Here is a 122,353-nt window from a genome sequence, read left to right on the forward strand (position 1 = left end):
AGGCCCAAACTGCTTGGAAGGCCTCAAAGGATGAGCCAGGCATCTCTGGATTGGGGGAAGGGAAGGATGTGCTCTGCATGGGCAGAGACACAAAAGCACAAGAGCACGGCACATTCTGGAAAAGTACAACTGAAGTGCCATATCTGCTGGATGTTGTCAAAAATTGAGGTGGGAAAGGCGGGCAGGGAGCAGACACAAAGGCTTGAACACCTGCTACGGGAGGATTTGGATGTGATCCTGAAAGTGAAGGTAAGCCTCTTTGCCTTTTAGTCCTCTAAGCCCAGCTAGCTCCTGAACATCTCAGCCAAGGATGAAGATAAAACCAAACAGTCGAACACAGAGACTGGCAGCTAGGGAGGGGGAGTGCAGGGGGGTTCACAGGGAAGGCCCAGTGGCTTTGGAGAATCCGAGAATGGCTAGACCTGAGTTGCCCGGGTTACGTGTCCAAGCTCTCAAAGCTTGACGAGGCCCACTGGGCACAAGGACTCTCTCTGGTCACTGCGCCTAGTGCACCAGGCATAAGATCAGATCCTCTGAATTGATCGGCACCTCGGCTCTTCAGTCCCCAACTCAGCCTGTCCTCTTTATAGCCAGGTCCTGTACAGGCAGAACTCCAAGAGCTGCCTCCCAGGTGTCCAGGGCCTTGAGGACCCTGAACCAAACAAGCTGCCTCTGGCCCTCCTTTGGCGTCCATATCGTACCTGCCTGGGCTTTCCAGCTGAACCCCACCAGCAAGAGCTAATACCAGAAAAGCAACTGGCATCTGGCTGACTCTCTCGCAGAGGCCTGTCACATCCATCATCCGGGCAGGAGAAGAGCTTCCCGCAGCTCACAGCCACGTCCCGCCATTCCCCTGCAGAGCCCTTGTCAAACTGAGCCCCTGGCTTCTGTTCACTCTTCAAAGTAAAGAACCCTGAGAGGATCTGAATGCAAACAAGAGCAAAACTCCCAGAAGCAGTCTTTTCTTCTCAAATTCAGGGCAGAATGAATCCCACTCCACACCCACCTGCCTCCAGAGGTTCTCAGATGACTCAAGCGACACAGGTCCACAGGCCCCATCCTTCAAAGGTGGCTGAACACCTCTAGCCTGCAACTAGAACCGGGGGCAACTCCAGAGCCCTTCAGCTCACAGGGAAGAAGGGTCTAGGCCTAACCTTGCATCTGACTTCTCTCCCTGGATCCATCCCCACCTCATCAAAATGCCCTAAGGTCCCTTCCCTTCAGACTCCCGGTCTGACCCGGGAGGCTCTCTTCTATGCCTACTCTTCTGCTCCGTATAGCTGACAGTGATCCACAGGCGCTCTGCAACTAAACCCGGGGCTGTGGATATGGGGTGAGGTAGAGAGAGTGTGTCTAGCATGTACAACACCCTGGGTTCAATCCCTAGCACTTAAAAAAAAATTTTTTTTTTAATTAAAAACTGGGCATAGTGGTATACAGGAATTCCAGCAACCTGGGATTCTGAGGAAATTGAAAGTTCAAGGCAGTCTCAGCAACTTAGTGAGATCCTGTTCTCTAAATAAAAAAATAAAAAGGGCTAGGAATGTGGTTCAGTGGTAGAGAGCACCTAGACCAGTGCCATGCAGGCTAACCAGGGGATGTGAGAGTCCCCCTCCAAAGAAAACCTCCAAATCGTGCCCAAGCCCTTCTCCAGGTGCTAGAAACGATCCCCTGAAGGACACTCCAGGCCTAAGATTCTGAGTGTCTATGACTGTGGAAGAAGGAGGTTATTCCAGGACACACAGAGAACAGAAAACAAAAAACTTTTTTTTTAATCCCCAAGGTTGCTACAGACTCCAATGAAACACTCCTGAAGAGAAGAGCCAATCTGCATCCTCAGGAGCCTATCCACTTCCTAGTATCATCATTATACCACCACCCTGCAGTGGTCACCTCTGCCTTCACTCACCTCTCCCTCTGGCTCACAAGTCCTGAGAGCCCCTACAGACACCTGGACTGTTCCTGGGAAGGCTGCTGATGGGGAGGCTGAGGTGGTAAGCACTGGCCGGGGCAGGAGTTCCTGGGGCTTATCAGACTCCTCTTACCAAAGGTGGCCCAAAGAGAGAAGGGCCCTGGAGCTGATTCCAGGCTGCCCGGGTGCTCAGATCTTATCATCTTTCACAGCAGCATGGCAAGCCCCCACCTACTCATCCCCAGACTCCTGCTAGAAGCCAGCACAAAAGATCTGTCTTCATAAGTCCAGGCCTCTAACTAACTCAGCTCATCTTTTCAAAGCACCAAGAGAGATTAACCCTCCAGTTGTCCTCGTGGTTCTCATTCCTGTCCCCATCCCAGCATATCCTGGCAGGGTGAGCTCTATCTTCACTCAGTGTTCCCCTTGCAGACACAGGCCACTCTGCCCCTCTCTAAGAATACCATTCCTCTCCGGCCCCTCCCACACAGATCAAAGCCACACATTCCTGGAATCCAGCATGTCAGGAAGAAACCAATCACTGAGAAATGGTGGGAGAGGATGCTGACCCTCTGGGACAGGACCACTTGTTGTGGCCTGGAATCCTTCCTGAATCACTTTATTCCAAGTAGAGTTTAAGATCTTAAACCCCACTATTCACATCTCTGAATCTCCCAGATTCAGCAGAACAATGGTACAAAGTACACACTCAATACATATTTGATGAATGGAATCCCTAGTAAAGCTGCAGTTATTCATTGCATGCTGCCTAATATCATTATTATATCTCAAAACTGCAGATCTGCCCCCCCCCCAATGGAGATTGAACCCAGGGATGCTTTACCACTGAGCTACATCCCCAGACCTTTTTTTTTTTTTTTTTTTTGAGACAGAGACTTGTTAAGTTGCTAAGGTGCTAAGGGTCTCACTAAATTGCTGACGCTAGCCTAGAACTTGCGCTCCTCCTGCCTCAGCCTCTCCAAGCTTCTGGGATTATAGGTTTGTGCCACCACAGCAATCAAAACTGTAGAATCTGGAAGTTAGAAGGGACTCTGGATGTCATAAATTCATGACCCACCTAGCACAGGACCACAAACTGCAGAACACCTGACAGGTGGGCTTCTAGCCTAGGCCCCTTAGTCATCTCCATGACCACAAATGTCTAAGGAAGCCCAACCCTCTCAGAGTTGACATTTCTGTTTATGAGAAAATCCTCTCTTCCGTTTACCAGAAATCTGCCCTCCCCACCTCTGCATCCCACACACAATAACCACAGAACCATGCACAGGGCTTGTATTTTCCGGTAGAGTCCAAGTGCCCAGAGATACTCAACTCAACAACCTGACTTGTGTCCAGGAGAAACTAACTTGCAGGTTGCTGAGGATATCACTAAATTGCTGAGGCTAGCTTAGAACTTGAGATCCTCCTGCTGATTGAAGGTGGTAGCAAAATCCCTTTAAAGCAAAATTGTTCACTGGGAAGATCACAGAAGGAAGGGAAGCCAAGTCCTGATAACTCTATGTGCACTTTTTTTGTCCCAAATTCATATAGTCCAGTGTCCATTTCTTCACACCTTCTTCAACCAACACCTCAGAAATTAAAAAATAAATAAAATAAAAGGATCTAGTGCTGTTGGTCCCCCTTCTTGATTCTCATTCCCACCCTCCCCACCAGCTCTTGAAATGTTGGTCACACTCTCTCAGAACAAACGTGAGCTTTTACAACCTTCCTCAGGCCTCTGCACTGAGCATTCAGGACTCTGTTAACTAATTCAGAAGGTGGGAAGACAAATAACTGGTTAACTTTGGACTACGTTTCAGACAAAAATCTTTTAAAGTAGTTTTTTTTTTTTTTTTTCCTTTTCATTCTGGGGCTTTCAAGAAATAAGATGACAACAAAGTCAGAAAAGTAGCTGGTAGGGGCTGGGGTTGTGGCTCAGTGGTAGAGCGCTCGCCTGGCGTGTATGAGGCCCTGGGTTCGATCCTCAGCACCACATAAAAATAAATAAATAAAACAAAGGTATTGTGTCCAACTACAACTAAAAAATAAATATCTTTAAAAAGAAAAAGAAAAGTAGCTGGTAACTTCCAACCCATTTGGGTATGCAAAGTTCTACTATGTAAGTCTAGAATGACCAAAGCACTTCCTTGCTGGTGTTTCTGTGGTCTGCATTTGGCCCTGGGCCTAGGCCTTACAGGTAGAGGTGGGTAGCTCAGTGATAGAGTACTTGCCCAGCATGCTCCAGGCCCTGAGTAGAATCTCCAACACCAAATAAAATAAAGTTAGGGGCTGAAAGGAACCAAAGTAGGAGTGATGATAATGGCTGAAACGAAGTAGTGTAGGTGGGAGCTCTGCATAAACTACAAAGCCCTACGTAAATGTGAAGTAGTACCAATATAAGAGCAGAGATACATAAAAGGTCCTCAGGAAATGTTAGATTCATTTTTCTCACCTGAAGCATAGTTCTAACCCTGGGGCACTTTTTTCTTTTTTAAGAAAAAAAGCAAGATAAAAGTGATTTTGTTGAACAGAAAAGAAAAAGGAAATGCATACATTAACGATATAAGTGCTTACCATTTGCAACATACATTCAACTCTGCCCACCAAAACCTTTGCCTGCTCCAAGCTCAGGCAGGGAGTCCATGCCAGGGTTCTGGGAGATGGCAGCAGAACCTCGGTTCTGGGGATGGCCTTGGGCTTGACTTTCCAGAACTAAAAAGGAAAGAAGTTGAAACAATGAAAAACCCTCCCACCGGATTCCACCTTCTTCTGTTGGCCACTTCCTTCCTTCCCTCCTTTTTCCTTCCCTTCCTGCAGGAGCTACTCTGCCCCACCTTCCTTCCTGGAGAGGAGGACCTGCCCTTTCCTACTCCAGAGCTGGTGCCAAAGGATGAACAATGTGGCTGCTGGGGGTGGCGGTGTCCAGAGGTGGGGCAAGGCATGTGGTGTGTAAAACAAAGCAAGGCGTCACAGAGATGGGGTAAGAGAGAATGCTTAATACTCAAGTCGCATTTCAAGGGTCTCTGGCCAGTTCCCAGTAGCTTCCTTTACTTGAATTTACAAACGGAGACGGTCAATGGGCACAACAGCAGCAGAACCCCCGTATCCCCAATCATGGTGCCCAATAATGTGATTTCAGAGTGACACGGGGGAAAAGGTGGTGATAGCGAGATACAAAGGGTGGATCAATCTCGGTGGATATTTGCAATCCCTCTAGCTGTCCCACAACCCGGGAAAGAGACAATGCCAGGCGAGTTTCTGGAAGAGTCTTTAAAGGGCTGAGGACAGAAAGAAGGTTCTGAGAGAAGGGGAGAGGACAATAGAAAAGGTAGCGCGTGGAGCTGAAAAATGCCCAAGAGCAGGGAGCGGTCGCCCTTACAACAAATGGACTGAGCTGCCAAAGGAGACGAGTGGGGGAGGGGTCAGATGGAGCCGCTTTTAAAGGCAGAGCCTTGGAAGGAAGGCCAAAGTTGAGGTGGCGAGCACAAAGGAGGCACTCCAGGAAGCAGTTGAGAGGGGTGGGACCCAGTGCGAGATGAAGACCGGAGCCGGGAAGAATCAAAGGGTTCGCCGAGGGAAGGGGGCCTAGGAAGCGCGCCCGGGAGGGCCCCGCTTTGTCTGGCGAGGGCGGCGGCGGGGGCAGCACGTGCAGCCGGGAGCGCCCCGGGCCGCCAGCTCCCCGCTGCGGAGCGCCCGGGAGGAGACTCGGCGCGCGGGGGCGGCCGCGGCCCCTCCGATTAGCCGGGACCTCTTGCCGGCGGGGCCCGCGCTGCAGAAGCGGCGCATTGTTACGTCCCCGGCCGCAGCAGATTGCCGCTGTCCTACAATACCCTCGCACCCTGGCACCGCGCCACTGGCACGGCCCGGGGGTTGGAAATAACTGCGCCGTTCCCATGGCGACGAGGCAGCGACTCCCGCCCCCGCCCCGCCCGCTGCGCTCCCCCCGCCCCGAGCGCCCCGGTAACCCTGGCAACGGCGGCTGCGGCGCGCGGGAGGCGACTCCGACCGCGGCCCCGGCCCCGCCCCTGCCGCCCGCCCGCGGCGCGCCCGGCTCGGCCCGGCCTCGGCCTGCGCTGGGGCGGGGCGGCCCCGGGGCCCGCGGGCCTGGAGCTTCCCCTCCCCCCGCGCCCGGCCCGGAAAGGCGGGAGCCGGGAGGAAGCCCCGCGGAGACCCGGCTGCGGCCCGGGCGCTGTGCGCAGCCTCTCCCGGCCCCGGCTGACCTCCGGGCCCCTTTGAATCCTCCCCGGATCACCCGCCCTTCCTCTAGGGATGGGAGGAGACCTTGGCCGAGGGTCCCCAGCCTGCGTGGCCGGATGAAAGAGGGACCAGGGAAATGAAACCTCCTTCTGCTTGAGGGCCGGGGGCCAGGCGGCGCTGGGCCCGAGGGAAGAAGTGCGGGAGGAATCGCTCTCGGGATCCGGGGTCGTGCATTCCAGGGACCCTTAGTCCTCCGGCCCCGTGCAATGACCCCGTGAACACAGCTCCCTGTGTCTCTCTGCTGCGATGACCCCCACCCTGGGAGAAAGGTTTCCACCATGCCTGGCCCTCGCGCGTTTCCTTGTGTAGGTTTGGTTTGGTTGAGGAAAGAGTATTGCAGATTCCCGAAAAGAGGGTCTCCAGCTCCCAGGGTTGTCGATCAGAATTGACTTCTTTGGCGTCAGGGAGCGGGAAGCATGAAGCCGACCAGAGAGAATTCGATTTATACCCTCCTTCTCCGGGGGCAGTCTACACCTGACATTTGGAATATGAGCTCCTGCACGGCTAAAGCTCTGACACATGGAAGATTGTAAACGAAGTTAAAGTTTAGTGAATGGGTACAATTAAAATGAGAACGTGCCTCATTCAGTTGTCCTGGATGGGCAGGACATCCTAAAAGAATAAGCTTAGTGTGCAGTGTGCCTTAAATTCAGCCTCAAACAAGCATAATAAAATATTAGGACCGTGTATTTACACAGTTATTCTAAGAATGTTACCTCGTTCCTTATATATTTTTTACTTAAAACTGTATAAAATTCTAAGCAGGAAGAAAGGATTCATATGAGGGCAAATTAAAAGTGAAGCTTCTCAACAGCTGGCATAGAGCCATAGTGGAGGGATTTAAAGAGCTTCGATTTTACCATTCCTAGAGCCCTGTGTTGGTATGATGGAAGAGTTTGGAAATAAACAGAACCCTTAGGAGTAAGTCTGGGCTGGGCCAGTTAGGCCTTAAGTTTCCTAGTCTGTGAAATAATGATAAGGAGAGATTGTGTATGAAAGAAATGTATATCATAAGCTATATGACATGTCATACAAATACTTTAGTTACTGGGACGTCTATAAATTGGTGGACAAGTCATGATTCATACACTGTAGCTACAAACTGGAGAGGGAAGAGGGTTCCAGATCTGCAAGTTAGGGCAAGTGGGGCCAGGGCAGAAGTGTTCTATGTGCTAATGAATGTCCTTTAATAGTGCTTGCTATGTATTGTACTGTGCTCCCCTGCATATTCACATGTTGAAGCTCTAACACCTCACGTGACTATATCTGGGGATATAGTCTTTAGAATATGACTATTAAGTGAGGTCACAAAGGTGGGGCCCTAATCTGATAGAACTGTGGCCTTATAAGAGAGAGAGTGAGAGAGATCTGCTAAGAGAGTAGTGAGAAGTGAGGAAGAGAGCTCTGATTAGAACCCCACCATTCTGGTACCCTGATCTCAGACTTCCAATCTCTAGAACTGTGAGAAAATAAAAGTTCTGTTGCTTAAACCACATAGTTTATTTCATTATGGCAGTTCCAGCAAACTAAGACAAATATGTCTTCCCTTGGAGCTAAGCGCCCCTCCTACCACCTCCACCACCTGGCGTTTTGTTCAGCACTTCCACAGTTGTCTCATTTTTAATTCGTAACCGTGTGAGTTGGAATTGGCACGATTTATTTTAAAATGAAAAAGCTAGGACTCCAAAAGATGAAATGATTTGCTGAAAGTCATACAGACTGTGAATAACTGAACCAGGACTTGAGTCTCCCCAGACAACAGCTTATCCTTAGCCAGTACCAGATTTTGGGCTAGGTTATGGGAATAGGAAGATGAAATGTGATTTCGAGGTGGAGAGGGCACAGTCTGGTCAGGAGAAGGAACTGTGGAGGAATGACTGCAGAAGGTTGGCTCAGCAGGGAGAGCAGTCCAGGCAGAGGAAAGGTGGGAAACATGGCTTTGGGGGCAGCCACAGGCATCTGAAGTTAGGGTTCAGTGGATAAAAGGAAGGGGCAGAGATGCCCTGACACCATTGGAGATATGACTAGGCCTCCCCCTGCCAAGGACTCTTGATGGCCTCCCCCAGGCCCTGGCCCAAAGGGGAGAACTCAGAGATCAAGGCTGAGTCCTTAGGGACCCGATGTGCCTAAGGAAAACAACAGTAACCACTTCACTTAGGTTCATGTTGACACTTCTTTAGTAAATTACCTTTGTTTGACCTGGGGTCTCCTAAGGGTTAGTTTATTACAGCCCTAACCATTTGTAAGTAAGTGATAATGTGCTCTAATTAGAAGATGTGAATCACATACCTAGGGCTTTTCCTAGCAAGGTCCTACCCCTAGTCAGTGTTTTCACAGAGATGCGGGTCTCCAGAGGCACAAAGTCTTCCTTAAAACAAATACATGTTCATCCCTTTCAATGGGAATGCTGATAAGGACCTTAATTAATGAAGGGACTAACATCTGTCCTCCTTTGAGAGCATGAATACAAACTCCTATCAGTCACAGTCAGATACAAGGATGCACTTCTGCTGCTTTCTTTGTGGGTACAATTTGCATACCTGTGTTTATCACATCTTTAACCCATTCCGACTTTCAGGGATTTGTTAAATCACTCACTCCAACACCCCCTCTGGAGAAGGGGAAGAATCAGGTCCAACAGGGCTACTTGCTCTTAAAGTCCCTCTCCCAGAAACCAGGTTCCAGAGACACCCCCACGGCCCAAGGGTACTCATTCTGAGCACCAGGCCAACAGCCAATTTAAGGGCTGGCTTGGGGATTTCAGCTTCCCTCTGCCTGGGACTGAATGAAGACTATCACCTCTACCTCACTGGAGACCTCATTAGGACTTGAACTCTGGTCTTTGTTCCTTCCCAGCGGGTTCTGCACAGGGGGAGGAGGAGGGAGAGGAGGGGATCGGGTAAACCCACCACCCCCAGAGCAGCAGGAGTCCAGCAGCTTCTGAGGACCTGGAAGTGAGTAAACAAGCAATTATCAAGAGAGCCGAGCGAGCGGGTAACCAGAGAAGGGGCTTAAATCATTTGATCCACTCCCTGCCCGAGAGAGGACGGCTGCCTTCTCTCAAGCCCTCCTCCCATCCAGCTTCTCAGGGGCTGGTTTCACCTCCCCCTGCCCACTTTCCAGGTGAAATTCCATCCCCGGTGGGGCCAGGTGAGAGGCAGGAGTGTTATTCTGGCCGGACTCTTCTTGGCTTTGCCTATATTGCGAGAAGGGAGAAGGAATGAGATGGTGCTCCAAAACCCTAAGCCCTCAAATCCTGCTGTGGGGAGCTTAGCAAGATCGAGGTGACTCAGAATTTGCTTCTTAGAAACTGGAGCGGGAACCCAGCTGGGCTGCAGGAAGTGTGGGGTCGGGTGGAAGAAACCTCCCATTCCTGCCTCCTCTGGCTTGGAGCTGCCTCCTGCTACCGCTCCTAAGCTAGTCCCCAGGTTTTTCACTTTCTCTGGTTCTGCTGACATCAATGCAGATTCCGGCACGGAAAGGCCTCTATGTAGATAAGATTAAGGTCCTGGGCTTATCTTCAAAGAGTTTGCAGTTCAGTGGGGAAAGGAGAGGTAAGTAATTTCAGGGAGTTAAGCAACATGGACATAAATAACCATGCGAGGCAGCATAAGGTAGATGGCTCCGGAGTCTCCTGCTGCTATTGGCCCCAGGAATTCTTCACTTGGTTTATGGACGAACCTTCTGACTGCTCATCTTGTCCTCGCCCCCAGTCTTTCCTCTTCTCTCACCCTTAGTCCTGTACTTCAGCCAGTGATAAATCTAAATTCGAATCTGATTGGATCCCACCATTTCTTAAAAGCTTTCCTTGGCTCTCCCACATTTTTTTCTAGTCCTGGAGATAGAACACAGGGCCTTCAGCTACAGCTACACTGAGCTGCGCCCCCAACCATCCCACATCTTTAAAGATAAAGCCAAACACCTCAGCACAGCATGCCTAGCCTTTTGTAGTTTGACCCCTCTTCATTCTAGGGCCATGCCCCATTCCATAAAGTGGACGTTGTTTGAGATATCTAGTTACTACTCACTCTTTGGCCTCAGGGTCTTTGCACAAGCAGCTCTATCCATCTGGAACGATTTCCCCCAGATTCCAAACTTGACTAACTCCAATAGTCTCCTTATCTTAGGACCCTAGTAACCTCTCTGGGTTAAATACCCCTTGTCAATATTCCTATATCACCATGGTATTAACCCTAGTTAGATTGGTTTCCCATGCCTCTACTTTCTAGACATCAAGTTTCTTACTAACCCTTGTACCCAGTACTTAGAACACAGTAGACAAAGGATGGTTGAATGAAACCTTGACTAGGCAGGCAGAATATGGGAAATCATTAGAGATCCAACCCGGGGCCTCATGCATGCTAGGCAAGTGCTATGCCACTGAGCTACACTCCCAGCCCCATTAGAGGCTTTTGAGTCAGAAACTGATAACAAAACCAAAACTGTACTGTCAGATGAGTGACCTATTACTTTATAAGGTAGTACTGGGGCAGAGGAGAGGAGAGGCAAAGGGGAGAAGAGACTCAAGCATGACTCAAGAACAAAGACAATAACAGTGAAAGCTGGAGAGCAGAATGGAAATAAGCTAGGCAATGCTGCAAGTTTAACAAGAATTTGGGATGTGTTGGCAAGAGGGCTGTGGGGGAGGGGAGAGGTGAAGCCAAGATGTGCAGCCCCAGTGCTGGTGCTGAGGAGTGAAAGCCAGAGGACCAGACCACTGTCAGGAGAAGGCCCTGGGTGCAGATGGGAATATGGAAAGGCCTGCTAGGGAACATGGAGAGAGATGATTTGTTTGTTTTCAGAAATAGCTTCGGCTAATTAGAACCGAAAGCAAACAGACTGGAGGAATTTGGAGCTCTGGGCTGAGTTTTGTGTCTGGATGGTCTAGGCATGCAAAGACCAGCAAGTTAGGGCCTCACCTTATCCTTTTAGAAAAGTGTGACAAAGGCCCACTGATGATGTTGGTTTATAAATCACTGTCATAGTTGAACATGAAATCGTCCCAAGCCAAGTGGCATATTAATTCTTCTGCATTTTCTCCCATGTTCCATGGGACGTTGCTGGGGGTAATGCTGTTTCTCCATCTGGTCTGGGCTGTGTTTTATCAAATACTCTGCAGTTCCCAGTCCAGTACCTTTTGCTGCTTCTCACATTCTTCCTGTTTTCTGACTCTGAGTTTATTTTAGTCTTCTGTTTCTCTTTAAGTCCTCACAGACATCTGTCTCTCTTGTCTTCCCCCTCGGTCCACCCGCTCTCTACTACTCCTACTTCCATCTCCTTATCCTCTCTCCATTTGCCTTAAGAGACCTAAAACTGCTTGGCTGCTCTCCTTCTACTCTCTGTATCCGGAGTCTCTTTGTTGGACGTGTCTCAACCTGTTTTCAGCCTCAGATTAATCCTCCATAACACTGAAAAAGACAGATGAGGTCAGACTTGGTGGGAAGGGAAAGAAGAGAATTTTTTTTTTTTTTTATCCAGGAAACCATGCTCATTCATAACTGGCTTTCCAAATGAGCACAGACTACAAGTGTGTGTGCACACACACATGCACACGTGTTGTTGTTTTTTTTTTTTTCTGCTTACAAGAACACTAGATCCTGCTATCCTCATAGCACATGCCTGCAATCCTATATGTTTCAAACTCCTAATATGTAAAAGGGATGAAGCATCAGAAATCTCCATCTTAAGATGAGTGAGTGGCAGCACTGGGGTTTCAGGGAGTGATCCTTTTATTCTCCAGGATCCTCTAGCAGTTTGTTACCTTGCCAACTGGTATGTTGGAGTTTAAGCTGTGAGGGTCTTTGTGGGCTGGGAGTGAGGAAGAGATTGCAGGCTGCTGAAACTAACAAGGTCCCTGGAGTAATTTATTAGTGTCTCTGGTCTCCTTTTATTTGACAGAAGAAGGAAAAGAAAGTGTATATTTCTCCTGATAAGAGTCACATACTTAGGAGTAGAGATATATATATTCAAACCCCATTCGCCCTCATTATAGCTGTTCCTGCACCCATTGATTCTGTCTTAAGATGTGTGCGGTCCTTTCAACTGACCCAAGAGCCTTTCTAGCTGTCATCTTGATTCTCTTCACACCGGATTTCTTGGGGAAGGGGGTATAGTTAGAGCCTCCACATCCTTCTTTCCTTGCTCGTGACATTTTGTTCTGGGTTTCCTTGACTTTTCAGCTAAGTCCCTTGGCGATGACCTGGCTGGACTCCTGCCTTCCCACACACTGTTCCTACTCCAGCCCCAACCTGGTCTCCCTGTCACTAGGTCTCAGCTTCCTGCCCTCTCTCTTTCCCCTGGAGGGATATTTATTCTCACAGCTGAACTCATCAGTGGAACATATGGAAAGGCCCAGAAGCCGACAGAAAAGGAATGTCAGGAGAGATTTAGGCCTCCAGTGACCTAAAGCTGAGACATTCACACTCAGACATCCTGAGATAGGTGGAAATATCTTCTCTCTAAACTTTAACGTATATACCAATCATCCAGAGATCTTGTCTGGAGTAGGGCCTGAGATTCTGTATTTCTAATAAGCTCCCAGATAGTGATGTACCATACTTTGAGAGGCAGGGGACTCGACTCCATTTCATCTACCATCAGATTTTCTGGGGGTTTCTCTCTTGTTTTTGCATCTCCTCTGGAATATAATCGCCTTGAGGGCCAGGATTCTGTCCTCTGGATCTTTGTATTTTCCATTAATGAGTTCCTTCTGAGTGTGCCTGTAAATAATTAATGGGACCCGGGCGGAGTTGTTTACAGTGTATTTTTATGCTTTGATTTACCTACACTTTATCTTCTCATCACAATTGTGAGGCAAGTAAATACTTGGGGGAAAAAAAAAAGAAAAGAGAAAAGAAATAAACCAAGTAAGATGAGTGACTTTCCAGGTGATGAGCCACATATTCAGATTTGAGTTCACAGCTCCTTGCTCAGAGGGGTCTCAAGGAAGCAGGTGAGGGTGACTCTGAAGGCCTCCTCTAGGTCAGGCTCTGGACCTCTTGTACTCTTGCTGTGAGAAGTAGGAGACTCCCCTGACTCCTCTCATGAGGGCATTCAGGAGCCCTAAGGAGCCCTAAGCTCCGTGCTAGGAGGCCAGAGCCTGACACTGAGGTGACTGGAAGGTTGGGAAGCAGACAGCTGGGCCGGCCCCAGAATCGCCCCCACACCACATCTTTACAGCTGCTCTCAGCGGTGCCAACGAGGAGCGCCTTTTAAAAGACATTTTGAAGACAGAGTAGGGTGCAGGGAGAAAGCCACAGAAATTATAGAGCAATAACCACCCCAGCAGAGCGTCCCGTGTACCTCAACTTCAGCTTCTGAAACGGAATCTTTGCTTTTAGTGATTTCTCCCATGGCCATAAAAATGAAAGCCACTCTAGTCTCTAAAGTAGGTCACACAGGGAGGGGGAGAGAGAGCGAGAGGGAGAGAGTGCGAGCTGATAAATGCAGATGCCAAGGCACTTTCACCCCTTTCCAAACCAAAAATAAAACTTGGAAATTGCCTGAAGAAAATGAGAGATACAGCTGAAGAAAAGCTGGGGAGAAAACAGTGGGTGGGGTGTCCTCCCTTCCGTGCACTTGGCCCAGGGCTGACTTGGAGCACTTGCTGCAGTGGCAGGTCCTTCTGATGACCTCCCCCACCAGCTCAGACCTCAGCTCACCTCCTGTTGGTCATCTCTGTTGTGCAATGTCAAAGAGCTGCTCCCTTCTCCCACTTCTAGTAACTCACTGGAGTAAGTCTCTATTAATCACAGGCTAGAGCAGGAAGGCAAAGAGGCACTTTTGGATTTCTCCATTTGAGTGGTTCTGTGATTCATTATCTGTTCTAGAAAGGGGGACATGCAGTTCTGTGAAGAAAGGAGGAGCAGAAACACTGTGTAGCCCACATTCAGGCTCCCCTGGCTTTGCCTCTCCCTTCTTGCATCTGGCCACCAGCCAAGCCAGCTTCCAGCTGCTGCTCATGTTTCTAGTATGTATCCTCCCCTGCCCGCCCCATTATCATGGAATTGGGGGTCTGACGAGGCACAGGGAGAGGATGACTTGAAGCTACCACAGTTGTGGCTTGATCTCTGAGGTTCAGAGTGTCTGGAGGCTCTGCAAGTCTCGTGATCAGGAAAATCTTAATCTCCGCTCCCTTTCAGGGGCTGTCCTATGCCCAACTATAGCTCTTTCCCTCACCATCAGACTCTCCCCTAGGCAAGCCATGAACAGTGGTATTCTCAGAAGGTGGAAAGGAAACTTAGGCCCAACCCAGAGAACACCTGCCATCCCAGCCAGTCAGGAGGCTGAGGCAGGAGGACTGCAGTTCGAAGCTGGCATGGATACTTCAGTGAGAAAGAAAAATAAATAAATGCCAGTTATATAGCTCAGGAGTAAAGCACTTGCCTCGCATGTGCTGGGTCCTAGGATTAATCCCCAGTACTGCCCCCAAACAAACAGAAAGCTCCAGACAGAAATGGAGAGACAAAACAGCCAGAGTACAGATGGAACACCTCTCCTACAAAGGCTAGGGGATACTAGAAATAGCAAGGACTCGTGGATCAACTCGGAGAAACACCCTGATGGGTTTAGGAAGGGAATTGAGTGGGGAGAGCTGCTCAGGAAACTCTGTACCTCAGACTTCTGTGCTCTGAGCAGAAGGAACAAGACTGGCAGAGGGAACAGGATTTTTGTTGTTTTTGTTTACCAGCTGCTGCCCTGCCTCAAGGCTTAAGAGGTAGAATGGGTTGAAGAATAAGCAGTAGGAACACATGGCTTTCAGCATACCCGAGTTCTAGAAAAACGGAAAGAAGCCTTGCCTTGGCATCTGGTGGAATGACAGGCTGGGGAAACCTGGCAGAGGCCCAGTTCATAGGGAAAAAGCAGAGGGCTTGGGCCGGGGCTGACTTGGTGCTAAGTGGGTGGGAAAGACGCAACTGATTCTCACCTCCATCCTGTCCCTTAGGGATATGGCTTATCACGGGCCTAGGGGCTTCTTATGACCAGGTCCCAGAACACTTCATTATATAAAACTAAGTAGATTTGCCAACAAGCATCATAGGCATACTCTGTCAGTCCCCCAACACAGTCACCTGCTGGAGATGCTCAGTGGCAGTGGTAGCAACCAGCTCTTCTTCCTGCAGTTTCCAAAAGCTGGTAGCTAATTATCTTTCTCACCTGCCCATAAGTGAGCACTATCCAGCAGTGGAGGCTGCTGTGGAACTGCAGGGTAGGGGAGAGGGAAAGGCCAGTTCAAGAATGCAGTCCCTGGAGGCTTCTGCCTCCCTGCCTGCAGGATTCCAAAGGCCTGAGACAAAACCCAGGCTGAAGTCCAGCAAAGTCGCTTTGGGCTATATTCCTCTGGGAGAGAGAAATTTCTACAGAGATTTTATTTTTAAAAACTTCATCCCCACTGGGGGAGGGTGGTGGTGGTGGCTGGCGTTCAGAAGGTCTGTTTGGATCAGGAAGGAGGCATTCAATAGCCGTATTTTACATTTTCTTTTCTTTCATACTCATGCTCCACGGTACCAAGAATTGTTACTGAAAAACTCTTAAGGGCATGAGTTTAGATTGCAGCAATTCCTAACATCAACTCTGCTCCTACCATTTTTTTTTCCTCCTAAGACTTTGCACTGGGTAGAATTTTAAATGTGAACAATGGTTCAAAGGCTGAGAGACAAACTGCTCATTACTCGAAAGAGTGCCAGAAATCCTGGGAAGCCGACCTCACTCCCCACCAGAGCACTGCACCTCATAGTAAGGGTTTCTTTCAGAGTCACGGGAAGGTTGGATCAGCATTTCTTTTCATTGCCATCTTCTTTCAGGAACTGCTGGGATAAAAGGGAGCCTAGGCGAATAAAAAATTCACAAACAGGACAAGAATAAAATATTTAGGGCAAAAGATCAGAAATCCTTTGGTTATTCAGTGAACTGAACTAACTCTGCTTAAAAAAAAAAAGTGTAGGAAATAAAGGTCCATCAAACTCCATGTCACAGTGAGTATCAGCCTTTAGACTTGGTCTTACAGGCTCTAAGCCAGGTTGTCATGCCCAGGGAGCTGAAGAGACTTAGATTAGCCCAATGCTACCAGGGAGCTGTTTTGTCATCATTAACTTCATTCTCAGTATCAACTGCAGAAGTTGTTCAATGACCCCCTGCCTCCCACCTCCTCCCCAAATCAAATCATTGATGGACAGGGGGAATGGCAGGGTTATTAGGTGCCACGGAGAAGACCCAGTGGCTTTGGATGGGCAGTTCAAACTTTCAATACTTAAAAAGTTCTTTTTCCCAAATACAGTTGATGATTTCTGAAATGGAAGACAGGTTTAAAGCCACATGGTTGAGAAATGCTATACTAAAATCTATCACCTTTATTTCCTACTAATATGATCTTGAATACTTGTCAAAAAGCACATTAAACATCTGGCTTTTATGTGGCAGGCCAAAAAAATTATTTTCCCTCAGGCTGAAGAAGTAGTTCAGGGATAGAGAACTTGCCTAATATTTGTAAGGTCTTGTGTTTGATGTCCAGAACCACAAAATATTTTTTTTTCCAGACCAGAGCCATGGTTAATTTGATCAAGAGACCAGGTATTCCCAAAGTGATCCAAAAATGGATGTTAAAACTATGGCTTTTTTTTGTCGGATGAACCCAACTACCACATATAACTATAAAGCTCTAATAAAATAATAAACGAGCAAAGAAAAAGCAAAACAAACAACAACAACAAAAAAACCCCACTAAATAACAAAAACAAAAAAATCTGTGGCTTTGTTTTTAGTCACACTGCATCTAATTTAGTTTTGTGATACCCTATCTTGACATCAGGAAGGCACTTTTCCAGGGCCTATCAGTAAGCGTGGCTTATGAAACATTCTATGCCCAAGAAATTCAGGCTAAAAAAATAGCTGTGAGCTATTTTTTTCTTTACTCATCCACATTTGTATGTCAACAAGAACTTTGCTCCTTGGGAGTTTTCATTCCTGCTTACTCCTCCCTGAAAATAGAGTTGTTTGATACAATCCAGGAGTCACCGGGTTGGTCTGAGACTTACATAGCAACAAAATTACGCTGCTAGAACAAAGGTTCATGACTGCCAAGTGTCCAGAGCAAAATAGAATTAAAGAACCTAGCACTGGATAGAATTTAAAAATAGATCTTCCCTTCCCCTCCTTTCCTACACAGAATTCACTTTTACATTAACAATTGAGTGCTTACTATGTATGAGGTCCTTTTCTCAGACCATTAACTCATTAATTTTCACAACCCTATGAGGTAGGTACAATCATTTCAATTTCACATTTGAAAAAACTAAGGCACAGAGATGGAGCAACTTGTCCAGGGTTTTGGGGTTGAAATACAAAAATCTAGGCAGCCAGGCTCCAGAGCTCACGCTCTAACCATTATACTATACTGCTTCTGCAATAAAAAATTTTTTTTTTCAAATTTCCTGCACAGATTTATTCCCCTATCAAATATGCCAATTTGCATTCTCTAAATTAAGCAGACACATGGTCCCATGGTTCATCTTAATGTGATACCAAGGATCAACAGGAACTTTAGACTCATCCAAAACATACAGCTCTCTTTAACACACCAAATGTTACCCCCTTTCAAATATAAAAATACAGAGATAGCTGTTCAAGCATAATAATTACTTTCTAGCAACAGGAAATATCTGACAACTTCAGTTTAAGCAGTAAGCACTCAATTGATCTTGGGTGGCTATTACAGAACTTAAGTAGCTAATCTCTGAAAGAGAAACAAGTCAATTTAACAAGACCCTAATTAGACAATTTTATTCTGTGCATACTGATGGAGCATAAAGTAAAAGTTCCCCTATGCTTAAGGAACCACTAATAAGATTTGCCAAAATATCAAAGGGATAGCCTACTCAGCTATGATAGACATTCTTATAATTGGGACTTTAGCTAAGGTCAAAGCATCATCCATATATGCTCTCTTTGCTTAAAGGTCAAAACCTTTATTTAAAGTCTCTTTCCTCTTTTTCTCCCATTTCTTAACACTATTTACTCAGAAAATCAGTACCATCTTTTAAAATTCTGGGAACCATGTTTTAAAACATCACTTGCTAAATGGTTAGCTTCTGAGATTACTGAATACCTTTCAGATATTGAACATTTTGCTTTAGACACAAAGTTCCCTTAAAAGTAGTAATCTTAGTAAAATGACTTGGCTGTCATCACTTCAGTGTTGATCATGACCCAAATGCTGATGTCATTGTCTAGGTGACAAAAGCAAATCAAGTTTTGCTAAATGAGAATTTACCTAGTCTTCCTTGGTCTCCTTCCTTTTCCGGTTTGACACAGGCAATTTCAATTTCACTTTCACTAATTCATTTACTTTCTATAGCTATACCAGTAAAAGGGAAGAAAAAAAAGAATTTCCATCCTGGCATCTAGTGGAATGCTGAGATGGATCTGGCCACTTGGACAAGTCAGCCTCATCAGCCTTTTGTGAGGTTCTAATGGGCTTTTAAAGAAAAGCTACTAACTTTTGCCCCCTTTCAACACAAATCTAAAAGATGATCCATGGCATTAGCAACAGGAAATGAGAAGAATTTTTATGGAATGTGGTTAGGAAGGGCTTCAAAAGTTAGCACTTACTTAATATTAGATCCTGTCAGATTGGGCTGTAGAAAATCAAATTGACCTAAATCAACTTGAGAAAAGGCACCTGTAGTGGCAGGTTTCAAGCCACTGGCTGTCACTGATGCTGGTATCTAATAGCAGTCCTAGGATGTTGAGGGGTAAAACCTTAAGGTTGTCCCTTTTGATACTCAGTGAAGCAAGTAAACAATGTCCTCAGTCTGTGAATGACTGATAGTGAGGAACCACACCTTAAATTTTCTAGCCCAGGCCTTAGCTTACCACAAAACCCAGGTGATTAGAAAAGGAGGCAGTGAAGTTGCTTCAAAATATTTAATACGTGTTAGACACGTAAAGTTACATTTTTTTATACAAAAATCCATACAACGAAGGAGAAAATACTGTACAAAAACCTTATCAGCTCCCCCAACCTTTATACAACAAAGACTGGAGTCACCATATCTACAAAACCATAAGGTCTTTCCACTTAGGGCTTTTGTCTGTAAACTTTGTTTCATTAAACACTTTTTAAAAGCACTGGGTAGTAGTTCTGAGCTAGAGCTTTTAAAAATATATCTCTTCTTTATAAACTCCATATTTCCAAGCTTGAACTCTTTCGTGAAGTTCGTCAAGCTTTCTCCCCCTGTGGGGAAGCAAAGGTCCCTTAAAAGTCCCCTTTCCCAGAGCGATCACAGGGTATAAACGTTTCTTCTGTGCTGGAGAATGGTGGGGAGGAAGAGAAGTACTCCAGGCCTCCGCTCCAGACCAAGTCCGTCTAGTCTGAGGAAGTCCTGGGAGGAAACGCCACTCCTGGCCCTGGTGTGGTCCTAGCTTTCGTGAGAGGGGTGTGTGTAAAGTCCCTCCCTCCCCGGAGAACGAGTGGGGAACTCCCCGGCCGCGAGCCTCGCAGCCGCTTCCTTCTCTGTGCCGCCGGCAGAGGAAAGTCCCTGTCTGCCCCCAAAGTCATAAGCCCCGGGGAAGGGGTGGTGCATTCCAGAAGGACAAAACAAGTCTTAATTCAACAAGACAAACTTACAGACACACGGACATACACAGACACAAAAATTAACGATCGTCCTCTTCCAATAAGCCTCCCACTCCAGGTCTCAGGATGAGCCTTGGGAGTGTGGGCACAGCCCGGCTGCCCAGCCGGGGACAGTGCGCGCTGCCCGGCAGCAGCAGTCTCCCCGACGCGCTCAGCGCCTGCGGTCCCTGGGGCGTCCTCGCGGCCCGGCGCTCGCTTTGGGGTCGCCGCGGTTCAACCTCACCCCGCGCGGGGCCGGGGCTCAGAAGGCCACGATGGCTGTGCTCCAAGGGTTAATGTCTCTCAGCACCGGCTTATCGCAGCAGATCTGCCCGGGCTCGGCGGCTTCCGCACCGCTCTCCTCGGCCTCTTCTTTCTCCCGGCCGCCCCCGGGGCTTTTCCGCAAGAGTCCCGAGAAGCTGGAACCGAAGATGCTAATGAGGTTCGCCACGTTCCCGGTCTCCATCTCCTCCTCGCCGTCCTGCTCGCCCGCGCTCGGCTGCTCCTCCAAGTTCCGGCGCGGCTTCTTCAGCGGGGTCGAGTCCGGCGCCGGGCAGCCCGCGTGGCCGCCGCCTGCCCCCGCCGCGCCGCGCTTCCTGGGGCATACCACCGGCGGCGCGGGGGGCTCCTCCTCGACCGGTGGCGGGGCGCAGCAGCAGTCGGCGCCGGGGGACGCGCCCGGCTGGTCCTCCTCTCCTGCGGGGCAGCCGCAAGGGCGTCGCGCAGCGCGCAGCCTCTCCGGGAGAAAGTCCGAGACTCCCCCGGCCGCTGCCACGCGGCCCCAGGTAGCCTCCGTTGCGTCCGCCTCTCGGCCCGGAGGAGCGTCCCCAGCTCCGGCCACCGCTCCCGCTGGTTCCGCGTCTCCCGCCCGCGGCGCGTCTGGGACGGCTGGGCGCTCCGGCTGGGTCTCCCGCCAGGCGGCCAGGGCGGTGGGCGGAGGCGGCTCCCCCCAGCCGGCAGGGGGCCCGGCCGCCGGCTCCCCGGGCTGCGGCGGCGGCGGCACTGGGGTCTCGGTGGAACCGGCCAGGTAGAAGCCGGGACACGGGTCACTCAGGTAGACCTGGCGGGCGCTGCGCAGCACCAGCGAGACCAGGAGGTTCTTGTGCAGCTTGATGCCGCCGCGCTGGACCCGCGAGTTGTAGATCTTGCCCAGGGAGATGCTGACGATGCGGTGAGCCTCCAGCTTGAACTCCATCGTGCCTCCCCTGCACTGGGCGGGCACCGAGGGGTCGGGGGTGAGCCCCGGCTCAGGTTCAGAAGCTGGGAGAGGGTCGGGAAGCGTCAACAAGCCCGCCCCGGGGGTACAGCCTCGATAATTTAGGGCTCCAAAGAGAAACCACTCCGGGGACGCGCGCTGCCTTCTTACCCTCTCCTCACCTATCCACCACCTACTTTCGGGTCCGGTCGCTAAACTGAGACTGCCGCGCCGCCCCGCGGTTTATATAGACTCCGCGAACGCCAATCACGGAGCGCCGCCAACCGTTCTGGGCTGGCCTGCGCGCCCTCGTGCGCCGCGCGCTGCCAATCGGAGCCGGAGGAGGGGCGTCAGGGCCGGTTCGAACGTTAGTCCCGCGGAGCAGGCTCTTAAAGGGGGCGACGGCTGGCGGCCACCGAGCAGTGCCGGTGGGGCCTGGAATCGACAGCGGTGCTGGGGCTTGGGGGCTCGCAGTGGTGTCTGTAGTTAAAGAATCTGGGTTGTGTGCTGGCTAGCCAGAACCAAAGCGAATGGAACCTTTGAGCTTTCATCTGAGTATGGTGGTGGACTCTGCTCCACCATAAAGTCCTGATCCTTCCCAGGTCAACGGTGCCCTCCCCGCCTTGCCACCATTTCCAGCTATACACACCGTAAACCTAGGCCACTCTGACAAAAATGGAGATGATGTCAATACCCGGCAGGAGATACGAAACGGTGTTACCACAGGGCATTTGGCAGATATTTGTGGGAGAGCCCCTTGCCCACTGGAGTCACACACTCTTAGGAGCTAATGATTCTAACCTCAAAGAGAAGGGGGATTCTAGAAGTTCTCAACTTTCTGGCCTCTTATCAAGGAATTCTGTTGAGGTCCAAAGTTATTGGTTCTCCACTAAAGTCAGCATCTGTCACTTGTTCCCTAGAACGTAGAACAAACCCAGTTGCCAGTTAAATGGAAGATGTTACACGTTTCTCCACAGCGATTTTTCTTCGACGCAAGAACTGACTAATCTGCCCTTGGGAAAATCTAGCAAGTTCTAAAAATACAAATAGAGAAGCTCTGGGTTCCCATAATGATGTCATATTTTTATTTGTGTGGAGGAAGGGTGTTCTAGAATTTTTTGGCCAGTCAACAAAAATCTGTCTACTGATTTATTTTTTATTTTTACTTTTTAGGCCCTGGGGATTAGACCCAGAGGTACTTTATCAACAGAGCTGCATTCCCAGTCCTCTTTATTTTGAAACAGGGTCTCACAAAGTTGCTGAGGGCTCAGAGTTGTTGAGACTGGCCTTGAACTTGGGATCCTCCTGCCTCAGCCACTGGGTCACTGGAATTGCAGGAGACTCCATCTGCTGATTCTTACAAGTCCATGGCATAAGGTTAAAATCACCACAGAGTTATAACAGGGTCCTGAACTGGGAAGGTGAAGAGTCAGTCCTAGTTAGACCCACCTGAGCTCCATCACAGACCTACCTGCCTTATGAGTCTGTGTAAATAACCTGAGGACCTTTGAGTTTCTTAAACTCTAAGATGTCTGAGATGTCTCTTATATGTCTACCTTAATATGGAGAAGACAAATGATAACTCTCAGCTACAATCTGAATAAAAATAACTTTGTTGGAATACAAACAATTGGCCTGGTCCTGCATCAGGATTTGACCAAGCTATGAGCTTCTTTAGGAGAAATACTAATGAAAGGTGGACTTTAACACGGCCAGTTCACAATCAGGATGCTTCCAGAGGACTTGATGCCTCCATAATGTCACTTTTTTTTTTTTTTTTGAGATAGGGTCTGGCTAAGTTGCCGAGGATGGCCTCTTAACTTTCAATCTTCTTGGCTCAGCTTCCCAAGTGGCTGGCATTGTAGGTTTGTGCCACCAAGCCCCACCAGTAATCTTATTTTTGCCCACAATTTATTGCTGGTAACTGAGACCCAGACCATGAGACCTAGGAATTTTCAGTCCACATAAAGAAGGAGATAAATAATCACAAGAATTATTACAAAACCTGGCAGCATATGTTGAGCAGTAACATGATGTGCTAGTCAGCTGTTCATCTTTGTGCCCAAAATACCTAACAAGAGCGAATTAGAAGAGGAAAAGTTTATTTGGGTCTCACAGTTTAGAGGTCTTAGTCCATGGTTGGCCGACTCTGTTGCTCTAGGCCTGAGGTAAGGCAGAACGTCATGGCAAAAGGGCCTGGTGGAGGAAAGCTGTGAGCTCCTGGCAGCCAGGAGGTGGAGAGGAACCAAGGACGAGATGTAGTCGGAGGGCACACCCCCAGTGACCTACTTCCTCCAGCCACTCCCCACCCACGTACAGTTACCACCCAGTAGACCATTCATTAAGCTATCAAATAGATGAATCTGCTAATGAGGTTACACCTCTGATCATTCCTGCATTAATTAAAACAAGAGCTTTTCAGGGGACATTCAAGATCCAAACCATAACACATGAGAATTCTTTTTTTTTTTTTTTCTTTCTTTAGGTTTGATTCCCTATAAAACAATGCTTAAGAACACCAGCTTCCTGGGTTGGAATCTCAGCTCTGCCTTTTTCTTTCTGTGTGCTGTTTTGGAGATTTGTTCCAGTCTTGTTTGAACACAGAAATAATAGTACCTACCTCTTAAGAATTTTTGTGAAGAACAAACAAGGTAACACATTCAAAACTCTTAGAACAGCACCTGGCATGTAGTAAGTGATCAATATGTATTACTTATTATAACATGTTATCCTATGCATGAACTTGAGATGGGAGAGGAGACCAGAAAAGGAAGAAACACAGATGAGGGAAAGTTTTATCAAAGAAAGTATATTTGAGGAGGGTGTTGGAAACCCCTGAGGGAGGTTCCACAAGTTTTAAGCAGTGGACAAGGATCTGGTGCAGGGAACATCTACCTCATTTTGCAGGGAATATCTCATTTTGCAGATGTGGTGGGCATGCACCAAAAAGTAAGCAGGGAACTTAGCCTGGGACTGCCGATGTGGATTGTTGATAACTCAGGGAGGAGATAGGGCTACTGGGACCTACTGAAGGTTGTTGAGCGAAAGAACACAGAATGGATTCTAGAACAATTGGTACTCAGAATGCTGAAATTTGAAAGCTCTTCTGAGCATTTAGGCAAAGTGTCATGAGGCCTGAACTAGTTGGAGGAAGTAAGAATGAAAAAATCAAGGAGACAAAAAGAACTTTAGTGATGAACAGGGACTCCCCCCGCCTCACCCCCAACACACACACATACACACACTCACTCTGGGAAGCAGGTTATTAACACACTCTTGCCTTGGTGGCCCCTTTCTCACCATATGAACTGAGCTGTCCCATCAGCCATCACTGCCCTCGTCACTTTCTCCTGTTCTTCCCAGGGGCCCTTCTAGACCACACACTCATCAAAGGCAGGAGCCTGTCTCACATCTGCAACCAGGAGACAGTGAAAATATGGCACGGTTGGGTACTAACCATCAAAGCGGGCTACAGTGCCAGGGATCGTGGAGGGTTCCTGCAGAAGGGACTGGAAGGCAGGAACAGGAGCATTCAAGGGGCTGGAGAAAGAAGTTCTGCCAACAGGCATGGAAGCACTTCAATGTTTTAACAACAGGAGTGAGGGCTGGGGATGTGGCTCAAGCGGTAGCGCGCTCGCCTGGCATGCGTGCGGCCCGGGTTCGATCCTCAGCACCACATACCAACAAAGATGTTGTGTCTGCCGAGAACTAAAAAATAAATATTAAAAAAATTCTCTCTATCTCTCTCTCTCCTCTCTCACTCTCTCTTTAAAAAACAAAACAAAACAAAAAAAAAAAAAACAACAGGAGTGATAATGCACTGGGATTGGTGGATCCTTAGTGACGACGACGGTGTCTACCAAGCACCAGGCTGGTCACTTCACATGTATTATTCAGCATCCTATGAAGTTCTGAAAGGAGGAGGTCTCAATACCTTCATTTACAGGTAAGCGAACTAGGACCCCGAGAGGTTAAGTCAGTCTCCCAAAGTCTCCCAAAGTCATGGAGAGGGTAGGATTCAATTCTAAACTTATTTAAAGCTTAAGTTTGGGGCTCTTGGTTAGATTGCCTGGCTCCACCTCTTACTGTGAGATCTGTGGAAAGTTATTTCACCTCTAGGTAAAATGAGAAAACTGTGTCCTGGTTTTGTGACATGGGTAGGTTATTTAACCCCCCTGTGCCTCAGTCTACTGTGTAAGATAGAAATGATAAATATACTAAATTGCTTATACAGTCCCTATCACCATCTAAGCACCTCACTAAGTCTTTGTTGCTGTTTTTGTTGTTGTTATGAATGTGGTTATTATTACTCCACGGCCTAGCACAGTACTTACTGGACACGTGGTAAGTACATGTCAGTACTTGTTGAATTTGGAATGCTTTTCCTAATATACCACATAGTGGGTGCCTAATAAATGTCTGCTGATTTGAAATTATTAATAACCACAATTATAATCAGGGTTTCCCCTAATTCTGAGCCAATAAAATGGAATTTTTAGAATTCATCTCTGGAGACCCTGGGCTCTTATGATCAGAAAACTTTACCTCCACTACCAAAGCGGGAAGAGAGAAAGAAGATTCTTCAAAACTTTAGCAACAGATAAGCAAGCTAGAATTTGCTGTAACCAATCTTTGAGAGTTTTTTTTCAGTTAAAAACAATTGGTAGGGCTGGGGTTGTGGCTCAGCGGTAGAGTGCTTGCCTCGCATGTGCAAGACCTTGGGTTTGATCCTCAGCACCACATAAAAATAAATAAGTGAAATAAAGGTATTGTGGCCAACTACAACTAAAAAAAAAAAAAAAAAATTGGTAGCAGGATCAGAAGTAGCAGGGACTTGCCCCAGTTTCCTCCACCTGGCACAGAAAAGTTAGTACTGGAAGTGTCAGCCCCACTGTCCCCACAAATATCTGAAGCACTTGAACACTATCTGGGCTTGGGCCTCAGGATTCCTTTCAGCACAGGGCCAGTCTGTCTGTCCACTGTCGTTGACTTTATTTCTTGCCCACCCTGTTTATACAAGTAATTGAAAGCCAAGTATCATTATCAGTTGATAAAGCAATTTATATTGCCTTCAATTGAGTCTAGTCTATATAAGAGCAATGCAAACCCACTACAGATAGAGACATAATAGCTATGTGAGATGTTGCAGTTAGTGTGAAGAGGGTGCATGAGAAAAGCTATAGGCACTGTCTCTATTTTTTAATGTGGTGACATTTGGACTTTTAATTTTATTTATTTGCCAAGGTTCCTTGTGCAATCAAATAACCATTTATATGACATCCATATTCCTTAAGGGAAAAGCTCTATAAGAATACATTATTAGGAGCTGGAGGTGTAGTTGAGTGGTAGAGCCAGGCATGTGTGAGGCACTGGGTTCGATCAGAAGCACCACATAAAAAATAAATAAATAAAATAAAGGTATTGTCTCCATCTACAACTAAAAATATTTAAAAAAAATACATTATTAGATGGGCACAGTGGCACATGCCTGTATTCCTAGTGACTCAGGGGATTGAGGCAAGAAGATCCCAAGTTCAAAGCCAGCCTGAGCAACCTAATGAGACCTCTCTCAAAACTAAAAATATAAAAGGACTGGGGATGTAGCACAGTGGTAGAGCATTCCTGGATTCAATTCCCAGTATCACCAAATAAAAAAAATATACATAATACACACATATATATATCTACATATATACACATACACATACTTTATGTAAGTAATAATCTTCTTTCTCTTCTAAAAGTCCAGTTTTAATTCATCCCTTTTCTCTCTCACTATTCTGAAATATTTTACATCTTTTCTGGTTGTTTGACTTGTCTAGAATTTCTTTATATTCAAATAGTGTTTGACTTGGGATGGGCACCACAACTCTTTTCCCTCTTCCATATTTCCTTTACTTACAGCCCCAGCCTCATTCTTGCCCTAAATTTTATATCTTTGCTTGGAAAACCTCAAATTGTTTTTTTTAATGATCATCTTTTTTTTTTTTTCACCCTGACTTCTTAAAAACTCACAGAGAAAACAGATTCCTCAATTAAATGAGCAATCAAACTCATTACAATGAGCCCAGTATCTTCTAAAGCTGTAGAATGAAAAAACACCTCCACATAAAACCCCAGGCCCACCTGGGCACTGTGGCATATGCCTGTAGTCCCAGCTACTCTGGAGGCTGAGAGTGGAGGATCTCAAGTTCAAGGCCAGCCTGACAACTTAGCTAGACCCCTTTCTCAAAATAAAAATGGGGGCTGTAGCTCAGTGGAAGAGTGCTTGCCTAGCATATGTATAGGCCCTGGGTTCAATTCCAGTACTGCAAAAAAAAAAAAAAAAAAAAACACTAGACCTGCTTGTTCAATAAGGTGGCCACTAGCCCCTTGTGGCTATCTAGCACATGAAGAATATGGCTAGTACAAATGAGGAACTCAGCTTTTAATTTTACTTAACTTCAATTTAAACTAAAAATTGGAAAAGGATAAATGTGCTTCCTGAAGCCCAACTTTATGGTCATATCTTTGAAGTCCCAGTTGATCTGTGCTTAAAAGTATAAAATACATACCAGGTTTCAAAGACTTAGTATTAAGAAGAGAATGTAATGTATTTCCTTAATCATTTTATGTATTAAAATGATGTAATTTGAGATATACTGAATGAAATTAACTTAGCAGTTTCTTTTTATATATGTGACTCAAATTATATTTCTATTGGGCAACACTGCTCTAGGGACAATAAAGGGATAGGGAGGTGTAGACATATAAATATGCATGAGCATATTGTGGGCAATTAACAAATGTCCTTGATTGAAGAAGACAGGAAGGACAGGAAAGATATAGTAAACAGAAAGTAAAATGCAAAATAAAAATAATAATTTATACTTAATTGTAGAGTTAAGGAGAAAATCAAAGAAAAATGTAAAAAAACTAATTGGACAGAAGAAAGTTCTTTCTAGAACTGAGTCACCACAAAGCTAAAAATAAAACAAAACAAAACACCATTCTACTTATCTGGATCCAATGACACAGAAATCATCATAATATTATATCTTAATTCAAAATACAAACATACAAACCATTTCAGAGAGAATACTCCCTTGGATGACATCTTTCTCCTGGATTGTTAGGGTTCAGTTACTCTTGTCAATTCTGATGTCCAACTTGAAGTTACAGGACTGTTTGTTTTCAATGTGCCATGTTCTTTTTTTTTTTTAAGAATTTTTTTTAAGAGATTGAGAGAGAGAGAGAGAGAGAGAGAGAGAGAGAGAGAGAGAGAGAGAGAATTTCAGTATTTATTTTTCAGTTTTTGGCAGACACAGCATCTTTGTTTGTATGTGGTGCAGAGGATCAAACCCGGGCCGCTCGCATGCCAGGCGAGCGCGCTACCGCTTGAGCCGTATCCCCAGCCCTTCAATGTGCCATGTTCTTGCACACAAAAGTATCTTCAATGGCTTCCCATGACCTTTATGGCAAAAATCCAAATCTCTGGCCTCTTCTCCAGAGTACCACACAATACACTGTGGAAGACAGACTGCTGGGAGCTTGAACAGAGCAGGTGTTCGGTGGGCATCCTGGCCACTCTCACTAGCTGGCTAGGGGCAAACCAGGAGGTGGTCTTTATTTGTAAATTTGGGGAGTTGGACTAAATCAGTAATCCTCAAATTATGGAATTGGCTGGGGAGCCGTTAAATATACAGACACCCAGGCCTGACCAGATCACCTAGAGTCTCTGGGGTGAGACTCAGGCATCAGAATTTTTAATAGCTCCACAGGTGATTACACCATGCAGCCGTATTTGAGAACCAGTGGCCCAACTAGGTGGGAATTATTTTAGGTCTAAAATTCCATTAGTCTTTGACTCTAAGCAAACTTTTCCACCTTATCTATGACTACTATGGGGAACATAAATGCTTCACCTCTTTCCCAGCTAGGCAGGTCTCATCAAAAGTATACCTATTAGGAAAAAGGAAAAGAAAGGTGTGTGTGGGGTGACCTTATGAAATAGAGGAAAGAGACCAGGGAGATGGGGAGGAAGTGCTAGGGATGGATAATGGTCACATTATATTGCCATGCCATGTGCATGTACTTGTGGTATGTAATTCATTACATACATATAACTAATATTATGTACAACTATAATGCACCAATACAAAATGTGGAGAAACAAAAAGTCTATCTCCTAGGGCTAAGGTTGTAGCTAGGGCTAAGGTATGTAGCTCTGCATCCATGAGGCCCTGGGTTCCCCACTACGAGAAAACAAAAACAAAACAAAGTATACGTACATCTCATCTCCTGGTTCCTCAACAAAACACCTTCTCACTTCCTGCCCCAGCTCTGCACATCACTTCTTCCGGAAGCCTCTGTGCCCATTGGTGTTTGAGTCTGCTCACCCGCACACATGCACACTCTCTTAATCCAACAGTCAATTGTTATCTAAAACTACAAGGTCACTCACCATCCCACCACATCTTTCACGTTTCTTTTTTGTATTCTATTTCCTCACATATAGCTTCACTTTTGTGTGGATGTATCTCTTACTTCCCAGGAATATTCTAAAGTGCTGGGAAAGGCAACTTGGCATTTTCTCCCATCCCGCCTCTCTTATTCTCAGCTATGTGGGTATCAACAAATAACTACTTGATAAATTAATTAATGGGTTCCCCAAATTTGAAACTAATCTATTCAAACACAGCCAACTAGAGAATAAAAAAAGAGTACATTACATAAATTATTCTAGTAGTGTACTAACCAAACTATCACCACAAATACATTTTATTTTACCCTACCTCATAATTAGTCATGACTCTAAGCTGTATCATTTCCCTATAAAAGTTACTTTCCATATAAAATAAGTTGATTTTAGACAGTCTGCTTTTTCTACCAAGCTGTTTACAAACGTATGACTTTATTACTGAGGACGTCATGGCTTACCTACCCTGTTCTGAAAACCCCACTGAGTATAAACACCTCATCCGGGAGCAAACCACACACCCCTAACCAATAAGAAAAACTGGTGCCTCTTTCTCTCTCGTTCTAGCTGCCATAGCTGATAAAACATGTCCTAACTCACCGATCAAGTCCACTCTAGATCAGTGCAGTGGCTCTCAATTCTAACATGAATGCTCATCAGCTCCAAAATCCCAAGTCACGCAGGGCAGCGTGGCACGAGCCTGTGATCCCAGCAGCTCAGGAGGCTGAGGCAGGAAGATGGCCAATTCAAAGCCAGCCTCAGCGACGGGGAGGCACTAAGCAACTCAGTAAGACCCTGTCTCTAAATAACAAAATAGGGCTGGGGATGTAACTCAGTGGTTGAGTGTCCCTGAGTTCAATCCCCGGTACTCCCCCCCCCAAAAAAAAAAAAATCAATCACTAACCCATCTCGTGTTCATTTTCACTAAGCAGATTCTGAATGAGTATTTATACAGAACTTCCCTCAGTGTGAAAGGGAGTTTCAGATCTACTGTCTAGCCAGAGCGAGGGTGTGGATTAGGAAACCTATGTTTATGAGGCAGCCTGAGCTCCATTGAGGAAAGAACGATTATAAAGTAGACAGGACTCTCACGTCCTTCCCTTCACCAGGGTCGCTTATAAGCGCTCTGAATTCAACTTCTCTGTTAATAAGAGAATTCCTTTTAGTGTTCCCTGAAAACACCAAAATAATAATAATAATAATAATAATAATGATTATATATATATATATTTATTTACAACAATGACAAAAATAAAAACAGTGTCCTTTAAAAGCAAGTGGGACTAGGCATTCATTCATAGGAGAATTGGTCAAGAAAGGACTGACTGGTTATGACTGGTTATGATGGGCCGTGTTGCCCTTTTAAGAAAAAGAATGTGTTGGTTCCCAGTCCCCTCCCCCTTCCCTTCACAAGCTGACCTCATGCTTAGAAAGTTTCCGAGTCACAGGGAGGCCCTGGGTCAAAGACCCTGCAGCTTCTTCTCAGTCTGGGTCATCTTCCGTTGGCTTTGAGTTGGTCCAGGCCGTGACAAGCAGAAGTGTCACCACGAAGGTTCTGGGGGATGTGCCTGGGCAGGTCTCTTCTCCAGTGTGTCCCTGGGGTGGTGTGGCAGGGCCTGGGGTCTGCTCACAGGTTGGAACCCAGTGGTTTAAGTACACACTGTGGCCAGAATGGATGCCAGAGCCCCTGGTGTCTCCTCTCAGACGTGCCAGGGTATTTTGTGGGGTTGTTTCTGTTTCTGTTTTGCTTCGTTTTTTTGAGTCTTATGAGTGATTTTTAAACTATTTTGATTGGTTCCTGGACCTGCGCTATGTTTGTTTCTGTGTTTCTAATTGGGTAGAAGAATTAGGTTTATTATTTGAAAAATGAGCGCCTGGAGGCCAAGGAGCCCTTTCCCCCACCCTGTCACAGACGGGGAGTGAAGCAGCGAAGGCTCGCCCACGGTCTGCTCTTCTTTCCCCGCTTTTTCCATGGGATCTAACTGGACTGGAAGGGTTTGACAAACAATTAACAACCCTCCCTACTCAGCTGCGGTTTCCCAAAATAGCATCTCCTCTGCTGCCAGGGTGGATGGGGGCGTTGAGGGGAGGAGGACACAAAGGTGCTCTCTTTATGAAGCCTGAATGTCTGTGAGATCTTGAAGGCAGAGAGGAAACCCAGGGGATTAAATTAGCAGGCAGCCCAGGCTCCACCTGGAAGGGAAATAGATAATAGGCTTTAAAGACAGGAAACAGCTTGTGCTCCAAAATAATAATTTTCAAAAGCAACACATGATGGATGTTGGGAGGGTTGTCTCCCCCCATGACACCCCCAGTTTATTTTGAAGCGAAATCACTCTTCAAGACATGGCTCAGTGGATGACCCAGGTCGTCTGGTATTCCTGAAATTCTGCTCTGCCTCACCCCATATTTGGAAGGACTGTCACAGCCAGCCCTTCCCTGAATCTAATTCCCAGTCACAGCCATTGCTCAGCGCCAGGTCTCCTAGAGGTCGGATTAGAGCCAGTGTTCTCCTCCTTCTCCTCTTCCTGCCTTCTCTGCCTCAACCTTTCTCATTCCCCTTGCTCCGTGTCCTCCTCTCTGTGACTGCCACTTTTACCTCTTCCTCTTCATTTTCTCCGACAGCTGCCTCTCCCAGTCCCACATGTCAATGTGTTCTGCCATCCCAGGCTCTCTGGGGTCCTGAAATGTCTCCTGTCATGAGTGGGGCAGTGCCTGGGAAGGGAAAGCGCATGTGGAGCTGAACAAAGGGATCCGACAGCAGCTTGCCTTCCAGAATGTCAGGAGCCTGGAGATAAGCAGGAAGGTAGAGAAATGCAGGGACCAAAATGTGCCCCCAAGGGATTGAAAGATTATACATCTCAAATTGGATTCTAGATTTTGCTGTTTTTAAAATTCCTTGAAAATATACCCAAGGGGAATTAAAGCAATCAGCAAAAGAAAAAAAAAATGTTCCACGAATTAGCTCACAATCAGCCTTAGCTGTCCAAACCATGGACTTGATTCCTTGGCACCAGGAACATGCTCCCACTCTAGCAGTGACAGACAGTTCCCGGTCTGATCATATGAGAGCAGCCCTCTGGACTGGGACTTGCCTGAGGGCAAAGGGCAGGTCTTGTTCAATTGGTAGGTCCTCAGTTCCCTGCACAACACTTGGTCCAAAGGAGGCTATCAAATGTTGGAAGGGCTTTTAAAGTGTTAAGGTGAGTGGATGGATGGACAGATGGATGGATGGATGGATGGATGGATGGATGGATGGATGGATGGACAGATGGATGGATGGATGGATGAATGGATGGATGAATGGATAAATGGATGGATGGATGGATGGATGGGTGGACAGATGGATGGATGGATGGATGAATGGATAAATGGATGGATGGATGGTGGATGGATGGATGAATGGATGGATGGGTGGATGGGTAGGAGGTGGGTAAATGGGTGGATGAATAGATGGCAGAGGAGGACATTTGGAATATTCTAAATCATCTCTTTTTCTCTCAATTGTCTAGAAAAGGGAATATATAATTGCCAAACTTTCTTCTGACGGGGCAGAAGAAATAATAGAGAAATGATATGATTGACTTTGGTGTTCCAGCAAGACTTGCTCCTCTTATATCCTCTTCAGCATCTAGTGCTATAGATAATATACACCGAGTTACAGGAGAAAAAAAAACAAAACAGTAATTCTCCTTTGAGGAAAAGATTTCCTGGGAGGAGAAAGAAGGGGCAGTATGCAGTGGTGCCAATCTATAGCATTTTATGACAGTGTTTCTCCAGCCTTGTTCTGAGGAACATCTAATAGAAGAGAAAACCTCAGGAAGAGAAGGGCTATTTGGGAGGAGTTGGAAGAACTCTTACTGCCAGGAGAATGTGATGTGGCATTCCCAAAGTCCCCTCCTATGCAGAAGTCTGTGCCGACTCAGCTGTTTGGTGTTGAGATCCAGAGAGGCTTATATTCTCTTTATTTGGCAAAGACTGTACACCAGGGATATTCATCAGGGAGGAAGAACAGTAGGCAGAATAGACCACTTGCAGCCTGGACATCGCTGCTTCTGTTGCAACCTCTATGAGGGGGTAGGGGCCGGGAGGCGGGGGGCGGCTCCGTGAAGGACTTGGGTGACTCTAAGCAGACACACGATTGTGCATGTATATGATCAACATTTAGTCGAAGGACAAGATAGCTCAAGCTGGGATTTGTCATTCAGCTGACTTCCCCCTGCCCCCTTCTCCGCCCTGCCCCTGGGATTAAACCCAGGGCCTCACACCTGTTAGGCCAGTGCTCTATGTGAACTATGCCCCCAGCCTTCATCTAGATTTAAGGATATTCTTCAACTCTCCTCCAGTCCTCTAGCCCTGCAAAAAAAAAAAAAAAAAGAGTATAGGAGAGCTGAGATTTACATAGGCCTGCAGCCTTACCAAGTTCCCAACACAGAAAACGCCTAAAAGGTATCAGAAAGGGCAGTTAATTGGTTGGCTCCTGAATGTGTTAATCCCAAGCAAAGCTGTGTTAGTACCTCATTAACACATTGATTCTACTGACTGTTCTCTGCAGTCCCGGATCACTTAATATCCTGGAGGTGGTTTTACAAAATCAAGTCACATTGACTAGAATTGCAAACTGAGATTCTTGGCTCAGAGGTCCTTGTTCAGGAAGATTTTAGGTAAAGAAAAGACAGGTTGTAAATATGTGTCTGAAATATTTAGGTGGGTGCTTTCTTCTCTGCTCAGAAAACTTGCGACTGGTCTGGACATCATGGTTCCTCACCTCTCCCATAAGCACAGGGGAGAAGTGAGTAGTCAGCAATCCACCCCGCCAGGTGTGCTGGAAATGCCCCCCAGGAACAGGAGATGTGAGCCCCCATCTCCACACATTTATCACCACTCTCCCAGAGGAAAAGGGGAGACCTGCAGCTAAGATGCCACCTTCACACTCCAAAGCCATCTGCCAGTCCTTGGAGTCAAAGCTCATGGCTGTGTGGATTTTGCATGCACCTTATTTTTTGCATGTATTTCTGTAATGTTCTGCAGGCATATCTTCCTTCCTCACTAGATTATAAAACGATTCCAGGTAGGAACCTCTTTTTCAACATCTGTGTCTCCAGTGGAATTCATGCTACCATATGACGTTTGTTGCTTTGAAGATTTGAGTTATAGTAGTGGGTAGTAGAAAGAAGATTCTAGAAAGGGTTTCTGCTGCCAGTCACGTATGACTCTGTGCAAGCCAGGGCACTTTAGGGTCCTCAGGTTCTTACTCTGTGAAATGAGGATGTTCATCCAGTTCCTCCCAGTTCAATGTACTAGAAAAAAAGGCCAATGGAGAAGACCTTGAATAGTTCAACTTTATTTGCCAAATTAGATTGAAAGTATGCATCGGGAACATTTAATTGGTTCTTTCTTCCCTGCCTAGAAAACCTGTGGTTTGTCTGGGCATCCTCATGGTTCCTTGCCTCCTCTGAAGTAGTAGACGGATATTTAAAGGAAAAAGGAGCTGCTTCCTAAGTGTTTCTGGTGCTTATTATAATCTCTGAAGTTCAGAGTCTCAACCAACAAAATACAAGGGGACAAAAGGTCCATCATAACATTCTAGTTAATTAACTTTAAAAGTGAGTTATTTGACTTCACTCATCCAATGAAGACTCAGTGATTGTTTTTCATGTGCTGGGCCCTGTACCAGTCCCTGGAAATACCAGGAGGAGCACGGTTCCACCCACTGGGGCCTACGTGAAGCTCACCTTCTAAAGGAGACAGAAAGGTAAGAATACAAGCCAAATGCATTGCAATCAGTTCTTCAGTGGGACTCTGTGCAGGACCAGGGTGACATGAAAGTGGAAAAGGAAGTTAGGCACCATGGTGTACACTTATAATCCAGCTGCTTGGAGCCTGAGGCAGGAGGATAGCAAGTTTGAGGCCAGCCTGGCAACTTAGTGAGACCCTGCCTCAAAATAAGAAGGGCTGAGGATGTTGCTCGGTGTTAGAGTGTTTGCCTTGCGTGTGAGGCCCTGGGTTCAAACCCCCAGCAAAACACACACACACACACACACACACACACACACACACACACAGGCAGGGAAAACTCTGGTGATCCTGGCCGTGGGGTGAGGGGAATTGGGGCCACAGCTCATAGTGTTAAAGAAAGAGGCTTGAGTTATTTTTCTTCTAGCTGCAGAAGAAGAAACTACAGAAAGGTAGGGTGAGGTCCCATCGCCTCCAAATCTTGATGAATCTCCTCTGTCCCCCTAAATGTGCTTAGGGCACCACATTTGCTCAGTTGTTGACTGAAGTTTCTTTTTTTTTTTTAATATTTATTTTTTAGTTCTCAGTGGACACAACATCTTTGTTTGTATGTGGTGCTGAGGATCGAACCCGGGCCGCAGGCATGCCAGGCGAGCGCACTACCGCTTGAGCCACATCCCCAGCCCCAGACTGACTGGAGTTTCTTTAGCACCTAGGACATCGGCTGACAGAACAGTGCTCCAAACCAGGCTAAAATCCTAGTGATACAGGTGGCTGGGGCAGGAGGATCCCAAGTTCAGGCCAGCCTGGGCAACTTACACAGACTGTATCAAAATAAGAAGGACTTGGGATGTGGCTCAGTGGTAAAGTGCCCCTGGGTCCAATCCCAGTACCATAAATAAATAAATAAATAAGCTTTCTAAGATATTTGTTGAATGGATGAATAAAAATCCTACATTGGCGTACAGCTTCTGTTCCTTATCCTTGAACTGCCTTTTTTCCTTTTTCTTTCTTTTTCTTCCTTTCTTCTTGGTTCTAGAGATTGACCCCAGGGGTGCTTAACTACTGAGCCACACCCCCAGCCCTTTTTATTTTGAGACAGGGTCTTACTTCGTTGCTTGGGTTCCACCTAACTGCTGAGTCTGGCCTTAAACTTGCCGTCCTCTTTCCTCAGCCTCCTGAACAACTGGGGTTACAAGTGTGTGCTACATGCCCATCTTTAAACTGTCTTTTTGACCAGTTTCAAATGCTACAGTGCCATCAGAAGCTGAGGAAGGGCATCTCAACAAAGGACTATTCAGTGATGCTCATCCACAGCGTCTCTTGCAGGAGGGGGCAAGTGAAGTCAGACTGAGAAATAGATTGGGCACTTGGGAGTTTCCCGTAATCTCTGCAGAGCATTGAAGAGTGATGGGGAAGTGAGGAGAGACAGACAGGTATCAGACAACTTGCTCTTAAGAACTGTGACTGTGGAGATGGGGAAAGTTCTCTGGTAGAGAGAGAAATTATGAACTTGGGAGGTCATGAAAGTTGAGAGAGATTTGTTAAAGGACAAGAGCCCAAGGAGTCTTTGGGCACAGGAAGGCCCCAGGGAGGGGAAAGGGGAATCGATTCACGCTGAATTCCCAGGGCATTTAATCCCCCCAACTATTCTTGGGGAGGCAGGGGACTTATATGTGAGGAAACTGGAGTTTGAAGATACTTTTAAAACTTGCTCATGATACGGTGCAACAGGATGAACCTTGAGAACTCGATGTTAAGTGGATAAGCCAGTTGTAAAAAGACAAATGCCATGTGATTCCACATGGGGTGCCTAGAAGAGTCAAGCCCAAAGAGATAGGAGGTAGAATGGTGTACTACTGTTTAAGCACTCACCACCTATCAACTGGGTGTTTCCGGTTTGGAGCTATTATAAATAAAGCTACTGTGAACATTCATGTACATATTCTTATATAGACATAAGTTTTCATTTCTTTAGAATAAATGCCCAGGTGTGAAATTGTTAATTAAATATATATTGAGTTGTTGGTTTGTTGTTGTTGTTGTTGTTTTTAATGACCAAACTGTGGAGTGGCTGCACCATTTTATATTCCCATCAACAATGTATAGGCAGGTGTGGTGAACACACCTGTAATCCCAGCAACCTGGGAGGCTGAGGGAGGAGGATGGCAAATTCTAGGCCAGCCTCAGTAACTTAGTGAGGCCCCAAGAAACTTAGCAAGATCCTGTCTCAAAATTTAAAAAATAAATAGATAAAAATTAAAAGTAAAAGGCTCACTGTTTGAGTGCACCTAGGTTCAATTGCCAGTATCCCACCTCCCATACACACAAAAAAAAAATGCAAAACAAACAATAAATGAAAGATTGAATTTCTCTATGTCCTTGCCCATATTTGGTATGGTCACTTTTATTTTAAATTTTTTACCTTTAGCTATTTTTATAAATGTGTAACTCTCCCTCATTGTGGTCTTAGTTTTCATTTCCCTAATGACTAGTAATATTGCAAATATCTATGTCAAGTTATGAAGTTTATGGTCGGTGTTTTAGTCAGCTTCTTCACTGCTGCAATCAAAAGACCCGACAGGAACAACACAGAGGAGGGAAGGTTTATTTGGCCCTCCCAGTTACAGAAGTCTCTGTCCGTAGTTTCCATTGCTCTGGGCGGTAGTGAGGCAGAACATCAGGGCAGAAGGGAGCGGTGGAGGGAAGCAGCTCAGGACATGGAAACAGGAAGCAGGAAGCAGAGAGAGCTCCACTCACCAGGAACAAAATATAGACCCCAAAGGCACACCCCCAGCAACCTACCTCTTCCAGCCACATTAATTGATTAATCAACTAATTAGTTGATTAACCCACTGATCAGGTTACAGATCTCAGAATCTAATCATTTCACTTCGGAAAGTTCTCGCATTGTCTCATGCCTGAGCTTTTGGGGGACACCTCGCATCTAAACCACAACAGTTGGTTTCGGGGCTTCTCTTGGCAAGTCGTTTTACTCCCTGCAAGCCTCAATAGTCTCATGTGCTTAATAAGAAAACTGAGCTGTATGGGATAAATAATGGGCTCTGCAGCTCTGTAGCTCTATGTACCCATGGATCTACCCAGAGAGAATTTGTTTGCAAGATGAGAAGTTTTCAGTTTTGCCTTTGTACCTCAGTTATCCTCATCTGCTGAGAATTGACAAGCCATGAATCTTATCCAGGAGCTCCACTGACATGTCCATGAAATGTGCGGTAACTTCATTTGGCCCTCCAGGCTGTATTTAGCATTCAGGTCACATCATTCAAGCCTAAGCAAAAGTCTTTCACAAATTATAAGGGATTTTATTAATTTTCTGATTCATTGAAAAGACATTTGAATTCCTTTGTTCCCAAGGTTCACTATCGAGCATAATTTTGAGTGGATACCTCAAAATTTTGGTTGAGCATCAACTGAATGCCTACTGTGCACAGATAAGTTGGTGTTCTGTGAAGAGCATAGTTGTATACAGGGAGAAAATTGGACTTAATTCATGCTTGGGCCACTTATTAACTGTGTGTGCTAGATCATTTGTCATTACTATAATGAAATAGTTGAGACAAGCTGCTTTTGAAGAAAAGAGGTATATTTAGTTCTGGAGGTTCAAAGGCATGGTGCTGATGCCCATAGCATGGCTCTAGGGAGACCTCATGGTGTCACGGTGGGTGCATGTATAGAAGCAAGGAATTACATTGCCAAACAGGGGGCCAGAGAGGCTGGATGAGGACAGGCTCAAGTTTCTGTAACAACCCTCTCCCCAGAGCTAGCAAGGACCCTATCAGAAATGCCTTAATCCTTCCAAGGATACATCATCCATGGACCTAAAGAATCTCCCGCTAGGCCCAGGCTCTTAAAAGTTCTACACCGCCTCCCAGCTTGGTGGGAACAAGCTCCCAACACATGAATCTTCTAGGGGACAGACAGCATGCGAACCATGATGCTGTGTGACCTTGTTAAGAAACCCAGTTCTGCAATATGGGGACAGTAATATCCACTGGCAAAGTTGTCATGAGCAATAGTGATGATGTATGTGAAGTGCTTAGTTCACAGTGAGCACTCAATAACTGGCGGCTGTGCAAAGTGCTTCCCCACACAAACACTCTGAGTTCCCCATGAACTTTGGGAGACAGGCACCTACTCGTCCTGTTTTGATAAAACTGAGGTTCAGAGAAGTGGAATAACTTAAGATCACCCTGATACTAAGTGAAGGAGATGGAATTCAAGCTGTGCCCTTAAGACGTTCCCAGCCTAGCCAGAGATAAGCTGTGCAGAAACAGATGAATAACCACACAGAGTAGCCAAAGTCAGTTAGGCACAGAGCCAAAAAGCATTTAGGAGTTCAGCGAAGGAGTTATTCTTGAAAATCAGGCAGTTGCCGGTGGGGAGGCACAAAAGGAAACAGAGGATTAGAGCTCACTGTTTTGCAGAACAACTTTGAGTTCCTCGCTGTCACCACTGCAGCTGCCTGTTGGTCCTGGAAGCCCAGCCCAGCTGCTGCAGGGAGGGGCACAGCGCTCAGCTCTTCACACACCCCCTCTTTGATTGGTGGCATATTTGCCTGCAGGCTCTCTCATTTCACTCTAAAGCTCTATCAATCTCTGCTTTTTTTTTTTTTTTTTTTTTTTTAGCATGACCACTAAAGCTCACTGCCAGAACTGTTATTTCTTCTGCTAACACAAAACCCAGGGTTTATTTTATTGAAATATATTCTAGATTGCCTTCTCTAAATTGATTTTCTCAGATGTGAGCCTCTGTCTGGGCCATTTTTGCCCTTGTTCACTTTCAGAACGCCTCTGGGCTCTGTGCCTCTACAGCCTGCTCCTGGTAGGTGTCACGGGGTTCATTCAGTTGATATGCACACGTGTTGAATATCCTCCATGCACGAGACTCTGCAGTCTCAGACCTCGTGGAACATGCGTTTGACAAATGGTTGATTAACTCATAAAGGCCATAAGAACTTAATTTGAATATCAATAGCTATCGCCTATCATTAATAAAAAATCAGAGTAAACACGCTTTGCCGCTTTAATGAAAATCGAGCGTATGTCGTGCCACGCAGAGAAACTGCTAATTCCTTGTGGCAGGAGGCAGTCTGAAGACGTCATCATTGGCTCTATAAACAGGTCATCTTGTAGACCGATTTCAAGTCTATGAAGCAGGGCTAGTTTACAGACCTTTGAAATGTGATCTGGATTTCAGTGGCGAAGGCCAGAGTTGAATTAAAGCAGCTCGCCTTTGCTCTTCGCGGATGCTCAGGGATCAGTGACTGATTCCGTTTTTTGAAAGTAGGGTGGAAGGCAGCCAGCCGTGCAGCCCCTGGGGGTTAGGTCTGGTTTGGAACTTCCTGCCCAGTGTCATGCGCAGATTGTGTATTTGTAGCTGTTCTGTGCAAAACATGCAGAGTACATGCTTCTGGGTTATTTTTTGCTTGAGTCCACGAGAGGTTTCTATTTCAGCAGCTCACAGGACTCCAAATGTTGCCCTTTTTAATATTCCAGGCTTTCACACATCCCTGGAATTGTCACCTTTTAGAGCCTGTGTCTTCTCACAGTGTTCCCGGAATTCTCCATTTCCCCAAGGAAAAATATAGAACTTTCACTGAGCTCAGGTATCCTTGGGATCTGCTCTGGCACCCCAGGAAGAAAAAAAAAAAAAAAACCCAGCAGAGTCAGCTTCAGCCTTGGGGTGCCTGTCTCATTTCTCCCTTGCTCTCACTTCCTTCTCCCCTGTGGTGGCCTCCCAGGACGTCCTTGGAGCCCCTCCCCTTGACTGAGTTTTGGAGGTGAGGCTGTTCCCTCAGGAGTTCCTTCTCCTCCGTTCCCCTCCCTGGACCTGCTCTGCTTCTTGCCTCAGGCCCAGGTTGGCCTCCCCTGGCCAGGGACTCCAGGCCTTCCAGCTGCCTCTCAGCTCAGCACCAAGGGACCCAACCTTCTGCCTCCAAACATCCCCCCACACCCAACCCCAGACAGGAGACAAAGGCAGAAGCCCTTGTTAGGTTCAGGTAAAGGAGTGAAAAAAAAAAATAAATAAACAGAAATAGGAAGAGCATACAGAACCAATTCTTCCTGGAAGAAGCCACTTCATAGACCTCCTAGCTTAAGTAGATTGATAAGAATTAGTAAAATTTGTATTCAAAGAACTTTCATTAACCAAAAACTCCAATGACAGAAAAGAAAACCCAGACTGCACTATATAGCTCTGTTGGCCTTGGGAATAACAAACATAAGTACCAGATATTTGGACCCCCCCAAGATGGCTGAGAATTCATATCTCAGCACCTCTTCTTACAGCTCTCAAGAATAGTGGTGCTTCATATAAGAATCTGTGAATTATATACTTGTCCTTAATATGTGGGAGTGGGGTGGGAGGTCCCTAGAATGTTTGGGGTGCTTAATCAGACACAGACACTACAATGACATATAAAGTTTATTAAACAAAAATGTTAATGCTGGGCTGGGGTTGTGGCTCAGTGGTAGAGCCCTTGCCTAGCATGTGTGATGCCCTGGGTTCGATTCTCAGCACCACATAAAAATAAATGAATAACGTAGAGGTCCATCAACAGCTCAAAAAAAATGTTAATACTGCTGAAAACTTTGAAGAATTCAGCTTAGTCTGTGAACGGTTCATCCTGGGCACCCGAAATGACACGTGATCCCGGTGGGCTATTTCCCTTCCATGACTTCACTGGTAAGATGACACTGTTCTTCTGCACTGGTACATGAAGACTTACTAATTAAAATACTGTACTGGTTCATTCAAGAAGTATTCAGTGAGTTTCTACGACATACAAGGCATCACGCAGACTGTGTAATATTACGTAAACATTTTTAAAATAGATTGCCATAAATAAACACTGTGATAGGATTATGTAAGGCCTTTTAGATAATTTTAACTCTTTGTATAGACTCTATGGGGCTCTAATTCTGCCATTTTGGAAGAACTGACCTGTTTGTTTGTTTTTCCTCTATTTCCCCTCTCTTCCAAAATAATTCATTCATTTTAGCGTACAGCCTACAGCCAATTTCCATCTATTTTCTAACGGTTTGGTTAGAGCTACCATGTTGGGTTATGCCCTCCATAACCCACTGAGGGGGCAACCCTGGTCAAGATTCACTCTACATGCTACTGGCCAAGCTATGTGACCTGGCCTGGGACCCTGTTCACCCGCAAATGTCCTTCATGGATTAGCTGTGCCCCTGCTCATGCCCTCGGTTGGTTCACAAGCTAGAAACAAAATAAATGGTCAGAATTCAATATTGTAATCAAACAAGATTCACACAGAAGCTCCATTGAGTGGCACCTAGGGCTTCATCTTCCTGTATGGTCAGGCCCTCGGGTAAGTGGCTGCATTTGGTATTCTCTTTATTCAGCCACACCAGCCGTGGGGAAGCAAGAGGGACCTTACTGAAGAAAGAGGCCGCAGTGAAAGCCCCAGTGACGCCCCTGGAGCCTCGGTTTAGGCTTCGCCCTCAGTCTTTCCACCAGTCTTCCATCTAGGGCACCTCAGGATCCCAGGGTCTGAGCTGAAAGACATCAGCATCTGCCCTTCGGTGGAACTTGACCTTCTTGTTGAGGATCAAAGATGGCATCAGAAGTCCTGGGCTCCAGAGGCAGAGCTAAGAGGGCAAAGAGGGGCTCCCATCTACAACTCCTCTCATGGTGTAACTTCAGCCGTCTTCCCCATTGAAACGTCAACAGTCTTGAAGCTGAGCCGAATGTGATCTCCTTGACCAATTAGAGACGGCAGGAGTGACACTAGGTGAGTGCTATGCATTTCTGGTTTGATTTCTTGGGAAACTGGCTCTGAGGAAGCTGGAGGCCTTATAAGCAGTCTGACTGTCCTGAGGCCACCATGATGTAAGGAAGCCCAAAGGAACCTACAGAGAGAGACGCCTGGCCAGGACCTCAGCTGCCCTAGTCCTGTACCACTTTCCTTCCGGCCACCTCTTTGCCTGCAAATCCACTGACAGGCCACAAGTCAGCATTGTCTACCCAAGCCCTGCTCAGATTCCTGCCCTGCAGAAACTGTGAAAGATAATAAAATGATTATTGAAATCTCTGTGTTTGGGGATTTGTTACATGGTCAGAAGGCCTTGGGACAAACAGAGGCTAGAAGGGTGTTAGAGAAAGAGAGCCCAGAGTGAAAGGGAGATGCAGAGAGATAAGGGTAAATGATTGAATGTCCTAAGAAAGAAAGGAGGTGAAGGCATTTCAGAAAGGGCAGTGGAGAATCATCCTCTAAGAATGGCAATGTGGTCATTTGGAAAATACCTGGCTAGAGATGGGTGACCTTTGCCCCCTCCAGCTTTGCTGCCCATTGCGTGTGACTTTGGGGAAAATCCCTTCTCCTCCCTGGATTACATTCTGTGAACGAATAAACTGTGTGTGAAAAAATAGCAAACCCCAGAAAAGAGGAACTAAAAAGCAAAAATGAATCCCCCTGCCCCAACTCTGGGGTCACCAAGCACTCTTCCAGCTGTGAGTCGGTGTTTCTTAGGTAGACTGTCCCGCTGGCACAAATCCCGCTTGGCCCACTGGGCAGTTGTTTTCCTGACAGCACCTTAATACATTGGCACTCCACTTTCTGTATCCATCTGATCACCTAAGGGGACACTTGACCTGAACACAGGAGGACAAAGACCCCAGACAGTGGAGATCAAAATAAGGTGTGACCACTCTGTCAGACTCTGCCAGAAAATGGCCAGCTGGCCTCCCCAGTGGATGGCTGTTTCTCACGACCACAAGTGCAAACACTCTCTCCTGACCAAAAATAGAAGAGGAAAAACCAAGAAGTTCCTCAGAAGTAAGGAGAGAGTCGGAACGTGGAAGTTGTGGGAACAAGACAGAAGCAGAGGCCGGGGGAGTGTGGCCGGGAGAACCAAGCTGCTCTTCAAACCACTTTCCCCCGCTGCCTGGTAACATCGGCCACTCAGCACGCGGTGTTTTGGTCTCGTGGTCTTGTGTGCTTAAAAAGAAAACAGTAAATATGTTGTAGTTTTTAAAAAAGAAAGAACAGACGTAAACAAGTTCTTCATCTAATGTTCTTGATCAAAAATATTCAGTAAAGACAATTTAAAGACAAAACAGAGTGTGATGACAACACAGTTCTTTGTTTTCTCATATTTAGATTATGATACCAAATATTTTATACATTCTGATTACTGAGCATCTACAACCAGCAAATATGAACTAATGAAGTGACAAGTCTAAAGTGATTAAGAAGTAGTATAATTTGAACCATTGATAGTAAGATGAAGTTTTAAAATTTTAGGTTTTTTTGGGTTTTTTTTTTTTTTTTTTTCAGTGCTGAGGATCAAATCTGGGGCCTAGATAGGCAAGTACTTTGCTGCTGAGTTACATCCCAGCCCTAAATTTTAGACATTTAACAAAATCACCTCTTTATAGGTCTGGGGATGTGCTGAATGATAGGCCACTTGCCTGGCATGTGTGAGGCCCTGGATTGGCTCTCTAGTACTGAAAAAAAAAAAAAGTCATCTCTTTACAACTTTTTATATTATAAAATCCCCTGGGGAGATACAGAAATGCTGCAACTGCATACATTCTTTTTGCCCTTCACCCCTTCATCCATTTGGGTCTATTATTGTTTTAGACCTAGGGCACAGCTTAGGGTGGACAAAGAGGCTTTCAGATATTCTGTCTTTGTTGAAAGCACCATGAAGCTGGAGAGTCAGACAGCTACACAGTTATGTCACCTGTATCACTTTAAGTGCCCAACCAAAAATATGCTACATCCTAACTAATCGGATTGTAAGAAACCATTCTTCCAGAAATAAACTCATACATATTCTCTTTTCAGTGCAAGTGTAAGGCTAAAAGATGGTATGAAAATTGCCCATGGCAACACTAAAAACAAAACAAACACAACTGTCCTCATATACAACTCAATAGGCCCTGGGAAAGAGCAATGTACAGTGGGAGGTTAATCCACGGAATTAGGTGGGGACAGTGGAGGCTGCCACACTGAGTGTTTTTATCTCTGGCTTTGACGCTTGAAGTTACAGTCCAGGCCAATGGAGAGCAGAGATGAAGCCTAAGGTGCATGTTCAAAGCCACTTGTCAAAGTTGGGGCCATGATAATAAGTATCAGGTCTGACACATGCAGTCGAAGAGGGTCAGAGAAGCAGGACAGACAAGTATGTGACTGGCAACTCCTGAGCCAGTGGCTACACACAGCAGGACAGGAGGTAAATAAGGTGAGGACTTTGGGGGTTGGGAAGAGTAAGGAGAATCAATGATTAATTCTCACAAGGGGACTTCCCTTTATTCCCAGCACATAAGTATGAAGGTGAGTCAAGCCCAGTTATAATAAACCAGTATAGAAGAGACATAAATAAGAATTGGACCTTCTGGAGATAAGGGTGTAGGCTCAATAGTGCGTGCCTAGCACGTGCAAGGTCCTGAGTTTGATCCTCAGCACGAAAAAAAAAAAAAAAAGGATAAAAGAAAGAATTGAACCTTCTTCTGAGGCATACACACACTATCATTTTACATTTAAACATTGCAGTTAGGTCCAGATCTCCATAGTTCCACTGGAGGTGACAATATATTGGTTTTAATTTCCAAAAGACAGAAAAGGTGAAGCCACCTCCACAGATCCAACCAGGCCATATTTTTAAGATTCCGAACTACCAGGCAGAGAAGCCATGAAGAACAGGGGACTTTTGCTTTCTCTCAGGCTAGGCTATGTGTAAAATGATCAGGCCATTCACAGGCTCTTGTAAAAACTTGTGGCCACTCATGAGGTTGTATTACCTAGGGTAAGGTCACAATCAAGGTGCCTGTGATATTCAATGTTCTCGCACAGTGAAAATTCTCAAGAGAGAAGAGGGACAAGAATGGAAATTTTGTGGTATATTGAGGTGCCCATCACATGGTATTTAAGTGGAGACTGGATTGGAGTCTAAGGCATCGTAAAAGATCATTTCCTGCCCTGGATGAAATGGTTCCTTCCAGCTCTGAGATTCTCCAATGTTGGAGAATCATCACTGAGAAATGGGGTGTAGGAAAGTGCCATGTCATGAGAGGAGCTGTACTTAAAGCCACATGTGATAAAGGAGTCCATCAAAAGAGACTGAATGCTGACAGTCCTTGTGGAGCCAAAGAGCAAGGAAAATGTCGTGGTTCCCATCTTTCTGCCATAATTACTCAATCCTGTATTGCCAAGGCATGTTGTAGCTGTGGTCGTGATCCTCAGTCACTGGACTTGAGAGCAGGAGAAACAGAAGAGACTGTGTGGTTCCTAGGAGGGAGAACTGCATTCATGGATGCATGTAGAAGGGTAAATGACTCCATTTTGCTCTGAAAGGAAAAGAAGTTTTTGTTCAGATACACATATATTTCCTCACACTCAAAAATAAAGTGTACAATGTTCAGCAAAACCCGAGAAGCAGGCATAGACAGTTTATATAGCCTGCATAGTTAAGATTCTCTTAGCACTTCATAAATTTCAACTCAAATTCATAAAGTCCACAGGATAAAAGACAGGGACTCAGTCTGCATCATTCCTGATAGAGGTATGTAATTGTTAACAAAAAAAATGTTTTTTTCTTCAGCAACTATCATTTATTGAGATTAGTGCTGTACTTTATTTATAAAGGAAATAGTAATGACCCACTAATTCTGAGTTGATTTTCTAGTAAAGGGGTTGGTTGTACTAGATCTACTAACATACTTTTGTACAGCAACACCTAAATCGGGTTCAAGTTTGTGGTTATGAAGCAAAGCCAAGCTCTTGACCCACTGGGTTCTAAGTCATGATCGAGGTTTGATCAAGATGGGCTGTGATCCACTGGAGCAACTAGTAAAACCAGAGGCAGCAAATGACCTGATAATCACTCTCATAGAAGAAGATGAACAAGAAAGGCTATTTTGTGATGTATTGAGGTGCCCTTCGTGTGAGTTTCGGTGGAGGCTGGATGACAGCAGGGATCCTGTCTTTTTTCATTGTCTCTCCCAGCTGCCAGTACAGTTCCTTGAACACAGCAGGAATTTCACGCATACTCAAGGAATGAGCGTATTTTTTCCACAATGTCAAGGTCCTACATATTGCCTTTTCCTCCTTCCCCCTTTCCTTATCCCACATCCCATTTTCCAAAGGTATCCACTCTTACACATTTCATGTTTTGAAAAATGAATTTAGAAGGAAAAGGATTTTCATATGATTGGGAAAGAGAAATCACTGTCAAAGTCAAAACTACAAATGACTGTAGTTTTGAAACAAAGTGCAATGTTCCCACAGAAGTCCATGGTAATTATTAATAAGGATATGGCCTGGCAAAAGACAGATCAAGATCACCAGATCATTGACTTAGGAAAACAGACCACTCCCCTTGCAAGCGTTATTTATAGTGAGCATTCCCTTTGTAGTGGAGAGTTATCCCAGGTGCTCTACAATCCCAGAACTAGGGTGAACCCATTTCTCCATGGAGCTCAGAGTGGCAGATACAGAAAACAAAATCCTCAGGAGCTAAAGGCAAGAGACTATCTCCAGCTCCCTAGAATTCTTCCCTACACCTCTCACCTCGGGGCCTTCTTCTCCAGGCCAGGAAGCCAACTCCAGCCAGGACAAGGGTGAGGGCAATGGTCCCAAAGACAGCTTTCATAACCAGAAGGATGGATTCCGATTCTGGAAGCAAGCAGATGAAGAAAATCCACAAGTGTCCTTTCCCTCCTGATAACTTCAGGGACTTTTGTCCCTATAATCATCAGGAAATCCAACACTGTTTTTCTTCTTCTTCTTTTATGGTACTGGGGATTGTACAGTACAGTACAGGAGCACTCTACCACGGAGCTACATCCCCAGCCCTTTCTATTTTTCATTTCGAGACAGGGACCCATTAAGTTGCCGAGGCTGGCTTTGAACCTGTGATCCTCCTGCCTCAGCCTCTCAAGTTTCTGGGACTACAGGCGTGCACCACTATGCCCTGCCCAATAGTGTCATTTCTCATCAATATGATGGCTAATAGACTATGTGTATGTTTTCTGGTGTTTCATTTTTTTTTTAAAAAAAGTTTTAATTTGTAATGTAGTAAGTAGCAATAGGTATGGTCCACATAAATAAAACTCTGGGGTCTGCAATGATTTGCAAGAGTAAAAAAGAGCTTTGGGACCAAACAGTGTGAGAACCACTGACTTGAAAGACCCATTCTAAAGCACACTGAGTTGGGCAGTGATCCACCCTCCCCTCCCTGACAGCTGGCATGGCTTCCTGCTCATCTTCTTTCACATTCTCACTCTCCAGATAGCCACCACCTAATCCTTACCCTGATGGCCCTGAAGAACCACATGGAGGCCACAATGCTCCACGTGGCAGGAGTAAATGTCCCTGCTCTGTGGATCCAGTTCAACTGACACCCACGTCTGATAGGTTCCATCCCCGCTGGGAAGAATGTCTGCATAATCCACTTCTTGGACAAGTTCTTCCCCATTTTTCTTCCATATCATGGAAATTTCTGGAGGGTAAAATCCATGAGCTCTGCAGAAGAGAGTTGTAATCCCCGGAAAAAATTCTTTGCGACTTATTCTGACCAGTGGGGGCTCTAGGAGGAAAAAACGACAGTTTAATAGAAATGTCTTGGATACTGAGCAAACAACATTAAAACTTGGCAACTGGGTTTTCCAAATAATTTTCTTCATTGCAGGAAACATCTAAAACCAAGAATGACCCAGAACCCAGGTTCACCAATAACAAAGTTATTTATTGTATACTACTAGGGCGGTGTGCTAGGAAATGAAAAAGGTGGAGTTAAGCCATAGTCTGTCTACACAGCTTTGAGTATTTGGAAAATTGTTGGGATTATTTACAGTTAACCTTTGGAATACCTTTATGTATCAAGAAAAACTGAGCCATAATATGGGTGATTATTTCTCATAAATAATTCTGTGACAGATTGGAGATTAGAACTCAGTATTCCTTGATCTCAGTTCCATATTTGATGGCAATGAATGACACAGCATCTCAGCTCAACTCTGGCTCCAAAATGCCTGTGTGCTCAGGTTGACACCTTGATGACTTATTATCAGATATAAACATATGGATTAGATTAGGTCATAGTTGTGTCCCCAAAAGGGCTACAGAAATTCATATCATAGAAGGGCTTCGGCAGTGACAACAAGGAATTGTCCATTTGTGACTTTGTGCTTTCTTGTAACTACTTCTCATTTTCCAGATGGTTCGTCCTTAACATTTCTGGCTGAAATGGGGTCATAGATCCATACAGAGACCACCCATACCAACTGGAGGACCCATTTGCTGCTCAACTCCAAAATTCACCTCCTCATTCGCAACTTATTATCTGCCATTACTGATACAGGGAGGAGCCTTCACCTCAACAATGCCTTCCGTGTCTTTCCTGAGGCGTGACATTTAGATGTAGAAAAAGGCTTTCAAACATTAGAAATAAAATATAAATGGCATCAGGAGGGAATTCTTATTGACAGTGACTGTAAGAAATTAATCTGAAATCTTTTCCTAGGCACTGACCATATGGGTTGAGACCCCATTAGGTCATTGATAGTAGACTGAGAGGAGGCTTGGAGTGGGAAGCAGTTCCCTGAGGTTGAACTTTCTACACCACCCAGGGCCTCCCTTGTGTCTCCAAGGAGCTCCTCATATCAGACAGATTCAACAGGGTTAGGATGAACCATCCCAATTCACAGCAACCGCACTCAGGCTTCCCCACCTTTCCCACAGTGTAGCAGGCCTGGCAAGTGAAGGTTCTCTGAGTTTGCAGACAAAGGCTAAGAAGGTCACAGATCAAGGTCGGGAAGTGTCCCACATTGCCCCTCTTCCTACTGCCTACGCTCAGCAGAAAATATCTTAGTGATGAAGCATCCTGTATAACCCCAAGGTGGCCACAGATGTCAACCACATCCTAAGCTGTCAGACAGTCTTCAGTCAGGCAACAATAACAACACTGAGGATGTGAACAGAGCTCCACAGCTTACAAAGTGTTTCATTTACATTATTCCACACCCGTTTCTGTGAGATAGACAAAATTATGCTCTTTATTTTACTCAAAATTATTGCTTTGTTGGTCTGGCATCGATTAGCCTCATCCCTTTTCTGACATTATGAACCACTAAACAACAACATATTTTGGAAGATGATTGCACCCTCCTCCAGCAAGTACCAAACTAAATTTCCTCCCTAGCATTGTCTAAACTGCAGGTACTGTTAAGTTTCTCTTTGCTGGTTGTGACCCGGCCCCTGCCCAGTGCACCAGGGGCCTTGAAGTGCTCCTTTGATTTGTCTGTTTATTTAATTAAGTAGCTAATGCTGAGAGAGAGTGGCCCATTAGAACTTCTGAAATGGCGAAGCCTTGGGGATATAAGCTGTGCACTGTCCGCCCCACCTCCGTGGAGAAGGCCATTCATCGGTTCTGACTCCTGATTCCTGCCTTCTGATAGCTTCCCTCTTTGAGCCACTTGGAATAAGTTTGTCACTCAGCTTACGAAGGGGAGAGTCAAAGTCAAACTCCCCTCGTCCACCTCCAAGACCTGTGCTTTTAGACAGAAGCACTGATTCCTAACTGTGGCCTAGACACTTCCTCCTTGGGACTCCAGGAAAGTCCCTCCACTGGAGATTACTCCTGTGGGAGTGAGTGCATCGAGTCTAGGAGTTTCCTGCAGCACCGGTCTGACGCAATTTACCTTGAATAAGCTCATACATGAAAAATTCTGTATTAACTAGAAGCCGACCGATGGAATTACAGCATTCATCTGCCAGCGAAGCAAAGACCTTCAGTTTGTCTTCTTCATAAACCCAGATATTTTTACTCAAAATGGGATTGTCTGAGCCCTTAGCTCTTGAGCAATTTGTAAAAATTATCCCACCTCTGAAAGTATCTTCCAACTTATCCGTGACAGGAGATGGAAAGATTTGCCTCACTGGATCCCCCAAGTCAAGGTGTCCTTGGAGGTACTCCAGTCTGTCATGACAAATGGAGCTGCTAAATTTTATCAAGCTGCTGCTAAAAAAATAACCAGGGAAAGTTATCCGAGGGAGTTCCAAATCTCAACAGTGCAGCTCTGGTGAGGGATCTCAGCACAGGGTGAATGTCACCTACACAGGAAGAAGTTATATATAAAACCAATTTTGCTGGGAATTCTCTCTTGTTACCTGTTCTTAGCAGGGTATCTTTGCCGTACTCTAGGAATCTCTTTAGCCAGGCAATGCATTCTTCTTCCAGCCAATTCTTTTGATATTGTAACTCACGCTGATTGGCTTCCCATGCCCGTTTGGTGATGTGGGCCACATTATCTACTGCCATCCAGGACAGGGTGTCTTTATTGAAGACGATGAAATCCTGTCCATCATATGCATATTGGAGAAATCCCGTGGTGCTTCCATCCTCCAGCAATTCACAGCCAATCATTCTCTGGTAAGTGTGAAGCCCTGGATACAGAAGCATGAAAGGGCAGGCACAGGGCAGAGGGGGCTCTCAGGTGACATGACCGGGGCATGGCTGGAAGCATCCTCTGCTGTAGTTTATGGGCCTGCAAGACACTGCTGGGTCTTCAGGAGGTTGCTGTTACATAAGCCCACCCACCAACAGATATTTGGGGAATACCTACTGCATGCCCAAGCAGTGTGATAACTCTTGCCCTGCAGAGTTAGCCTGTCTCGGGAGCGATTAATTGATAAACTTTGTGGCTATTATGAGTGCAGTGGAGGAGAAAGAGATGCAGGAGCCAGAAATATCCCCTGGAAAGTTAAGGTGGTCAGTCATGCATAAGCAAGCACATGGCTGAGCCTGGCCACCAGGAAATGAGACCCAGTGGGCAAATTTAGAAGGGAGACACACATCAGAAGGCGAGATGGCAATCAGATGGGGATTGGGGGGTCAGATGACAAAAGGTTGCTGGGGAAGAGAAGGACAATTTGGAAGGTGCATAGGACAGATGGTAGGCATTGAACTCCATCAAGCAGATTTGCCAAAAGCCATGGAGAATGCAAGTCAGCGAATGCTCACATTGGCCACCGTCAGCCCAGGGACTCTGCTAGAAAGGGACCGTGAGGGACTCGTTCATCCCCTCGCAGTCACACCTGAGTGATTGTAGTGCCTCTGCAGGTGCCTCAGCTCCACCTTGAACATCTGCTGCCAGCCCCTGAGCAGCTGAGTGTACCTCTCCCAATGATCGGGCGCCAGGTTCTCCGCCATCCACGGGGCCCGCGGCTCCTTCTGCTGAGTGACACTGTCATATGTGGTGATAGGGTGGGAGTCCACATACCCAACGGAGATAAATTCAGGAACCCCGGGGCCAGGATCCGAAACGCCCAGGCGAAAGTATCTCAGAGAGTGTGTTCCTGGGCAGGAGGCAAGAAGGGAGACAGTGAGAGTCCCAGATGGCGCGAAGCCACACTGTACGTTTCAATGACTCCCCACCCGGCGCCGCACTCAGTGGCACTGTGACTTATGGGCCCCAGATGCTATTTCCTCTTACAGAATTCTAGAACTCTGGGAATTAGAACCTGGAAGCCCTTTAGGGCTCTAGCCATGACTGGGAACTTTTCATGTCTGAATCTTAAGGTGAAGTTTTTTGTTTTTTTTTTTTTAATCTTTATTTTATTTATTTTCATGTGGTGCTGAGGATCGAACCCAGGGCCTCACACATGCTAGGTGAGCGCTCTACCACTGAGCCACCACCCCAGCCCCTAGGGTGAAGTTTTTTAAGTAACTAAACTTGTAAGCAAAGTATAGCATGCTGCTCTAGCCTTGGGGGGGAAGGCCCCAAACCACTCATTGGGGTTCCCAGGGCTGCGCTTGAGGGAGCTCCGAGAAGGTCAGAAAACCATGATACCCCAATTCCCTCTTTTACCAACCAAGCCCCAGGTGGATAGACAAGGACCCCCCACTCCACACCCACACATGCACACACACACACACACTCACACACACACACACGCACACACACACACTCATACACACTCACACACACTCACACACACACACTCACACACACAAACTCACACACACACACTCACACACACTCACACACACACACACACACTCTCACACACACTCACACACACACACACTCACACACACACTCTCACACACACTCACACACACTCACACACACACACTCACACACACACTCACACATTAGGTCAGGCAGAGTGAAAACCTCCATAAGGACTTAGGCCTTCTGAGGGAAAAAATAAATAAATAAATAAAACAATGTGCTTTTCCTGGTGTTATACCAAACCACCCCCATTATCCACTTTCTTATTTTTTTTCCTAGTTTTTCTTCTGGATAAATGTCACTGTAAGGATTGCAATTATGAGTAAGGGCTAAAAGTCAAGTGAAATGAAGCAAGGGTTTGGTCTCTGTCCCTCCCACTGACCTCAGCTCAGGGTCTAGTGGAGTCAGACAAGGTGGTTCAAAGTGGCACAGTCCTGCTGGCCTGCAACCTCAGGGGAGACTTTCCAGAGATGTCACAGTTTTAAGGGATATCTTGGGACAGGTAGGAGGTGAGCAGGCGAAGGGACAGGGAGGGGACAGGAGGGAGAACAGTGGGAGCAGGGGAAGCCATGCGTGTGCCAGGAAGTCTGAGAGCTGTGCTCTGGGAATCAGCCTCGGACAGCTGTGCACAGCATCACAGAGGGGACTGGGACGATGACACCAGGGAGGTACGCAGAGCCCAGGCTGAGAAGGCCAAGGCCCTCCGTGGTGTGCCATGCCAAAGAGCCGGCAGACAGAAGGCACGTGGCTCTGCTTGCTGTTGTCAGGAAACACCCACCTCAGCCTTTCCTCTTGCTACCTCCTGCCATTCTGCCCCATCTAAGTCCTTCCCAGAGCCGGGCACGCTGGCACACCCCTGTAATCCCAGTGACTAGGGAGGCTGAGGCAGGAGGAACAAGAGTTCAAGTCCACCCTCAGCAACTTAGTGAGGCCCTAAGCAACTCAGCAAGACCCTGTCTCAAAATAAAAAATAAAAAGGGCTGGGCGGGGCTGAGGCTGTAGCTTTAAAGCTCTTGCCTCGCAGGTGTGAGGCACTGGGTTCAATCCTCAGCACCACATAAAAATAAATAAAGACACTGTGTGTTCATCTACAGCTAAATAAATATATATCTTTTAAAGGGCTGGGGATATGGCTCAGTGGTTAAGTACCCCTGGGTTTATCCCTCATACCCAAAAAAAAGTGAAATAAAATAAATAAATCCTTCCCAGGATCAAAACCCATCTCCAAAGACACTCTTGGAACCAGCTCTGACAATTACATGGCTAAGTGGAAAGGATGAATGGAGGGCCACATGCCCAGAGATCCATATATGTAAGAAGGATAAATCCAGCAAACTGTTAAATGCGTCCTATACTCTGACATTTAGCGATAGCTCTCCATATGACCCTGACGGACAAATCCAAATTTTAAAATCTCAGATTTGTGAAGTTCTAGACCTGAATGTAGCAACACAGACAGAAAGCTGACCTGTGTCCTTTAGCCCCTGGCCCTTTACCTGGGACCCACCTCCTTCTCTTCCCACTTCTGGGCCTGGCAAGGGCCTGTGCCCATGTTTAAATACCCCTGAACTCCCGCTCAGGCTCTGTCCACAATGCAGCCTTCTGGCCACCCCTCAGGTCCAGCAGGGCCTCACAAGCAGCACACTCCACCCTTCAGATGATGGACAAGTGAGGAGGCCACACAGCCCTGAGTGACCAGACAGGAACTCTAGGTTTATGGGTGCACGGAGTGTGGCTGGAGGGAGGGGCACAGATGGGGGGTAGCAGCTCCCCGCAGCCTGTGTCCGATGGCTGCACTAGACACCACTTTCCCAGAGTCTTTCCAGATTGCTCAACCCCAACTTGCCAGCTGCTTTGGGAACTCACTCAGATCTTCTGATGGGGTCTTCCTCACTATAGAGAACCTGCTGCCAAGGTCAGCCTCCTAGTCCCCAGGCTGACGACACCTAACAATGCTCATTCCTTCTTCTTCATTTATAAGCACATAGTTAAGAAAAAAAATTCAGACTTTTAAAAAATCAGCTCCCAAAATGGTTGGGTTCATTTCTATGTGAGCAATTTGGTTTTTACTTTAGTTTTCTCTCAACTGCCTGCTATAGTCTGGATCTGACATGTTCCCAAAAGGCCCTTGCATTAAAGGGTTGGTCCCCAGTATGTCTTTAAGAAGTGGGGTCTAGTGGGAGGTCTTAGGTCATTGGGGGCACGTCCTTGAAGGAGATGTTGGGACACTTGACACAATAAACCTTTTATCTTTATAAATTGATTATCTCAGGATTTTGTCATAGTGAAGGAAAGCTGACCAACACTCTGTTTATGAAAGAATTTATAATGTGCATATCATGTCTGAGCACCAACAAACCACAGGCAAGAGCACCTTTACCTAGAGTGGGGATGCTCCTTCCCGGGGTCCTTCTGCCTGATTGTGCCAGTGCTATAAAGGCAGTCTCTCTTTTCTCTCTCTCTCTCTCTCTCTCTCTCTCTCTCTCTCTCTCTCTCTCTCTCTCCTATTCGAGCTGGAATGGGCAGTTGGTAGCTATTTGGTGGACCAAATTGCTTGATCTCCCTCCCCAAAGGCCTCAATCCTACAGGTCAGCAGCAGTTCTGAGCAAGATGGAAGCTGGTCTTCCTCGAGGCTGGGGCAGTATAAGAGCTCCAGTGACCCTTTATACTGTTTGACCTCTTACTTGCCCCTTTCTCCCCCTGTGGTGGATGGAGCTGGGGTTGGGAGGGAAGACAGCAGAAACCTCTAGGCTCTCACATAAAAATGTTGGCTCTTAAAGAACCAGAGCCAGAGATTGAAGCAGAAGCAGGAGTTCTATCACAGAACCAACAGTTACCATAGTCGGCTTCAATGCTGCTTACCTTTGCTTATCTTGTGCCTACTTCTCTATCCTAAGGCACTTAAGAACGGGGACTTAGCTCTTTTCCTTTGCATTTCCTGCAAGGTCTATCACAGGGAGCTTGGAACAAAGTAGGAAGCTGGTAAATACTTGGAGGATCAAACTGTCGGTGAAGCACTTTATTTTTCTGCCTTGGAATAATGAAGTATGCAAAAATGAATATGGATCTATTTATCCTGGAATTACAGTTTCAAAATACTTTTCATTCAAGAGAAGCCTGGCACACAGGGAACAGAGTCAAAATCCAGTTTACATCTGATCTAGAATCTGCCAAGGGTGGATAGGCTGGGGCCTGTTACTGCTTTTGAAGCAGCTCTGTTTCCCCATATCTGGAAAGGGTCTGTGGTTATTCTGGAGGTGCGACTGTTCCAAGTTGGAGGCCAAAGGGAGAACAAGTCATGAGCATTAGCTCTACACTTTCTTAACATCCATTTATACCTTCAGTGAATGCCTGGCAACTCTTCTGGCTCTGAGCAACACAAGAGCTAGAAAATGTCAGCTAGAGTCTGGTGGGTGGAAGATAAGAAAGACAGTATAACTGAAAGAAAGATAGACAGATTCAAATATAAATAAATATATATACAAATATAAATATCTATATAATATATAGATATATAATATATAATATTATTTATCTATCTATCTATATATATATAGAGAGAGAGAAAGAGAGACAGAATGAGAGAGAGGGAGAGAGAGAGAGAGAGAGAATGGGCAACACAATTTAAGACAGGAAGTTCTCCTCCAAAAGGTGACTTCTGCGCATATTCCCTCAGGGATTGAGGAAGGCTGCCTGGTATCTGGAAACAGCAGTCCAGGCAGGAGGGACCATCAAAGGACCTGAGGAAAGAGCAGCCTGGCCTGTTCTGGGAACAGGAAGAAAGCTATGGTTAAAGCTGAGACATTGAAGGGGAAAGAAAGAGGAAGGAATCATTTCCACAGTTATTCATAAGAAAAACCTTCGTGGAAAGCAGATTACAGGGAAAGAATGAAGAAAGGAGAAGAAAGAAGGAAGAAAAAAATTTCTAAAAGCTGTGTTACCAAGCTCGGTTGGGCTGTTGTAGAACTTCTCCTGGACTCTGGAACTCCCATAATGATAACTGGGTCTACATTCCTGGTAGATACCAATAAGCAAAAAGAAGTACTAACAACTTGGGGCATTATTTTCATGATAGGAAGATTTATTCTAGGTCTCCTAACTTCTTCTCCCAATACAATGTTTACAATTTAAATAATTTTACTATGTTAGCTTTCTATTACTATAACAAAATACCCGAGATAACTTATAAAGAGAAAAAGGTTTAATTGGGTCACAGTTTGGGAGGTTTCAATCCATGACATATTATGCTGTTGTTTTGGGCCTGGGAGGAGGCATTATATCATGGAAGGAGTTCCTAAAGAAAACCTGCTTACATCAACAGCCAAGGAACAAAAAGTGAGGAAAGGGCTGGGGTCCCACAATCCCTTTTTGGGGGGATGTCCTCAATGACATGAAGACCTCCCACTAGAACCAAGCTCTTAAAAGTTCCACTGTCTTCTACTAGCACTGGAAACCAAATCTTTAACAAATGGGTGTGTGGGGGGAGACATTCAGGATCCAAACTATAGCACTTAGTTTCTTCCTTTTTTATGTATATTTACTTATTTTTTTAGTTGTAGTTGAACACAATACCTTTACTTATTTATTTTTTATTTTTTTTAAAGAGAGAGAGAGAGAGAGAGAAATTTTTTAATATTTATTTTTTAGTTTTCGGTGGACACAACATCTTTGTTGGTATGTGGTGCTGAGGATCGAACCCGGGCCGCACGCATGCCAGGCGAGTGTGCTACCTCTTGAGCCACATCCCCAGCCCTACTTATTTATTTTTATGTGGTGCTGAGGATTGAACCCAGGGCCTCACATGTGCTAGGCGAGTGATCTACCACTGAACCACAACTCCAGCCCACACTTAGTTTCTTATAAAAATATAAATTCATAAATGTTTGCATTATGTAGAATTAAACAAGGCAGATAGAAGAAAGTTCGCTACACCGATCTTTTTTTAGCCCCAATCTCAGTTCGATGCCTAGTTTGGGAGCAGTCGTTCTCCACCAGCCAGCCTTGACTTCAAAGGCTGCTCAGCCCCTAGAGGCTGGATTCCATCTGCCAGGCTGCCTGTCCATCTCTCTCACACGCAACCTGTGTGACGCCGCTCTAGGACATCATAGTCGTGGGCCCTGTTACCATCTGGTGGCGCCACAGGTACAAGTCACACTTGCTCTTAGTTTGACTTCCAAAATGTTTGCCGTGATGTGACATCAGCTGACAGATGTGAAGTCATCAACCCAGAGCAGAAAAAATAGGGGAAAGTCCATGGTACCCTCTCTCTCCCTGTATGTTAGACCTTGTGATAATGGACATCCTACGAGGACACGTTGCCCGGATGTTCAAATTTCTAACATCATTATTAAGGTTGAATCACTTGAACAGACTAAGATGACCCCACAGAAATGGCAATTTCATACAATTAGGTCTGATCTTCTGATTTTCTCTTCTCGATTGGATACTTAGGAAATTGGGTTTATCGCTCCCTTTTCATGAGCATATTATTAGCATCACCCTCCATATGGGCTAAAATCACTGATTTAGTTTGGTCTTCCGTCCAGCCAGCCAAGCCACTTCTCAAAGGGCATTGGCTGCCCTGCCCGTTAGCCTCTGATAGACATGGCTAGAGAGCCGGACCAACACAACCAAACAGCTCCCACAGCAGGTGCGACTCCAATTTATACCCCTAAATTATGTCCCTTGAATTTGTAAATTAGCCAATTGGGCCATTTTTATAAAAATCTGTGCAAAAATCACTGGATTATAAGATAACTGATTATGTGTTATCAGGTATTTGTCCCCAGGGGCAATTTACATTTACTATCTACCAGGTGAGGCGTGTGAAAACAAACCAGATACCAGCTCTTTCCTCCAGGAATTCGTGGTGTTGTTGGGGAACTAAATGTGTAACATAAATAAAGGCAATGCAGTAAAACACCTAGCACAGAGAGGTACCTTGGAGTGCTCCCACGACTCAGAGGGCAGAGACCCTGCTCCCCTATGATCACAGGGAAATGCTCCCAGGAGGAGGTGGCAGATCAGGTGGCCTTCAATGAGTCACCAAGGGCAGCCGCATCTTAATCATAACCATCAGAACTCTATGAATTTATTGAGCAAGTACCACGTGTCAGGTAGCATTCCAGGCCCTCGATGAGCATGGGTTGTATTGACTCTCTACCATAACCTTTTGAGGTTAAGACTCCATTCCACAGATGGAAAATATGTGCAGAGAGATTCAGTAAATTGCCCGAGATCATCCTCAGAGTCCATAAGGAACAGGAAATCACCATCTGATCTCTCTACCTTAGACCACCTAACCCTCATCAGAGGAGGGGTGTTTCCGCAACCCAGCCTCCTTCAGGCTTCTGTCCCTGAAACATCAACTGCTCTCTCCCGCCTCCTGGTGTCAAGGAGGACTCACTGTCTCTGATCTCCCAGGCCCTGGGGCCCAGGCTCCAGGCTTTCCTGTAGGTGGCCAAGAGTCCTGACTCAATTTATTTGTTATCCCTCCCTAGTAGAGTAGACCAATGCCTTAATAAGGTCAAAATGATTATGATTCCTGGGAACTCTGCTGGAATTTCAGGCATCGAGGGAATGAGGGGGAGAAGTGGAAGGCGATATTTTTAGTTAAGAGGATCTCAGCCATGTGGATGGCTCTCCATGCAGCAGGAACTGCCCGTCCCCTCTCCTAACAACTTGTCTAATGACAGGAATTTAATGGGATGCTATAAGTGCTAAATGTGACAGCTTGGCTTCTTAGTTACTCTTTGGAGGCTACTGTTGTTGGTTTGGTCTTTATTTTTTTAGAACTGGGGAGCAAACCCAGGGCCTCCGGTGCTCTATCACTACTGAATTACACCCCCAGCTCTTCTGTGTTTTTATTTTGAGACAGAGTCTCACTTAGTTGCCCAGGCTGGCCTTGAACTCACTATCCTCCTGCTCTAGCCTCCCAGGAACTGCGGTTACAGGAGTGCTCCCCCACGCCTGGCCTGAGGCTACTCTTTTGAAGGTTACCAGCACATCATTTTATTATTTTCTGAATTTCTGGGAAGCCCAGGTCTAGCTGTTAAGGACACAGCAATGAACAAATCAAAGTCCCAGCCCTCTGAGCTAATTTCTACAAAGAATGTTGGAAATATACAAATATAGAATATAAGGTCAGGTGGTGATAAAAAACTCGAAAGAAAATAAAGCAGACAAGAGAGTGTGGGGAAGGTTGATAGCTTAGATAGAAGACCGGGAGAGGCCTCTCTGAGCAGGTAATATCTGAGCAGATATGTGCATAGAGTGAAGGAGGGAGCCATGCGAGAAGAACCTTCCAGACAGCACAGTAAGCCCAAGTCCTTGAGGAAGGTGTGTGCTTTGCACATTGGAGGGACACTGTGGGGCCCCGTAGAGCTTTGGAGAATAAATGAATGAGCTCTGGTGGTTTTTTCTGTACCCTCTGGATGTGATGATGACCATACATCTCCTATTTCCCAAAAGAATCCCAATTTTATGAACCTTATGCTTTTTAAGTGATCCATTGAAGTTGTAACAAAATGTGATTTGTTGTGTATGCTCTTGAAAAGTTTTCCCTAATAAATATAAATTCAGGTGTCAGAAAGAATGCACGTTGTAATCTGTCTCGCTTTAGGCTTCATAAGAGAGAAGTGTTTAAAGAGTTGTATGTTTGACCTTTCATCTGGGTTCCCTCCTCCAGTTCTTGGCAATCCCCTGGAATAAGAGGATTGAGGTCAAGTGAGAATAAATAGATATTTCAACTAGTGAAAAGGAAAAAAAAATCTGTGAATTAGTCAAATTTCTCAGATTTAGATAGATTCCATTTCAACCAAGAAGAGGGCCTTAGGGGAGGGAAGTATTGTCTTGGAGACATTTCTATTGCATGTACCTTGGCAACAGCTCCATGGAAACAGACTGAAGTCTAATAAAGTCTATAGCAAATGCCCATATTTTCGCATGTTAACTCTTTGAACTCAAGGTCATTTCTAAGCAGATAATATGCGAGCCTGTCTTCTGACACTAGCTCAGTTGGCAGCTTAGGGGGCTTCTCCATTATCAGTCCTCATATCTGAAGGACTCCATCATTCATGAAATGCATGGACATAGTAGATTAATACATCCATGAATTTTTGAGTAATATCAAGAGGCCAACGTTGGTTATGTCAAGATGAAACACAACAAACCACATGGCTACACAAGAGAAATCTTGTCCATGTCCCCAGCCTGATTATGTCCACCCACATCGCCACCAGTTCACAGTTTCACACAGGCTGAAAAGAAGAACAAGATGAATTTTAAAAGCATGAAATACCCTTTTTGGTGGGAGGGGAGTACTGGGGATTGAGCTCAGGGGCACTCAGCCACTGAGCCACATCCCCAGCCTGATTTTGTATTTTATTTAGAAATGGTCTCACTGAGTAGCTTAGTGCCTCGCTTTTGCTGAGGCTGGCTTTGAACTTGAGATCCTCCTGCCTCAGCCTCCCGAACCACTCGTATTACAGGAGTACACCACCATGCCTGGTTGAAATAGCTTTTTAAAATACCAATTCTGCAAACATAGCAAACCACTGGTTTGAATTTGCAGTCATTATTGTTGCCCAACCTCTCTATGGTTCGTAGTCAGATAACTTCAATTTCTTAGGGACTCTTTTTTTTTTTTTTAACATAACTTCACTCTGGACGCATTTATTAAGTGTCTACTGGACATTAGGTAGGGCCAGGGGAATAAGAGAAAAGTGAGGCTCTCTCTCGCTGCTTTAAGGACAGCCTCACAAGGGAGAGTTTAGAAATAGAAAAATCATAGAACTGGGAACAGGAGCTAGAAAAACATAAAGCAAGAAATGGTCACCCGAAGGCTATGGAGTTGCTAAGAGTAACACTGAAGTGATAATGGAGTTATTTTGACCCTTCCTGGAGTTGTGACCCCACACACTGTGGCATCTCCTCCTTGTGTTTCCCGTCTATCACGGTATAGTAGCATTTATCCAGGGCCAGCAGTAGACACAAATGTCAGGTGGACCAAGTCCCTTCTCGTAACCCCATGTCTCTCCCTGTTAATAACACTTAAGGCTCAGGAATGTTCAGCCAGGGCCCTGGCAGGAAATGGCCTTCACCCCAGACAGATCCCACCCAGGGTCCTTAAGGAAAGGACACCTTGCATAGGTAGGGACAAGGCTAGGGAACAAACAAGGATTGGGGCACCCAGAGGTTAGCAGCAATGGGAAGCCATTATCACCTCTGGAGTTGAAGAAATCGGAACAGCAAACAGAGTCACCTCAGCCCAGTGGGAGTGGGAACCCTGAGGAAGGGCTATTCAGGCCAACTGCACTGGGGAGGGACCCGGCTGCAGGGAAGGTGTGACATTCATCTCCCACTCTCTGGTCTCTCCTCTCTGCGTCTTGCACTGGGTGACCCTCCCCACCCCGAAATCTGTAAGAGAGCCGGGTGACCATGCAGTCTGTAGCAATTGGCCTTGGGGACACAGCAGGACCGGGAAGGAAGGAATCTAAGGAGTCCAAAGGAGACTAAGCAGCACAAAGGGACCTCCCCCACCCTTCATAACTCATTTATTTCAATTCCCTTTCCACCAAGTCCCCGAGGGCCACGTATTCACATCCAGGGGCACCGTAGTATTTTGGGAAATCTCTGGACTGAAAGAAGACCTGCCTACAATTCAGACTGCTCTCTACGTAAGTTCAGTCCATCCTTCCAGGCCTACAGAAAAAAACAAGACCTCCCCCCCCCCCCCTTGACTAAGTTGCCCAGGTCGTCCTTGAACTTGTGAGTCCTTCTGCCTCAGCCTCCCAAGTAGCTGGGAGGCAGGCACCACGGCACCAGGCCCTTATCTTTAAATGGGGAATATTTTCTTAGAGTATCAAAAGGACACGCGAGAACACTGGAGCGGATAATAAGTTTAAGGAACATTGTTCTGTGTTTTATTGGAGAGTTCCTTGAGGAGCGGACGTAGGTAATGTATCAACTTCTTAATTTCTAGAAATATTACCCTTTAGCTCCCCTCTCCCTTCCTCTTGCCATCTTCTGCCTCTTACCCTTATCCCCAGTGTTTCCCATTTCTGACTTAAATGACAAGATTTCCGGGGTTACATTTTCACAGAAGCAGAGACTGTCTATCTTATTCGCTGTCATATCCTACTGCGTGCCTAGCACACAGTAGGCCATCAATCAGTATTTGTAGAAGTCATACACAGATGACTTGAAAGAGCTCCTTCCTGACATGCTCATCAGTCACTAGCTGGGGTAAGGCCACGTCTGAGTTCTGGCTCCCCTTCCGCCTCCCCCCCCCGGAAGTACCCCCCTCAGCCTGGAGAGTGGTTGCTTAGGGCAGAGGAAGGCTGGTGCTTCCTGTCCCCCAAGGGCCTCTTCTGTACTGGGGGCAACAGAAGGCTTCCTAGTGACCTGAGCTCCCTAAACAATGAAAACCTCTTCCTACTATCGATCAGTGGATTAAAGTTTCTTAGGTCCAGTAAACAAGCCCAGAGCCCGGTTTTTATCTGTCTTGGATCTCTAGTTACAGGCAGGGCTTGTGGTGAGGACGAAAAACAATACCTGTGGACAATGGTCCTGTCCACTGTCCAGTGCCCCTGGAAGGCGACTGCAACCCCGTGAGATTTGCTAAGTTAGAGAAGAGGAGAAGCAAAGTTAAGGGCAAGGAGGTGAGCAGAAAAGCAAGGACGCAGCTCCCAGGAGAGGGAGGAGGAAGCTACCAGGAAGGTCTTTCCAGAATGGCTGCCCACCCCTCAGAAGGTGGTGACCTCAAAACCCTAAAACGTTTGCCAGACAACTGTTCTGCTCATCCACTGCCCCTTCAAGTCCTGAGTGAAATGCACCCACGTTTCTGCCCCTGGTTTCATTTTTCACCACAAGTTTTAGGAAGCAAAGCTGTTGTTCCTCTCCCCTCTCAGAGGACTTGGGTACTCACGGGCATGACTGAGCTTCACCATGAATACAGTGATTAGAGGTACCAGGAGCACCATCAGCCCCCAGCAAAGTCCTCTGCTTTCCGATTGATTCGGGTCCCTGTTGATCTATTTGAGAACCTAAACTGCAGCCTGTGTTGAGTAATTTAGCAACAGGGGCAGGACACAGGGTCCTCTTCCAATAACAACAGGGGAAAACATTGAGCATCATCAGCTGCTAGGTAGAATAGAGGCAGGCAAGTCAATGCATTGACTTTTAACCCTTGGTGTGTTTGAGACGCTGCTCCTGTGGCGTGCTGGTCTTCACGTTCTTCCCAACTTTTAAATATTTATTAAGCCCAGGTTTGCCCAAGGCCTAGGAAACAAAGGTTAATAATACATGGTGACTCAGGGAGCTCGAGTTGCTGCCTTTGCCACTTCCCTGGAGTTTAAATTGTACCAATGAGAAAGTCACAAGTTCCCAGAGTTTGGGACTCCTTCTCTAACTGCCTGCAATGCTATAGTCCATATGTCTGAGAAAGCATGTGCCACTCAAAGTGTCCTGTAGTTTTTAGCTTAAGGCTGTGTTCCCTGATGCTGTTGAACCGGGCACAGTAGGCCCCAGAAATCCTTTTGGAAAAGGGCAAGAAAAAGGCCTTAGAGAAGACTCCTAAGGGCAGCCACTCAGCTTGCTCCATCAGCCACCCCCAAGATCAAGCTGTGACTACACTGTCATCAGGAGCACATGACAAGTCGGAAAACAACAGCTGGAGCTTGTCCAAGAAGCTGGGGGACAGGCCCAGACTGGAAAGAGGAAGTAGAGGTGAATGGGAGGGAAGAATGGAGGCAAGGCCATGAGGCAGGCCAGACTCGAGCTAGGGCTCGGGGACCCAGGTTTGCATCCCAGCTCTTGGATTTGGGGCAGTATCCCAAATTGCTTGGTGTCTTCAACTTTTTTTAAAAATTTTTTAGTTTTCGGCAGACACAACATCTTTGTTTTATGTGGTGCTGAGGATCGAACCCGGGCCGCACGCATGCCAGGTGAGCACGATACCGCTTGAGCCACATCCCCAGCCCCAGGTGTCTTCAACTTGAAAAGCAAATCCCAGCATGTATTTCACAGGAAGGTTCTGTTTGCAATGTACTTGAGAAGTGTTGAAACCGCACACAGCAGATCCCTTCTGCAGGCTGAGTGATGTATGGCCCCAAAGATGTTCCCACCCTAGTCCCAGAACCTGTGAATGTGCTCCCTTACATGGCAAAAGGGACTTTGCAGCTGTGATTAAATTAAGGATCCTGGGATGGGGAGATTATCCTGGATTATCTGGGGGCCCTGGTGTAACCACAAGGGAAGGAGGCAAGAGGGTCAGTCAGTGGATATGTGAGGTTGGAAGCAGAGGTTGGAGGGATGCCAATACTGAAACGGGGATGTGAACCAAGCAATGCAGCTGGCCTGGAGAACTGGACATCACAAGGAAAAGATTCTCCCCAGGAGCCTCAGTGGGAATGCAGCCGCCAACATTTCAATTTTAGCCCATAAGATGCAGTTGCAGAACTCTGGCCTCCAGAACTGTAAAAGAGTAAATGTGGGGCTGGGGGTGTGGCTCAGGAGTAGAGCTCCTGAGCGTGAGGCACTAGGTTTGATCCTCAGCACCACATAAAAAAATAAATAAAATAATTTTTTTAAAAGAGTAAATGTGTTGTTTTAGGTCACTACTTTGTGTGATTTTTTTTTTTTTAATAGCAGTAAGAGGAAACTAGAGTCTTCCTTTTCCCAAAAGACAAAAAGAAACCATAATAATGAAATTAACATTTGGCATCCTCTAACTACCCCCTTGCACTTCCCCTCCATCAGTATTTCTGTCTCCCTTCGAGCCTCCCTCACACATATGGGCACCCATGTGCCCCTTTGAGAGACCTCCAGATGTCTCTCCATAGGGCTGGAGTTCTATGTAAGCCTATTTTCCCTTTCAATTTCTGTTAATATCTTGTCCCCCAAAACGCATATTGTACTATTTAAAAGAAGATATGGGCCCTGGGGAACGTAACTCAGTGGTACAGCACTTGTATAGTATGCATGCAGCCTAGGGTTCAGTCTCCAGTATTGCAAAAAGAAAAAAAAAAAGAAAGAAAGAAAGAAAGAAAAAGGTATGGTGATTATGTCTTTCATTTAGTCATTTTATTCTAATTTCTAATTAATAAATTAAATCTGGAAAATACACCAAAAAAATCAGAGTAGAGTCAGTCGCTCAGATAAATCCATTGTTGGTATGTTTTAGTGTGCGTCTTTTCAGTGCTTTTGCTGTGAATATATAGGTGTGTATATATGCACAAATTTTGGAGTTCATTATTCCCAAAGAGGGGTTTCAAATAATAATATTATTTTGTAAATTCTTTTTCAAATTGATATTTTCTATTAGGAATATGTGCTTTTATGGTATAGTTTTACTCTTCCTTAAATTTTTTAAATAAGTAGATTTAATTAGGACCAAGATCTTAGAGGACAAGACTGCCTCACTAAGCTGGGAGCCTGGCCGGGGGCCGGGGGCCGGGGTGGGGGTGGGGGGGCAGTTAACGTCCTTGGCATCCTCTGGGAAAAACAAGCCCTACCTCTGTCCTTGAATTCTAGGCTGCATTTTTCAAAGCAGCCTGTCTTACCTTATTAACTACAAATCCCTTTATGTCTTTGGCTTTTTTTAAAAAATATTCTTTAGTTGTCAGTAGTTCTTTTTTAAATTTTTTATTTACCTATTTATTTACATGTGGTCCTGAAGATTGAACCCAGGGCCTCACACTTGCCAGACCAGTGCTCTACCACTGAGCCACAACCCCAGCTGTCTTTAGCTTTTTAATACCTGATTTGTTATATATATTTTAAAGCCTCCTGAGGCATCACCCTCACTTGCAAATGGAAAAACTCTTCCAAAAACAGAAGACAAAGCTATTGAGTTCGTGAGTGGATCATATTTGTTAAATAATGTCATTTTCAATATAATGTAACTTATCACATTCAATAAGTAGTTTCCTCTTGGTTATATATTATTAAAAATAACTAGAAATCTGTGTGTGAAGTTTGATCCATGCCATTCACTGGGTGTAGGTAAAATCCCTTTGCCAGTTTTTGGCCCAGGCCCGGATAGCCTTGTAGAAACAGGTAATGGAATGCTGTATCAAAGGATGTGGGCTCAGGTGTTAGACAAGCTTTTATTCAAACAAGGCTCTGCCATTTTCCACCTATGTAACTGCAGGCAAGCTATTAACCTTGCATTTGGATTTCTCCTGTAGAAAACGGGGAAGTAACAGTATCTCCCTGACAAGGTTGTCTTGAAGATTCAAGGAAATCAATTGTGGTGGAACCAAGAGAAGACTTGTCACCTGTTGGGTCTTTAGAGCTGATTACTACACATACATAATTGTGATCAGTTCTCTGGAGCCATACTAAATAAACCTATAATCTAAGAAAAACCAATGGTTCTGTCTGCAACCTCAATCCAAGGCCCCAGCCCTGCTATGCAACCAAATTACAATCTAGAACCTACTACACCTAGAAATTCTGGAGCCACTTTTGAAGATAATGCAAATGCATCACTTAGTGCTTAGAATGCCCACTGCTAGAAATTAAATGCCAGCATCAGTATTACTATCTGTGTTATTCAAGTATTGAGTTGTGGTTTTCCTTTCTTCTGTATGGACAAATGCATAAAGGATTGTCAAGTTCAAGGCTATAACTCCCCTTCCTGCAAATGTTCAAATTCACTGTCATGTTGAGGAAGACACTGAATTCCAAAAGCACATTTTTACTTTTTAATACTCACCAATATCAAATCAATTCAGTCATTATACCTAATGAAGGGAAAGTGAGGAACGAGAGATGGGTGAGAAATGAAAGACGAAGACCAGGCATGAGAGTTTATTTGTCAGAGCTGGCAAATAAAGGCCATCTCTCCATAGTGGAGAGAGGCAAAACAGGCTTGGGTTCCGGGACTTCTATGGGGCAGGCTCAGGAATCAGAGCCCGGCGGGTCCTAATGTGCATGGTTAGGGGTTGAGTTGGTATGAGGGAGTGGTGAGCCCTTTCTCAGAAAGGCCCTTGGGTGGGAAAGCAAAACTTTTTCCTAAAAATGGTGGCTGTCACTTAAGATGGCCTTCCAGATGCTAAGCAAGGATCTTATAATCTTCCCTTTTTTGTTTTTTATTGGGGCTCTTAGGAAACAGGGATGTGGGTCAGTCTTCTGTAACTGCTTCCTGCTGGGAAGGGGCAGCATTTGAGTTCCTCATTAGGGGTGCGGGATGTCACTGGAAAGATGATGGAGGTTGAGTGGTGGTGGAACGCTGTCCCCTGTGGCCCAATTTTTATGAGGGATTTGTATTCCTGTAACAAAAGCTGGTTTACAGTTTGGTTAGAGATTTTTTTGGATCTGGTCTTGAACCAATCTAATGATGCAGGAGGCATGTTCCTGGAAAGCTGGGGTGCTGATCTCTAGCCCGGTTTGGGAGAGACAGCCGCTGATCAGCTCTTTTTTTGTGTACACAATATAACTTGCTTTAATTTGATATAAAATTGGATTCGGTGGTCTTTGCGTCAGGGTTCAACAGGGTCAGGAAAGGAAGTGCCCACGGGAGAAGGGAGTTACTTAGCTGCCATCCTTCAGTAGAGGAGAGCTGTTGTTTTTGATGTTCAAGGTCCTGTTGGGGTTGTTTTACCTTGTCCTTTACTATACCAGATTGATTGACATAAAAATAGCATTCCTCCTGTAGGGAGGGACAAAGTCCACCTTTTTCAGCTGTTAGAAGATCAAGGCCCCTTTAATTCTGCAGAACCACAGCAGCTAAAGAATCAAGTTGGGACTGTATGGTTAGTGTGGTTTGAGCAAGTTGCTGTAAGTCTCCTAGAAATTGGAATGGCAATTTCTGGTAATAGTACTCCTGGGAGGTGAGTGCAGAATAAGGGAGGAGGGCAAAAATCAAAAGGGAAGGATGGTACTCAGGGTTCTGCAGTGTCCTCGTGGTCCTCAGAGACCAAAGGGAGATTGGGGGTTCTGGCCTTGGAGAAACACAGCTTGAGAGGGCCTGTGGGTGTCACTATATAAAAGGGTGGAGGGCTGGGGATGTGGCTCAAGTGGTGACGCACTCGCCTGGCTTGTGTGGGGCACTGTGTCCACCAAAAACTGAAAACTAAATATTAAAAAATTCTCTCTCTTTAGAAAAAAAGGGTGGAGAAAATTGTTTTAAATGGGAGTTATAAACTCAATATGGGATGCCCTCAAGGCAGGACGCTTAGGGAGTGGCAAGAATGACCAACTAATGTATGCATAAAGGGTCCAGGAAAGATGAGGAGCAAGGATAGTGGAGAATCAGAGGGTGGTGAGCTGAGCAGGGAGATGGGCCGTCCATTTGGAGGCTCAAAGGGGGAGATGTTGAGTGGCTTCTTTGGGGAAGGCTTGTAATCTAAGAGCCCAAGGAAGGAGTTTAGTGCAATCTAAATGTAATTCAAGGGATAGTTAATGAGAATGTTCTTCAAGGTCCTGTTGGTATGTTTCACCTGGCCAGAGGACTGGGGATGGTGGGGGATGTGAAAATGCCAGGAGATGTAGAGAGCCTTAGCTACAGACCGTGAAACATGGGAAGTAAATTCAGGACCATTATCGGACTAGAGTGAGAGGGGAGGCTGAATCGGGGAAGAATGTGTTCAGCGAGGATGCTGGCCACCGTGGGGGCACGTTTATGGTGGTAGGAAAAGCCTTGACCCATTCCGGGAAGGTGTCCACGAGCACCAAGAGAAATTAGTATCGCTTGACCAGGGGCATATGGGTGAAATGCAGCTGCCAATCAGAGCAAGGGGGATGTCCTCTTGCCTGGTGTAAAGGGAAGGCAGGTGGGTGGAGAGTGGAGGTGGGATTGGTTTTTTGGCAGATTTCACAGGAGGCAGAGAGGGTAGAGAGAAATTGTAGGTCCTCTGGAGAGAGTTTAAGGTGGGAAGTGAGAAATTGTTTTAAAAATGTGGTGTTAGGGTGAAAGAGGTTGTGATGAAGGTAAGCAGCTGTTGAGAGTCAGGTGGGGAAGAGTCCATTGGGGGACTAGCAAGGCAGAGGACCGCAGGTGGAGGAGGCTGTGGGAGGGCGGTGGCCCTCGCCTCAGAGTCTGCCTTGTTGTTGCCAAGTGTCACAAAGGCAGTGTCTGTCGGGTGGGATTTACAGTGTGAGATTCCAACGGCAGTGGGAAGCTTTGAGGCCTGAAGGAGATCGGAGATAAAGGGGGCATTAGTAATTGGGGTTCCCCTGGTGGTAAGGAATCCGCACTCCCTCCAATAGCAGAGTGGGAGAGAAGAATGTGGAAAGCATATTTAGAGTCTAAGGAATCCCTTTCACCAGAGGTCTTGAATGATAGGCTGTGAGCCTAGGAGTTTCTGTCATGAGAGCGGGTATTGTGATTGCGCCAGAAAATGGAGGGGGTCTTTGAGACAGATGTGAATGGGCTTGTGGTGTGAGGTGATGGAAGGACTTAAAACATCCCAGACAGTAGGGTCCACCTCGGAAAAGGGTAATGGGAAGGCACTGGCAGATGGAATAGGGGATGGTCCTAAGGTAAGGATGGTCCTAAGGAGGATCATGGGAGCAGCAGGAGAGTCTGGATGGAAGCGTATATGAGGGGAGAAGGAGAGCATAGCCCCCAACTTTGTGAGGATGTCCCTTCCCAGAAGAGGAACAGGGCTCTGTGGAATGACCAAAACGAAGGGGTAAAAATTAGAGAGCCAAAAGCACAAACAAGGTTAGGTGTCTGTAAGGTTGGTAATGTTCACCCTCTACCCCGACAATAGAGGTCACAGAACGAGTAGTAGGCCCTCAGAACTCCTTGAGGACTGAGTATGTGGCCCCAGGGTCTAGGAGGAAGGAGGCAGGCCTGCCTGAAATCCGCAGAGTTACCCTGGGTCCCCGTGGAGTGATGGTAGTGGTCGGGTGGTGGGGACCTGGGCCTCCTCAGTCCTCTGCAGCCAGTCTGAATAGTTGGGAAGGGGAACCAGAAGGGCCAGATGTCTGGGGGACCACTATGAGCTCGGGGACAGTTGATGGCCCAGGGTCCCTCCTGATGGCATTTAGGACAAGGGCATGGAGGTTTGCAAGGCTTGGAACATGTAGGAGCCCAGTGACCCATCTGACCACATTTAAAACAGGGTCCAGGCAGTCCCAAGGGACCCTTCTGCGGGCCAGTGGAACCAGGGGCAGATGCTGAGGCTGGACGAATGACTTGAGTGAGCATCTGATATTTCTGCTTCCCTTCTCGTGTCTCCTGTTATACACCTTAAAGGCCACTCCCAGAACCTCAGCTTGGAGAGTTAGGGGCCCCCTCTCAGGGCACCTAGTTTGGCCTTAATATCGAGGAAACTCTGGGAGAAAAAGTAGGTCAGTAGTAGTTGTCTCCCACCTGGAGTCTCAGGGTCCAGATTAGTACATTGTAATGAAGCCTTGGTCACGCAGTCTAAAAATGTTGAAGGGTTTTCATTCTTACCTTGGAAGACTTCCTGGAGCCTTTCATAATTGATAGCCTTATGGGCTGCCTTTCTAAGTCCTGCCATGAGGCAAGTCATGAATTGGTTTCTACAAGTTACTCCTCTAGGCGAATTATAATCCCAATTGGGGTCCCAATCAGGGACTGCTTCAGTGCCAATCAGGTGGGCAGGGGAAGTACCTCATCAGCATGATTTCTAGCTTGCTCCCAAACTCGCCTTCGCTCCTTGGGCAGGAGGGTGTTAGACAAGATCATATGGATATCGTGGAAGGTCAAATCATTTGATTGAGTCAGATATTGAAGCTCTTTGATATATGTGGTGGGACTTGAAGTGTAGGACCTAAGCCGCTTTTCTATCTGTGAAAGATCTGACAAAGAGAAAGGCACATGACCCTGGATTACATCATCTACCCAGCCACCTCATGTAGAGGACACAGAGATGCAGGTTGGACAGCAACAGCCTGTGAGAGTGTGGCAGGAGGAGAGAAGGGCTGAGGGGCCGGGGGGACAGCTGCTGAGGAGGCTTCATTAGAAAGAGAATTATGGTATGGTGGAGGCTCATCCGCTGGGTCGAAGGAGAAGGAGTCCTAGGTAGGATTGTCTGTCCCTTTGGAAGCAGGCATAGGGGAGGTGAGAGCTAAGAGGACTTGTGCAGGAGAACAAGAGTTGCAGAGAGGAGAAGTTGTAGAGAGGAGAAGGCCTGAACGTATGATATCTCTTTCCATTTTCTGGAACACTATAGGTGAAAAGACCCCTGATAATATTGGGATCTAGAGTGCCGTTAAGTGGCCGTTTAGAGTCGTTATCCGAAGAAAATTGAGGTCAGATCTGATTGCACAAGCAGATATGTTTTGGGGGTGGGGTTAGGTCCGGGGTGAGAGAGACCTTGTGTTAGCCAGGAGGCAGCCTAGGGGACTATGGGAGGGATGGATGAGGAGCCGCCTGTGGTGAGATGAGTTGAGTTTAGAGGTGGGGCATCCCCCAGTCTCTAATATCTCCTAGTTGAAAGGATGGTTATGCTCAGGGGCTCATCACCACCTCTGGGTAAGTATTGGGGCAGAAGCCCATAGAGGTACTTGGACACTTGGCCAGAACTAGTAGTAGGGGCAGAAACCTATAGAAGGGGCAGAAACCCATAGATATTAATCCAAGGCCTTGGTCTCACCAGGAACAACTCCCAATCAACTCAGTGTTTTTTTCTCAAAACCCAGGACCCAAATAAAAGACCATCTATTGACCCAGTTGATAGGGATCAGCCGTAGTTGTGAAAGCTGTGGCTGGGGGTGCCTCCAACCATGCGGTGACCCTGGGAGTGCTGAACATTTCTCAGGACCTGTAGGTTGTTTAGGTCAACTGGAGACAGGGGTCTTACCTGGAATATCCAGTGGTGGGTGCAGAGAGGGTGTTCAGCAGAAGGGAGGGCCTGGTCCCATGATAGAATTCAGTTTGGAGCCCAGGGATGCTAAGTGACCCCTGAAGAGGGGAGAGGGCACTCAGGGGAACCTGTTCCTAAATTTCAGCACCAAAATGAAGGGAAAGCGAGGAAGGAGAGACAGGAAAGTGAGAAAGATGAAGACCAGGCAAAGATATACATGAGAGTTTATTTGTCAGAGCTGACAAATAAAGGCCATCTCTCTATAGTGGAGAGAGGCAAAACAGGCTTGGATTCTGGGACTTCTACGGGGCAGGCTCAAGAATCAGAGCTGGGTGGGTCCTAATGTGCATGGTTAGGGTTTGGGTTGGTATAAGGGAGTGGTAAGCCTTTCTCAGAAAGGCCCTTGGATGGGAAAGCAAAACTTTTTCCTAAAAATGGTGGGTGTCACTTAAGATGGCCATCCAGATACTAAGCAAAGACCTTATACCTAACTTGCCTTATTCCAAAAAAGATTTAAAACTTCTATGTTATTTTTGACATGTGACCACTTGATTGACTCACTTCTCCTTTATGAATGCTTCTTTTCTTCTTCCTTTTTTTTTTTTACTTTTGTATTCCTGATTATTCAAGAAAATATTTCATTGTAAAAAGTTGCCAAATTTTTTAGTAGAAATGTAAAATAGTGCAGCCACTATGTAAAAGAGTTATTCAAAAAATTTAAAAAGGAATTACCATATAATTCAGCAATTCCACTGATGTATTGCATGTATTCAAAATAATTAAAAGCTTTTTTTGAAGAAATTTATGCAACTGTGTTCATAGCCCCATTTTTCATTACAGCCCAAAGATGAAAGCAACCCAAGTGTCCACTGAAGGATGCATGGACAAGCGAAGTCCTGTGTGTCTGCAATGGAATATCATTCTGCCTTAAAAGAGAAATTCTGCAAGAAGCTACAATATGAATGAACCTGGAGGACATTATGCTAAGTGAAATAAGCAAATCATACAAATAGTCCCACTCTGTGGCCTGGCCACCTGGACCCTATTGTCCACATCATTAGCTCCTTATTTCATTACAAGATACCTTGCTGGACCCCAGGAAGTTCCTTCTATCATTTATTCTCCTAACTTGGTGTCAGAGAGGAACAGATATCTCTAAGGATGGGTCTAAGGAGTTCCTAGAGAGAAGGGGAAACTGATCTTGGGACCAGTGGGGGTCTTGCCATACGTGATGAAAAAGAATTTCAGCAAGTGCCAGTCAAAGACATAGACAGGGGTTTATTTAGGAAAGTAGATGTATATTTGAGGGAGAAAAGGGGCAATCTCAAGAGAGAGATGCCTTCTGGGTAAAGCAAGGAATAATATTCAAGGGAGAATTCTAGTAGGCTATCTCTAGAGGGAGAGCTAGCAACCCGTTGGTGTGTGATGTTAATATTTATAGAGGAATGGTGCTAGAGATGGACTAGAGATGGAGGCTGGGTGGAGCTACACAATTTCATGCTGGCTTTCCCTGCCCTTGCACACTGCCCTCATTTTACAAGGGCATGGGTCAAGAGTGCAATTGTTCATGTTTGCTTTTTGCATTTCAATGGTTCATGGGTGTTTCCTGCATTAGAGTGATTTACGGTCACTCCCTTTGAGCCTCAGTATCTCTCTCTCTATTCTCAAATTTCTATCTCATTCGGAGACTCACTCAGGTACCAGAGGTACTGCTAGATGCCCTCTCAGGACTCAACAGAAAAGTCAGAGTTGGCGCCTCAGCCTCCTTCAGCAACCTGAACAGAATTTCAATGTCACGGTTGGGTGAGTTCTGGCAAGTGTGCACCGGTGTGACCCACACCCTGTCAAGATGCCGAGCATTTCTATCTCCCCAGAAGGTCTGCCTTCCCAGTCAATACTCTCCTCCTCAAGGCAACCACTACTTGGATATTTTACTCCATCAGAAATCTGAGTGGTGAGGGTAGGGGTGTGGGGAGATGGCTTTTGGCTGAGTATTCACTTCAAGCCATTGTTTATGCTGGGACCTGGGACCTATTAAATGGGGAAACAAAAACAACAAATAACTTCCTTTGTTTCTCCTTGCATTTTAGCTAAAGCTTCCCTTTCCTGGGACAGGGCAGGGCGAGGTCTAGTCTGAGAGAGGGTGAAGGAAAATGACACATTTAATAAAGGCACACTCCCAGACCCCCACATAGTTCATATCTCAGTCTTCTACTACCTCCCTATTGTTGGTTCTTTTCCCAAGTCTCTAATTATGAGAATTTCTCAAGCCTCTGTCCTCTACTCTCCGTTTCTGCTTATAAAACTGACCTCTTACTTGTGGTCCAATTAATAAGTTCATGGATCAGATTATAAGAGGCTGTGCTAGGCCTTGAGGTGCAGATAGTACTAACATTGTATCTAGTCCCTCTGGGAGTTAAGTTTGGTGGGAAGACCAACATGTTAGCAATTAAGTTAGAGCCACCCAAATCAAATCTCCCCCCTGTGATTCCTTTCTTGGTGACTAGAACCCAACTACCCCATTGCAACCACAGAACCCTGCAAGCCTTCCTTCTTCCTTCACTAACCTCGGTGCACACTGGACCAATCAATCAATTCTACAGATCTTGCCTCTATCAAAGTTCTCAAATGCACCCCTTCTCTCCATCTTGGTTGCTGTGAACCTGGCTCAGGACACTTTCATCCTTTCTCTGGACCATGACCTTCCAGCTGCCGCAGTCCGACCCAGCCAATTCCCTCAGTCCACATGATCTACAGGAGAGTGCCCCCAGTGCTTCACATCACAAACAAAGGATCCCAGAACTCTGACCCTGCCTACCTCCCAGCCTTAGTTTTGGCTGCCCGTTCCATTTACTCCAGCAATGCCCTCTGCCACGGCTCTCCTGCATCATGAACCTCTTCAGCTGGCTTCTTCTAGCCATTGTTTAGGAACCCCTCAGCCATTATACATGCCAAATAAACGTGTACCTTGTCTCTTGCATCCCAGTATCTGTGGTTTTGTTTCTATGGCAACAGTGCCCTTCTCTCCTTGTGTTTAACTATGGTCTCTCCCGGTGGTCTGAGAGTCCCTTAAAGTCAGGGACCTAGTCTTACTCATTTCTGTGTCCTCAGTGCCTGGAACAGTGTAGGAGCACAACACATGACCTCCTATGGGGAAGGTGTTGTGACTGTGGGTGTCCATTTCACTGTCCAGGAAAGCGAGAGATTAAGCAGATTTCCCAAGATATAACAGGAAACTGCAGAACTGGGATTTAAATTCAAACCACCAGGTTCCAAGTGGACTCTTAATCTCTGTACTCATCTGCCCCTCAATGTACATGTGTTTATTGAATGAATGATCACCCCTTTTCACTCCTCCCTATATCCATAGCCAAATTAAGCGATTCTTTTCCAAGAGCTTCCTTTGCCCACATCTACCCTCCCCTGCTCCTCCAAGGTCTTAAAGAAACCTAAACTCTTTGACTTTCATCTCTTTTCTTTTCTTTGCTCCCCAACTCTTCATTCCTTCATCATGTCTAGGTGCTTTGTTTTTCTTTGGAAACATATTTCAGATTCACTCCTTTTCCTCCGTTCTCATCTGCTATCATCCTGGTCTGACCCTTATCATTTCAGGCCAAATGACCACAGCAGCTTCTGGACTGGTGTCCTTGACTTCACTACCTTCCTCCTCTAGGACCTTGACATTTACATGCATTTTAAATTGAACCTTTATTATAATCAATGAGCTATCTATTATTGTTACATTTTAAAGATGAGGAATTGAGCAATAGAGTGCAGGTTCCAATGGTGTTTGTGTGATTATTCTGTAAGCTCCAAAGAGATTGCTGACCTTGGGCAAGACACTTAATCTTCCAGTCTCAAATTCCTCATTCATAAAATGCAGATAATAAATAACAATAATTACCTCATTGTGAGAGTAACAGGATAACATTTAGAACCCTGCCAAATGCACCACACGTAAAGAGCTTGGTGATTTTCAGCAATTCAAGTTCCCATCCCCCCACCCACAAACTCACATCTAACTTATGAATTGACTTATCGTTCTGGACAAAATGCTTCCTAGAACGCCTTGACTCATAGCTGAGAGGCAGCTACTGTACCCTTCTTTGTCTCTCAAAGGTGCTCTCTCCTGGGAAATACCACAGGCTGTATGAAAAAGTTACTCAAGCTGTAATGCACTGCAAAGAACACATACCTCATCTGGTGGAAAATGCACAGACTCTGTGGTCCTGTGTGACCACAGATCTTGAAACCTCTCTGAACTAACTTTCTCACCTGCAAAATGAAAATAATAATACCTTCCCCACAGAGTATTGAGATAATGCATATAAAACCTTTCAGCACACTGCGCGACCTACATAAGAGTTGTGCAGCCTTATCATGGTCAGGCAGTGTGTATTAGAGTGCTTTATTAGAAGACGAGGATGACATGGACTTATAAATCACCTATGATCTAAATCAAGTACTAGAAATAGAGGAAAGGCAAAAGGATTATGCAAATCAGGCACAGCAAAGGCTTTCCAGAAAACCTGAACGCCTCAGTCTGAGGGATCAGACAGAGCCTACTCGCTGAAGCTGGAGCAGAGAGGCGGGAAAAGACCGCCCCACTACCCTCGAGCCCCGCCCCCAGAACCGCGTGACGCTTGCCCCCGGCCTGCCGACTGGGGGCCGGGCCTGCGTTGGTCACGTGAGCGCGGGTGCGGAAGTGGAGCTGGGGCCGCGTTCGTGATTGGCTGCGGCTAAAGGTCTAGGGGCGGGGTCAGGCCTACAGACCAGCCGGGAGGAGCCGGGGGAGGAGGCTGCGGCGGGGGCTGGCGCCGGAGTCCGGGATTCGACCCGCCGTGCCGATCCAGGGCTGGACCAGCGACGGTCCGGGCACCCCAGGCTCTGCGCGCGCGCCCGCTGCTCAGGGTACCCCAGGCCGAGGCGCCGACAACTCCTGGAGGCCCGTGGGTGGGCGGAGGGAGGCCAGAAGGGCGCGGGCGCCCTGTGCGTGGAGTGGCGGAGGGGGCCGGGACGCCATGTCCATGGAGGACCCCTTCTTTGTGGTGAAAGGGTGAGTGTTGGCGAGGGCTCCACTGGAGGAGGCGGTGGCGGTGGAGCTGCTGGCCACCCATGCCTCCCCGGTCTTCTTGCTGTAGGGAGAGGGGAGATAAGTTGAGGCTGGAGAGGGTACAGAGAAGGGTAGCCTTGAAGGCCATGACCAAGCGTCCAGAGACATCCCCTTCCCGTCCTACCTGGATTGTGGAACCCGGGTCCCCAACCAAGCACTCAGGGGGTCCCCTCTGAGGCTGTGCGCTGCGGTGTAACTTATTTGGGGATCGAGAGATTGTGGAGCTCTGCAGGTGTGGAAAGAGGACTGGGGACTGTCGTCGAGCCCCGATCCAGCTCCCAAGGAGGGAAAACAGCATCTGGGCAGGAAAAGGGAAATGGCCCTCCCGAGCTTTGTAGTTCGCGTGGACGGAGGTGAGCTCCATTGTCCATTGAGTTTGGAGCGCTCGCCCGCAGACCGGCGAGACCACAACGTGCCCAGAGGCGTCTGAGCACGTTTGCAGGGAGCCCGGCGGGGGCGGGTGTTGGTCGGAGAGGCTGGGGAGCACTGCACCGGAAGACGGCTCAGTTCAGTGGGGGAGTTTTCACTGAGTAATGTGAGGGGAGGAAAGCAGTCCTGCAGACTCGGTGCTGATGTTGGAAGGAAAACAAAATGACACCAGCCAAACTAAACTTTCCTCAGCTTTCTATGAGCAACCGGGATTTTCCCACAGTGCTAAAGGAAATGAGTGTTTCATTTTAACTCCTTGATTTTGTCCAGACCATTTGACAGGTTTCCCCCACCTCTTATTCTGCTTTATGGGATTGAACAACCTTATTTTTCCCTGGGAGTTGTCCTGACTCCCATCTTTGATTGCAAGGTTGTTTGGAGATAGAAACTAAAGTTGCACTTGGTTGTAACAACTTTGTAGCCATTAAACAAATTCAAGAAAGATCGGTTCTCATTTCTTATTTCTAATAACTCTTCAGCTTTGTGTTTTGAATGTTAAACAAACCTGAAAAACCTGACAGCTGCAAAGTTGTTACAATCCAAGAAGAGGATTACTAATAACCATAAAGTGTCCCTCATTTTCAACTAGTTGCTACTAGCTTCCTATATCTGTACTGGTAAAATCTGACCAATTAAGTTGTATGCTGTCAAATATATTTTGTATTTAAGGGTTCCCCCAAAATTTCAGTGGTACTGTAGATGAACTACTTTATTATTCATGATACAGTAAAATATATTCCAACTATTAACATTTCACTAAAAACATATTTTTCCCCCCTTCACCTTACTTTAATTTAGATGGGAAAATGGCAAGATGTAGATTTACTAGTAATATATAGTTCCCTCCCTGGGAAGTGTTATTTGTTAGAACTAGTTTGGGGGTTAAGTTTTAAAATTTAAAGATGAGTGTTGAAAATTCTTAATGCTTAGGATGCAAAGGTTATCTTTGGCGGTAGAGATTGAGATTGAAGACAATCAGAATTTTTGTTTTTTGACTTTGCAATTTGTGAAAACCCTAATTGCACTGTCATCTTGACAGTTTCCTAATAGTATCCGATATAGTCGATCAATGCTTATTAGACATCACTGCTTTAGTGGAACACAGGCTTGGTTTTTTGGTTGACATTTATATCATCTTAAAATGCCTGAAGGAAAAGAGATTCTCACTATTTTCTGTTGTGGGAAGGTAAAGTCAGTCACAAGGTTGTCTCCAGATGTTTGTGTGATGGCATATTTGGGGAGCCCTGTGCTGCTTCTGTTTAGGAAATGTATTGAAATGCTTTACACAATGTGGAGATATTAATGATATCTAAATTATGGTCCTTGGACTAGGAGCTTCTAGTCTAATCTGAGAAACAGATCACCCCAAAATTAGGTAAAAATGACAGGTGGTAAATGATTAAGGAAGTAGTGAATACTACAGATGATAAACATCCCAAGAATTCAGAGAAAGGCAGCTCCTTAGGAATGGTTATGATGGGAGGCACTTTTGGAATTGTAGTAGGTCTTGAGTTAGGTTTTGAAGGTGGGCAGAATTTAGGTAACTCAGGCTTGGTTTTCTTACCTGGACACTCATGAAAGGGTTTATTATTGGTCTTCCTGCTTCAAGTCTCTTTCCTCTGCCTTTGGATTTTTTAAAAAAATTTTTTGTACCAAGGATGAACCCAGGGGTGCTCAATCACTGAACCACATCCCCAGCCTGTTTTTGTTTTGTTTTAAGTTGCTGAGACTGGCTTTGAATTTGTGATCCTCCTGCTTCAGCCTCCTGAGCCAGTGGGATTATAGGCTTATGTCACTGTGCTGAGCCCCTTGGATCTATTTGATCAGTCTTGTCTAGTAGAAATATAATGCAAGCTATATGTCGTTTTACATTTTCTAGTAGCTACATTAAAGAGTAAAAAGAAGGGGCTGGGGCCATAGCTCAGTGGCAGAGCGCTTGCCTAACACTTGTGAGGCACTGGGTTCGATCCTCAGTACCACATAAAAATAAACAAATAAAATAAAGGCATGCTGTTCAACTACAACTACAAAAAAAAAAAAAGCAGTGTGTTTGTAATCCCAGCCCCTCAGGAGCCTGACACACAAGGATTGTTTAATTCCTGCCCAATATGGGCAGGAATTTTTAAGGGAAAAAAAAAAAGTAAAAAGAAACAGGTGAAATTAATGTTAATGTCTTCTTTAATATTTTCAAAATATTGTTTCAACATATGATTAGTATAAGATTATTAATGAAATATTTTACTTTTTATACTCTCTTTGAAATCTGTCGTGTTACTGTACATTTACATCTCATTTCAGTTTGGATGTTAAATTTTCATCAGTAATACTTGATCTGGCCTGGCATGGTGGCATATGCCTGTAATTCCAACAGTGCAGGAGGCTGAGGCTGGAGGATCACAAGTTCAAAATCAGCCTCAGGAACTTTAGCAAGGCCCTAAGTAACTTAGAGGAAACTCTGTCTCTAAATAAAAAGTAAAAAAGGGCTGGGGATGTGGTTCAGTGGTTAAGTGCCCCTGAGTTCAATCCCTGGTACCAAACAAACAAACCCCAAAAAACTTGATCTGTATTTAGCGTTCATTAGTTACAGTTGAAAAGGTAAATTCATTTTCCCTAATTATTCCAAACATACACTGTAGTTTTCTACCAACTGAATTGCATGTCAGTTTTTAAATTTAAATAGATTAGAATTAAATTTTAGTTCCTCAGTCTCGCCAGCTACTTTTTAATCAGTCATTATTTTATGGCTTCAGTGTTGGACAGCACAAAGTAGCCTTCTCAGCCCAAGCAGCCACACCCTACTTAATGTCATTTAGTGGCAGCTTGTTGCCTACAGAAGAATGTGCAGTGACTTTCCTGAAGCCACCTCTTCTCCAGCCTCCACTCCTTCTGCCTACTCTCAGCCTTAGTGTTCCAGCAGTGCCTGGCTCCGTTCAGTGACTGTGCCTGCCATGCTGGGTGCTCTTACTCCACACGCACCCACTGCCTGATTCACCCACTCAGCTTTCAGGATTCAGCGTATCTCCACTGCCTCCAGGAAGGGCTTCCCTTGGCACCCGCGACACATTGCACCTCTCTTTGGCTGTCTTTCATTATTAGACTGTGAGCTCTGAGCATTGGGACTGTTTGCTTTTCCTGTATTTCCAGCCTGGCACCTTGACTGTATAGTGTTGAGTGTGTACTCTTTGTCTGGTGGTGGTGAAGGAGTATTGCTTCATGGGTGGGGACACCACCAGCAGAGGCCATGAGGGGCGGCCCAGTGCAGTATGGATTTTTTGGGGGAAAAGTAAGAATAATATCTAAGGTTTAAAGGCTGCATCTCTGGGCCAGGCATTGTGTGTGAAAGAAGCACTTTGTGTGGGTTTTCACTTTGATAGGATACTCGCACCGTTTTAGAGAGGAGGAGCTGGCTGAGAAAGCATACTGGGGTTAGCTTGTTGGCCCTGGGTCACACAGCTAAGTGGACCTAGGAGTCACATATGAGTAGCCCAATTCCACTCAAACTGTTAATAACTTCACAGTACAGTTAGAATAGGGCCAAGCTATGTTGTCCTGAGGAGAACCTCATCTTGAGGCCAGTAGAGATTTTTGGAGCAGGGAAATGACATAAAATTAGGGTTTTAAGAATATAAAATTGGGAAAATGGAAAAGGAGATAGCTGTTGTAATTTAAATGTGCAGCGTTTAGCGCCTGAGTGTTTAAAGCTCCTTTTGAGAGGTTTTGACATTTTCAATGCCTTGTTCAGAGCAAAATCTCAAAATAGGGATTGGTGTGTGTGTGTGTGTGTGTGTGTGTGTGTGTGTGTATGTGTATGGTGTCTGGAAATCACACATGCCAGGCATGTACTCTACTATTGAGCTCCATTCTTAAGTCAGTATTGCTTTATCATCCTTATGATATGGGTACCACTACTATTATCATTTTATAATGGGGAAAGTTACACTTAGTAAAAAAAATAAAAAACTTCTTCAAGTTTATAAGCATTTAAGTAGAAAGGCCAGGGTGTGTGTGTGTGACTAATAGTTTAGAAATTGGGATTATACATTATATATCACTTCATGATCTTTTCATTTGTATTTCTTTATATCCTTAGACAATTTTGGAGGGGACTTTTAACTACTGTGTTATATTTTGACATAAATATAATTTATCTCTTAGTATGGACATTTTTGCTTCTAATTTTTCATTATTAACAATTAATATGGTGGTGATCCATTTATTATAGGTCTTTATTGCTGCTTCTGATTATTTTCATAATCTATTTTCCTAGAGTATAATTGCTCATTCAGAGGGTATACAGAACAAAACTTTAGATGCATATCACCAAATTGCCATGTGAAATACACCCTCCCTTCCCCCTCATACTGTTAAAGGGGACTATTTCCCTTAATTCTTTGCCAGAACAAGGGTTCTCATTTTTTTTAAATATTTATTTACGTGGACACAATACCATTATTTTATTTTTATGTGGTGCTGAGGATTGAACCCAGTGCCTCACACATGCTAGGCAAGCACTCTACCTCTGAGCCACAACCCCAGCCCCAGATTCTCATTTTTAGTAAATCTGTACTTAAAATTTTCCTTTTAAAGAAACTGATGAGTGAAAAATACCATATTTGAATTTTGTTTTCATCTTTATGTTCACTAAGAGTCCTTATGTTCAGTAAGAACTATTCAGTGTTTGATGAGTTTTTGGTCTTTTAACTTTTTAACATTTAGCCTTTGAGAATTTGCAATTTCTAATAACAAGCCACTAAGAAAAACCACATAATTGAGCTTGTTCAGATACAAGAGTTAAGCCACGAGTTGCTTCACAATGGGGATACATTCTGAGAAATGGCTCACTGTCATGCAGACATCATAGATGTACTTCAGTAAACCAAGGTGTCTGTGACATCACCAGGCCATGATTGTAGGACCACTGTCACATGTGCCATCTGTTCTTAATCCAGAGTATCGTATGGGTACATGACTGTGTGTTGTACCCAGTGAGTCTGTCCTTTTGGTAAAAGGCACCGATGTGGGCTGGGGTGGTGACTCAGTGGTAGAGCTTGCCTTGCAAGTGTGAGGCACTGGGTTTGATCCTCAGCACCGCATATAAATAAATAAATAAAATATAGGTGTTGTGTCCATCTACAACTAGAAATATTAAAAAAGAAAGAAAAATCACGGTTGTGTGGCTCCTTGACATTTTGCTGCTTTGGGGGTTTTGTGTTCCTGACAAGAACAGTATTGTTTCTGGGTTCTTAGCTGTGGACTGGTGTTGAAATAATGATGTAAATAAGCAGTTAAGCAAGATGGTGTATGTTGTATTGTCTCTCTTGTCTGAATATCTTACTTTCCTAATGCTGAATTATAAGCCACATGAGGGCAAGCATCGTGCATTTCATTCACTGTTAAGAAAACTTGTATTGACAGAATTGGTCCAGTAGAATCAGATGTTTTATTGTCGAAACAACTTTTCAGGCACTTACTATAATAAGTAGTCCAGTTTGGAGAACGCTGTGCCAGGATACGTGAAAGATATATTGTGTGCAAGATTCTGGAATAGTTGAAAAAAGGAAAGGCCCACAGTGGGAATGTTGGGGAAAGATACCTTAATAAAGGAATTAGGCCTCAAACTGGGCCTTTAAGGGAGTTTCTGCTTTTCATTTGCTTTCCTAGGCTGGGGACGCATCCAGGCAGGCCAGAGCCACAGTGAGCAAGGAGGGGATGGGAGGAAGACCTGGCAGCTGACTCAGAGTCCCAGGCGTTCACAGCTCTGCCCTGCTGAAGGCAGGTGTTTGGCTTACAGGCTCCTTTCAAGGACTCAGACCCAGATCCTCTGATTCCACAAAGAAAATAGATTTGTCTGGAGGCTTTGCAAAATGGGATTAAATAGGCCTTAATAGTGGAATGTGTCTCACACTCAGGGTCAGAAGAACTTGAGGCAGGCAGCCAAGCTGTCTGAGCCCCAGCTCTCTTATTTTTTCAGTGAGTCCAGACTAGATTATCTTGAAAGTTCCTTCCAGATCTAAAAATCTAGTGATTGAACTCAAGTGGAGGTTGTGCAAGGTGAGAAGTGAAAGGAGGAGGCAAAGCAGCTCTGGTCTAGATGAGTTTTGGGATTTGGGAAATGGTACTGGTAGAAAGGGAAGCAGCTTTCCCTCTTGTTTTTAATTTTGGCTTTGTTTGCTTGTTTAAATACCTGATTTTTTTTTTTTTTGTAGGCAGGCTGTGATTAGTTTGATTTAAGACAAATAGAATGTTCCTAATGGAATGGAAATACAGGAATTAATCCTGGGTGAGGGGTTAGGGTTAGAAATGTGGTCAGATAGTCATCAGCCTAAAGGAAGTGCTTTGAACCTGTGAGTGCTGATGAGCATCAGGGCCAAGCCTCAGTACACTGCGATTGGAGTTTAATTCCAGCATTGTCATAAATTGCCTGCTGTTGTGGAGAATATGGGACGCCCAGCAAGGCTTCTAGGTTTGAGGCTTCTAGTTCTTAAAAAGGAATTCATATTTACAGAATTGAGAAATTTTATACTCTTTAAAATGAGATGTCTTTATAGATACTTTTTAACTCTTTGTTTTTCATTATCATAGATAATACTAAATACTTAAAAATAAGCCAACTACTTTACATATAGGATACCATCCTCATTTTCTACCAAATTGACCAGAAACTTTAATGAAGAGTAAAGATAGTAGATTTACATCTTACTTAATTCTCTCCCATTTTATCTTATATGGAGTTTATCGTTAGTACTGAAAGTCTGAAGGCTGACATGAGAGGAACAGTTGATAGGACTGCCTAGCCCATGAACTAGATGTGGACCTCCTTGGTGGGTGCACTGATTTACTCTGTCCAGGTCTACTAGCTCTTCTTTAATGTTCAGCCTTTCAGCTTCATAAGTACCCTGTAGACCTAAATATTATAAGATGCTTTTCTTTATTTTTATGAGTGCTTTGATTTTTCTGGTGTTTGAAATGTCAGAGGGAAGAGGATGTAGGCAAATTCTGTTGTAAAGCCATAGACAACAGACACCCTGATCAGCTAGAACACATTTTTGTGCTGTTTGTTCCAGAAGAATTGGTGGAGAAGTTGTGGGAGGATCAAAGCAGTTCTCTTAGTTTGGAAGCAATGAGATTATAATGATTGTGCATGAGAAACCATGAGATTCTAAAATGATTCTCTTTGGTTTTTAATGCAGTAGTGTTAGAATATAACATTTAAATGGTGGGTACTGGCCCATGGGGAGGATAGTTCTTAAATCTTGCAACGATATCTAACCTGAAAGCATTTAGATATAGCACTTACTAGCCTCATCTCACACTCCAAATAAGAAAAATACTAATCTGTTATGTAACATTTCTTAATCCAGGAAAATAGATATATTTAAAGCTATAATAATATTTGGAAATCTTCTCATGAAATCTTTGGTTTAAAAATGTCTCAGACTAAAATAGTTAACCTCTACCATACAAACCGTCAAGAGAGACCCTCCTCCCCCGCTTCCCACCCCAAGAGAAGAAAGCCTGTACAAGGACTTTTTCATCTGAATATAAATTACTGTCACCCACATGGAAGCGTGTGGGGATATTAGTGACCCTTTAGTTTATTGGCAGGATTGCATCTTTGTGTGACTTTTAAGTGTAATCTTTTCAGAGAAAAATTAAATGTGTCCCTCTCAAACAACTTGGAATTGTAGCTGCTTGAATAATGGCTATTTTATTCTGAGCATCAGCTGAGAACATAATACTGAGCTTGTGTGATTCAACTTTGGTATTTGCGTCTGAAGAGCCTCCTTCTGTGGGAATGGTGGTTGCCAAGGGTGGCCTTTGGTGCTCCATGCTAACTTCAGACACCCGGGAACTTCTTCATGCCACGCGTTGTTTGTGACTTTTCCTTTCCCTTCATCTTGATTACAGAGAAGTACAGAAAGCAGTCAACACTGCCCAGGGATTGTTTCAGAGATGGACAGAGCTTCTGCAGGACCCCTCTGCAGCAACCAGGGAAGAGATCGACTGGACCACCAACGAGCTGAGAAACAACCTCCGGAGCATAGAGTGGGATCTGGAGGACCTTGACGAGACCATCAATATCCTTTTCTGTGGTGTCTGTGCTGTTGGCAGTGAACCGACAAACGGGCAGGTTTTTATCCAGATGTTTCAAGTACCTCGATGAGACGTTTCCTGTTATAATCCTTGGTGTGGCTGTTATTTGCAGTATGACACATTTAAAATAATTGCCCAGTCAGCCAAGTAAGCAGCCCTATTCTACAGCACATGACAAATTCCGCAATATAAAGGCACATAGTGCAGTGGTTGTGACTTTGGACCCTGGAGTGAGATGCGGGTGTTCAGGCTGTGGCTCTACCAGTGTAAAAGTGGAAACAGTTTTTTCTTTCCACTTTCACAGTCAGTAAAATATTTCTGTCATCACACAGATGGGAGTTTTTCCCAGCACCCTGAGCCAGAACACACCAGCAGGGTTACTGCACTTCACTTCAGCTCCGACACTGTTTACCTACAGACTGCATCAGATCCCACAGATCAAGAGTTCTGCCCCCAAGACTATCCCTGCCTCAGGTGCCACCCACAAGCCCCAGGTTCTGACCTGTGCTTCCGATCCCCACTTCCACAGAGGTTCAGTTAATTTTCCAGAGCGGATCACAGAACTCAGGAAAACACTTTATGCTCACCCATTTATTATAAAGGATATTTAAAAATACATAGATGAATAGTGAGGTGGGAGAAATTTGTAGGGTGAAGTGTGTAGAGGCACTGCCCTCTAGGAATCTCCACACGTTTAGCTACCTGGAAGTTCCCAAATCCTGGCCGTGTGGAGTTTGTGGAAGCTTCATTACATTATGATTGATTACATCATTGATCATTGGTGATCAACTCAATCTTTAGCTCTTTTCCACTTCCCAGAGGTGGTGGGGAACAGATGGCGCTGAAAGTTCCTACCCTCTGATCAGTTTGTTCCCTGATGACCAGCCCTCTTCCCAAGGTTATCTAGGAGCTCCCAGTTATCAGTCACCTCATTAACATACACAATGATCTTTATTATTCCAGAGATCCCAAGGGTTTTAGGAGCTATATACCAGGAGCAGAGACCAGGTATACACTTATGATATTACAGTATCACAAGCAGTTACTAATAAACAGTGGCTTGGGCACACTGGGCATGTTGTAAAACTTCTCAGTGCTTCAGTTTTCTCTTCAGTAGAAAGGACAACAAGAGTACCGAGCTCATAGGATTGTCAAGAAGGTTACTCCTGAAAAGAGCTTAGAATGGGGCTTGGCACATAGTAAGCATCTAGAGAGTATTGGTGGTTGGTCTGGAGGTATAGGTCAGTGGTAAGAGTTCTTGCTTAGCATGCAGGAACCTGGGTTCAGTCCCCAATATTGTAAAAAAAAAAAAAGTATTAGTAGTTCCTGTTACAGAGAGGTATATACAGACTAGTGTTTATATTAAAAGAAAATTTTCTTCTAGACTTCTTCCTATTTAAGAAGTGATGTTAAAATGCCACTATCCATTGGAGAGTTATCTTGTACCATGAAATTGTGTTTAGTAAAAGCAGAACTAGTTATACTAATTTAATGCTATTGATGTTTATTAAGTCCACTGATCTGGTTGACAACCTAGAGAACTGGAGAAGCTGAATTATGTGGCTTTTTTCAATTGGAAATCCCGTTTATGAAAACTTTAGATAGAAGATCTGCTAGTTGCATTTCTGAGTTTTAAGCAAGATTAAAAACATCAAGGAAACCAGCTTTTGTAAAAAATCACTCACTAGTTAGCACAGGTTCATGTGTAGTTAAAATGTTCAGTGCATGATTTCTTTAATAATGACCCTGGATACCATTTAAATTATTAAAAGTCAAATATGGGGGCTGGGGTTATGGCTCAGCGGTAGAGTGCTCGCCTCGCATGAGCAAGGCCCTGGGTTCGATCCTCAGCACCACATAAAAATAAATAAAAGTTACTGTGTACAACTACAAAAAAAAAAAGGGTCAAGTATGTTCCCTAAAATAAAATGGGAGGGGACAGAATCAAAACCATAGATACAGGGAGATACTTCTTTCCTTAAGACAGAAGGAAAGGAAAAAAGATTGAGGGAGATAAATTGTGAGATAAAGAGGACAAGTTCTGAAAGATTTTCGTCATTCATTCAGCAAACTTTTATTTTGGCAGGTGCTGAGGATTGAATCTGGGGCCCTAGGCAAGTGCTGTACCACTGAGCTCAATCCCCAGCTCAGGAAACACTTTTGAGTATACTATGGACCAGGCATTTTATTGGTTACTGAGATTGGATTAATAAGTAAGCCAGTGTACCAGCCCTCATGGAACTTAAGAGTGCCAGTGAAACAGATATTAATCAAATAACAGCACAAATACATAACGGCAGGCTATGAGAAAGAAGTATGGAGCTATCCCAGTGTCTGACCTTATGCAGTTGAACCAGGCTGGAGGGCAAGGAGTCAAGGGCAGCTTCCCTGAAGGCTTGATCCTGCTAGATTAAGAGGGAGGTTTAGAATCTTGGCATAAGGGGAAGTGGTTTGGAATGGCAAATTGAGAAAGGCTTGTAAAAGCTGTCATGGGAAAAGAAATCAGAAGTCAAAAAAGGAGGGGTTAAAGTGTTGGTAAGCAACAAGAAGATTCTGCCCGATGCCCACCAGCAGCCATGCTGGGCACTGTGGGGAGTGGGCATCTCTGGGCCTGGACCTGGGACCCTGGGGTGATGATCCAGGATCCCAAGGGCAGAGAAGAAGGCTCTGGGGGTCACACAAGACCATGGCATGGAGGACACAGTGGCAGTAGGAAGAGGCTGGCTGGGAGCAAGGCCCAGCTGTGGTCAAGATGGCCATGGATTTTCAGTGAGCCCAATTAGCAGGGGTTGATCTGGCAGGTCATCCTGGAGCAGAAGGGTATTTGTATAGCTGTAAGCAGAGAAAGTTTGAAAATGCTTAGCATCAAGGTGACTGTTTACAGAAGGCTTGGGCTGGGTTTTTCTGCTTGTATGTGAGGGATTCTGCGGTTTAACAAAATGTTTGTTAGGTTTTCGATGGTGAAATGGCTTTACCTTAACTTTTTGACCCACGCATAGTTGAAGCAAATCCTAGAAAATTCAACCTTGATGCTACCGAGTTGAGTATAAGAAAAGCCTTCATTACAAGTACTCGGCAAGTTGTCAGGGTAAGGAGTATGTTCTTACTGTTGCTGTCTTTGTAAGAAACAGCTAAACTGTAGAAATGTTTCCATTAATTGTAAACTAACGTTGACTCTGGACCACTTTTTGGTATGACTTAAATGCCAGTTCCCACATATAGCTTCTTTGAATAAAGAAGAAAATTCTGTTTTTAATATTGTCATGGTTATTAGAGCAAAAATGAAACAATAAGCTGCTGGCTTTGAAAAGATTAGTAGTGTGATCCTACAGTCCTCACCTTTAATTTTTCCTTTCTATTTCTTTGTACATTCTTTCTGGACAAAAGGAAGGATTACTTTTGCACAAGCCGTTTGGTTTCTTGCCTGAACAGTATTGGCTTGCATTGCTCAAGAGTGGTTCTTCCTGGGTTTGAGTGGCAGCCTCTTCCACTGTCCGAATTACTTCTGGAACTCTTGGAACCCATGTTATTGACATTACCTTACACACTGCTTGACAGTCTTCCCAGAGCTATCCAGGGCAAGCAAGTGTCTCAACATGTAAAAAGAACCAGTCAAGTGGTCAAATCTTTATCCCCAAATTATTAAGAATAATACCCATTATTAAAGAATCAATAAGAGAATGTGGTTTAAGTCTTGCATCATTAAGATAGGTTTTGTATCTTGAAACTATATGGCTAAGCCATTTGATTAGCATAACTAGATGTAAGAGAACCAGCTGTCTTTAACATATGTACTAGAAAGCAGCTTCCTTGAATAAAAAGACTTGGGATCAGACCAGTGCTAACATATGGCAAGAACCTGGTACACATTTGCCAAGGACTCTCTGCCACGTGATTTCCTCTTCATGTTATCAAATGGGAGGTTATCACTGAACTTTGGATATTGTTTTTTGTTTTATTCAGTAGTTGTCTTTCTATATGCTTAAACCTAAATTGCTTGTAAACAAGTCCATATTTTAAAGGGGCAGAAGTGTGTCTGGACTTCAGGTGCCTCCTTTAGAGAATGAAGGTTTGGATTAGACACTCCTAATTTCTAGCCAGTTTGAAATAATATTCTGATAAGGAAGCCCTGTTGTTAAGTGATGTATCTTTTTATACAGTTCCTCAGTTTTTAAAAATAAATACAGCATTCTTTTCTTTATTTTTGTCTTTCTTCTTTTCTGTTTTCCATGGACCACATCTGTAATATTAAATGGTGCCTCGCAATGAAGTGTATGATCTTTACTTGAATATTATATTTTTATTTTTGAGAGATATTACTATGAATTTTGAAAATTGGAATTCATTGGTTCATATTTAAAGTTAAGGTAGTTGGTATAATTGGAAGTAGAATCCAAAGTTCATAATCTTAGTCTTATAAATCACATCAGTACTTCAAAATGTTGCTGTCCTTCTGGAGTTGAGATCTAAATCACCCTCAACTATGTGATCTAACTGACTGCTTTAGGTTTTTAATGGTTCTTGTTTTAATATATTAAATTTAAAATTTGATTTTAATTTTGGAGATGCTGTTAGTTTGGATTCCCCCCCCACCCAACCAGGGATTGAACCCAGGAGCATTTTGCCTCTGAGCTATATCCCAGCCCTTAAAAAAAAACAGAAAATTTATCCTGTGGAAGGCTCTCACTGAATTGTCCAAGTTGGCCTTGAGTTTGCACTCCTCTTGTCTCAGCCTCCCGAGCAGCTGAGATTACAGCTGCCTGCCACAGTGCCTGGCTGAAGTATCAGTATTTGCCAGTGGTGGGGTAACAGTACCTAACTGAGCTTCTGCTGATTTGATTTTAAAGTCAATATTTGATTTTGAAAATCTGTAGGAAAAGGAGGCAGCAACAATGCTAATGGAGGTAAAAACAAAAACAAGAAACACACTCGGCTAAACAGTGTTTGTTTAAAAAGTCTTGTTGTGAATGTTCTTCCACACATCATTTAAGATTGTGAAGTTTTTTTTAAAATATTTATTCTTAAGTTTTAGGTGGACACAATATCTTTATTTTACATTTATGTGGTGCTGAGGATTGAACCCAGTGCCTCGTGAATGCTAGGCAAGCACTCTACCCGTGAGCCACAACCCCAGCCTATTGTGAAGTCTTTATTAAATTTTGGTGGCAGCTTTTACTGAAGAAAATAAAGTACTTGGGCTGGGGCTGTAGTTTAGTGATAGAGTACTGGGTTCACTCCCCAGCACCACACAAAAAATAGAAATAAGAAAGCAAAATATTCTAGTTTTATGTAAATAGGCTTTATATATTTGATGTAATCATTTTTTATTTGTGAAGTCATCTATATATATGAGATTTCACATGTGAAATTTTTGTGTTTTGAAAATATATTCCAGAATTGACTCCAGTTTAGTAGTGAATTTTGCAGTATATGGCAGAACAATAATGAATAAGTGGTCAAGGAATCTAAGTTCTAGGTTAAGTTGTGACGTTAATAAATTTTAAACAGAGTAAATCAGCCAGTCTCTTTGGATCTCAGTTTTAATAATGAAATGAGCCTCACTAATTTCTCCAATTTTAACTTTCAAAGGGATTCAGATTGCCCTGCTCTTTCCACCTCCCTCCCCAAAATCTATTCCAACCCAAGAAATGTTTAGTTTACAGTTGTAAGTCAAGAAGAAGTGACATTGGTTAATCAGAAAGCGTAAGATGTCTGTGTGCACATGATGTTGGGATAGGAGGCCCAGGAGTGGGGAGCACTGGGACTCATGGGGCCTCTGGTTCCGCTTGGAAGACAGCGTGGAGGGAAGCAGGAACATGATCAGGACATTGGTTGTTCTTTTGGCAAATGAACCATATTTTATTGGGAATAACTGCTTTTGACTGCTGGTTCTAAACTTCATGTGTTAGGAAGAAGATGAGTAATTATGTTTTTGGCATGATAGGTTGTTACCAAATGTTGAAAACTGTTTAGTAACATAGCTGAGAATTCCACATCCCAGTGTGAAGGTGATCCGTAATGTGGTATCTGGTGACTCTAACCTACATAAAGTGCTGTCCTTAAAACTTAGCCCTTTACCAGCAGCCGTGGCCAGACACACACACACACACACAAACACAATCACAGTTTTTTATTAAGCAGAAAACTTTAGAATTGCACCTTTAAAATATGTATTTCATTAAAGTAATGCATGTTCATTAAAGAATTAGAACAATTTTGCAAGAGGATAAAATAGAAAAAGAAACTGAAATGTGAAATGATAACAGCACGTCAGTCACTTTCCTCAGTGCCGGCTGGCAGTGTTTCTCGTAGTTGTGACCTTATTATTCAGTGCTAAGCATTTTCATTTCTAGTAGCCACATGAAAAAGGAAGAGAAACAAGTAAATTAAGTATATTTTACTTAACCTATTATCAAGAAGGTTATCATTTGAACATGTAATCAATCTTAAGAAACATTAATGAGAGATTGAAGTCTTTTAAACTTTTTATACCAAGACTGCTTAATCTGGCGTGTATCTTACACTTAAGCACATGTCAATTCAGATGTGAGATTTTCATTGGAAGAACTTCATCTGTAGAGAGCATCTATAAAATTTACAGTGAGAGTCACAAACCCAGTTTTTTCCAAACATGAATAGAAGTTTTCCAGTAACTGAATTTAAGTTCTAGTTAATTAAAATAAATTCATTTTAATTTCTCAATTTTACCGACTCCATTTCAGGGCTCAGTGGCTGCAGATTTAGATAACCCCTTTTCATGGTTGTTTCCTTTTACATGATAGTATTTACTTGAGTGTTTACTAGATTTTTGACCACTGTTATTAATCATTCTTCATGTCTTTATTAATTCCATAAATGGAAAAGAAAGAGAGAAATTGAGAAATTTGCCCAATTTAGAACAGCTATTATCTTTATTTAAAAATTAATTTGTTATAATAGAATGCATTTTGACATATAGAATACAAATGGAGCACCATTTCAATTTCCTTGGCTGTACATGGTTCAGTCACTCCACTAGTGTAATCATCCATGTATACAGGGTAATAATGTGTATCTTTCTACTGTTCTTCCCATCCCCACAACCCCACCCCTCCCCTGACTCCCTTCTACACAAATCAAAGTTCCTTTATTCCTCCTTATCCCCCCACCCCACTATGGACCAGCATCCACTTATCAGAGAAGACATTTGGCTCTTGGTTTTAGGCTTATTTCACTTAGCATGATATTCTCTGCATTACCAGTTTTTGAACCTAAGTTTTGGGCATGAAAGACCCTGCTGCTAACCTCTTCTCTAATCTGGTTCTGTTATGGTTTATTTAACTATTGACCCACCAGTAGATACTTTAATTGTTAATCTTTAGCGGTTGCAAACCATACTTCAGTAACTATTTCTGTGAGCATAACCTAGATATTTGTTTAAGTAGTAAGGAATTCAATGAGAAAACACATTTTAAATGTGGTTAGTATTTGGTTAGTATTTTCTTGGTATCTACAGTAAGACTTCATTGGAGGGGGAATGAACCTCAGGCCTTGTGCATGCTGAGCAAGCACTGAGCTACGCTCCCAATTCAGAAGACTTTATTTATTTATTTTGAGGTACTGGGGATTGAATCCAGAGGTACTTTACCACTGAGCCACACCCCTAGCCCTTTTTATTTCTATTTTGAGACAGGGTCTCACTGAGTTCCTAAGGCTGGCTTTAAATTTGTGATCCTTCTGCCTCAGCCTCCTGAGCGGCTGGGATTACCGGCCACTATGCCTAGCTCCATTTTTCCTTTTTTTTGGGCCGGGGTATTGGGACACTCTGGGCACTCTACCACTGAGCCACATTCCAAGCCCTAGTTTGTATTGTATTCAGAGACAGGGTCTCACAGAGTTACTTAGTGCCTTGCTTTTGCTGAGGCTGGCTTTGGACTCGTGATCCTCCTGCGTCAGCCTCCTGAGCTACTGGGATTACAGGCATGTGCCCCTGCCCCCAGCTTCCATATTTCACCAACACTAAGTATTACTAGGCTTTTTCTTCTTTCCTCGTGGAATTAGGGAACGTATCTCTGGTTGCCCTTAGATTAGAAGTGGTTAGAGTCTTTTCTCATGTTTGGTCATTTGTGTGCTGTCTCGTTCCAGGACTCTTCATAAGCATACTGTCTAGTATATGATACTATATAGTATAAGTGGATATGCTGCTTAGTTCTAGCTCTATATCATAAATAAAATAGCATCACACGTTTTTGCACGTCTCTTTTGGTATATATTTGATGTTATTTCCTTAAAGTACATTTCTGTTAGTGGAATTTGTGAGTCAAGGCAGTGACTGTTTTGGGGCTCTTCAAACAAAGTGAAAATTTTATTTTTAAAGAGTTGGTCCTGTTTACCGTGATTGTTTGGGAGCAGTATGTTTTAAAAAGACATTTTAGGGGGGCTGGGGATGTGGCTCAAGCGGTAGTGCGCTCGCCTGGCATGCGTGCGGCCCGGGTTTGATCCTCAGCACCACATACCAACAAAGATGTTGTGTCTGCCGAGAACTAAAAAATAAATATTTAAAAAAAAAAAAAAAAAAAGACATTTTAGGGGCTGGGGATGTGGCTCAGCGGTAGCGCGCTCGCCTGGCATGCGTGCGGCCTGGGTTCCATCCTCAGCACCACATACCAACAAAGATGTTGCGTCCACCGAGAACTAAATAAAATAAATATTATAAATATTAAAAATTCTCTCTCTCTCTCCTCTCTCACTCTCTCTTTAAAAAAAAAAAAGACATTTTAATTAAAATATAATAGGAAAAGTTCAGGTACCTACGTGTACAGCTTGGTGAATTTGTTGAGCAGTATCCAGAGCGTCTCAGGGCTGCCAGCACCCCAGCAGCTGCCTGGTGCTCCAGTGCCGTCGCCACCTCCCCTTGCCTCCTGACCTCTCACAGCAAGAGTACATTCCATTATGCAGCGTTCAGAGGCTCAGATACTACTTTTTACACACACATTTTTTTTAGAAAGTTATGGTACAATGCATTGGGCACATTTTAAAAAGCTTGTATTATCTCCCTAGTGAACTTCTCAGATATTTTTTTAATAGTTACTAATGTATAGTAAATGAATGGAATTTTTTGTTTGGATACCAGAATATTATCTTAAACTGTTCATTTAATTGATAAATTGAGAGGGTATCCAGGAGATACTAGTTTGTCTGATCATCTCACTTTGAGGCATCTAGCTTTTGTGTAGACCACAGGGGCCAGTTTAGACCTCACCCTGAAGAGTCTGACTTGGTGGGTCTGGGTGGGGCCTTAGAGAACTGCATTTTTAACAGCACCTGAGGTGTCTGACTCAGGGAAGTCACCATGCAGCTCCACGGAAACAGAACGGGGCCTCATTGTGTCATTCACTGCTGTATGCCTGGTGTGTATCAGAGGCATGCGTATTTGAGAATGAATGAGTATGAGCTTTGAAAGTTGAAAGATGGCAATTTTACCGTAGTAGGAATCATAAAAGCCATGGTACCATCTCGTCTACCATTCACTTACCGTGGGTCATGGAAGAAGTTTCCATCAAAATCAAATACCTTACTGGGCGCAGTGGCTCACGCTTGTAATCCCAGTGGCTCAGGAGGCTGAGATAGGAGGATCGCGAGTTCACAGCCAGCCTCAGCAAAAGTGAGGTGCTAAGCAACTCAGTGAGACCCTGTCTCTAAATAAAATACAAAATAAGGCTGGGGATGTGACTCAGTGGCCGAGTGCCTCTGAGTTCAATCCCCAGTACCAAAGAAAAAAACAAACAATACCTTAACATGTGCATCTATAAAAATAATCTACTTGCCAACAGAAAGTATAATGTATCGTGACAGCCTTTTTTAAAGAAAAAAGAAAATTGTAGTCATCCTATTTTAAATCATTTTATTGTATATCAGGTAATGGTTAAGTGTGAAAAGCAAAATGGTTTATATTTAATAAAGTATTTTGCTCCAGATTTAATAATACATTTATTTTTCTTTCCATACAAAATTACTTTTGATGCCACTGTGGAAACTCATTCTGGTTAGAAATAGTCTGTACTTCCTTTTAACTCAGAAATAAGTGAGCTGGGTAAGCGAGCATGCCTGCAGTCCCAGCTGCAGAGGCACTGAGGCAGGAGGTCTGCAAGTTTGAGGTCAGCCTCAGCAACCTAGCATGACTATGCCTCAACCTAAAAGGGGGTGGGGAGGCAGCTCATTGGTGAATGCCCCTGCATTCAGTCCCCGGGACCAAAAAAAGAAAGAAAAGAAATGTGAGTATGAAAATGTTCTGTGTTTGAAAACAATAAATATTCTTCATGATTTTTTATGTTTTTTTTTTAAAAAGGATGCTAGTCCTTGAGCACAGGTGTTTGTGTGCCTCAGGGATACCATTCACTGGCTGTGCAGCTTTTCAGAGTTGCACGTGTCTTTCTAGATCTGGGTCTCCTCAACCTGAAAGTGGTGATAACACCTGCTTCACAGGGTTGCTGAAAATTCAGTGAGAGCTGTTTCTGGCCTGTTGTAGGAACCCAGTAAAAGTTAGTTCCCTTCCTCTTTCCTCCTATTTAAGTTTATTTTTCAGGTTACCTCTTTTTAAGGGAATGTTTCTTTATTTCCTTTATTGTTGAGGCTGAAAATAAAAGGTTTTTGTTAAAAAAAACATAATAATGAACTATATGTATTTTGCTAAAGATATTTTTCATTCACTTTTTGTTCTTCTCTTTGTCTCATTAGGACATGAAGGATCAAATGTCAACTTCATCTGTGCAGGCGTTAGCTGAAAGGAAAAATAGGCAGGTGAGAAGACATCAAAATCTAAGTGTCAAAGAAAATACTTGATTAGACATAGGAGTTTTAAATGCGGACAGTCTCTATATCACATAACAAAGAGCAAGACCCTGGAGTGACACGGGGAGATTTCGGGGAAGTCTAGTGTGTCAGTCTGTATTCTGTTACTATAACAAATGTCTGAGATGATCAGCTCATAAAGAGAAAAGGTCTGTTCTATCTCACAGTTTTGGAATTTGAGTCTATAATCATTGACCCCCTTGGTTTTGGGCCTGTGGTGAGGCAGCCATGGTGGCAGCATGCCATGTCTGTTCACCTCCTGGTTGGGACATGAAAGAGGAAGGGGGTGGGGTTCCACTATCCTCTTCAAGGGCGTTTCCTCAATGACCAGAAGACCTGCCACTAGGTTCCTCCTCTTAAAGGTTCTGCCACTTCCCAGCAGTGCCAGGGGCCTGGGGACCATGAGTTTAACACATGGTCTAACCATGGCATCCAGTCAGCTGCTCCAACATGGCTGTTGGCGTCCCACCTCCAGCCCCGCTCCTCTCCTCTCCTCTCTCCTCTGCTTATCCGCCTTCAGCACTCACCGCAGAGCTCTTTATTCAGGGGTTCATTCTGTACCTGTTGAACACACCCTACACCAGGCTTCCTCTAAGGACCTCAGTTACTTGTTCTTTCTTTCTTTCTGCTGGACCCAAGCTCCTTGAGATGAAAATTGTTGTTTTGAGTTTTTTATCTCTAGCTGCTACTACCTGCCTACCCATAGAACTCACTAGACACTTAATGATTGAAATTTAATGGAAAGACGTTTGAAGAACTTTAAATGTGTGTTAAGTTAAATATCTCTTTAAGTGGTGATAAGAAATTACTCATGGTGTATGAAAGAAACTCATTTCCAATTGTTAAAATATGATCCTTTTAAAAATATACAGTCATCACCTAGAACTTAAATTCAGGTTTGATTTACATTCTTTCAGTGGTTAGAATGTTCCTTAACCTGTTGGTAAGCTGGTAGATGATTTTTATTGACAAATTGTTTTTTATAAATTCTGTGAATATCTGTTTTGCTTTAGGAGTAAGAAAGATTTCATGGAAAATCACAAGGTTGTTCAGAGTGATATTATTTGCTTTGAATGACTATTCGGAGTCCAGAAAGTTACCAGTAATCCATTTAGAAGCCTGTAGCTTGGAATTACCTCACTGTTATTACTAATTAGGAATTGGTAGTTTATAACATAAATCTTTATACCTAGTAGGTGTTTGCTGAGACACTTAATTTTGAAAACAAGTATCACCTGACCTCCTGTTTGAAGTCTTGTTTGTTTGGGGGGGGTTTGATTTGTTTTTGTCTACCTCCCTTTTTTTCCTTCCTCCTCCTCCTCCCCTCCCCCTCCTCCCCCCCTCCCCCCTCCTCCCCCTCCCCCTCCTCCCCCCTTCTCCTCCCCCTCCCCCTCCTCCTCCTCCTCCTTCTTCTTCTTCTTGTACAGGCAGGAATAGTCATTAGCTAGCTCATTCCACCTGGCTCTAACTCTAGAAAGACGCTAATAAATGACCACAGCTGGCTAGTTTGGGAATTCCTTTGTCATTTGCACATGAGCATATAGGAAAGTAAATGACGATACCTGAAGTAGTTGTGACAGTGAGGTAGGTAACGCCTGTCCTTAACGTGTTTATTCTCTGGGTAGTTTAGGTGAAGTAATGTGAATGAAGTGAGAATTCATACATTCCTTTCCAAGCACGACTTGGAATCTTGTTTTAGTCTGAGTGACAGGTCACAGGGCCTCCTATTTTCGAGGAACATCGGGGCCAGGGTTCTCCAGGCATCATGTGGGCAGTCAGTCTTTGTGCCAGGTACCAGGTGCTGTGCCACTCGCAGCCTCACCAGCATTGCCTCCACCTCTCCGCAAGCTCATCCCTCAGTGCTGCGGCCTCCTCCATCTTCTTTCCCATTGAATGAGACTCCCGGGGATCAGACTGATGAACTCTAAGCTATTTCACGATAAAACCTACATGACTCTGAACAACATGATGTATGTCTCACCAAGGGTAGACCACGGACACTGGAGGACAACATAGCCCTGGCTGTGGTACACAGCCCGATGGAGCCCCAGGTCCCTGCCTAAAGCTCAGTGGTGCACTCTACCCTTTTTCTGACACTGAAAAAATTGTCATGAGACCCCAATGTCCTCCACAGAGGTCCTTAGAGTTTGGGATTAGAATGAGCCAGATCTTTTAAATCTTGACATCCCTAAGAACAGGTCAGGGCAGAGCCACCACCAAAGGCCATAGGTCTGCTTTACTCCAGAGACAGTCACATCCAGCCTCTTGACTGGACTGATACCCTGAGCCTCAAAGATCTCAACAAGAACTTCCATAGTAAGTATCTCAGGCGCTCCTCTGATAACAGCCTCTGAGATTGGTGTTCTGCATCCTGAACTTGGCCGCTCCTGGCCCCTGTATCCTGTTAGTAGACTTCACTTCTGAAAGTCAGGAGGAGGTCAGTGTCCAATGGAGAGAGGCGTGGGTGGGGCTTCCAGAGAGAGAATCAAGTAACTGGTTAGGCTTTTAGTAGTGCCAGAGGTAAAAAGTACCTAGTACAAAGCTTTGGCCACTCCACAAGGAGGAATGATTTGCAGTCACCAGCATCTTCTGAGTCTTAGAGCAGTCCTGGTGTGAGCAGTCGGAAGGGGTCTCACATTCCCTCCTGACCTCTCACATAAGCGAGATATTCTCAAACTTAACCATTTCTGGCTATAAACTCCTTTGAGTTCATCCTGGGGAAAGCTACCCCTGGCCTCCAGAAACCCTGGAGGAGAACACCGTGTCAAGGACTCCTTGTGGTCCTGCTGCCTGGGGGAGCAACCCCGCATCCTCTGGGAAGTCTAGCTTTCAGTTCCAGTGAAGTGTCGGGTTTTATTCAGAGACTGAGTTCAGCAGATGTGGATGGTTCCGTGCCTTCTGTGTATGAGGGGCTATTGTTTACCTTCTCGTCATCCTGGGGAAATCCCCATCCCCCGAGGCCCCCAAGCTTCCTGGATCCTCCTTCAATAACAGACTCCAGATTTGTAAACCAGTTTGACTGGAAACTCTGGGTCCTTGGAAGAGCTGTGGTAAGGGACTGAGTGCTGTTAAATTGTGAGGCAATTTACAATGTACAGATTTGTTTGTTGGGTTAGTGTGGACACTTATTTGCATTTTAATGGGACAGACGTAGGGAGGGCTTGAAGACAGAAGGCCCTTCAGGGCAGTCCCGAAGTTGTACTACACAGGCACCCATAGAAGTGTGGCCAGGTAGTGAGAAATGTGAGAGCTCTTTGTCACCCTGATGCCTCACTGTTCAGAGATGGTACCTGTTTGCTGTTCCTCACTCTGATCACCCCGTTCACACAGGCACTGCTAGGAGACAGTGGCAGCCAGACCTGGAGCACAGGAACGACAGATCAGTACGGGCGCCTGGATCGAGAGCTGCACTTAGCCAATTCCCATTTCATCGAGGAGCAGCAGGCGCAGCAGCAGGTACCCTGAGAACAGCCGGCCAGGAGGGGAGGTGGCAGGCGGGATACCTCCCCTGGCTCCTCCGCCAGCCATGGGGGCCACACTGCTTACTGATAGGCAGGTTTGAGCAGAGCTTGCCCCGCGGTTGACTGTGCCACTGTGTGATGATCACATACACGAGGGGGTTTTAAAGCCTTTAGAGCACAGTATTCAGAGAACCACGCTTGAGGAGGTCTCATAGAAAGCAGACAGACATGAAAACTGAAAGGCAGGGGTGCGGCGTGGTGGCTAGAGCACTTGCCTAGTGCACGAAAGGCCCTGAGTTCGACTTCCAGCACTTCAACAAACAAAACCCTGGAAGACAAGGCCAAGGATTTTTAAAAATAAAACAAAACCTTTTCCCCAACCTCTTATTTATACACTCATTTTTTTTGTTCATGTCAATGAAGACCCTTTCAGAAAGATTGAGTTTTTGTTTTTTCACTGAAAATTATTAATGTGTTCTATTACATGGAAAAATAATTGCTTTGATGGAAGTTGAGGAGGAGAAAGTGACTGTATGCTGTGCTTCTAATTTGTGATTATTAAAAGAAAGCTATCTAGGGGTTGGACGATCAGGTCTATTAAAACTATTGGCTCTTAAATTCTGTGTTTTTTGTGTATGTGTAGGTTATGTGTTCGTTTGTTTCCATTAGTATGTCTCCTTAACTAGTAGTTTACTCAAGTTGCTGTTAACCAAGCAACCATTTTTTAGCCAGACATAAACTGGTTTTGTTTTGTGGTTCTGGGGATTGAACCCAAGGCTTCGTGCATACGAGGCAAGCACTCTACCAACTGAGCTGTATCTTCCCTCCAAGCAGCCATTTTTTAATAGAAAGAGAGAGGGTATAAAGCACAATTAAAAGTCAACATTAAGTAGTTGTCCTTGAGATAACATTTCCATACGGCTTCCTCTAGATTGTGTTTGAGGAAGAAGAAAAACACTGTAGTTTTCCCACATCTCGAGATTTGACAGTCTCTCTTGCATTTAAGCTGGCAGTATGTTGTGGTTGGAGACCTTGATCCTGGCCGTGGACTTCCTCTTCCCAAACATACCCGTGACTCAGTGGTCATCTGCATGTGTGTTTTCAGCCATTGTCTGTTCCTTTATTGGACTTCAGCCAACCAGAGTAAATCTCTCTTGGTGGTTTCAAGCCCTGCTGACTGTTCACAAGTTGGATCAGCAGGAGATATCAGTAGCTTGACAATCCAGCCTTTTGAGCAGCGTGTTCTCAGAGGCGACGGTCTGGTCCTTTGATTTCTGGGCTTTGCTTCTGAATGTGAATTGTCCCAAGCTGGCAGAGAAACTAGCAGCTGCTAGAGTGCTGGGCTTGGAACCAGGTAAGATGGATTTTAATTGCTTATTTCCCATTTCTCTGGCACCAGTTGATTGTGGAACAGCAGGATGAGCAGTTGGAGCTGGTCTCTGGCAGCATCGGGGTGCTGAAGAACATGTCCCAGCGCATTGGAGGGGAGCTGGAGGAACAGGCAGTGTGAGTATCGAGGCACCCCGTCATTGTAGTGAGACCGAAGAAAAAGGCATCTCATAGGACAGACCTCCCAAAGGCCTGGCAGTTATGTGACTGTAAAACCAAAAGCTGTTTTATTTATAGCTGCATTTTTATTCTGTTGTAGACTAGCCTCCTCTAAAGAAGCAACTCTTTAGATAAAATCTACAGCAGGGTTTGGGCATCGTTATTATTTTTAAACACCTCCAAAACCAGATAACAAATTTCTCTGAGAAAATGTTTGAAGCATGATTATGAATGCAAATGTGAACAGGGATGTAACCTCTGGAGATTTTTGTTCCAAACGGGATGGACAGTGTGAAGGGAGGCCTGTGCAGGTGGCATTAGGAGCTCTGCCACTCCGTCTTCTCGTGGCTGCTGCTGCATTGACAGGACTTTGCTTTAACTTAAATCATAATTTAATAGAAAAACTAAGAAATTTAACTCTATATTTAGCAAGGAAATTTTCCTCTCAGAAACAAAACAAAAAATCAAGGAAACATAACTTTTTTTTAATTTTATTTTTTTCTAGTTGTAGATGGACAGCATGCTTTCATTTGTTTAGTTTTTTTATATACGGTGCTAAGGATCAAACCCAGTGCCTCGCACATGAGAGACAAGCACTCTGCCACTGAGCTATAGCCCCAGACCAAGGAAACATAACTTTTTAAATGGCCAATCTCTTTTACATTATAAATTATGATAGCAAAAAAAAAAAAAATTTTTTTTTTTTTTAAACTGGGGATTGACTTCAAGCAAACTTTACTTCTGTGCTACATCCTAGCCCTTTTAAGTTTTATTTTGTGACAGGGTCTTGCTTATAGCCAAGACTGGCCTAGGAATTTATAATCCTCCTATCTCAGCCTTCCAAGTCACTCGGATTAAAGGTGTGTGCCACCATGACCAGCGAAAACAACCTTCTTAAATGCCACCATGCAGTACTTTTACCATTTTACAAATTTTCTTCTGGGAAACAAGACAGTCCATCAGGATATTTCAAAACTCTCCTATCTCAGTCTTAGATTACACAAGCATCCATTATAGATTCTTACTGGACACCTGTTCTACGCCAGGCCCTCTGGGAGGCCCTGGGTACATAGCACAAACAGAAGAGACACTGTGTCTGCCATTCAGAGAGTTGGCCACTTTCTGAGTGAAATGGACATTGTTTATTTATTTATTTAAAATTTTTTTGCAGATTTTTTAAAATTTTTATTCTTTTTTTTAATTGGTTATTCAAAACATTACAAAGATTGCAGAATCACATGTGTTGACATTGTTTAAATGAAGTCAGTATGGTAAGTGTTGACAGTGAAGTAGGAAGTTCCCTGTGACTGGTCTAGCGCTGCTGCCTAGAGTGCTCTGACTTAGCCGAAATTCTCTGAGAAAGAAGGGTTTAATTGAAACCTGCAGACTGGGTAGAAGATAGCCGGGTGAGGTGGGACTCATGCTTGTGCCAGAAGGCAGTGAGGGGGCGTGCACCAGGAGGAAGAAAGAACACCTGCCTGTAAAGATCTGGAGGCAGAAGAATGAATGGAGTGAGAGGTTCCATGTCTGTAGCATGGGCATCAGAGGGAGTGGCCGAAGTCCAGATAGGGAGGCAGACAGGAGCAGGAAAGGCCTCGTCTGGGTGGTAAGGAGGCAGGACTTCTCGGGTTGGGCTTGCTGGGAGACCAGAGAGGTGGCTTTGGGAGTGAGGTGGGATCAGGTATTGGAGAGGCTTAGCTGCTGTGTGATTTAGGTGGTGTCCCAGGGTGGATCCAGGCAGGGAGACCAGCTAGGCAGTTGGAATAGCAGGAATCTAGACTTTGCTTCCTGTCAAACACAGATTAGACTCTAAATTCCTTTGTTGAGATGGGAAGGAATTAATGACCTGAGGTAGTCTGTTGGTGAAGCAAACAGACAATAGAGAAAACCTGAGACTCCCAGTTAAAGATGTGAATTGAGCACACCCCTCTCTCTATTCCCACTAAATCCACTAGAACAATAGCAAAAGAATTATTTTAAGGCTTAAAACTTATTGGGGTCATAAAATATGAAATAAAACAGTCATAACAGTTTAGATCCTAGAAAGCAGGCAAAGGCTGGTTATAGACTTGGCAGGCCAGAGAAGGGTGAACCCTCAGCCAGAGGTGACCACAACTGAGCTCCGAGTCCCACCACACAGCCCCCAGCCATGGGTAGCATTTATTCAGTAGTCCTAATGTAAATGCTGAATATTGATCTAATCAAACTGTGACTATACAATCAGAGGGAAGTGGGGAGGATGCAGAGGTAAGACCAGATAGGAAGAGAGCTAAATTCTATGGTAGTGCTGAGCCAACAGGTAAAGTCTGAAGATAAAAATAAAAGTCAAGGTCCTGGGGTACAAGGATGTTACTTCTAAAAATGGAGAATGTACCAAGAGAAGACTGTGAGGGGGTGGAAGCACCTGCTCTGGGGAACAGAAAACAACCATGGTGTTTGTAAAAAGGCTTTCGGACCATTTATCTCTTTAAACTAGGTATGTATGTAACTCTGGTAAAAATAAGTAAATTAAAAGGAAAAAACATGAATCTTGGCTGATGGTGCCAGTAAAATAGCACGAGTCACACCCACATGTGCTTGTTCAGCAGGTGAAGTGTGAGCAGTCAGATGGAGGTGTGCTCTAGGAGTCAAGTGCACAGTGGATTTTGAGGTGAAAAAAGTATAAAATAATTTATTAGTAATTTTTGCATTAATGATATGTTGAAATGGTAATATTTTACACATATTGGAATAGACAGAGAAGATTATTAGTTAATTTCAGCAGTTTTTTAAAAATTTATATTTTAGTTTTAGGTGGACACAATATTTTTATTTCACTTTATGTGGTGCTGATGATCAAACCCAGTGCCTTGTGCATGCTAGGAGAGCACTCTATCTCTAAACCACAACCCCAGCCCCTTAATTTCAGCAGTTTTTATTTTTTAAACATGGCTCCTGGAAATTGTAAAATGTCATGTGTGCCACAGTGCCCTTCGGCTGGCGGGCGTTGAGTTAGAGCAGGACTGGACGCTTGGCCCTGGGTGTCCTTGGCTAAAGGTTAACGACGTGCCTGCTTTGTCTCAGTGAGAGAAGTCGTACCCAGCACACAAAGGTAGCTCTTGTTTTTCAGCATTGGGCCCTGCCCACAGAGGCCTGCCAGCTGCAGGGCTGCAGTGCTGCCAGGCTCTAAGAGGAGCTAAAAATGTTGTAGTTTGAGAATTCAGGTAAGGAACACAAATTTATTTAGTTGTTGATGTGGAGTTTATTTAGTAATTGACTTAATGAGGAGTTGATGGTCTCAATCCTGCAGGACTGTCATGTGTCCTTTCTGGGCACACACCAAGACCAACAGTTTCTAGCTGCCAGTGACACTGTCAGAGTTAAGAAGGCCTTTGTAGTCAGGCCCCTGGTACTAATTGGTGTGTTAATTCTAGCCTCAGAATAATCATGGGCTAATCAACAGCTGAGAGGTCTGGAACGTGTGGTGATTGATGGAGGAAGCACTGCTGGAGTAAGAGGACCGGATTTTGGTGTTTGCTTTCCCTGCTGCACATTGGCCAACAAATAGGGAAAGTGTCTCCTGGAGCTGGTTTTCCTGGAGGAAACTGTGGCTCCCTGAGTAGGAGAGGTTGTGATGCCCCTCAGGGATGTTGGTACCAACGCTTTCTGATTATGATCAAGCAAAGAGGGATTTAAGGGAGAATATATCTCATTAAAGTACGTTCCTTAACCCTTGTTGACACACAGTGCTTTTGTATTTATTTTATATGGTTTTCACAAGTACCCCATAAGGTAGGATCACCCCATTTTACAAGTGAGAAAACAGTCCCCCCAAAGTTGTAGGGTACCTTGACCAAGGTAGAAGGACAGAGCCTGGCTATCTGACTTCTCAGAGTTGCATTCTGCCCTGTGGCCCTGTCAGTAAGTTTGTAGTATTGTGCAGTCAGGTCCACGCTGCCGTACCTGCTGTTCTGAAATCTAGAAAGCTCTAAAAATCAAGCTTCTCTTTTTTAATATGCAGCATGCTCATCTTACAGAAAACCTCGTCTGAACTGACTACACCTGTGAATTTTCATAGTTTTCTCCACAGAGTATAAATGTGTTGGCTGGGGCTGTAGCTCAGTGGCAGAGTGCTTGCCTGGCATGTGTAGGGCACTGGATCTGATCCTCACACCACGTAAAATAAATAAATAAAGTAAAGGCACGCTGTCCATCTACAACTACAAAAAAATGAAAAAAAAAAGAAAAAGAAAGAAATGTGTTGATTATGGGGGTGGGGGCATGCCTCAGACCAGGCTGGGGATGTTGACTAATAGTACATATATAACTTATCTTTTTATAAACTCCCAGAATTCCAAAATCAAAAGAAGCATGTCTTGTCCCAAGGATTTTTGAATAATAGACTGGGTACTGAATCCCAACGTGGCCTGTTTTAAGTTGGCTGAAATGGAACCTAGATCCTGACGTAATTCCATGGTCGGTGCCTTGCGGAGTTTTGTGCGTATCACCAACCTTCTGCCTCCTCTTTCTAGCATGTTGGATGATTTCTCTCACGAGTTGGAGAGCACTCAGTCTCGGCTAGACAATGTGATGAAGAAACTTGCAAAAGTGTCTCACATGACCAGTGGTATGTATGTTGAAATCTCATGAATCCATATTTAATTCCAAAGTGCTCTGGGGTCCCCTCACAGGTATGTCCACGCAGACCCCTTTCCTGTGGAACATTTGTTTGAGGTGCCTTAGGATCAGAGAATAAAAGACAGGAATACAGAGGCCTCGGCTTCTGCTTGTACCCCTAATTTGGGAAAAGGGCCTTGTGACCCTCCCTGCAACGTCTGGTGATGTTTCTTTGAGTGGGGCAGCTTTCTTTGTAATTACGAAATCCTTTTTTTTTTTCCTATTTCCTTGCCAAAATAGGGAACTTATTTAAAGCAATAAATAAGCCAGTTATTTTCTAGGAACTTTCTTTCAATGATAGAAAAATGTCTACTATGTCAGAGTAAGATGGCCTTGTAGATTTAATTTAAATTGTGGTATTTAAATTCACAATGAAATGTCCTGGCAAATTTATACCAGAGGATGAGGACGAAGGAGTAACAGTTTTCAAATCGGTTACTGGGTAGGAAGATATATTCCAATGATGCTTTATATTTTTTGACTACTAGAAACCACCTCCCCTATTATCTGGGAAGTAATATATTTAACAAACAAACAATAAAAATCTCCAACATCATCTTTATCTGGTAGAGGTGGCTTGGTGGTTAGAGAGATTCCCTGAGGTAATTTTAGTGTTTGTGGACCACAGAACCCATTAGAAGCTCCTATTTCTTTTTCTTCCTTTTTTTTTCTTTGTGGTGCTGGGGATCCAACCCAGGGCCTTGTGCATGCGAGGCAAGCATTCTACCACCTGAGCTGTATCCCCAGCCCCGAGCTCCTGTTTCTTAACACCTCATTCTTCTGTTAATTTCTTGCTATGAGGTGCATGTGACACATAAGCCCTAAGTACACATGCGCATTTACTTTGCAGCAGTTTAAGGCATAGCCAGGTTACATAACGGCTCTCTGGGTTCAGTTTTTATCTTTGAAAATAGGCTGAGGGCAGGGGATGCAGCTGAGCAGCAGAGCACTTGACTAGCATGTGCAAGGCCCCGGGTTTGATTCTCAGCAGCCTGCCCCCCACCCCAAAAAGGGTTCATTCCTACCTTTTAAGTACTTGTGAGGATTAAGTGAAATTTAATAATATAGAAGTGTTTAACATTGTCTACTACATATTAGTACTTATGAAAAGTTTAACAATTACCTAAGGCACCAGATGGTCCTAGGAAGCAGAGGACCTGTCAAATCCAAAACAAAGGGAAATCTGGTTATTGCCTTCTTTCTCTCCAGGGGCTAGTATTTTTCTTCTTAGAGCAGGCTCTTCCTTGTCTGCAGCTGTGTATAAACGGTAGCAGGACCAGCTTCGTGCATCGGTCACATGTCTAGAGAAAGGCTGGCAGCGTCTTCTTTTTTATTCCCTCTGTTCTCTCCTCTCCCACCCTCCACTTAAAACAAAAAAAAAGTTTTAATGAAGTATTATACAAGCAGATTAAACAGCGGCCCCTCACCAGTGTATGTGCTAGTTGTGAAGTCAAGTAGCTACTTCAGCTCCAGCCCTGTTGGGAAGGGCAAGTGAACAAAGATGCACTGTCTTTGTCCCCAGCCTTCCTGGTCTGAATAGCGCCTTTTGGTCAGCACCTCTGTGGGTACGAACAGCACTGGTCTTGCTTGTGCTTGATTCTGTCTTCTTCCAAAGGGGAAGTTTGGGAAGCAGAGTGAGAACTTTGATTATATTTGCACAAGAGAAAGAGCCCGGAAACAGCAGTTGTCCTGAAAGCTCTTCACTTTGGATGGGTCGCCCCTGTTTCCTTTCACCTTTGCTCACTACCAAGAGAAACACCCCGGGGCCGCCTCCTGCGGGTGGGTCTGCTCCAATTTGTGGAGCAGGCAGTTTGTACTTGCCTCTATTCCCCTCCTAACTTTTAAATCAAATCTACTCACCAGAGTGTGATGAGGCAGCCCTGCACACACCTCCACAGTGCTCAAGGCCGAGCTCTCACCCCTGCTCACGAAGAAGTCAGCCCAGAGTCTACACTCACTTATTGAATGACTCAAGAGAAACACTAACTTTTATCGTTTTTCTGCCAGAGAAGTATATTCTTAAGTGACACTGAGAATCCCCCCCCCACTCACCTTACTTCCCAACATTCTGTCGTTCATCTTTTCTGTTTAACAGAGGAAAGCGTTTGGAGAGCAAGAGGGGAAGTCAGAACAACTACCTTTGGAGTTCCCTTTGTTCCTCTCTTAATTTTTTTTTTTTAAATTTTAATTTGTTCCTTTTAGTTACACGTGACAGTAGGATGTATTCTGACTTATTACACACACATGGAGCATGACTTCCCATTCCTGTGGTTGTACGTGTTGTGGGGTTTCACTGGTCGTGTATTCACATATGAACACGGGAAAGTGATGTCCTGTTCACTCTGCTGTCTTTCCCTGTCCATCTCCCCTCCCTTCTCTTCATTCCCCTTTGTCTATCTGGCCCTGTGCTTGCAAGGCGGATTGAGGGCTGGGGGTAGAGTTCAGGGGTACAGTGTGGGTGTGGGCGTAGCATGAACAACAAAAAAAAAGAAAGAAGAAAACACAGGTTAAACTTTTCACTTGAGGTCACAAAAGCCCCTGTGGTTTCTGCCCCTTCCTTCTGTGCTTGAAGCCTTGCGAGAAGCGCTGGGAGGAGTCCGCCAGGGCAGCAGCTCCCTGGAGTTACCTAGTTCATGCCTCAGAGAAGCAGCTTAACCACTTCAAAGGAAAATGGCTTTAAAAGAGCAGGCCTGGCTGTGCTAGCTCTTGTGCTGTGTGTTTTCACTTGAGGAAAACCCCTTTTTAATGTGGTTGTAGAAAAGAAAGTGACTGGGGAGGGTAGGAATCTGGCTAGGGGCTAATGCGAAGCCAGAAACTGGGAATCTGAGTTGGTTCTGGGAATCACGCACCCAGGATGGCCTGGTGCTGCCCACCCACCCCGCGCACAGGAGGTGTGTGGAGATTGGGGCAGGGGAAGCAGGTACCTTCTGTGTTTTTGCCCAGTGAGAATATGAACTAACCATTTAACGGGAGTGGTTTTAAATTGTTGAAAATATTTGTTTCTCTTTTTTAATCAATAAGCTTTATATTTTAAAGCAGTTTTATGTTCACAGCAAACTGAAAAGGAAAATACAAAGATTTCCCCTATAATCCCTCCTCCCTCCACCAAGCTTCTCTTGACTTCTGATACCACAGTGCTACATTGGTTAAAATCCACGAACCTACGTTGAGATGTCATTATCACCCCCAGAATCCATAGTTTACATTAGGGTGATTTTTGGTGTTCATTCTGCAGTTTTGACAGAAATATGGCTTGTATCCACTATTGTATACAGAAGTTTCAGTACCCTAAAATTTCTTTTTTCTTTTAACTTTTGATTGATACATAATATTTGTGCATATTTACAAGGTACAGTGTGATGTTTCGATTGTCATATGCCTGGGGTAGTGAGTCCCCTCAGTGCTTAGCATGTCCATCTCCTTGAAGTTGTGTTATTTCTTTATGGTGGGTACATTCACAATCCTCTCTCCTGACTCTCCTGAGCTGTGTGATGCACTGTTGTTAGTTCTATTCACCCTCCGTGCTGTAGAACCCCAGAACTTAGTTCTCCTGCCAGACAGTACAACCTTGTCCCTGTTGGCCAACCTCTCCCATCTCCCACTCTTTCTCTGGTGACCACTGTTCTACCCTCTACTGTGATGAGATCTTTTTTAGATTTCACATATGAGTGAGGTGATGTAGTGTTTACTTTTCTGAACCTAACTTATTCAGTCAACATAGTGTCCTTCAGGTCCAAAGAGGCAGGATCTCATGCTGAAGAGTGTTGCATCTCGCAGGTGTACCACATCTTCTTTATCTGTTTGCTGATGGGCGTTTAGGTTGATTCCCTGCCTGGCTGTTGTGGGTAGCGCTGCAGTGCCCTGGGCGTGCGGCAATGTTTTCAACATGGTGATTTCATCTCCTTTGGGCATAGACCCAGAGGGGAGGCTGTGGGGTTGCAAGGTAGCTCTATTTTTAATTTTTTGAGGAACCTCCTTCCCATTTGCACATTTGCTGTGCTGATTCACATTCCCTGCAGTAGGTGAGTGCTCTCCTTTTCTCCTTGCCACCATTTGTCATTGTTGTCTTTTTTATAATAGCCATTGTCATTGTTGAGGTGGAAGCTCATGTGGTTTTGATTTTTGATTCCTGTTCATCCTTCCCTCCTCCTTAACCCCTGGCAATCACTGATCCTTTTAGTGTCTTCATGGTTTTGCCTTTTCCAGTGTGCATACAGTTGGAGTCAGATGTGCATACAGTTGGAGTCAGATGTGCAGAGCGTTTTCAGATCGGCTTCTCACTCTTGGTAATAGCGTTTAAGTTTTCTCTATGCCTTTTCATGGCTTGATAGTTCATTTCTCTTTTAGCACTGAATAGTTTTCTGTTGTCTGGATGTACCACAGTTTACAGGTCATTCCTGCCTTAATAGGTTCCCAGACCCCCAGGGGTCCTCTAACCGTGGATGGTACTAACCCCCATATATACTGTTTACCCTTGTATGTAACACCTGTGATGAAGTTCAGTTTTCAAATCAAGCACTGGAGAGATTAACAGCAATAATCAATAATAAAGTAGAATCATTACAAAATATACTATAATAATAGTTGTATGACTGTGGTCTCTTAAAATTTTCTGTATGGTTTTCACCATTTTTACAGTGATGTGAGATGATACGGGCTTATATGATCGATGAAGTGAGGTGGGTGACACAGGCAATGTGACATAACATGAGGCTGCTACAAGGAGGGTTATCTGAACACAAGTACTGAGATAACTACAGTTCTTATAACCAAAATGGCTATTACGTGACTAAAGGAGGGTAGCATATACAGTGTGGATATGATGGACAAAGGAGTAATGCATTTCCCTGGGCAAGATATACAGCAGGTTGGCATGAGGTTTCATCATGAAATCAGAACAGTGGGATTTAAAACTGTTTGTTTTTGTTTTTGTTTTTGATACTAGAGATTGAACTCTTTGCTTTATCACTGAGTTGTGTCCTTAGTCCTTTTTATTTTTTATTTTGAGTTGGGGTCTCACTAAATTGCTGTGGCTACCCTCAAACTTGGAATCCTTTTGCCTCAGCCTCCCGTGTCCTTGGGATATTACAGGAGTGTACCACTGTACCTGGCAGTAATTTAAAACTTATGAATTGTTCATGTCTTTAATTTTCCATTTAAGGTTGTCAGGCCACAGTTGACTTGAGGTAACGGAATTTATGGAAAGCAAAACTATGGATAATGGGGCACTAATTTGACTTAGGCATCACCTGCTGTAGGACGTCTTGTTTACTTCCAAGTTTGGCAATTATGAATAAAGCTGCTATAAGCATCCGTGTGCAGATTTTTGTAGGGACTTGTAGTTCATTGAGTAAATAACAGGGAGCACCGCTGCTTCATGGTTATGGCAGGAGTATGTTTGGTTTTGTGGGAAGTCAGTGAACTGTCTTCCAGAGTGGCGGCTCGAGTTTGTGTTTCCACCAGGCACTCCTGTTGCTCTGCAGCCTCACCAGCATTTGGTATTCTCATGTTTGGGTTTTGGCCATTCTGACATGGGGTTGCGGTTTCTCATTGTTGTCTAGATTTGCCATGTTGCCTTATAACAGCTGATGTTGAATGAAAAGACACCCAGTTATCTTCTTTGGTGAAGTACCTGTTGAGGTCTATTGCTTTTTTTTTTTTTTTTTTTTAAACCAGACTGTTTCCTTATTGTTGAATTTTAGAAGTTCTTTGTGCATTTTTTAATTTTTATTTTTTAGTTGTAGTTGGACACAGGACCTTTATTTTATTTATTTATTTTTATGTGGTGCTAAGGATCGAACCCAGGGCCTCACATGTGCTAGGTGAGTGTTCTACTGCTGAGCCACAACCCCAGCCCTCTTTGTGCATTTTGGATAACAATCCTTTACCAGATGTGTCTTATGCAAATTTTTTATCCCAAGTCTGTGGCTTGTCTCGTTCTCTTGACAGTGTCTTTCACAGAGCAGAAGTTTTTAATTTTAGTGAAGTCCCGATATCAATTCTTTCTTTCATGGATAGCATCTTTGCTGTTGTATCTTAAGTCATTTCCACACTTGGAGTTATCCAGGTGACACAGGAAAATTATAGTTAGGCTCTGAGGAAGCCTAGGTTAGAATTGGAGTTGGTCATTTCCCATCTCCCTGGTAATTAGGTTCTGATAAACCCCAACAGGTTGGGCTCTGGTAAAACAGTTTGTGCAGAAAAAATGGAATGGTCCTGTGAAGAACAGAATTCTCTGGCTTATTGGTAAATGGTTTTTACCCCTTCATCTTTCAGAAGCAAGAAGAGATTTTTTTCCACATTTTCTGTGAGAATCTGGTTGAGCTTCAGGAGGTAAAACTCAGAGGAGTGTGGGGGTCCCTTTCAGGAGACTCCCTGGGGCTCTTCCATCTGCAACTTAGCCACCCCGAGCTTCTAGTATTGACCATGGGAGTTCAGCTTTCCCTCGGGGCACCAGTTCCAGTGGAGGCTGCTGCTGGAGGATTTCTGTTCTGTTGTGATTTTCTGTGTTTACCTTAGGTTTCTCAGTGTTGGAGGCAGCCTTCTACCCTGTGGCCTTATTTGTCTGATGGATCTAGGCAGTTACTCAGTTTTCAGTTCGGCTTTTTACTTGATGGGACAAAGTGCTAACTTCTAAGCTCCCTCCATGCTGGACTGGGAACTGGAAGTTCAACTCTCTAGAGAGAAGAAAGAAAGTGGATACACAAGCCTTCCTGACCATGGATGTGTTAGTTGAGCACACTGACAGGCTGTGGGAGGCTGAACCTGCTCTCGCGTCCTTTGGAGCAGCATGTCTTCAGCACAGACGTGGGTGACCTGGGATCTTGATCCTGATCCCAGGGTTACTTAGTGGGTCCTGGCGCGGCTGAGGTAGACAGGGTTTGCACACTAAGACAATACCAGTGTCTTACTAGTGTTTACCTAGTGTCTTTGGCAGTTCTCTTGGCCAGTTCTAAGACTTTTATATCTATGACATTTAAAATGACTTTAAGTGCATGTTTTGCTTTGTGGCGATGTTTGCCATTTGCCATCTGTTTTCCTAGATCCAGCCCTCATTGCAGCCTAGGTCTCTGGTGTGCTAAGGCCTGTGGGCTTTCCAGTAAACTTACTGAATCCGTGTACCTTATCCTGCTGCTCAGATGGAACTCTTATTCCTGTGGTTGAGCTGCCTCTTCATGGCCTAATGAACTTCTTCTCCATCAGTCAGACCCTTTGTGGAAGGTAGCATGGCTCACCTCTGAGGGCCAGCTGGTTCTCCCCTGGTAAGGAAGCCTCCTGATGATGATGGCATCTCCTGTGTTCCATGCTTGCGCACTGTGTGACTGTCCCCTTGTAGCTACAGCTGGTGTAGAGTTATGGACCACAGGCGGCCCGGGTTCTTCTGGCCTGCTCCCTCCCTGCTCTCGGCCACTGAGAGGGACCCGGGTCCGTGTTCTGTGCCTGCAGTTCTAACCTGTTGGCAGTGTAGAAGGTTTCAGAAAAGGCATTCCACTTGAACTTGCAGATGAGCCATATGAATTACTTTATCACAGTCACTGGTGAGTAATCTTACATCTTCCTTGACTGGTATGGTGTGAAATTAATCCTGCTCTCACTGGAGAGCAGCTTTTTCAGCTGTTCATTTCCTGAAGTGACCAGCAGTAGCTTTCATCTCCCTTCCACCCTCTCATTAAGAAAAGAGCATGATCATTGTTGAATTAAATGACTTGACTTTGGTGGGAGATTAAAGCAGACAGGCTTTGATCTGTAATGCCAGCTCCAGCACCTTTTCCAGGGACGTACTAACCCTCAGAAAAAAGCTAAGAGCCACGGATTTTAATTAAAGACTTGGACTCAGAGCACGTACTTATTACCAGGCCCATGTTCAGGGGACTGGCAAAGCTGTGGACGAGCCTTAAGCGCAGCCCAAGGCCAGAGCACTGTTAGCATCCCAGGCACCCAGGCAGGGTCCAGGTCCTCTGCCCCGTTGCCTTAATCCCTGCACCCGTGTCTGGGGCCACAGAGCCCCAGGAGGGCTAATCTTCCTGCCCTGCCTTTCAGATCGGCGCCAGTGGTGTGCCATCGCTGTCCTCTTCGCCATCCTGCTGGTCGTGCTGGTCCTCTTCTTGGTGCTGTGACGGTGGCGCCCGTGGCCGGGGCAGGGGCAGTGCCCTGGGCACACACTCCTCCCGACTCCACCGCCAGACGCCCCTCCCTTCTGCGCTGGCAGGACTGGCGAGAAGAGGAAGAGGGACTGCACTCCTGTCGGACGACACCCCTGCTGCCCGTCCTGTTTGGGGGCCACTAGCCACTGCTTTGCCTTGCTGGACCCCACTCCCTGAGGAGGGACTGAGTCGCCCGGAAGGGTCGGCAGAGCCCGTTTCGCCCGTCTCTGGCAGCTCCTTCCTTCTGCTGTCCATCAAAAGATCCCCGTCGAGGAGGCGGCCTGGGCCAGGAGGCGGCCTGGGCGGGCCGTTTCCCATCGCTAGAGCATTTCTCACTCCCGAGAGCTGGTTGTTAACGAGGACAGAAGGCTCAGAAGCAGTTTGTGACTGCAAATGCCGTGTTTCATTTTTCAGGGATCAGAGCTGAGATAAAATTGCTGTTCCAGGTGCTTTTTTCGTGTGGTGGGAAAACTAATGGAAACAGTGAGACACCCTGGGGCTTGGGGTCGCTAACAGCCTTTGGCTTTAATGGACAAGAGCAATTAAAAGGCGCAGCAGGACCTGCTCTGGCGCAGCCCAGGGAAGGGGTGACGGTGTCTCCAGAGGGGGGGGCCAGACCTGCTCTTCGCACGCTGCTGTCCCGGGGCTTCTTCCCAGTGGTGCAACTTACATTTTTAGGGGAACCCTTGAATACATCATTGCTGAACAGTGCAGAAACACACTCAAACGGATTAGGATGCTGGCTTGTCCTCACTGACACTTATTTTATTCTGGTGGCACTCTCCATTGGGGGATGGGGTTGGAGTGGTTAGTACATTTATTACATTTACGCAGAAACCACCTTGACCCAAAAAGGCTATTTCTGGGCCAGATTTCCCTTACCCTGTGAGTAATGGCAAGACGGGTGAGTGAACCTGACTCTTTTCTTCCTGACGATGTCAGCTTGGCTGGATCATCCATTCTAATAACTGAGCCAATCCAAACGTAATGATAGATGCTTTAATTGAGCTTAAGTAGCTGAAGCTGCTGAGACACTACACTTCAAGCTTCTGATGGCTTTAAAGGCCTCGAATGCGCACATGTATATAGGATATTTTTTATAGCTTCCCCGATGCATAAGCTGATGTTAGAGTAGCAGCTGGACCCAGAGCCACAGCTGGGCCCCGGGGGCTGCTGGCCTCTGGGCGCCGCTGCCTTTGCACTTGGAAAGAGCAGTAGCACCCGGGCAGAGTTGAAGCCTGGCCTCCTCCTTTCCTTGTCTTTTCGTGCTTTCCTCAGCACCCTAACTTTTTTCTTACTTTTCTTGTTTTGTGTATATTTCTTGTGGATTGGTTTGGGGGGGGGGGAGGTTCCCCTTTTTTGTGATTTTTTGCAACAAGTGCGCTTGCCCAGCTAACTTTTGAATTGCACTTTTTAATAAATATTTGTAACAATTTTTAAAGAAGGATATTCTATCTTGTTTAGGAGCATGGTAGGTAAGGAAATCTGCCTGTTAATGAAAGCTAAAAGCATATTTATAAAACTGAAAGGGTGGTTGGCATCCATGTTTACACTCAACTCAAATTTTGATATATAAATAAGTTATTTCTTTTTAAATTAGGAAAAAAAGAGACTGTTACAAAGGGCTTCAAAGGTAGGATATCAGGTTATTTATGTTTTAAAAGTTTTAAGACTTATTCAGATAGTCTTCTATAAACTTAGACCAGGGATGGTCCTTAGGTTTGCATTAAGAAGTCTTGTGTTAAAAATAAGTGGGACCTTGTTTAAGCGCCGTTCTGCTCACTCCTCTTTATGAGAAGTAGCACCTCAGAGAATGACAAGGTCCCCTGTTCAAAAGCCTTGCTATTCTCCTGCTGTCACCAGACCCTGTCAGTACAATAAGGCCTGTGTAGAACACACCTGGTCATTTAATGAGTAAGACCCTCCCGTTAGTTTAGGGCCAAGCGTGGTGGCCCCGGGCAGCATGTTGTTCCATTCTTTTGCATTGGCATTTTGACCTCGCTGTTGGAAGGTGATTGCCTAACGGTGGCTGAGACATGATGGGGTGAAGCTGAGTAGGGAACGTGGAGACGGAGCATCAACTTAAATACAGGTTCCCCCTGCAGGGCACTCCCACTCCCACCTTAGACTGACCTAGAGCCAGCCTGACCCTGCTGTGCCGGCTGAGAGTCCCCGCAGAACAGCCTTCCTTGAAAGGGCCCCCACACAGACTCCTACACTGGCAGTGAAGTGCAGAGTGTTCCCTTCACTCTGTCCCAGGGTCAGGAGGTGGGGGGAAGGGAGCGATAGGGACACCCTCGCTGCTTGTGAGTGCCTCCTGCTGGCAGCCCAGGCTCTTTCCCTTCAGCCAACCAAAACACCTTCAGTTTCTAGTCCTCTAATTTGTGTTCCTGTCTTTGTGAGGACTGTGAAAAATCACAATGCTACGTTTGCTTTGGACTGTGTGGCAAATGGAATTGCAGTGGTGTGTGTGTGTGTGTGTGTGTGTGTGTGTGTGTGTTACATGAGGATCTTGCACAACTTCAGAATTCACACCAGAGCTGAAGGGGGGAAACTTGGTAACTTGCCCATTATTCTCTGCTCTTAGCCAGAGTTAAACAGACTGATGGGTCTGGTAGCCAACAACTTGGCAACTTCCATGCCTTCTCACCTCGTGAGATTAAGGGCTGTGAAAAGAAATCGAGTCTAACTCCAACAGAAATCTGTCTCTGTTAAGTATTTTACCTTCTGTAAGTAAAGGTGGTGGAGCCAAGATTTTTCTTTTGGTAATTTCCCTGGCTATAAAGTGAGACCAGAGGGACATCTATTGCCTGTTACTTTTTTGAAGAATTTGGAGCATATGAAGATCAAGAAATCAAATGACGACCGTGAGTTGCATTTCAGCTGTGTGGATGGTGCACTGCTCAACTCCACCTGGTACCACAAGGTGAATTTGTAAGCAAAACAAGTGGCTGTCTGGAAACCACGCGCTAAAACATGGAATGTGCAGCCTGTAGTTCTCTTTTTCTCACCGGCATTTCTTTCCCTCCCAAGTTTTCAAGAATATTTTTTTCCCAAAGGAATGTTCTTTGCCTAGAGAGAAGGTGAACCAAAGGCTTCTCAGATGTATCTCCCCCTCCCTTGCTGTGGAGGGGGCACTAAAGATGGGACCCCATGAGAGGCCTTGCTAGGCACCTTGCTCCTCCTGGGCCTTCCTTCCCAGTCAGGCAAGTTGAATCCCCGGATAGCCTGGTAAGAGGAGGTGGTCTTCCTTTTAATGTCCAGTTGCCCTAACTCCCAGCCTTCAGAAAATATGCTTAAATGGTCTGATTCTGGTGTGGCCACATTGGTCAGCTGTTTGTAAACATGGGTGCCACTGTCACCTGTTTTCTTGGTAATGCTCACTGGGAACTGCCTCTGGTGTTGGATCCAAAAAGCAAGAGTGTTATAGGGAGTAGAGCTGCCCCTCAGCCCCACGCAGCCCTGAGTGAGCCTTGTGCCTGGTGCTTAGTGACTCAGGCAGAGAAATGCCAACAGAGCAGACCTGCCTTGTACCCTCTAGAGGGTCAACTCAGAGGGACCTGGGATCACTGAGTGTGATCTTGTTGCCGATGAACAATAACAGCTCACCCCAGTGTGCATGGGGGTGCACTGCATTCTGGACTTGGCCACCGGGCGCCCGCACAGCTTGTGGAACAAGTTACGGCACTTGAGGCTGACTTCGGTGACGGAGGTCATTGGATACTGACTTGTGCACATCACTTCGCTGTAGACTATGTGATTTTTTTTTTTTCCTTTTGAATACAGAAGCTCTGAAAGTTCCAGTGGCACCGAGGCCAGGTTGTAGTGACCTAGACATATTTGGGAGCTCTTTGTATACTGCAGTCTCTTCACTAATTCAGCTGTTGGGGAAGTGGTTGGAGAGGAAAAAACTTGTTTTCCCTCTGCCATAAACTAACATGTGGTGCTCTTTTCCTCTGGATGTGACCTTTGTCCAGAGATGCCCTCCCTGTGGCTGTGTAGATGTTCACTGTGCTGAGACCGCGTTGTCCTGAACGCCTGCCTGTTGCTTGGGCTTCACATGAACGTCTCCTGGCCCTGGTTTGCCGACTGTAGCCAGACCTTCCTGAGAACAGTGCATGGTATTAGGTTTTCTTTTAAGGTCATGAGCTGTCAAACTCCGAGCCACTTGGTTATTCAGGGGATGTTAAAATAAGGCCAGTCAGCTTTCTCGTTTGCTCTCAGGCCCTGCTCCTTGGCCTTGGTGGCAGCTGCAGCCCTGGGGTGGGATCAAGCTCAGGGCTGTTCGCCCAGCTCCACAGAATGTAGATCCCGCCAAGACACCGTTTGTGAGTGGGAGGTGTGGCCCCGAGCTGAGGTCCAGCTTGGGAGAGGCCGATGTCTCTATCCCCAGCAAACAGTGCGTGTCCTGCCCTCTGGGATGAGGAGAGGACAGCCAGGACCCCAGAGAAGCTTTTGGAACTGCTTTTAAGCTCCTGCGATGACTTCGTAACTGGCCAAGAGTGGGCCCAGCTCTCCATGGACAGACTTGAGAGAGTATCCAGGGTGAGGGGGCCGAGAAGCCACTGAGGGGAGGACCAAGGGACCCCAGCTCTAAATGATGATGGGTTCCAAGTTTGTAAGTGGAAATGGGCTTTTCCTTGGCTTATTTGTTATTAGAAATAAGTATGATTTAGAGATAGGCAAAGCTCAGCAGAAATCAATCATTATATATTATCCACGCATAAATAACCTTGCAGCATTTTAATTTTAAGTAACTGGAAGGTGCACACTAAGGGAATGGGGTCAGGTTAGAACTGCAGACACCTGAGCAGCTTCCCTTGAGATGGTGAGAAGGGGCCAGAGCCAGAGGCTGGAAGTTTACCCAGCCTTGACCACAGCTAGATTTGTTTCCTTTATATGTGGCCCTCCGAGGTGGTATGGGACCAGGGTGGCTACAGCGTCACCCAGGAACTTGTTAGAATGCACATTCCCAGACCCCTCTCTGACCTGCTGAATCGGCAAGTCTGGAGGTCAGTACTGTCTTAACAAGCTGTCCAGAGGGTTCCAGTGCATGCTTGAGTTTGAGAACCACTGCCACAGGATCTCGGACTTCAGGCTACAGGAAAGCATCCCTGCAAAATAAAACATCATCTACAGCTTTGATTGTAATCCTAAAATTTATGACACTGCAAACTTGAAAACTTGAAAAAATATACTTGGGTAAAACAAAAACTCAACTAGCCACCCTTAAGAGTGATATTTTTACACCCCGAAGTCTATCGGTAATATTTCTTACTTCTCTTGAGATCATGTTACAACTGTATGAAAAATACTGTTCAGTATTAAAGAGAAATGGAGAGACCTTAAACTTTGTCTCGGGTGTTCTGTCGTTGTTTCTTATTTTTGTTCTTAGTTTTTTTTTTTCATATCCAAGCACAGGCCCCTGTTCTCCTGCCCCCATTGATGAACACCCACTTGTGCTGCGGGGTCAGGCAGTGGGCAGCTGCAGGAAGATGGGAAGTAGGAACTCTGCTTCCTCTGGCCAAGCTTGGGACTCCAGCCACACCACACATTCAAGATGTGCCAGAATGGGGTTTCTGTAGGACAAAGTGTGGGGAGCACAGAGACTAGAACAAAAGAGACTCAGGTCCCCTTTCCCCCTTACTGGAGTGCTGGCCTCTGGGAAGAGCTCGTCAGTCTTTTTTAGGAGCTAGTTTCTCAGATTTTCTATCTAAAGAGCTAGTACTTCTGGGTGGCACTTGGTGACCTGGCAGGTCTTTTCAGCAAGGCTATAGTTTCCCCTTAATTCTCACAACCTATGAGGTACACACTGTGGAGACCTGTTTTACACCTGAAAAGTAAGGTGTGAAGTAACTACGAAACAACAGTAAGCACAAGAGAGACTTGGAACCCAGGTCTGCCCTTTCCTCCTTGAGACTGATTTCAGTGGTGGGGGCGTTCTCAGCTGTCCTTCTAACTTGAGCAGTGGTTGCACAGAGCCGAGGGGGAGGAGGCATCATAGCCGCTCTGCACATTAGTGGAGGATTAAGGCATAGAACTCAGCAGTGCCGGGATATAGCATGGATACCAGTTGCCTTGGACTTGACCATGTCTCAATTTTTTTAAGCCCATTGTAGAGTCAAGAAATCTGACCTGGTCCATGATCTTGGGCAGGTCATCCTAACTGATAACACGTTTTGAAGCTTTTATTTGGCTAGAATTAAGCAAAATAAGTGAGCCAAACTCTATTGTATAAACCCAGAAAAGCCTAGAGACGTCTTGGGTGCCCAGGATGAGAACCAAAACTGGCATCTGAAGGCTGCCAGAAGCTCGGCTCCTGCCGGCATTCCTTGTTCCTAGTTAACTCTGGAGCCGGTGGAGGCCGGTGAGCTTGGGGGCCACAGGGCATGGAGCTGGCTCTCCAGGGAAGCCTTTCTGTCCCCAGTAGAATGGGGCCTCCTGCCTTGGTGCCTCCATTGTGGCCTGGGGCATGCCAGCTTGCCTTTTTCTCACAGCTGTAGCTGGGGATGCGGGCACCCCAGAGCAAAGCAGTCCGCTCCCCAGGCCTGGCACCCGGCCAGAGCCCTCAGGGCAGTTCCACATTGTGAGTAGGGGCCTGAGCCCAGGTTGCAGAAGGCTGAGACAAAGGCAGGCTCAGCGGGTGGCCAGGCATCCACAGGACAGCCGGCAGTACCCTCCAGGACTGGCAGGCAGCTGTTAAGCCCTGGCTTTGCAGGCTGAGTATCCGAGCCAGTCCCAGCAGCCCCTTCCTCAGGGCCCACACTCCGACCTGGCCAAACCCACAGCCTGAGAGAGCTGAGCAGAGCTGCCTGCCAAGGAAGGCAGTGCCATTTCTAAGCAGGTGCTCTGGCTCTGTGGGAAAGAAGCTTCACGGAGGATGGAGGGGAAAGGGAGGGAAGGGGGATTCAATGACAGCCGGGCCTTTTGAATAGCTCTAGAATTCACCTGGGGATTGGGGGAGCGGTGAAAATGGGTTGGGCCGATGGACCAGGGAAGTCCAGTTGTTGGCAGGTAAGTTTGACCTAAAGAGAGTCACCATACAGAGCCCTGGGCACAAGATTTTATGGAAATTAATGAGAGGGGGCCAGAGTCGGCATGCTTGGGTGCTCCCCCAG

At 45.1% G+C, this 122,353-nt stretch overlaps 3 protein-coding genes across 4 annotated transcripts; 1 reads left to right on the forward strand and 2 right to left on the reverse strand.

Annotated features, from left to right (window-relative positions):
- Window positions 1-19,089: 19,089 nt before the first annotated feature.
- On the reverse strand, window positions 19,090-21,182 carry Ier5 (immediate early response 5). The gene has a single exon (XM_026392857.2). It carries the CDS (start codon window positions 20,974-20,976, stop codon window positions 20,044-20,046), a length of 933 nt encoding a protein of 310 aa, XP_026248642.2. The 5' UTR covers window positions 20,977-21,182; the 3' UTR covers window positions 19,090-20,043.
- A 23,054-nt stretch (window positions 21,183-44,236) lies between these two features.
- On the reverse strand, window positions 44,237-64,239 carry LOC113185637 (major histocompatibility complex class I-related protein 1). The gene is made up of 6 exons (XM_026392851.2): window positions 64,104-64,239; window positions 52,257-52,517; window positions 51,330-51,605; window positions 48,472-48,747; window positions 47,730-47,834; window positions 44,237-46,507 (listed from the first exon to the last, which is right to left on the reverse strand). Exons 1-6 carry the CDS (start codon window positions 64,156-64,158, stop codon window positions 46,449-46,451), a joined length of 1,032 nt encoding a protein of 343 aa, XP_026248636.2. The 5' UTR covers window positions 64,159-64,239; the 3' UTR covers window positions 44,237-46,448.
- Window positions 64,240-77,755: 13,516 nt separating this feature from the next.
- Window positions 77,756-120,568, forward strand: Stx6 (syntaxin 6). 2 transcript variants are annotated; one of them, XM_026392886.2, is made up of 8 exons: window positions 77,756-78,016; window positions 86,411-86,580; window positions 89,590-89,684; window positions 97,313-97,375; window positions 100,757-100,882; window positions 102,287-102,393; window positions 106,947-107,041; window positions 115,132-120,568. In XM_026392886.2, exons 1-8 carry the CDS (start codon window positions 77,982-77,984, stop codon window positions 115,206-115,208), a joined length of 768 nt encoding a protein of 255 aa, XP_026248671.2. In that variant the 5' UTR covers window positions 77,756-77,981; the 3' UTR covers window positions 115,209-120,568. The 2 variants fall into 2 exon arrangements, with proteins under 2 accessions (XP_026248671.2, XP_077658862.1); XM_077802736.1 differs by having other exon boundaries at window positions 77,785-77,829.
- Window positions 120,569-122,353: the final 1,785 nt, after the last annotated feature.

This window comes from Urocitellus parryii, chromosome 9, assembly GCF_045843805.1.
Source record: "Urocitellus parryii isolate mUroPar1 chromosome 9, mUroPar1.hap1, whole genome shotgun sequence".
In the NCBI taxonomy this organism is placed as follows: domain Eukaryota; kingdom Metazoa; phylum Chordata; class Mammalia; order Rodentia; family Sciuridae; genus Urocitellus; species Urocitellus parryii.

Bases quoted from the DNA above. Each gene is read 5' to 3' on its own strand.
- Ier5 (XM_026392857.2), bottom strand. From the start codon at position 20,976: ATGGAGTTCAAGCTGGAGGCTCACCGCATCGTCAGCATCTCCCTGGGC.
- LOC113185637 (XM_026392851.2), bottom strand. From the start codon at position 64,158: ATGGTGCTCCTGGTACCTCTAATCACTGTATTCATGGTGAAGCTCAGT. The intron at 48,748-51,329 runs GTAACAAGAGAG...TTTTCCTCCTAG, and splicing joins AGATACCCTGCTAAGAACAG to AGCCCCCACTGGTCAGAATA. The intron at 47,835-48,471 runs GTAAGGATTAGG...GCTTGCTTCCAG, and splicing joins GGTTCTTCAGGGCCATCAGG to AATCGGAATCCATCCTTCTG.
- Stx6 (XM_026392886.2), top strand. From the start codon at position 77,982: ATGTCCATGGAGGACCCCTTCTTTGTGGTGAAAGG. The intron at 97,376-100,756 runs GTGAGAAGACAT...CCGTTCACACAG, and splicing joins CTGAAAGGAAAAATAGGCAG to GCACTGCTAGGAGACAGTGG. The intron at 107,042-115,131 runs GTATGTATGTTG...CCTGCCTTTCAG, and splicing joins AGTGTCTCACATGACCAGTG to ATCGGCGCCAGTGGTGTGCC.